This window comes from Phascolarctos cinereus, unplaced genomic scaffold (assembly GCF_003287225.1).
Source record: "Phascolarctos cinereus isolate Bilbo 61053 unplaced genomic scaffold, phaCin_HiC Scaffold_4;HRSCAF=312, whole genome shotgun sequence".
In the NCBI taxonomy this organism is placed as follows: Eukaryota; Metazoa; Chordata; class Mammalia; order Diprotodontia; family Phascolarctidae; genus Phascolarctos; species Phascolarctos cinereus.
The window spans coordinates 138,613,552-138,750,555 of record NW_027555847.1 but is presented as its reverse complement, the minus strand read 5'-3'; the positions used below and the strand labels follow the sequence as shown (position 1 = coordinate 138,750,555).

Here is a 137,004-nt window from a genome sequence, read left to right as displayed (position 1 = left end):
AGAAAGAGTAATTGGGTAAAATGAGATCAGGGTGACTTATTAACCTTGCGCTGGCTGGCCACTTGTGTTTGCGTGTGGATATGTGCCTGTGGCCAGCCAGTCCTTGAAGCATTTTGTGAGAGAGTGTGTGTGTGTGTGTGTGTGTGTGTGTGTGTGTGTGTGTGTGTGTGTCCCGGAGTCCTTGCCATATTCAGTGCTGGGAGCTGTAGAATGGGTGTGGTGTTTATTCTGGGAAGCAGTTCTCAGTCCTGGCTGCTCCTTACACATTATACCAGCAAGGACTCCAGGTCAGAGCTGAGAACTGCTCTGGGGCGAGCATTTATGACCTAGCTCCACCTGCCAATAGAATGGGTCCCAAGGCTTGGGTGTGCCCAGAAAGCACCAGCTCTGCTTGGCAATGCCAGCCTGCTTCACTTATTGGGTCTCCACCCTCTTTCCAAGCTCACCTGATCAGAGGAAACTTATCCTCAGGGGATTTCAAAGACCTCGTGTTGGGTGGTTTAGCATAAAAGCTCCTTTCTGGACTCCACCAGTAGGATAAAGTATCGTTGTCTATGGTTCATTGGGGACATTAGACTTGGGAGTCGGAAGACTTGGGTTCAAGCCTAGCCTTCCCACACTTTGTAATAGCTGTGTGACCATGGGCAAATCATGTAACCTCTCAGAGACTGTGGTACGTCTTAAAAAATGAAGACAAATAGCTGATCTTTCTCACCAGGGGTGTTCTAAGGAAAGCAATGTGTAAATCTAAAATCACTCTATTAACGTAAGCTCTTATGACTGGGGGAAAGCGCCTGTCTCCTTTCCTCGTTGTGAAAGTTAGCTGCCCTCCGCCCAACAGTGCAGATCGCCCAAAGCCTAGTACATGTCCCCAACCAGAGGAGCAGTTGGGGGGTGGGGGTAGGGGTATGCCCAGAATTTAAACACCAATTCACAGAAACGCATCACACCCCTCCAAGAGACCTTCCCAGTTCACAGCCAAACAAAACTGCGTCCGCCCCCACAACTGAGTGGGAGGCTGGAGGGTCCCATTCCTGCCCCAGAGAGCCTGGGCTGGCCCAACCTGGACCACACCCCAGAAGGACGGAAGACGCAGCCTGGCACCTTTCCTGCCCCGCCCCCGCGCCCCTCTCCTTGGGCTGCCCCGCCCTCCCTTCCCCTCCCTCTGGACAACCCCTCCCATCCGCCCGGGCCTCTAGGGAGGAGACCACCTTGGGGAGTGGAGGATGGGGGGAGCGGACATTTTTGAGACGTGACCAAGTGGAAACTCCCTCCCGGAGGCGGAAACAGGGAGCTCCCCCTCTGAGACCCAGAGCTCTGGACTCCCCTCCTCCGCCCTGGAGGGATCTCCGGGGAAGAGAGGACCGCAGCTGTTCCCAGACTCCCCCTCACCCCGCACCCCTCTCCCCCTCCCCCGGCTACCGGTAATGAGACGTCCCACCCCTTCCCCCACGCTTGGCCTCGGTTCAGCGCCTCATGAATATTAATGAGCAAGCCTCCCAGTTGGGCCGGAGGGAGGAGGAGGGGGGCTGTGAGGGCGGAAGGGCGGGACGTCCCCTGGGTTGCTGCTGGCCGCGCACCCCACTCCTCGCTACGTAGGAGGCCCGGCTGGCGAGGGGCAGGAGAGGAGGGAGGTCCGAGCTCTGCCTGCCCGTCCGTCCCCCCCCCGCCCCCCAAATCATCCCCGGGGCCTCCACCCGGGCGGGCCCCTGACTCAGCGGGAGGCTTCGCCAGAGACTTGACCTTGTAGGAGCTGAGTCTCCCCGTTCCCCAGAGTTCCCGCTCCCTCCCACCCCCCCCATTCCCCTTTCCCACCCGGGCCAAGACACGTGTGAGGCCGGGAAGCGGGACCCCGAAGAGGGCGGGGGACTACGGCAATGAGACTCCGCCCAGATAGGCCCAGAGGAGAGGCACGGACCCCTCCAACTTCTCTCCCGTCTCTCGTTCTGTCCCGCCCCCACCCCCACCCCCTGCTTGGGGACTTAGAGCACGAGAGTCCTTGCCCGGGCGGGAAGGACCAGGGGGTGTGTAAGCTTCTTGAGGATAGGGCCTGTCACTTTTTTATCAGTATCCCCATCGCCTGGCTTGAGCGCCCGTAGTAGGCTCTCGGCAATTGCTTGTTAATTGCTTGCTGATTAACCTTTGATCGTCTCAGCTGGAAGGGACCGTGGGACACGAACAGACTGTCAGAGTTAGAAAGGCTCTTAGAATATAGTACTTTAGAGTTGGAAAGACTCTTAGAATTCAGTGTCGGAGCTGGGAGACACCTCGGAGGTCATCAGGTGCTACCTTCTCATTTTACAGATGGGGATACTGAGGCCCAGAAAAGAGACTCTTGATTTACTCAGGGTCAAGCAGTGACTGTCAAGACTGGGACCCAGGTCTTCTGACTCCCAAACCCAGTGTCCTGTTTCCGATATATCACACTTGGTGATCACTTCAAATCGTTCCCACTTCCCATGTAGAAGTTTCCTCTTCTCTAACTTGGAGATTATTTTTCACAAGACTGTTCCTTCCAGCTCTGACATTCTATATATCACAGACCTACTTTGCAGTGAGCAAATCACACTCGGGACATAGATGCTTCAGGCCATCTCTGCAGAAAAGCAAACCCTTGGCACCCCTTGCCTACACTCAAAGTTCTGCTGGTCCTGAAGTTTATGCCCTGAAATCCTCAATCCAATCCAAACTCAATGCATTTGAGAGTGTGACTCTCCTGGAAACTCCACTGACATCTGCTCCAGAGGGAAATGCTTTTATCAACTGGGAAGCACTTGTCACCCCTCCAGGGCCTGGAAGCCTGTTTGAGTGGCAGTGGGTAGTGCGGGAGGAAGAATGAGGCCCATTCCTGCTGAGTGTAGTGGGGGAAGCTGTGTATGGCTGAGTGCTTAGGAGAGCTAACAAAGGATATGTCAGCCAACAAGCCCAGCCAGGCCGGCCTTGCATTTCGAAGAACTTGCAGCCCAAACCCCAAGAATAAGCAGAGCTTGTTTTCAGGGTAGATTGATTTAGTCACCCAAACATCTAACCATAGGTAGGTACAAGGGGATTCAGAAACACCACAAACTTTGTGTGTATAAGCAATCAAGAGTCATCCCGGTGTAGGAAAGAGAATCTGATCCAAATCTGATCTTAGAATCTTGAAGTCTGAGAGCTTGGGTTCAAATCCTCCCTCTGCTACTTGTGACCTTAGACAATTATCTCAGTAAAATGAGGGGATTGAATTAGATGATCTTGAAGGGTCCTTCCAGCTCTTCTTACTATAATTTTAGTTTTTAGGTTTTTTTTTTTCTGATTGCTTGATACCAACCCCAGGGATCCCTATCCTGGTTGTTAAAATGGTAATGCTCTTGGGAGGACTGGAGTTTGGATCCTGTGAGACTCCAGATTTGGTATTTTCCTCTTTCTCCAATTTGGAAGAGCCTTAATCTTTTGGTCTTCAGGGCATGGTGTTAAATATCCCTCTGGATATTAAGTGAAGGAGCAGCCATTTTCTCTAAGGGACTAGGGCAGTAAGTGACTCTCCCATACCTTTGGGTCACTCTTACTGTAAAAATATAGTATACAACTCACATTTTATTGATATTTCTTAAGAGTTCTCAATACCCAACACTTCATTCCATCCCCTTCCCTTAAGCAACAATCATTCCAAAAAGTTTGTGTTTTATCAACTGTTACCAAAGTATGTAGTCCCATCTCCCCTCTCTCACCCTATACTCTCATAGTCTCATCTTCTTTTGGGCATAAGAAGCAGGGTAGATAATGATCAGAGGGTAATGACAAAAGTCTTTTTTTTTCTGTCTTGCCTTTTATAAAGTGTCTGGAGGCTAGGTCTTGTGTTGTACTTGTCTTCATATCCCCAACAGAACGGGGGCTCACTCATAGTAGGGACTTAATAAATGTTTATCAAATTACTTGAATTTAAGTCAGTAGGGGTACTACTTTTTTTTGTTTTGGCTAGGCAATGGGGTTAAGTGACTTGCCCAGGGTCACACAGCCAGTAAGTGTTATGTGTCTGAGGTCACATTTGAACTCAGGTCCTCCTGAATCCAGAGCTGGTGCTCTATCCACTGCGCCACCAAGCTGCCCCAGGGTACTACTCCTGCTGCTGGAAAGATGCAGGATAGGTAGATGGATAAGAATATACATATACTGTTCCTACCCTCAACGAGCTTAGTCTGAGGGAAAAAGAACATACCTAGAAAAAAAAAATGCAGTACTTTCAGTGTATACCACATCTTCAGTGATGCCACAGAACTTAACTAGTAAAAATGATGATGCCCATCATCTCTGCACCATTTCCAGCACCAGCTTGGACACAGGTACCAAAAAAAGACCTCACAGACACTTACTTCATGGTTGAGTTGGTAATTTAATTCCCAACCATACATTCTTCCTACTATCTGGCATTAGCTGTGTGGGGACGCAATTCTAGCCTCTTCTGGAGAATCCCTCAATCTTCCAGAAAGGTGCCCCATTATATTTGAAGTGAGGGTGAGAAGCCAGAACTATGGCCTCTTGCCAGGTAATGTGGCAGGTGCTTCTAGGTTTATGGATCAGCTGGCAGAGGGTGCCAGTAGGCAGGGTTTGGTAGATTGCTACAATATTACCTTTTTTTTTTTCCTGCAGGGTTGGCCTAAAGCACTGAGGCAAAAGTCATGAGACAACATGGAAAAAATGTAGAATGAAGAACCTGTTCACTGCCCCAACAGCCACTCTCTTCACCTAATTAAATTCAAGAGGTGTGGGTTTGGAGCAAATAATTTTTTGTCTTCTATTCTATTCCCAAAATACTATACCACCTATCTATCTCTCTGTCCCAAGCTATCTCTCTTCCTCATTCCAGCTCAGGGCAATCCCTGAGGCTCTAGACTAGTTTCTCATTCAGTTAGATATAATAACTCTCCCAGAGTTCTTTCCAGCATCTCCTGGGGGGTCTTGGACATTGTTTGTAGCAGGAGACAGCATTAATACTGATCTCCTATCCCTTGCCTCTGAGTTTAAACCAGTTTTGCCACCTTTTGAAAGACCTCTAAACTAAACTCTTCTGGCTTTTGGTTGGACTACTGCAAAGGTTATAATGGAGTAAAGGAAGCATAAATCTGAGAGTGAGGACCAATGAAGAAGGCAGAGTGTGATCCAGCAGAGAATGGGCAGATGTGAGAGGATTAGTTGGTGGTAGAGAGGTAGGATTTCAGTTTGAGAGAAGAGAAACAAGAGTTAAACAATTAGTTTCCTTCTTCCATATAGAGGGCACAAAGTCTTAGTCCTGAGGCCATTCCAATAATCTGTACTGAACTTCCTGGGAGAATCAAGGGGTTTTAGGCTACATTGTCTCCTGTCCCATGCAAAGTGCCACCTTGCTTGATGTCCTTCCACATTCATCTCACCTGGCTCAGGTAACACCAGTCATCATGCTGCTAGCTACTTCTCCGTTGTCTATGATTACCAGAATCACTGATCAAAAGAGGGATATCAAGTAGACTTGAAATAAAAGGATCTGGTGGTATTTTCAGTCATACCCAGAGGGAAATAATCCACCTGGTTTAAGCCTCCTTCAATCCCCTCTTCCCAAAAGGACTGCAGAACTGTACTAAGAGGGCAGACAAAAATATCCTGTTCCTCCTCCTCTACATCATCACATTTATATACCTCTTTGCAGTTTCCAAAGTGCTTTACAGATATCACATTTTATCTTTACAACAACTCTGGGAGGTATGTGCTATTCCGCTCCCCATTCTACAGATGAAGAAACTGAGGCAAACAGAGGTTAAGTGACTTGTCCAGGGTCACAGAGCTTGTGAGTGGCTGATGTAGAATTTGAACTCTGGTCTTCCTGATTCCAAGTACTGTGCTATATCCACTACACCTTACATCCATTAAAAAAAAAAAAGAATATTGACCTCCCCTTTGATTAGGCTACTATTAAAATTAATTTATTTTCTCAAAGTAAATACTGACTGGCATTTTGAAGAAAAGGGTCCCAATAGTTTGATGATAGACAAGGGAAAGTCCTATGCTTTGTTAGTTTTGTGGCATCTAATACACTGAAGTTACATCGAGATTTCACGATATAGCACCATCTAGCTGTTCTTATGTGTTTTTTTTTCCCATAGGTGTGTTCTTTCTTCCTCAGATTAAGCTCCTTGAGACTAGAGACAGTATATGGTGTATTCTTTTTTGTCCATCTGCCTATGGCAACTAGTACTGTGCAAAGGTGTTTTGGAAAGGGCCTGCCTTGTGTCTGGAGTCAGAAGACCTGGGTCATAGTCCTTGAGCAAGTCTTTTTAAAGTTGTTTCCTTACATGTGAGATGGAGATAACATTTATATTTCCTGCCTCTTAAGGGAGTTGTGAGCATCTAGTGAGGCAATATATGCAAAGCACCAAAAGGTATCTAATTGTAAACTATTACTTACAAGAATGTTCATGCTCAGATGTTTGAGTTTTTGGAAGGAGTTGAATTGAATGGAACTTCCTACCAAGTTCTTGGCTGGGGTGGGGGGAGTGTCAGCAACTCCACTTGTGATCTGCTGCTATCTCAGCAGGACTGACTTCTAGGCATTGTTGTGAAGCAGGAAAATTTTGCCTTATAGGCTGCCTTCTTTTTCTGGGATGCCTCCTTTCCTCTTCGTGGATGTCTTAAGGAATTAACCAAACTCAATCACAATAAGGGAACAGTGCCTCTATGCTCATCTATTTGTTAGTTTATACTACTCATCTTGACATTTGAGCATTTTTTCCCACCTGGATCTGTGATTTCATTTGTTTAGGGAATTCCCAGGTTGCAGATCAGCATTGGGCAGGTAACTTTACCTGCTGAAAGCGGTCTTGGGCATTGAGAGGTTAAGTGACTTGTGTGGGCCACAGGGAGGGGCTATACGCTGGTCTTCCACAATGCTCTGCCTCTCTAAGCAGAATTGTTCCCTGCTTCCTCTTGTTTCCTCTACTAAACTGGAAGATCCTCAAGGGCAATAAGTGTTATATGTATTTATTTTTTCCCCTATTTCAGTGGCTTACACCTGGCGTGAGTTCTCAATAAATATTTGGAAAGAAGGTTGGAGAAATTTTAAAAGAGGACTCGAGAAGAAGGCAATGTTTAACCCAAAAGAATAAAATAAGCGATGGGAATTTCCAGCACTGTGGAACCTGGACAGGGAATCATTTGGGGGTGAGCTTTTCCTAGTCCCCACCCAACACACATAGGTAACATTTTACTCCACTTCCATTATTGAGCCCCAGGGAACGAAGTATTGCTCTGGCTCTGCCTGACCTTCCATATTAATTACACTAACTAGTTAAAAGGGAGGGGTTCTTAACCTTTTTTGTCATGGCCCCCTTTGGCAGTCTGATGAAGCCAATGGACTCCTCAGAAAAATGTTTTTAAATGGAGAAAATAAAATACATATAGGCTTACAAAGGAAACCAATTATATCAAAACAAACACAAGTATCTAAATTTTTCAAAAAACAAGTTCACAGTTCACAAGTCAAGAACTTGGGGTTAAAGTTTCTTGAGTGTATAACTATTCCCATTGTCTTCTCTTGGGTTATTTCCATCTGAGAGCCTTGAGCCTCTTTTGAGGACATCCTTGTGAAGATAGAAAATGACAGACATGGAGAAGGGAGATACAGAACAGAGGAGAAGAGAATTATGCAAGGTTACAGGTTATATCCTTCTGATTCCCAGCCCCAGGCTTAGTCCAATGATCCATACTACCTTATGGAAACCAAATCCCTCTGGATGCTTCTAATCCTAAAGGTGCAGAATAAGCTCAAAAGGCAGGGTAGTAAAACAAAGGGGCTAAAGGTCCCAGGTTTGATACTGGAACCCAGAAGCTTCTCACTCTAAATTCCAACCCATCCTCCAATAAAATGTAAGCTCTTTGAGAGCAGGAACTATTTTTATTTTTGTTTTTGTTTATACAGTATGGGCTGATAGGTGGCAAAATGGATAGAGCACTGGGCCTGGAGTCTGGAACACCTGAGTTCAAATCCAGCCTCTAACATTTACTAGCTGTATGACCCTAGGCAAGTGACTTAACTGTTTGCCTCAGTTTCCTCTCTGTAAGATGAGCTAGAGAAGGAAATGACAAACCACACCAGCATTTCTGCCAAGAAAACCCCAAACGAGGTCATGAAGAGCGGGGCATGATTGAAACAACTCAACAACAAATACAGAGTACAGTGCTTCATAAATGCTACTCCAATTGAATTGAGTAAAAGCCCTGCCTTGTATTAGGAAAAGAGAAGAGATAGTGTTTATCCTGAGAGGGGCAACTAGTATGGTCAGTCAACAAGTATTTATTGGGGCAATCAAGGAGGGAAATTAGGATATAGAGATGTCTCCCAATTCCAGTGGCTTTCGGTCTACTCTGTTCTAGTTCCAAGAGAATGTCTGTTGAATGGAAGCCCAAACCCTGGTCTGGCTTAGGGGGTGGGGACAGGCTGCCTTGGTAGGCTGATGAGGGCGGGGCCCTGTCTGCATTTCCACCTTTGGAATGTGGCTGATTCACTCCAGTGGAGCCATGTGCTGCTGCCTTCCCCTTAACATCTGGAAGGCTGAATTCCTGGAGAAAGAAGCAAATTCCTGCAGTCAGATGCCAATGCTCAAGGTCAAACAGAGAAAACGAATCTGGGGGATGGGGAAGGGCAGCCCACCTTCTGTACCTTGGCTGATGGGTATAATGGGGGGGCAGGCAAGGGGAGACTAGCAAAGGATTTGGGATGTTGGCCACATGTTTGTGCCTGACCCATGAAGTACAAAGTCCCCAGCCTTCCGTGCTGTGATAGGAATGGAGGCAGTCTTTCCACTGCCATTGAAGTCCTGTTGCTTGGTTCAGAGATCCAGTGCTCTGTGTGATCCGTTCTCTGCCATATATGGTGTGAGAGAAGCCAGTAGCTAGCTAACATGACCCGGTGGGACTTTAGGACTTCCCCAAGATTTGCAAAATTGCTTGCCTACAGGGCAAAGGGACTTTCAGGTAAAGAAGAGGTGGGGATTGAAGGTTAGGTTGTTTATAGGAAGCAGCTCATTTAAGTGGTACATTTGACAACCCTTGGCCCAGTACAAGTGCGAGGCCTCTAGAGCAGCAGGTACAGACATGCCTCCATGTTCACCTGAGCTGCAATGCAGAGGTGGCAAGAGGGAGAACAATGGTTTCTCCTTACCCACCTGATGCCCCTGCCTCTCCTAGCAAATCCTTTCAGCTAGGGATAGTCTAATTCCTTGTGTATTAGAGAACTGGGGGAGGGAAGGGCATAGACAGCTCTACTACCCAGCTTTCCGGGTCAAAAATGCCTAGGGAAGGAGTTTCTTAGGTACTTCCAGCAGAATCTCTGAATCTATGAGAGCTGACAATGTCATCAGCCTATATTTGCAAGCTGAATTCAGGGAGCTATCAGACCCTCAACTACTGAATGTTCAATTAATTGTATCACTCCATGTAGTTGTAGTAGCTAGGTGCACTTTGCCATCTACACACAGCTTACTTGCCTCCCACCTCAGCACCTGGAGCAGTTTGGTTTAGTGGAAAGAGCCAGGAGCCTGGAGCCAGAAGACTTAAGTTTGAGTTCTGGCTTTGATTCTTACTAGAGGTGTGATCCTGGGCAAGTTACTATACTTTTATGAGCCTCACTCTCCTCTGTAAAATGGTGCCACTAATACTTCACATTACTTACCTCCCAAGATTGTCATGAGGAAATAACACAATTTACACAATGCCTTTCTCAAAAAAGGTTCTGTGGAGGAGATGGTACAAGTATTGTTATCCCCCATCTTATAGATGAAGAAACTGAGGCTAAGAGAGATTGAGTGACTTGCCCATGCTCACACAATTACTTTTTTTTTTGTTTCTTTGTAGGCGATTTGGGGTTAAGTGACTTGCCCAGGGTCACACAGCTAGTAAGTGTCAAGTGTTTGGTCTGAGGATGAATTTGAACTCAGGTACTCCTAACTTTAGGGCCAGTGCTCTATTCACTGCACCACCTAGCTGCCCCCATGCTCACACAATTACTAAGTGTTAAGAACCAGGATTTAGATCCAGGTTTCCTGATTCTAAGTCCCCATGTTCTCTTTTCACTATGTGACTCTTTAAAATGTTACAGAAATATGGGTTACTCTTTCAATGCTCACCTAGAATACATTCTTTCGTCTCCACCCAACCTTGTCTTTTCCCCTCCTACAAAAGTCACCTCTAAGAAGCTTTACCAGATTAACCCCATCCAGCTGTGGTTATTTCAATCTCATCAGTCACCTATCACATTTATGTATATATGAAGTTTTATAAACCTGCTACCAGTTATGTCCTGGATTAATTTGTTGAGCTCCTACTTTGTATCAAAAAAGGTGGTGGGATGTTGGTGGGTATTTACTCTTTTACTTTGTATTATATATCTTTCAAGTGTTTGTCCAGTCTGCTGTATTAAATTATAAACTTCTTGGAGCAAAGAACCATTTTTACTACCATTTTTCCTCTACTTACAATGCCTAACAAAGCACACTTCACAAAATAAACTATTCTGACATGCTTAGGGCCTAACATATACCACAGTAAATGCCATGCTAGATTGGACCTCTTCCTATATCTGATCCAGGATTTTGTGATATTAAGGAATGTCAGCCTCAAAAGATGAACAATATATTCCCCAAACACTTCTTTGTTTCTTTAAGTAACTTCCTTTAAGTAACCTGGATTTCTCTGAGTCCTTGAAGCTATTTATAGTTTCAGTCTTATTCTTTTCACCATCCCCACCTCCACCCCTATCCTTTGGGATAACAAATCCTATCTATTTATTACTCACTATACAAATACTTTTATTTGTCAATTCAGTTCAGTTCAACAAAACATTGATTAAGTGCCTACATTGTGCAAAGCACAGTGTTGGGAATAGAAAGATGAAACAATATGCCTGTGAAATAATCCAGCACAGTCTTGGTCCTCAAGGGGCTCACAATATAGTTGAAGGCAATAAGACAATTATACAAATACATATGATACAAGCTTTAAGTGTTTAGGAGCAGTCTGTATAGGGTAGAATAAGATATCAGAATAAGGAGAGATTACCACATGAAGCAGTGGAAAGAACAGTGGACTTGGAGCCAGAAAACCAAAATTTAAATCCTGGCTTTTGCTGTTATTACCTGTGTGGCTTTGGGCAATTCTCTTCAACCCTATGGGCTTCAATTTTCTCATGTGTAAAATGAAGGGGTTGGACCAGATGATCTCTAAGAGCCCTAAGTGATTGGGAGTACGCTGGAGCCAGCTCGAACTATCTGAGCTGATTGTTAAATTTTCAATAGAAGCATTTATACCTTGGAAATCAGTAAATGCTAAAAATCGAGGTTTGATTTATTGTTTTGTTGACTGTCTAGACTTGAGAAAGTGATAGAAAAATGTTAATAATGTGGACTACACTTAAAAGTGTGTGATTTGGGGACACCCTCTCCGACTTCCACTTCCCCCACTGAGAGTCGGTTGTTAAACATTTACCAGCATGCTTATAACTCTAAATGCTATGAAATTTACAGTTGCTGAGGAAGTCTTCATGGAGGATGTGGTACCTGACCTGGACCTTGAAGGAAAGGAAAGGTTTCAAACCAGCAGGGATGTGGGAGAGAGGCCATTCTAGTTATAAGGAACAGTTTGTGCTAAAGATAGCAAAGAGAGAGGAGGGCATGACAGTTACCAGGAATGCTCCATGGTTCTTTTATTTCCAGATTTGGTGAACAAGTCTGGTTGAATTTATGCTTAGTCCTTGTGAATTTATAGACTTGACCATTTCCCCTCTGTGCTTTCATCTTTTGAGACAGAAGAGGCCTATCCTCATCTCAATTTTCTTGATAAAACAGGGTATCTTCAAAAGCCTTAATGTAGCTTCAAGCTATTAAAGTACATGACTGTAAGTTGTTTAAGCTCTCCAAGTCACCTCAGTGCCTTCAATCACAGAGGGATAATAATACTTGTAATCTCAATCTTTAAAGTGCTATGTAAACGTGTTAATAATACAGGGTGTCCCAAAAGCATTAGGGCAGGGGGCAGCTAGGTGGCACAGTGGATAGAGCACTGGCCCTGGATTCAGGAGGACCTGAGTTCAAATCCGGCCTCAGACACATAATAGCTGTGTGACCCTGGGCAAGTCACTTAACCCCCATTGCCCAACCAAAAAGTTTAAAAAAAAAATCTTAGGGCAGTTACTGTTCTAATAATAATGATAGCTAACAATTTATATAGCACCTGACTATGTGCCAGGTACTGCTAAGCACTTTACAAATATCATCTCATTTAATCCTCACAACAACTCTAGGAGGTAGGTGTGGTTATCATCCCTGTTTTACAGATCAGGAAACTGAGGCAAACAGAGGTTAAGTGACTTGCTGAGGGTCACATAAATAGTAAATGTTGGAGATCGTATTTGAACTTGGATCTCACCATGTTACCCCTCTATTCGGTGGCTTCCAATCACTTCCAGTGTCAAATACAGAAGCTGCTGTCATTCAAAGCCTTTCATAGCATGTTCCGCTTTTCCAGTCTTCTTACACCTTAACTTCTGGGCCCCCCTCATCCCCCCCCTCCCCCACAGATACCCTGCAACCCAGGGACATTGGCCTCCTAGCTGCTATTCAAAGGAGATCTGAAACCTGGCATTTTCACTGGCTCTCCCCCATGCCTAGAATACTCTTTATCTTCCTTCAAGTCCCAGTTAAAATCCTACCTTTTATGGGCAACTTTTCCTGATCCCCCTTGTTCTAGTGCCTTCCTTCAGTCAATTACCTCCAGTTTTTCCTGTATATAGCTTGTTTGCACCTAGTTGTTTGCATGATGTCTCCTCTGTTAGACTCTGAGCTCTTTAGGAAACAGGGACTGTTTTTTACCCTTCTTTGTGTTTTTAGCACTTAGCACAGTGCCTGTAGGTGCCTTATAAATGTTAATTGACTGACTTTAACTCTAGCTCCGGTGTTCTTACCACTGAAGCATCAGATCTGTGCAGGGTATAGGAAGGGAACTTCAGAGGAGGAAAACAGCATGTTGAAGAGGGCGGACAGAGATAGGAATTCCCTTCTCTTCTCTTAGGTTCCCTGTGAATTGTCCGAGGACTTCCCTGGCAACTTGAGTTGCACTACCTCCAGGATGTTGGGGGTTAATCTCTCTGGCTGGTGCAGTGGCCTCGGCAGCAGCAGCAACGGCAGCATGAGGTGGTGCCAGTAACTCAGAAGCTGAAATATGAGAAGCTAGGGAGAGCTGCAAGCCTGGAGAAGGCTAAGCTACAGAGAGGATTTCCCTGGCAGATGCCAGACTCTCTGTCTGCCAGAGAAAAGGATGTGTCCCTCTTCTCAACCCCTTCCCCCACCTCCCCCAAGGTAGCCTCAGAAAAGACAGTAGCAGACCTTGGTCAGACTTTGTGTAGGAAGGACTGTCCTGAGGCACCCACTGACTACTGAAACATCCAGAGCCTTTGGACAAATGGGTAGCCTGCTCATTTTGGGGAGATAGTGGTGATACCTGGCAAACTGCCAGGGAATTTGGCAGCCCCAGCCAATGCTGTCAGAAATCATAGCATATTTAGAACTGGAAAGAACTTAAGAGGTCATCAGGCTCAAGAAAGTTTCATGTGGGGAGATATAAAAGTAAGAGATGGGACCTCCAATTGGAGTACTAGCAAACATTATGGTAAAACTATTTGGTGAACCCAATTTCCAAAGATGATCCTGGATTTCATCCTTATCTCTGGCTACACAATTACTTCTAGTCACAGGGAAAAATCCAGGACAGACAGAGTACAGTTACGGTAAGAGATGAACCTAGGAGCCAGGAAAAGAATAACAACATTAATAATGATAATAATAATAGCTAGTTTCAAAGGCTGCAGAGAGGTTAGGAAGAATGAAGATTGAGAAAATGCTATTAAATTTGGCAATTAAAAAAAGATTGTTAGTAATTTTGGAGAGAGAAGTTTTAATTGAATGATGAGGTTGGAAGCCAGACCGAATAGCATTTAAAAGAAAGTGAGAGGAAAGGGAGTCACCTATTGTAGATGGCCTTCTCAGGAAGTTTGGCCAAAAAGGGAGGAGAGATATTCGATGAAAGCTGGCTGAAAGAGATGGATCAAGTGAGGGGTTTTTTTTGAGGATGGGGAGACATATGCATGTTTGTGGGCAGTAGGAAAATAGCCAGTAGACAGGGAGAGACTGGAGATAAGTGACAGAGTAGGGATGATAGTGGAGGAAATCTGCTGGAGAAAATGAGATAGAATGAGATCACTTGTATACAGAGAGGGGTTTGCCTTGGCAAGAAGAGCTCCTTCCTCATGTGAAACTGGAGTGAAGGGAGAGATAGTGGCAGAAGACATCTGAATGATGTGAGGTGAGGAAGAGGGGAGAAGAAGGAGCTCTTGGCAAATGTCCTCAATTTTTTCAGTAAAATATGAGGCCAGGTTCTCAGCTGAGGGGGTGGGGGAAGGGGTAGCCACGGAGAGTTTGAGTAGGGATGAAAAGATCTGAAAAAGCTACTGGGGTGAGTGGGATAGGATGGCTTCTTTTGTAGCAGTGAGGACCCATTTGAGATTATGTAGCATGAATCAGGAGTGGATTCAGTCACCACTGTTTCATGATTTTCTCCACCTTCATTCAGTTACAGGACATGGGTTCAAATTCTGGCCCTTTCTACCTACATCACCTCAGACAAGTCATTTAACTACTCTGGATTTCCGTTTTCTCATCTTTAAAGTCAGGGGGCTGGACTAGATAACCTCCAAGATTCCTTTTAGCTCTCAGTCTATGATTCTTTCTCTTTTTCTCTTTTTGGTTGAGGTAATCGGGGTTAACTGACTTGCCCAGGGTCAAACAGCTAGTAAGTGTCAGGTGTCTGAAGCCAGATTTGAACTCAGGTCCTCCTGACTCCATGACTGGTGGTCTATCCACTGAACCATCAAGCTGCCCCTAAATCTGTGATTCTAAGATCCAACTCATACCCAGTTTCCAAAGCCTCCTCTTCCATCAAGCCTTCTCTGACCATTTCAGACTATAGTGATCTTTCACTACAACACTCAGTCAGACCTATTCTAGTGCACTCTTGTATTATGCTCATATGCTGTTTTGTGTTATCTAACTGTTCCATGTTAAAGAATCATAGATTATTAGAAGCAAGTAAGACAGATAAATATACACTTACTAAGTTCCAGGAACTATGCTAAGTGGCAGGGATACAGATACAAGCAAGAAAGACTGTCCTTGCCTTCAAGGAGTTTTCATTCTAATGAGGGAAGATGTGAAGGGAAATTAGAAGGGGGTGTGTGTGTGTGTGTGTGTGTGTGTGTGTGGTGATACTAATGGTAGCATGGCCTCCAAATGTTTGGGAAGTGAAGTGAAGGCTTAGATACAGGCAAGATAAGGTGGAAGTTTACCATTCAGAGTCCTGGGTAGCATCCAAGGTTCCAGTGGAAAGGAGGTGGAGATGATACATGGTGTAGAGATGGATAGGAAGGCAGAGCCACTCAGTCTTCATTTTACTTCCTCCTTGTTGGACCTGAGAACATAGAACTCAATCACAGAGTTTGAAGGCACCTTAGAACAAAGAATGTTAGAGAGGGAAAGGACTTTACAAATCATCTAATCCAATCCTCTTATTTTGAACCTGAGGCCCTATTAGAAGAAATTCCTGGTCCAAGGTTACATGACTAGTATGTGGTGGAACTCAGACCTGAATCCAGATCTCCAGACTACCAGTGCTACAAGTTTCCTTAATACTGCAGTGCCAAGTCATGTTGAAAAGTCTTAATCTCTGTTGCATGTTAGCAAACCACTTGAGGGCAAGGACTACTCTGTTTCCTCTTCTGTATCTCTTATACTATCTGCAATGTTATTCAAATTACTTGGAATAGGCAGAAATTTTGATGTGGTTTCATTTTGTAATAGCAATGGTTACAAATGCCTGTGTGCTTCTATTTACATTAAACTGGCTCAGAATGTCTAATCTTGATCAGATGAAACCAAATTTGAGCCTGTTTCCCCACTTTTAGTTACTGATCTATCAACTGAGTGCTGGATTTTAGGCCATACACATGTGCTTCATTGCTTTATTTTGTTGTGTTTTTAATTTTGTGTTTTTCAAGAAAAAATATTATTCCAAGGAATGTGCAAAAATTATAGCTCTTAAAGAGCACACTTCAATGACTGTTAAAGATATTGAAATGGCTATCGGTGTGGGAATTATTCAAGCCCAAAATGAAACTGTCACACTAAAGTGCAAAGTTCAGTAGAAAGTGGAAAAACAACATCCAAGAATTGACAAATTATTGCTTCAGTGCAGCCTAATTAATCCTCAGAAAACTAACAAAGGGTTTCCTTTAAAGGGACCTAGTAGCTGAAGAGATTGTTATTGATTCCTCTATAGTGCTATGAAGGCTTCTTGAACTACAAGAGTAACAAGAAAACAAGCAAAAACAAAAACAAAAATAGATCATCAATGACAAACCCCAACCCAAAAAATTCAGCTGCTACTCATTGTTATGAACAAAAAATGTGTGCCACAGACAAGACAATAAAAATACTGGAATAATGAAGATTGGGAAAAGGTAATTTGTTTAATAGTCCCTTCATTTTAAAAATTAATTTATTTTTAGTTTTCAACAATCACTTCCATACACTTTTGAGTTTTAAATTTTTCTCCCCCTCGCCCCCTGCCTCCCTCCCCAAGACATCATGCAATCTGATATAGGCTATACATATACATTCCTGTTAAACATATTTTCATATTAGTCATGTTGTAAGGAAGAATTAGAACCAATAGGAGGAGACACAATAAAGAAGAAATAAAACAAAACAGAAGAAGAAAAAAAGAGCAAATAGCACCCTTCAATCTTGCATTCAAACTCCATAGTTCTTTCTCTGGATGTGGATAGCATGGAAAAGATAATTTTTACTCGTAAAATTAACTTTTTTTGTTCAAGGCTATACCAAAACTATTTTCAGAAGTCCAGGTGATTCCATAAGATCTAGTTATCTTCATCAGACTTACAAAATATTCACCCCTAAAAGGTACTTTGTTTTTTGCTTCTAATGGGCCTGAAACTAACCTATTGAGGGAATGAACTCTTTTTCTTTTGGCTAGGCAATGGGGTTAAGTGACTTGCCTAAGGTCACACAGCTAGTAAGTGGGGAATGAACTCTTATAAGTATAGGGATATACTGAGAAGCATCACCCTTCCAGGATTATGGAAATTCCAAATGGAAATCTACAATACAACCTCATTGATTATGAAAAGTTAAGAAATTTATTCAAGAGATGGAGATAAACACTCTTCAGTGACCTGGGAACTCACCTGATTCAAATCTCATTGAAAACCTAAGGGTTATAATCAAGGCTATACTTAGAAAAATTGACTTTTCTTCAAAGGTATGTTTAATATCTGATGTGATAAAAGTGTGGTTTCATGATGAATTTAAAAACATGCATCAAAATCTTGTGAAATCAATACCAAATTGTGTAAAACAAATTACTATATGAGGAAATATTACATATTAAAAGTTTTTTTTAAAGATGTAAGTTATAAGATTTATTGTATGACAAATTTAATTATTTTACTCTGTCCTAGTTAATTTGCACATCACTGTATCAAGCACAGTGCTGAGCACACAGTAGATACTCAGTGACTACATCTTAACTTAGCAATAGTTATACCACTCTTCCCATTCTCCAATTTCAACCAATGTTAATAAACATAATAAAAATAATTTATTAAGCACCTACTGTGTCTATATAGAGCAAAAGGCTCAGTTCTCGGGAAAATATATGGATGCATATGACTATAGATGGCTTTAATTTCTTCATCTGAGAACTGACTGTTCATATCCTTTGACCATTTATCAATTGGGGAATGACTTGTATTCTTATAAATTTGACTTAATTCTCTATATATTTTAGAAATGAGGCCCTCATCAGAGAGACTGGTTGTCAACATTCTTTCCCAATTTTCTACTTTCCTTCTAATCTTGGTTGCATTGGGTTTGTTTGTGCAAAAACTTTTCAATTTAATGTAATCAAAGTTATCTATTTTGCATTTCGTAATGTTCTCTATCTCCTGTTTGGTCATGAATTCTCTGTTCTCCATAAATCTGATAAGTAAACTATTCCTTGCTCTCCCAGTTTGCTTACAGTATCAGCCTTTATATCTAAATCATGAACCCATTTTGGCTTTATTTTGGTATATGGTGTGGGATTTTGGTCTGTGCCTAGTTTCTGCCATACTCTTTTCCAGTTTTCCCAGCAGTTTTTGTCAAATAGTGAGTCCTTATTCCAGAAGCTGGGGTCTTTAAGCTTATCAAATAATAGATTACTATAGTCACTGACTACTGTATCTTGCATACTTAACCTACTCCACTGATTTACCACTCTATTTCTTAGCCAGTACCAAGCAATTTTGATGATTGCTGCCTTATAATACAATTTAAGATCTGGAATGGCTAGGCAAAAATGCTCTAAATCACTATTGAATAGAGAAATGCAAATCAAAACAACTACCACATCACACCTATCAGATTGGCCAACATGACAAAACAGGAAAATTATAAATGTTGGAGAAGATGTGCGAAAATTGGAACACTAATGCATTGTTGGTAAGAGTTGTGAAATGATTCAACCATTCTGGAGAATAATTTGGAACTATGCTCAAAAGACTATAAAAATGTGCATACCCTTTGACTCAGCAATAGCACTTCTAGGGCTATATGCCAAAGAGATCATACAAATGGGAAAAGGACCCACATGTACAAAAATATTTATAGCAGTTCTTTTTGTGGTGGCAAAGAATTGGAAACTGAGAGGATGCCCATCAATTGGGGAATGGCTGAATAAGTTGTGGTATATGAATGTAATGGAATACTATTGTGCTATAAGAAATGATGAACAGGCTGACTTCAGAAAAACCTGGAAAGATTTGTATGGTCTGATGCTGAGTGAAGTGAACAGAACCAGCAGAACGTTGTACACAGTAACAGATGTGTTGTGCAATGACTAATATTGATAGATTTAACTCTTCTGAGCAATGCAAGGATCTAAGACATCTCCAAAGGCCTCATGATGGAAAATGCTATCCATATCCAAAGAATGAACTATGGAGTTTGAATGCAGATGGAAGCATACTATTTGCTATTTTTTTTCCTTCTGTTCTGTTTTGTTTCCTCTTTCTTGTGGTTCCTCCTATTGGTTCTAATTCTTCCTTATAACATCATTAATGTGAAAATGTGTTTAATAGGAATGTATATGTATAGTCTATATTAGATTGAGAGTTGTCTTGGGGAGGGAGGTGAGGAGTAAGGGGAAGAAAAATTTAAAACTCAAAAGTGTATGGAAGTTATTGTTGATAAATCAAAATAAATTAATAAAGTTAACAAAAAAGAAATACAAGGATGCAATAAGATATAGTCCCTGTCCTCATGGAGCTTATATTCCAATAAGGGAATACAATGCAAACATAAACAGGAACTAATATAATCCATTCTTACAGCTCACTGCAGCCTATTCTAGGTTTGAAGTATCAATTTGGAGGCCAGTTTAGAAGGGCCCCGCCCCTATCTATCCCTCTTCTGCTTTCTAGCAGTCTCAGAGGAGGGGAAACCCTAACCCCACTACTCTGGACTCCTTCCCCTCTTACCCAGTAAAAGATTACATTTTTTTGTCTATCCCCCTTTTCTCATAGGGTAGTCTCAATTTCACTCATTCTACAGGTATCTTCTCCTCTACCTTTAAGAATATTCAGGTCTCTATTATCCTGACAAAGTCATTGCCCTTTCCAGTTCCAGCTTTTTTTTTCTTTCTTTTTTTTTTTTTTTAACCTTTCACAACTAAGTTTCTCTGGGAAGCAGTTTATGAGTGTTTTCTCACCAGCATTATCCTTACGTATTTTCAGTTGGTCTTCCATCCTCACCACACCAATGTAACTGCTCTCCCAAAAGTCCTTGATGACTTTCTGGCCCAACTTGAGTTTCTTTTCAGTTGTCCTGTTCCTACAACTCTCACTACATCTGTCATTATTGTCCACTCTCTCCAATTCAATATTCTTCCCACCTTCCTCTTGAGTAACTGTCCTCCACTGGTTCTCCTGGGTCTCTGATTGGACCTCTCTCTCCCCCTCCTTCTCTTCCTCCCCCTCCTCTTCTTCTCTCTCTTGTCCTTTACCTGTAGACATTACAGCTCAGCTTTGTAGTTCCTCCTTAATGAAAACAAGCTTGAGCTAGTTAGTAGTCAGGAAATATATTTGCTCCTTCGGTTACAAGTTGCATATCACCTTAGGCATATCACCTAATATTGACAATACTCAGTTTCCTTATCTGTAAAATGACAGCAATGATAACTACTGGCCTACTACATGGGGACCACTGCCAAAAATCAAAATACTCAATAACATGGAAGGAGAAAATGGATGTTACCGTGAATATAAATTGAAAAGTCCTATATAGATATAAGCTCTTATTACTTATTTACTTCATAATTCATCTAAAGGTTGTCCTTCCATTACTTTTAAGCTTGGCACTCCCATTTTTCAGGACAGAGAAACTGAGGTCAGAAGATTTGCTCCTGAACAGTCAATTAAGAGCTGAACTAGAAGCAGGTGCTTCCTGAATCCTACATTGCTAAGTATTTCACCTTGCCCACAGAGGGTTATCTGTGTGGGCCCTAAACGATCCTTGTGCTACCTCAAACTTCCTGGTCCAGTGTGGGGCATTCAAGGAAGTTGTAGTTGAGGTCATGGGCATTTATTCATTTGTTTAACAAAAATTTGCACCCTAGTTTGCCCCCAAATCATCATACATGCAACAGGGGCCCCCTAGTGGCTGGGGGAAGTTCCAACTATGTAGGACCTGAACCCCATTAAAAACACTCAGATATAGGGGGAGAGGGAGAAAGAAAGGTAGAGTGAGATCCAGGCCATATCCTGGACCCTGTGAAGCCACAGATGTGGCTGTATCCCATAGCCCATAAGGAATTCTGGCTCTTGTTCCTGGGCAGACTCTGGTAGGAAACAGTGTAGAAATTTTCCATTGTATTAATGTTCATTCCCAGATTCATAGATTATTAAAGATGAATGGGTCTTAAAGATCATGTGGTCTAATCGCCTCATTGTACAAATGTGGAAACTGAGGCCTAGTGAGGTGAAGTGATTTGTCCAAGGTTACAAAGGTTATGCTGTTGTTCAGTTGTTTTTCAGTCACGTCTTACTCTTTGAGGACCCTATTTGGGGTTTTTTGGGTGAGATACTGGAGTGGTTTGCCATTTCCTTCTCCAGCCCATTTTACAGATGAAGAAACTGAGGCAAATAGGGTTAGGTGACTTGCCCATGGTCACACAGCTAATAAGTGTCTGAAGCCAGATTTGAACTCAGAAAGATGAGTCTTCATAACTCCAGACCCAGTGCCACCTAGCTGACCTATACAGGTTACATAAACAAATCAAAGAAACACTAACATTGTTAATAAAAAGGTTATGATAATCTAACACAGCTCTATTCCCAATCCCTAAATGCCCAGACTAAAACTCCTTTACTGACTATTATTGCTGTATTCCTTTATTAGATTGTAGCTCCTTGAAGGCAGGGACCATCTGACATTTTTGTGTGTACCCTACTGCTTAGCAGAGTCATTGGCACAAATTAAGTGCTTAGTAAATGCTAAGCTGGTAGCATAACCAGACTGACACCCTAGGGTCCCTTGACTCTTTTAAGTCCACCCAGGACCCATGTTACCTACTATCATTGTTTCCTAAATAAATCTGGGTTTGGTTTCTGACCATCCCAAAGACTTATGGGATCATTGGCCTATTTCTTTGCCTCCAGGTGGGTTTAAATGGATTTAGTGGGAAAAGCAGGAACTAAGAAGCGGGAGACCTGGGTTAAAGAACTGGATCAACCACTGTAAGATCTTAGACAAGGCCCTCTGGCATCTCTGGGTCTCATTTTCACCATTTGGGGATAATAATAGGTGGCCTGCCTCCTCCACAGGATTGTTGAGAGAATCAAATGAGATAATGCATGTAAAAACATTTTGTAAAAATGCAAAGCACTACATAACTATAAAGACTGAATAAAACCCTAAAATCTCATTCTAGATAGGTAGTTATCTAATGTATATTATCAGACACTTTTGGGAAAGAACATTCTATATCCCTCCTGGTAGTCCATTGTCCTACTTAGCCAATCTTCTGTGCTATAGTTATTTTGAAAATTAATTTTAAAAATTCTGAGCTCAAACACCAAATAAAATGTACACTTCCATATACATGGTAGAACAGAAAAAGAAGATTATTCATTGAACTGTGAATCTCTATTAAGCACAGCTTGCCTTTCTTTTTAGATACTTTAAAATTTTAATACATTCAGCCTGTAATTTCCAAATTTGTACTACTTGCCTATGATTCTTTTAGGCTTTCCTTATTTTCTCTTCTGTACATTTAAAAAATGCTTCAATGCCTCTCCTTTCTCTATTTTTTAAAAACTATCCCTAGTCCCCTTTCCCTCCCACTAACTACTTCAATTAAAAAATAAAAAATAAAAACAAAGCCCTAGTAACAAATACATATAGTCAAACAAAACAAATTCACACATTGGCTACGTCTGAAAACATATGCTTTATTTGCTATAATTCAAATCTATTTTCTCATTAATTAACATTTACTAGATACCTGTCACTAGACTCTAGAGTGAGTAGGGGCACATAATCTAGATAGAGTTTGGCCAAGGGCAAGGTAAGATGTATTACCATGGGACTAACAATATAAAGAGTGAAGCCAGGGATCTACAGGGCCTGCTGGAAGTCATTAGCTCAACTAGAATCTATTGGGCACATCCAGGATTTGAGTTGTGGAAGCTGGCATTCTTCACTGCATCAGGGTTATAAGTCAAGGAGGTTAACAACTGCAAATGGGTACATGGAAGAGAAGAAAAAGAGAGAGGGTCAGCCCTCATAATGCAACTTAAAGAGATGGGGGAGGACAATTTTATTATTATTTTGTCATCACTGTTATTATCATCCTGGCCATCACAATCACCAATATCATTATGACCACCATTATCATGATGACTACCACCATCCATATCATCACCACCATAATCACCATCACTGATTATGCCACTGTGACCTGTAATCACAGGGTTGTGATCATGGCCACTACTACCATCAGTGTCATAATTACTACTATCATCACCATCATGATCACCACCATTAGCAAAACTACGATCAACCCCAACATCCTAAGACTGATGAAAGACAAATACCTTATCTCTCTAATTTTAGTTCTCCTTCCTGCTTACTCCATATAGATGCAGGGCAATGGTACTTCCAGAACTGCCAATGTTAGAATACAGCTACATATGGGTCTTACTTTAAATAAACTTAACATATGAAAATTCAGATTTATGAAGTAGATCAATTGGGGTGGGGGTGATTATTTGATTTACAAAGGGGTTTTTCATTTAACAGAGGGAATAATTGTATGATTCCTTTGAACAGCAAGCTCCCCTGAGCTCTTAAAGTAGGAGGATTATTCATATAACTTTCCAAGTGCATGCCCATTGCCTAAAGCAAATGTGCGAGTTCTACAATAAAACACCCTTGAAAATACTCACTTTCTCTTTCAAGGTACAACTTGTTTTGACAGGAAGGATAAATGCATCCCTCTACCTATTCTTCATGTTCCAGTTCCCTAAGTTTCACCTTCTCCATAAAACTGTCCCTGACCTCCTGAAACTACAGGAATCATTCTCCCCGTTTCGAATGTCGGCAGCATTTAATGTCTATGCCACAGGTTTGACTCTTCTCACATGCTGCCTTCTGATAACATGTTTGACCAACGTATTTGGTATGTTTTTTAATGGACATTTTCATGCGATTGCTTTTAAGTTATTTTCCTAAGGCACAGATCTGACTGTGTTGATCCTCAGAAGTTTACAGTATGTTCTAGTTACCTCTAGGATAGAACACAAACTCCTCAAGTGGATGTTTAAGACCCTCCATAATTTCTCTGCGGCAGCCCAGTCGAGCAGCTAGCTCGCTATTCCCCATCTCTGGGTTCCATGCAAATGCACAAGCCCCATCACCCATGACTGTAACCAGAATGCCCCTCCCCTTCTCCTCCCAATCAAGACCTCTCCTTCCCCCAACCCCTCTCTTCCCTCAAGGACACCTCCTCCAAAAACTCTTCCCTGATTCCCACAGATGTTAATGTTCTTCCTTCTTTTAATTCCCTTACATTTACTCCTCTGTATCCATCATAGGTAAGTATTGTCTTTGTATTCTCAGAACCAAACCTGTGATTATTTATACACATATCACACAGTATACATATATGCACATACACACATACCACACACATACACATAATACATACATATATAATATATATTTACATACCTATATCTATATTTATCTATATAGAGAGTCAGTGCTTAATAAATATTAAATTTGTTGTGTTCATGTGTGTATGTTCTATTTTCTGAATCAGAGTATAAGCTCTGGGAAGGCAGGGCCCATCCAATGCTTCTTTTGTATCCTGCTCCTTCTTCCTCTTCCCAGCTGTACCTCCTAGTCCCAGTATAGTAGCTTGTGCACAGTAGGCATTCAGTAAGTTGTTTTTGACTGATCTTATTTCCTGCTGTTCTTTTGCTGGTGTTGAAGGTGCCTGGTAAGACAAGCTGGCAGATGGCAGAGGCTGGATCCTTAATGGTAATGCTGGCTGGGCTAGATTCTGTCTCCACCTCCTGGATCATTTCAGGCCCTGCTTCTACCAGAAGGACTCTAAACATGGAAGAGGAGGCAACAGGCTCCTGAATGGCCTCCTGATTTGGGAGGGATCCCTCTCCATTATACCCAGTGACAGTCATCGCTATCATTATAATTGAGGATTTGTGAAGAAAAAAAAATCGCTCTTGATCTCATGCTAGGTGCTGTCCAAAGAATATGTACCTCCTGGGAAAATAAAATTTGAGTCAGACACAGCTAATTAGTGATAACCAAAGACTGAACATACCTCACAGGTTTAGGTGGAAGCTTATTTAACTATATTTGACAGCATAAGGAACAGTGTCAGTAAATAACAGCCGTGGGGCTTGGATATGATTTCCATGGGCATCCAGAGGAGCACAGTTGGTTTTCTGATAGATTCAGGAAGGCTTCCTGGAATACTAAGTTCAAGAGATATTTAAGTAAACGGAGAAAGAAACAGTTTAAGATATAAGTGACAATGATGGTTGTCTTGCCCTTGAGAAATTAATAGGATGGAAGAACCAGCAAGTGTCCTTGGGGCAGAGGCATAGGAATTGGTTTGGGAAAGAGCACAAAAAGCTTAGATATGGTAACATCATAAGGTGTAGAATTGGAAGGGACCTTAGAAGTGTCAAAGCCTAGCCCCAACTCATCATTTCTCACCCAGAGTTTCACAAGTCTTTTGTCTGGTCCCTTTCCTTCCGCTGTGGCCTCCTCCCCATCCATCCTCCATAGAGCTGACCAGATGATCTTCCTAAAGTGCAAGTCTGACCATATTATTCCTCTTCTCTAGAGGAAATTCTAGGGGAAATTCTTCCTATCGACTCTAGAATAAATACAAACGCCAAAGCTTGACATTTAAAGCCTTTTACAATCTGACTCCAGCCTACCTTTTTAATAATAATAACTAACATTTATATAACACCTACTTATGTGCCAGGCACTGTGCTAAACACTTTACTACTTAGGAAACTGAGGCAAACAGAATTAAGTGACTTGCCTAAGGCCACACAGCTAAGCAACTAAAGAAACACTCATACCGTAAGTATTTAAGGTCACATTTGAAATCAAGTCTGCTTGACTCCAGGCTGGGTCTGTTTCTGAACATCTCTCTCCTTAAACGCACTCACACTATGTTTCTGACAAACTAATTTAATGCTATTTCTCACATTTTGCAATCTATCTTCCTCTTCCATGTCTTTGCATATCCTGTACCTTTGCATTCTTTTTTTTTTTGGTTAGGCAACTGGGGGTTAAGTGACTCACCCAGAGTCACATAGCTAGTGAGTATTATGTGTCTGAGACCACATTTGAACTCAGGTCCTACTGACTCCAAGGCCAGAGCTCTATCTACTTCACCACCTAGCTGTCCCTATCTTTGCACTCTTGGAATGTGCTTCTTACTCACCTTTACTTCTTAGAATACTTACCTTCTTTCAAGATTCACCTGGTAGTTAGTAAGTTCTCTATCCTCAAATTCTATTTACATGTTACATTCTATCTCTATCCTTCTAATGTAAATTTTTTCAGGGCAGAACCATCTTATTTTCTGATCATATACTTACATCTGGAGAGATCAAATAGTCAAATTCCCCCTAAATGTTACAGATGAGGAAATTGAGACAGTGTAGGAACGTGGTTTGGCTCATCTCACAGGTAGGTAACAGTAGAGTTAGGATTTGAACCCAGGTCATCTGACCCTAAAACCAGTGCTCCTTCCTTTACATGTTTCCTCTCCATATTTAGAATGAAGTTCCTAACTTTTTTTTAGTCCCTGTATTCTTTGGCTTTCAGTAACTAATTCCCCCATTCAGTATGAAAAGAATTCATTCTTAAGTTGACCATTCACATGCATATAAGAAATAAAGTAGGTTACTATTTTAGGATTTTTTAAAAATAAATTTTGGCTGATGTCTTTTGTTTTTACACACCTAACCCCCCCATCCCCATCCCTCTTCCTTTCCCTCCAGAAAGCCATTTTTAAAAAGAGAACATTTTTTAAAAACAAAAAGAAAAGAGGAGGAAAAAAATCCCAGCAAAACCTATCAATACATCCCCCAAAAATCTGAAAATATTTGTAGTGTTTCACAGCTGTGGACCTCTCACCTCTGTAAAGTTGCGTGTGTGTGTGTGTGTGTGTGTGTGTGTGTGTGTGTGTGTGTGTGTCTTCTATGGGACCATGTTTGTTCTTTGTCATTTTGTAACATTTACCTTCAATTTTTTGGTGGTCGTCGTTCCTTCCATTTACATTGTTGTAGTTGGTTGGAAATCAATTCAAGAAAATCCAATCAAATATTTCCCTACATCTTTGACAAGCTCCTCATACCCCAGTTTGGGAACTCGTGGCTTAAAGCCAAACTAGGGCTTCAAGGTGGAGTTGGTCTGGTCAAAGCAATGGGAAATGACAACTTCAGCAGCAGTGGTGAGAACAGCCTAGAGGAGGCTACATCCAATGAGGATGAGGTTGCTGTAGTCTAGGTTATAAATGATAAAGCACTTAGATTAGGGCAGCAGCTGTAAGGATACTGGGGAGGGGAGTAGGCTTAGGCAAGGATGAAACAATTCTCCCTGTCCGAGGTACCTCCCCTGTCTTTTCCACCTACCAAATTTTACCCAGCTGTCAAGGCCTAATTCAAGATTCCCCCTTCACTGACTATTCCAGCCCAGATTTTGATGCTCTCTTGGTACCATGCCTAGCACATAGTAGGGGCTGGATATTTATTGACCGATGAACCCATACAGCATCTATCTGGCATTTAATCATGTACTGTCCCAGAAATACCATTAAACTGTTTACTGCGTATACTGTGAAGTCAATGAGAACATGAATGAACTCCATGAGATCTTGTATTTTTCTTTCATGTCCCCCGGTGCTGTGCTGATTGATTGAAGTGCTGTCCTAAACTTTAGGACAGTATGAGAACTAGCATCCTTGTCAGGGATGTCACAGAGAGAAAGAGATGTGAAGGGTCACAGACTGAGACAGAAAGGAAGGGGAAAGGAAGATATCAGCATTGAGTTTGTCCTAGACTTTGGTTACTGACAAAATTCTTTATCCCATAACATAACATGCCAGGAGTACTACCTGAGGTAAGGACATCAAGGTTATTTTGGGTCTGGAAATAACTTCAGGGGAGTTAGAGCATATCTCTCTTTTTCTCTTTTCTCCCATTCCCTCTCCCCTCATTATTTAAATAGCTTTTCACTTTCTGCCTCCTCTGTGAGGCCTCCTTAGGTTGACCAGAGGTCAATCAACGGATTGCTGCCTTGGCCAAAGTGGGGATGGAATTCCCATGGAGACTCTTTTTGCCCCCATCAATCATCACAATGATTACAACTTATGTTATTCACTCCATTACATTCTGCTTCAAAACTGAGCACTGTGTGTCCACAGTCCATTCTATCACTCCCATTAGTACCTGGAGAGCTTGCTGCTCCACAGGGAAGGTAATGGACTAACCTGTCCAGATGCTCAGCCCATCATCACATGTTTCCAAGTCTTCAAGGTGTTAGAGAGGCCAGGTTAGTTCATTCCAGTGACTTCAACTCAATAAACATTTTTGAAGTGCTCAGCATGTCCTATATAATGGGTACTTACTGAGGGGACACAAGAGAAAGGCACAGTCCCTGCCTTCCTGGCACTTGCAATTTTACTAGGGAGATCAAACTGGGACGGGGGGGGGGGAGGGGAGACTAGAAAGCAATTTTAAGGCAACATCCATAGAAATGTGAAATATCTTGGCACAAGCCTGTATATTAAATTTCAAGGAGGTAGATTTTGGGTTAAACCATGAAAGATACAAAAGGCGGAGTAGGCAGCATTTAAAGCGGTAAAAGTGGAAATGAATAGATATGTTTCTGCGTACAATCTGGACCTGGCCCTAACCCATCCCTGGACATTACTCCTCCTCTTCAGCGCCATAATCCAAACTGGCCCCTCTCTTCCTCACTTTGGTCACTTCATCTTCCATCTCAGTGCCGATATACTGGTTATCCTTCATGCCTGGAATTCACTCCCTTCTTATCGCTGCCACAGAGTACCTTAAAAATTCAACTCAGAAACCGTCTGCATGAACTCTCTGGTGATGCCCTCCAATATCCAGTGCCCTCCCCCACCATAATGCCTTGTTTAAAAAAAACAACAACTTCTTAGAGGTAAGTATTTAGCTTAGTATTTATGCTGCAGAAATTTTATATATACTTGTCTTCCCCATCCACACGTAAGGTCATTGAAAGTGGGGAGCGCTACAATTCTTTGTATTTGTGTCTTCATTGCCTAGCACTCCTATGTCTGGTACATAGGAGACACTCAACATAAATACCTGTTGATTGATTATTCCTGAATAGAGCACACGGTTAATGCTGAAATGATGGGGAGAGGGGAAGATTTCAATTGTTTACTATAGAACAAAAGGGATTCCTCCTTCCCTCTCCCCTCTACAGGTCCACACTGAGATAAGAGTTAAGTCTCTAACTTGCCTAGATCAGTCTTTGCTCCTCTAAGAACTTCCTAATGGAACGCCAGGTTTCTCCCACTTGTATGAATGAAGGGTCACTCACGCAGGAGGAAGCCCGACACAGCACCCAGGATATGTGAGAGATGAGGCTTGCGGGGGGTGGGGGGAGGTAATATTCGGCAGCTTTTTCCTCACCAGGGATATTGCTGTTCTGCAGCCTCCACCACTCCCCCATCCCCTGACCACTCCGGTCTTGTCTGTCCAGCTCAGGGCCCAACTTTCCCATGAATGGTTCGAAATCCAAAGATACGCGGCATCTTTCCCGAGCTAAGAAGCTCCCTTCTCCCAGCTGCAAGGCTGGGATTTCCAGGGCAGCAGCCGCAGAAGCAGCGGCGGCGCAAGTAGCGCCCGGAGTCGCGAGAGGGGAGGAGTTCTGGTGGCAGAGCCAGCCAGCAGGCTGGGACAGCCAGCCGGCCTCTGAAGTAATCCCCGAAGTTACATGTGGGAAGTGGTGGTTGTGTGACGCAAGTTTTCAGGGGGCCCTCCACTCCGAGGGATCTCTCCGGAGCGGGCTGGACTCCTCACAATGTGAAAAGAAGAGGAAAACAGCCCAACACACCGCGCACCCAGAGCTTGCTTCCTTGCTATTGCTGCAAAGCAAGAATAAAGCTTCCCAATCTCTAATCCCTTCTCTTCCTCTCCTTCCTTACCACGCCGTGGGGTGAGGGTCCAAGGATGCCTGCACACCCCTCCAGCACCTAGTGCAGGTTCGGGGCCGGACTCCCGGGGGCAAGCTGCGTTTCTCTCAGTTGCTGGGGTGGGTTTTTTTTTTTTGCAATCCTTGCCAACCTGTCAGCTGATGGACCTCATCACCCATAGTGGCGCATGAAGCTCAGACAGTTTGCTTCATTCACACAGTCCCTTTCCAGCCCGCCCACCGCACCCCCCAGGCCCCTTGGCGGAAAAGAAGTGGTGCCGGCCCCTAGCCAAAGGCTATCCCCAGGGTTCCGCTCCCCTCTCGCCCCAGTCTCCCGCCAGCCCGGGGGGCGCTGCAAATAGTCCTTTGTTTACATGCAATTCCTTACTCCGCGGAAGGAGGCCGGGGGAGTGCTGAGTTTTCACCAGCTGTTTCCCGCCTTGAAACAGACATCTGATCAGCTGCAAACACACATACACACACACTCACACACACGCACGGGGAGGCAGGCCGGAGAGACCTCCCCCTCCCTCCTTCTCCCCCCCCTTGCCGCCAGCATCTGGGACCGGGAGAGCCAGCACCTCCGACGCTGCCCTTTGATTCGGATTTCCATTTTGCATTCTCCTGCGGATCGGGACCACGGACTTGGCTTTTGCAGAGAAGGGGGGTGCTGATCGCTATGGAGTATTTCATGGTGCCCGCTCAGAAGGTGCCCTCTTTGCAACATTTCAGGAAAACAGAGAAAGAAGTGATAGGAGGGCTCTGTAGGTGTGTACCGCTCCCCCCCTTTTTTTTTCCCCTAATGCAACCCCTGGCCAGCCTGCCCTCGGCGCATGTGTGTGCATGGCATGGCACCGGCCCGACTCCTTTCTTAGGCGCCGCCGAGAGCAGAGGGGCTGCTGCACCGCGTGCGGAGGCTCGCTGGGGCTTCTCCTTTAGAGCGCCGGGACCCCAGGCAGCCCCTGAGCGCGCCCCAGCTACTTTTGTCTGGTGCAGGCGAGCGAGTCGCGACGTTTGTAAATTGCAAACAGACCCACGTGGTTCTGCAGCAGTCCCGGCCATGCTGGTCGCTTTCTCCCCCTCTTCCTCCTCCTCCCCCTCTCCCGCGGCGGCTTCCTTTCCCTCCTCCTCTTCACTCTGGTTCTCGCTTGGCGCTGAGAAGGGCTTTTTTTTTTTGCGGGGGGGAGGGGAAGAGGGACGGGACTCCGCGGGGTACTGGCTTGCGGGGCTGGGGCGTGCACGGGGCCAGGTTGCAGGCGGCAGTGGTTACAATGCAGCCATGCTGCTCCTCCGGGCTGCTCTGGTCGGGTGGGGGTGGGGAAAGGGGGGAGGCGATGTGCGTGTTTGCAAACAGTCGGGTAGGAATGGGGGTGTCCCTTGGTGTGTGTGCGGTGTGGTGTGTGTGCATGTGTGGTGTGTGTGCGCGTGGGTTAGGGGTGAGCCGGGAGCTTTTGGAGCTAGTCGCCTGGGATAGGGCAGCCGGTGACCCCTGGGCACGTTGGGGGCGGCTCGCCAGCGCTGGGGCGCTGTTTACCAGCGAGGCCTGGACGTGACTCTGCAGCCCTCTTGGAGTAGGCGGATCTCCGCCCGCGGTCTCCTGGGAGATGTAGTTCTCGCGGGCCCCTAGTGTGCGGGATTGTGGGAGCTGTAGGCGCTGCCCGGGCCACGCTTTCCATGCACAAAGCATGGTCCACGCGGGAGGGGGAAGGGCAGGGAGCTCCGGACGGGAGAGATTTACCATGAGTTGCGGGGTAGGCCTACTTCCCCCTCCCCCTCCCCAGCCCAGGCTGGGGGCCACTTTCCCCTCCTCCCGCCGCCGGTTTCGTTCTGTCCCTTTTCCACGTGGGTCTCTGCCACAAACTCCCAGACAGCACGTCCGCCAACCCCCAGGCAGAAACTGAAAGAATTTAGTTTCCAAGAACTCTTGTGTTTGTGCAGGCTTGGTCCTTGCTACCCAGCAGATTTGGGGATGGGGAAGTTTGCGAGCCTGGACTCTCTGGGACCTTAACTTTGAAATGCTAATGGTTTTGGGGGTGTTAGGCAGCCCTCCCGCCCCAATAGACTCCATGACTGGCAAACATCGTGTGTCTGGGCAGGTGGCTGCTGCTTAGGAGCAGCCAGCTCGGGGCCCTCCCTCCAGAAGTGCCCCCAAACTCTCGGGGCTCATTGGGATAAATTGAGCAGGACTTTCAAGGAACGTGACATGTGGGACCCCATCGATTTCCTCACTTCCTTATGCTCAGTAGGGAGAATTTTCTGGAGTCTTCTGCCTTTGCACACCCAGACCTCACTAACTTAATCTTTGCAGAGTCGTAGTGGAACCCCTCTCAAATTTCTCTCCCGGGAGTAGGGTAGTGGAAAGGTACACTGGTAGAGACAGGAACTCTTGGCTTAGGGAACTAAGACTGGGTTGGTTAATGGGGAGGAGGGAGTGTCATCTTTTGAGGGCAGAAAGAAAATGAGGGAACTTTAATCAATTCTTAGCCTTGGATCTTGATTTCAGCCTCACAGTCAGGATCGGCAGCTTCCTTCCATTCACGCTGTCCAGCTCTGCCGATCATATAATCAATAAGTAAAATAAAGGGCTTGAAATTGGATGGTCTCTGAGGTCTCAGTGCTAATGTCATATGATAAACTTCCCTAGTACTGACGTTGGGGGTGTATAGAAGACTCTCATAGTGTGATGGAAATAGCTGTGAACTTAGAAGACCTCTTAATAAGTTGTTTGACCTTGGCAATGTTTTTTTTTCTCTCTGAGCCTCAGTTTCTTTATGTTGTTGTTCAGTCTCATCCCATTCTTTGTGACCCCATTTGGGGATTTCTTGGCAGAGATACTGGAGTGGTTTGCCATTTCCTTCTCCAGTTCATTTTACAGGTGGGGAAACTGAGGCAAACAGGGTTAAATGACTTGCCCACTAGTACTGTGCCCAGATTTGTATTCAGGAAGATGAGTCTTCCTGACTCCAGGCCTTGCACTCTTTCAACTTTGATGGTGATAGAAACCTTTGAACTACCTACTTCACAAGTTTGAAGAAATGTGTGAAAGTGTAAGTTTGTTGTTAGTATGAATAAAGCTGATGCCTTCCCTCAAAAAAATTTACCTACAAAATAGGATTAATACTCAGACCTGAAAAGATAGTGTATGCCAGGTGACGTTAAGTGAGGCACTTTTCTCACTGTCTGTTGTCTCGGTTTCCTCAGCTGTAACGAAGGGGATATATTAGAATGCTTAGCATTCCTTCAGTTCTAAGTCAATATGGTATACAGTGGAAAGAGTATTGACTAGAAGTTGGGAGACCTGGACTCAATTACAGGCTTGGTGACCCTGGGCACATCACTTAACCTGTCTCTCAGCTTGAGCTTCCTTAGATGTAAAATGAGGACTTGCACTGCTGTGTACCCCTCAGGATTGTTGAGGGAAGCATTTTGTGAAGTGGTCAAGTACTATTGAAATTCTGGCTCTCCGATTTTATTTGATCTTCAGGAGCTAAATCAGGAGCACACAAGGGTAAAGATACAGGAAGATAACCAGCGTATCTGGGAAAGTCAGGGTAGACTTCTCAGAGGAGGAGAAAAGGGGGATTTTAAGTTGGCCCCTGTAAGGATGATTAGTTATGGATTGATGAGGCAAGAGGAGAGGGCATTCCAAGCACTGAGGCCAGTCTGGTAAGGGAGGAGGAGTATGGAGGGAGATTTAGGAAAGGAAGCAGAGTCAGCCAGGAGGCAGCTGCTGTCCAGTCAGCCAGGCCTGAGCATGTGGAGAATGGGATTCCCAGGAATTCTGTTTTGACCACTTGGCAACTCTTTTCCCTGTGAGGTTTCTGGGCATCTTACCAAATTGAAACCCAGGGTCTGAAGCTTCTGTAGGCCTGTTGGAACCCTTGTTTGTGCTGGCAGATACTCTTAATGTGTTTCTCTTCCTTTAATTTGGGTCTGCTGTAATCTAAAATAAGAGATGCATTCCTTACACTGGTTTCTGAAAGTGTGAGATGTGGCAGAAACACCAGCCCAGAACAGCTGTTTACCCACCTGGTATGAGCTTGTGGCTTGATTCTTAGATTTCAGTGTCCTGTGGGTCAGATCACACCCCTGAACTTATATATATACAATCCTTGTCTAACCCTGGTGCCCTGTGAAGCAGGTGCAGAGTCTGTCCTTGACATCAGCCTTTCTCCCCTTTGGGGAATAGGCATGAATGGTAGTACAGGGGATTTAGGCCAGGTGCAAGGAAAAACTTTTGGTGTTGCACTTGGGATACAGAGGGAAATTGTAATGGTGTGCTGAGTGCACCAGTAGGGAGAAATCATTGGATTGCAATGGTCAGAGAAATAGAGAATGAATGTCAGAGCTGGAATTGGTCTTATTTAATACTTTTTTGTTTTGTGGACTCCTTTGGCAGTCTGCCGAAGCCTTTGCACCCCTTCTCAGAATCATGCTTTTAAATGCATAAAATAAAATACCAAGGTTTACAAAGGAAAATTATATTGAAATGCAGTTATTACAATGTTAAAATAAGTAATGGACCCCAGGTTAAGAGCCCCTGATCCAGCCCAAATCTGTCATTTACAGGAAATTAAGATGCAAAGTAGGAAAATGTCTTCCCTGATGTGAAATATCGACTTTATGGCAGAATGGATCTTTAGAACCCAGATTTTCTTTGAGTTTAGGACTCAGGCCATTGCACCAAGTTGCAAGGAGAATGAGGGAGGACTTGAAGAAAGAGAAAGATTTGGAAATGTAGAGAGTACTTGGTGGGAAGCCTCTTCTGGGTAGGAATTGGGTCAGTGGTGTGTTTATGTGTGTGTGTGTATATATACATTTATATATATATACACATACATAATAGTGCTTTGAGGCTTACAAGGAATTTATATACATTATTTCTCATTTAGTCCTCATAACAGCCTTGAGATAGATGCTTTAGGTATTCTCTCAGTTTCACAGACTGAGAAAATTGAGACCCAGAGAGGGATACCAACTTGCTATACAGCTAGTAAGTGTGGAACCTAGTGTGAAAGGAACGCAAGTCTACCCAGACTCCAAGTTCATTGCTCTTTCTGCTATATGCCATGCTGCCTCTGATGGCAATGGCCTGACCAGATCAGAACCCTGCTAGTAAGGGGAAGTAAGAATGAGGTGGGGGAAGCAGCCTTGGAATGGAAACAATTTCAGATCTCCAGCTCCAACACTTACTTTCCATGTGATGTTTGAATGGGTCATCCATCATCTCTGAGGCTCAGTTTCCTCATCGGTAAAACAGAGATCATAATTCTTATGCTAACTATTTCATGGGGTAGTTACAAGAGGAGAATGCTTTGTAAACTTTAAAATCACTGTACAAATAAATTTTTTATTATTTTTACTGGTTAGGTGGAGAAAGATTTTGGGAAGCGAAGGGAATGAGTGTTATTAAGTACTATGTGCCAGACGCTGCTAAGTGCTTTACAAATATTATCTTGTTTGATCCTTATAAGACCCCAGTGAGGTAGGTGCTGTTATTATCCACGTTTTGTAGTTGAGGAAACTGAGGCAAGCAGAGGTTAAGTCACTTGCCCAAGGAAAGGTTGAGGGATTTGGAAATGGATCTTTAAGGTCTCTTCTAGCTGTAACGTTCTTTGGTTTTTTGCTTATAGCAGGCAGTGTTTCCTTCAGCTGGGGAGTGTTGGGTTGCTCCTCACTGGGAATTAGAATCCACTCTGGATGAGTATTGCTGAGATACAACTTTGAAAAAATAAGGAACATTAAGTCCCACTCATCTTAAGTTTCCCAGCTTAAGCTGGTCTCACTTGGTGAAAGGATATTAGGTTCAAAATGTACCTAATTTTTTCCCACATAGACAAGTGACTTTCTGATGCAGGGCAATACGAATTGTGTTCTGAACCTCCTTGGAAATGGATGCTATTTACTTAACTGTATGGGATTTGGAGCAAGTAACTTATAACCTCCCCAGGCCTTATATTCCTTTTCTGCAAAATAACAGATCCAGCATTTATAGAGCCCTTTGAGTTTTGCAAAGTGCTTTACATGTAGTTACCTCGCTTGATCCTGCTAGAGGTTTAGACTAATTCTATGATCCCAGGTATACGTGTAGAGCTGAGAAATTTAAGACAGACCTTGGATATAAGATCTTGCATAACTCGAAGTGTTGGCTAGGAGCTAGAATCCAGAAGCTTCCAGGTTGCCACTGGGTCTTCTAGCATCTGACACCAGTACGTGGGGGTTAGGAATGGAAATGTCCTGGAAAGAGAAGGAAGTACCAGTTTCTTGCAAACCAATAGCGAGGAAGACCAGAGATTGAGTCTTGTGTAATAAACTGAAAAAGTAACTATTAGCCTTATGTTTTAAGTTTACCATGTTAGATACTCTTGCCCTCTAAGGATCTGCTAAATAATAATAACAGTCCTTTGTACTATACAGTGATTTGCAGTTGGCAAAGTGCATTTATAACTTTTTTCTTCACTTGAGCCATACCACAATCCTTTGATATAAGTAGGGCAAGACTTATTCCTGTTTTGCAGTTGAGTAAACTAATACTTTTCTCAGTAGAATACTTACTGCCCACCATCAGTTTGTTAGGGACTTCTATTTCTAGCATCAATATAGTGGCCACATAGTAAACCCTTAATAAATGCTTGTGGATTGATTGATTCATTGAAGAGCCCTGGATCTGGGGTCAGAGGACCTGGGTTAGAATCTTGGCACTGCCTCTCTCTCTCTTTTTTTAAAGGCATTTGGGGTTAAGTGACTTGCCCAGAGTCACACAGCTAGTAAGTGTCAAGTGTTTGGTCTGAGGTGGGATTTTAACTCAGATCTTCCAGACTTCAGGGCCGATTCTCTATCCACCGTGCCACCTAGCTGCCCCGGCGCTGCCTCTTAATCCCTCGTTGGTCATTTCGTTTCTCTGGCTATGAGTTTCGTTATCTCTTTGTGAAATGAGAGAGTTTTGTTAGATGACGCTAGAGGCCCCTTCTATTTTAAAATCTATGATCCTATGACTTTTTTCAGAGCATTGGGTTTGATGACATGTTTATGCTGATATTTATTTGCTTGTGTGAATGTGGCCTCTCCCGAGCCTTGGTTTCCTCATTTGTAAAATGGGGAATAATACACCACCTGCCTCACAGGGCTATTGTGGTTAATCAGAAGGAAGGATGCCATTAAGTGACATTTCTATCCAGGGATGTGCTGGTAAGTGGTTAACAGCTGTCTCTCTCTAACATACTTCAAGTTTAATCTTCATTATTAACATTCTCCATCACTTTCTGAAGTCTAGACAATCAATAAAACAATAAATCAAGCCCTGATTTGGAGCTTGCCAATTTCCAAAGTGTAAATGCTCACCCTGAAAGATTTTAATTGGCTGTCTGGATCTGGCTCCAGTATACTATACCCTGTTTATTAGCACACTTTAAAGTCTGCAAAAGACTTTTTTACCCTCACTTATTTGAGCCTCCGAAATAACCTTGTAAAATAGGTACTAGATGTATTATTATCCCTGTTTTACAGATGTGAAAACTAAGGCTCAGAAAGGTTGAGTTACATGTTTGAAGTCCCACATCAGAGGCAGGATTTGAACTAAGATCTTTCCTGGTTCAAGTCCAACACTATCCACTATACCACATTACCTCTAGTAATGTAATAAACCACATTACTTCTAGTAACAAAAACCTCCACATCATTAGAGGGACGTAAAGTTGGGTGAGAAAAGGTCTTCTTTAGAACTCACCCGGCAGGCATCAGGACTACCCCTGCCCCAGCGACTGTTGATGTTTCCATCGCACCCTCCTCCACCTGCTTCCGGCCCTTAAAACAAGAAGACCCCTAAGGAATGTGTTTCCACACAGATCTGATGTTGGCTCTAAGGCCAGCTCTTTTGGCAGTTTGCTTCAAGCTAGTCTATCTGGCATTCTGTGTAGCGGGCAGTTGTTCAGCTGGGATCTTTCCTGTACTGGGGTCCATTTAAAGGACAATAATAATTATTGCTTACGATGACCTCCGAAGGCAAAGTAAGGTCGTCAAGTGCCTTATGAATCATCAAAGAAAGATTAAATTGGTCTTAATGTAGCTTTGGTGTTAAGTACTATATTGGGCTGAATTCAGGGATGTTTTCCCCCTATATTTGGCTTACTGAAAACCTGAGTGTGATCTGTAATTGGTGTATATATCTTTCTGTTTTTTCTTTCAAAAAGATTTCATTTTAGAGCTGCAGCCTATATTTGAGTATAGCCCATATTTCAGCCCAATATGGCACATTTTATTGCGCTCTAATTCTTTTGAAAGGGGCACTCCGAGTGAGGCACAGATAGAAACTTCTTTGATGATTCAAGGGTCGGCAATTCATCAATGTATTTTCTCCACCTCTTTGGCTCACAGTTCTTTCATGCCTTAGCAAATGGTTTAAACATATTTGTATTCTTAGCACTCTGCACACTGCCTAGAACATAGTAGGCATTTAATATATGCTTGATGATTGATTAATAAAACTTATCAGCATTTCTACTTTGTTTGTTGTAGCCTCTGAGAACCAGGAGTTATCTCTATGCTCCGATGAGATTTTTGAGAAACCAAAAAATTTAATCAGAACATAGCTTTGCCTCTCCACTCTTACCTCCCATGCTGGATAATGGAGTTTGGGGAGGATCATAGAAATCATTGAATGATTAATTAGCCAGAGCTGGAAAAAGGGCCTTAGGACGTAGAGTTAGAAAGGACTTAAGAAAACATCCAGTTCAACCCTTTCATTTTAATGATAACTCGCATTTATAGAGCACTAATATTTATAATGCCTTTGCAGCTATTATTCAATATTATCCTCATGAAACACCTGTAAGATAGGTGTTATTATTATCGCCATTTTACAGGTGAGGAAACCAAGGCACAGAGAAGTTCAATGAATTGCTCCATGGTTACCTTGCTCACAAGCACCTGAGGCAGGATTGGCTCTTCCTGGCTTGGAGTCTGGTGCTCAGTCTACTACCACACACACTTCCTGTGAGAAAGGAGATGCCCTGGCCAAAGTCGTCTGGCTCTGAGCCCTGCTGTCCTAACTCCAAAGCAGTGTTTCTAGTAAGCCAGGCTGAGAAATGATAGGGAGCATGGTGGAAGAGGAGAATTGGAGGGAAAGTCTATGGGAGGGAAGGGATTTGAGTGGAACAAAAGAACAGCAGCTCCTAATACTGGGCAGTCCTTGCTGGACTCTATCTTGTTTCCTAAACTCTGGCGTCTGACGTGATTCCAGAGAACAGCTAGACATACAGGGAACCTCCCCTGTCCTCCCTTCCCCCGACCAAGGTGGGAGTTATTATTGTGGTCACAAAACTGGTCCTGAGGTCTTTGTCCTGGCCCCATCTTGAGGGAAAGAAATTTTTGAATAGCCACAGACCAACACTAGCTACCCTTTTTTACCTGTGGACTTTGAAGGAGCGTTTTGGGTTCCAGAATTGAGGGGTGGTGTTGGGAGTTACACATCTAGCTTCAGAAGAATCATTTGGGACCCAAGGGCAGGACAGAGTATGGGGACTTAGTCAAGAAGCTTTTTCTAAGCTCTTACTAAGTATGTGCCAGGCACTGTGCTAAGCGCTGGGGATGCGGAAAGGTCCTTCTTTACAAACTCATTTGCTGTTCTTGGATGAATTGCTTGACTCAATCTAGCCTCAGCTTTTTCATCCATAAAATGGAGGGAATAATCATATTCCTGCCTGCCTTGCAGGGAGTGATCAGATGGGAGAGTAGACATGAAAATAATCACACCATCCATTTCTGTGGGGCTTTAGGTTTCCAGAATGCTTTCTCCCCTTTGAAAGAGAGGAAAACTAACCTGTTCAATGTCATGTAGGTAGTTAAGCAGTGGGGGTGGAATTTGATGTCGGGTCCTCTTGATTTAGACATAGGACTAAGGAAAAGAAAGTAAAGGCTCCAATATAAAAATACAGATCAATTCCCTCAGGTTTAGAGAGGAGGTGAGGTGCTTAAACTCCCATCGCTAGTAAATGACACAAATTCAAATCCAGGTCTTCTGAGTTTAAATCCAGAGGCTAAGACTCTTTCCAATATGCTGTGTCAGTGTGCCCTAGCTTTTATGATTTCCAAAGCACTTTGCCATCATTTTTCCCATTTGATTTCTCAATTGGGGAAACAGGTCCCTAGGATGTAATGGAGCCGGGACTAGGACCCAGGCAAAGGAAGTATCTGGACTTCCTGGGGGTGGGGGGTACACTAATGTGAATTAATGGCAAAGCACAAAGTCTTAGAAAGCAAGACTTTTTTTGCCCCTGATCTCTTCAGCCCTGCTCTGTGCCCCAGTCTGGTGCTCAGGCTGCCTGGTCTTTGACCTTTCTGGAAAGCGTACTCTTGAGGTGCTGACTTCTTATTTATTCATTCGTGTATTTATTTATGTATTTATTTATGTATTTATTTATTTATTCATTCATTCATTTTTTAAAAAATTTATATTTTAATTTTTTTGGTGCTGACTTCTTAATATTGGATGATCTCATAAGTCCCAGAAGAAGTTTAAGGTCTCTTCTATACCGGCTTAAGAATGGACAATTCCTCTCCTTCCCTAGGAGCCCCTGGGAAACTCTACCCTAACCTCAGCTTTGGGTAGTTAAAGGACCCAGCTTTGTTTTGAGATTATAGCTGTTCCCTGAAAGGGGTGGGGGTGGGGCTGACTCCCTGGGGAATCTTTGGAGCAAAGAATTTGGAGCTAGAAGAAAAGATCTACCAGCTAATGTAACCAAACAGATGAGTTCCTTGAGGCTTGGAGAGGGGAGGGTAGCCTAAAGTTGTACCAGCTAATAAGAGGTAGATTTGAATCCAGGCCTTTTGACTCCAAAATCCATTGCTTTTCATCCAGTCAGTTCAGTATGCTTCTAGTGTTTCCTGTGCCAAGAAATCCTGGGAGCTCTGATGTTGCCAGGTTTAGGGTCAGTATCTTAAGGCTGATTTTGGTCAGGTCTCTATAACTTCCCATTCCATGGCCCACCCTTAACATTACTGACTCTGCTCCCCCACTTCCCCTACACATACCATTCACACCAGTGAAGACATTATTAACATTAAGTGTGGTGCAGGGGACTGGGAAACAGGAGAAACACCGTTGCAAACCCAGTAGTACTGATAATACTCTGATTTGTTATGTGCCCTTGGGGGGGTTCAGCTCAGCAAGTCTAAACCAATGTTTGTTCATTGATTTAACAAGCATGTATTTATTATCTACTATGTATCAGACCCTGGTGCTACAAAGACAGAAACGAAGATCCAATCACTCATCATCTGGGCTTCATTTTCCCTATTTGCAAAATGAATGAATTAGAGTTCCTTCTAGATCTGATGTCCTATGTCCAGAGAATTTGGGTCTGATCCTGCCCTTCTTGGGGGAGGGCTGCCTTGTTCTGGAGCTGCCCCTAAGGTCAATATTTGGCCTCCAGCTCTTTGGGGTAACCCCCTGTAGACAGACTGTTTAGTGGCCAGGCTCTAGAAGGAGGCTTCTCTGGTCACTTTCCATGATACCTATGGTATGCTATCTTCTTCAGTGAAGAGAGAGAGAGAGAGAGAGAGAGAGAGAGAGAGAGAGCGCGTGCTCGTGAGAGCGCACAAGCGCTCAAGTGTGTGTGTGGTGTGTGTTGTGTGTGTGTGTGTGTGTGTGTGTGTGTTTGGTATCAGGTGAGAAGTGGCGTGAAACTTGTTAGTGCTGATTTCCTCCCTGGGGTTGTAAGCAGTCTGTAGAGTGTTGTAGCGTCTGGAAGAGTTAGATTAGAATCCTGCTTCCTACACTTAGTAGCTATGGGACCATGGGCAAATTACTGAACCAATTTGAACTTCAGTTTCTTCATCCCCAAAATGGAGATTTCTGTAGTACTTATCTCACTGGATTTTTAGGGGGGCTCAAATCACATGATGTATGTAAAGTGCTTTGCAAACTTTAAAACACTCTGTAAACTTAAATTAAGTGCCTCCCATGTGCTAGGTGCTAAGGATCAAGGTACAAAGAACGAAACAATCTCCATTCACAAGGAGTTTTCATTCTAATGGGGGAGACAACAGGGACACAAAAATAGCATATATATGAAGTTGGTAAATATATATACATAAGATCATTTGGGAGGGAGATCATTTCATGAAGGGTAGGGATGATTATTCTCATTTGACAGTAGAAGAAACAAAAATTGTACTGGCCAGGGTCACCAAATGAGATAGTGGTGGGTCTGGTACTCTTGACTGTCATCCTCAGTTTTTCTTTCTTTGCCACAGGAGCTAACTATTCTAGATATTGTATTTGTTTCCTGGGTTTTGGTGATAAGCCCCCTTCCCTTTTTTTTTTTCCCCCCACTGAAATTGGACTGGGGAAAGGAGCCAGGGATGACCCTTTTTAACCTGTGCTGAGTCAAAGAGTTATGCTGGGTTTCCTATTACTGTGTGTATGTGAGGAGGTAAGTGATGATTTCTGAGGGCTCCTTGATGGAGAAAATGACTTTGCTGAAGGCTGGATTCATTTCCCCTTTGAGGGTTTCTGAGGGCCTCCCTCCCTCCCTAGATTCCTTTTACTCAGTAGGATTTCCTGGTGATGGGATTGGAGGCAACAAGATTGTTGTTGATTCTCCTCCTGGTTCAAGGTTATGAGGGAAGATACTGTGAGAAAAGAGGGGGACTGGGGCCCACTCCCCTGTCCCTGGGGCAGGTCGCCTAGGGAGGGGGCTTGGCAGGAAGCAGGCAGGAGCTGTGGTTTTGGGTGGGGCCAGCTGGCCTCTGCTGGGATCACAGCATCTGGAAGCCATTAGTTTAGGGGAGAAGGGGGGAAAGGACCCAGAATGGGAACTAGGGGGGATACTTCTCATCCTAGGCCACACACACAGGCCCCTTGGGAGTGGTGGCATTTGTTACTCAGACTCCATCCGTCCATCCGTCCCTATTGCCTGCTAAATTTTCTCTTCTGTTCCCCCCCTACCCCCAGCTTCTTCTTATGACCAGCATGCCCCTCCCTCACCCAAAGTTGAATTGTCCTTTTCCCCCATGGGCTCTGTTGCCTGTTCTTTAACAGTGGAATGAATGACCCCAAAGGATGCTGGGAGTCATGTCCTTTTGAAGTAAGGTAGTGCAGCCTCCTCTGGGGTGCAGCAGGATGACTCTGGGATAATACAGTGGGTTCCTTGGGAGTTAGAGCGGAGAGGAAATCCCCTGTGAGGAGGTGGGTGACTGCTGTTCTGGGATCATCGTGTGATGTGGGGTGGTTGGGAAGGAACAAGTGGATGTGAGGGTGGGCTAACTAGATGAACAGCAAGACGGTTTTAATCTGGAAAGAGGGGCTGTAAGGAAAGTATATAAAACCATAGAAGGGTTAGGGGAGCATTGGCTGAATTACCAAATCCCCAGATTCTTGACCGAGGGCGCTCCTTCCTTCCCTTTGAAGCTAGAAGGAGGATGTTTTAGGACATAGAGATCAGAGATGTATACTGGGTGTCCCAGAATTTTCAGTGTAGTTTAAAACTTTAGTAGCTTAAAAACGTCACTAAGACTTTTGAGACTCCCCGTATGCATGTATGTATACACGTAATACACTTAATAACCAGGACACTGGGGTTCTAGTCCATATGTCCCATTGACATTTTGTGATCTTGGATCATAGATTTGGAGCTGGAAGAGACCTCAGAGGCCTTCTAATCTAGCACTCTCATGTGCCGAAGGAGGTTAAGTCACTTGCCCAATGTCATATGGTTAGTGTTTGAGGCAGGATTTGAACCATGGTCCTTTGACTTCAGAGGTAGTGTTCTTTCTGGTGCCTCCCAATGTAATACAGTGCACTTCCCTTCTCAGTTTCATCGTCTGTAAAAAGGTAGGGGTTGGACTAAGTGATCGTTCAAGTACCTTCCATTTCTTAAATTCTATGGTTGAAGTATAAGCTAGACATAAAAACGGGTTCGGGGAGGGGACCTGAGAGAACTGATCAATTCCTGATGACTCACAGAGGGTTTTTGAAGCCAGTTTCTAACCTGTGAAAGTAACCTTGGCCTTACCTCAATTGCCTCTTGGTCCCGTCTCAGAGGCCTGATCCTGCTAAGTGTTTCTGATGCTGTGAATGACCTATAAACCTCAATGTGGCTGTAAACCTCCCTGTTCATCAGAGCTGTGTCCAGACCTCTTGGGCTTGAGTCTTCATCAGATCAGGGGACAAACCAGAAGTAGCGGAGTAGGAATGGTCACTGGGTCAGCTTGGCTCTCTGCTTTATCTGGGTGTCCAATGGAGATGGATGATGGGATTATGTTCATATCCCTGGAATGTATTAGTGACAGGAAGTGGGATTTTGTGTTCTCTTCTTAGTCCTCCCCTCCTTTTCTCTCTGGAGATGTGTAAGGAAAAGGGGGCAGGAGAGCTATTGGAGGAAGACTGGTAGAGATGGGGATGGCAGGAGGACATGCACCAGCTTATGTCCCTCTCTCCTTCCCTCTGATTGGCTGATGGGCTCCTTTCTTCTTACAGCCTGGCCAACATTCCACTGACCCCAGAGACTCAGAGGGACCAGGAGCGTCGGATACGTCGGGAGATTGCCAACAGCAATGAGAGAAGGCGGATGCAGAGCATTAATGCAGGGTTCCAGTCCCTGAAAACCCTCATCCCACACACAGATGGAGAGAAACTCAGCAAGGTGAGTAGGACTTAGCCTGGGAGAGAAGCAGGAAAGAAAGTTTCCTGGGGTGATTGTTTTACAGGTTGATCCCTTTCTCATTGGACTCTGGCTAGAAATAAAGGGGAATCAATGCCAGTTTGGTCAAATGTTTCCCAAAGTGTGATTCTTCTTTTCAAGTCTGATTGTTTCATCCTTTTTCTACGTTGTATAAGGAAGAGAGAGGACGGGGAGAAGGGAGGTGGTGACAGAAGTTTTTGTTGTTGTTACCAGATCTTTATGACTCTCAACTCTATTAAAACTATAAGCTTCTCGATAGTAGGGTAGGTCCCATGCCTTTGCTGTGTAGCACCTGGTACAGTGTGTTTCCCATAGCAGGTGGTTAACTTTTTTTTTTTTAATTTTTGGTGAGGCAGTCAGGGTTAAGTGACTTGCCCAGGGTCACACAGCTAGTAAGTGTCATGTGTTGGAGGCCAGATTTGAGCTCAGGTCGTCCTGACTCCAAGGCCAGTGCTGTATCCACTGCGCCACCTAGCTGCCCCTCAGGCGGTTAACTTCTTAGCTTGTTAAATTGTTCAAGTTTGAATGACCAGCGAATGAGTTTTCTTGAAAGAAAAAAAAATGTTTAATTTTGATTGATGCCTTTTGTTTTTATCTCACATCCGTTTCCAGATATATTGCTCCCCTATCTCTGTCTAGTGAATCGTCCCCTGTAACATATTTTAAAAAGCAAGAGAAAAAAGACAGTTCAGCAAAACCAACTAACCAATAGAGTGGTAATGTCTGACAGCATATGCGGTATTCTGCCCTTGTAGTCCCCCACCTCTGCAATGAATGGAAGCTGGACATGTGCATATTGCTCCATTCATGGAGTGTCTGCCCAGTCCTGTGCTCGGCAACATGGTGAGGGATATAAATAAGACTGGCTCTCCCCTAAAGTAGAGAATGTAAAGGCAAGAAGGCCATAGGAGTGTAGTGCAAGGAAGGGATGCCAGGGGTGGGCAATGATGATGGCATGGAGGAGGCAGGACGAGCTTGGTCTTTAAAGTCTTTTAGGATTCTGAGAGATAGAGGGAGGAAGGGAGAAGCATTTTAGGTGGCAGGAATAGCATGAACAAAGGGGTGTGTGTGTGTGTGTGTGTGTGTGTGTGTGTGTGTGTGTGTGTGTGTGTGTGTGTGTTTAGGAGACAACAAGAAGGGCAGACCAACTTTTATTTTACAAAATTTCCCTGATCTGTAAATGAAGGATTTGAACTAGAGACAGACTCTAAGAGTCTCCCCCTGCCCCAGGCCTCCCCCCCCTTTTTAAGCATTAAATCTTTTGATGCTGTGAAATGATACACTATAAAACCCCAAAGAAAGAAACACAGTTTGGTGGAATGGGTCTTAGTTCCTGGGAACTAGGGGGGCTGGAAAGGGAGCAAACAGCTGAGGAACTTTCCAAGGTTACCTCGCCTCGACTCAATATGGATCTTATTTGTACCAATTTATTTGCATGTCCTCTTCTCCATTAGAATACAGTCTCCTTGAGAGTACTCACTCTTTGGCTCCCCAGTGCTCAGCACAGTACCTGGCTCTCAGTAAAGGCTTAATCAGTGCTTGTGGGTTGATTTTGACCAGGGCAGGGTAGAAGGTCTGACCCTTTGCATCCTCCTCTTCCTCCTTCCCTGGCAGGCAGCCATTCTCCAACAGACAGCAGAATACATCTTTTCTCTGGAGCAGGAAAAAACAAGGCTCTTACAACAAAACACACAACTCAAACGCTTCATCCAGGTAAGGATGCACCTTGGCCACCTGGCTTCCACCCCTAAGGCCTTGCTAGTTCATCCCCTGTCTCCCTGACCAGTGGGAACGTTTCCTCTTGGTATGCCACCATCCTTCGCAGGCTGAGTGCATCCTAGTGGGTACTGCTTCACCAGGGCACAAATGGCCCTGGTCTGGTTAACACCTCAGAGGGAGGTATAAGTTACACTTGGCTGGCATTGGTCAACCTTCCCATAACTGGTCAGCAAAGGGGTTCCTTTCCTATATGACAGAGTATGTGCCCTGGTTAGTTGGGACCAAGTCTGAGCAGGGATATAGAGCCTGATCAGTAAGCCGTGGGGATTCAGGGAAAAGGACATACTGACCTGAAAGTCAGGAGACCTGGATTCTCTTTTTGACCCTGACTCTGACTCACTATGTCCCTTCTTTTTTCCCTGGACCTCACTTTCCTCCTTCATGGAGCTTCTGTTGTAATTAGGGCAACAACAGCCAGGGAAGTGATGCATGGTAATAGTGGTCAGAGAAGGGGATGATGAAGGTAGAGTGGAAGACTCAGGAGACTTTCTGAAGGAGGTAAGGCTTGAGCTCGACCCATTCTCCTGTCTCGTACGAAGAGCGTTGATCCCTGCATGTGAGCTAACACCATGCTGAGCCCTCTGAAGCAGGGCCCTAAGTGAGAAGCGCAGCCCAAACTGCTAGATAAATCAGAGATCTGGATAGGAGACTGTGGATGGGAGCGGGGGATGTTGAGTGCCTCAGTTGTTAATCCATGGGAGCGGTATTCTCATGAAGTTGTATAGATCAGATTTTTGTAAATACTACTACTATATTACATTAGGTAGATCTCTTGCAAGCATTTTTGAGGATATTGGTTGCTTTGATATTGGAAAAATAAGATGGGAGGGAGGTGGGAGAAGGGGGACAGGTCTTTATTCACCATTTTTCAAAAAAAAGAAGCAGTTAGTCTAGGTGATTCCTAAAGCTCATTCTAGCTGTAAAGCTAGGATTCCAGAATCAAGTTATTGTTAAATTGTTCATTCATGTCCAACTCTTCATGACCCCATGGACCATACTGTCCATGTAGTTTTCTTAGCCAAAAAAAAAAATACTAGAGTGGTTTGCCATTTCCTTCTCCAGTGGATTAAAGCAAACAAAGGTTAAATGATTTGCTCAGGATTGCACAGCTAGCTTTGTCTGAGGCTAGCTTTGAACTCAGGTCTTTTGACTCCAGGCCCAGCACTCTATCCACTGAGCCACCTACTTGCCTCTACGATCAAGGTCATAGTTATTTGCTGATCTGGGATTAGAACCCAGTTCTCCTAAATCCTAGACCAGCCTTCTTTTTGTGATACCATGCTATTCTACTAGGGGAGCTAGCAATTTAAGAAATTCTATGGTGAAAGCTTCTAAGTCAGGTTGGATTTTCATGTGGTGGGTTTGCTTAGGATCAGGGTCACCTGCATTTGACTGCCAACACATTGATTGTCCCCAGCTTGGATGGGGGCTGGCGTCTTTCTCCAGCCCTTCCTACGGGGCTCCGGACCAGCCATACATCCTTCCCTGGGTGGGATGCTTTGGCCACTGACTCCCTCCCCCTCCCCCTCGGGGTGCCCAGGAACTGAGTGGCTCATCTCCCAAACGGCGGAGGGCAGAGGATAAGGACGAGGGCATTGGCTCACCAGACATCTGGGAGGATGAGAAGGCTGAAGACCTGAGGCGAGAGATGATCGAGTTGAGACAGCAACTGGACAAGGAGCGTTCAGTCCGAATGATGCTGGAGGAGCAGGTGAGTTGGAGGGGGTGGGCCGCACTGGACTCCCACCTTGGTTTATTAGCCTCATAGTGTAGGTCTGTTACGCCCCCTGGTGGAGGTGAAGGGACAAGCTCCAACCCTCTCATGATGGGCAGGAAGAAGGTGGGCAGAGCTCTCAGTAAGAAACTCTGAGCTATGAGCTATCAGTTTTCCTAGTAAGAGCTGGGCAAGGCACAGCTCCTTGCTTCGCTTACTGTCATCTATTCAAAGGCAGTTAACTTTCTCGTGTTTAAAAAGCATCAGTGTCTGTCTACTTTGTGCAATGTGCTTGGGACATTTAAAATCTGAAATTCAGCAAGATAGCTGTGGATTAGTGAAAAGTACCAGACTGAAGTCAAACACTTTACCTATGTGTCCTTAGGCCTCAGTTTCCTTACCTGTAAAATGGAGGGGCAGGACTGAATGATTTCTAAGCTCTCCCAGCTTTGACTGTCTATATTCCATCTTCTGAGATACCCTTAAAAAGTCTTAGAGCCTATGTTCTATGGTCCCTTCCACCTTGAACATTCTTTGTATTATGTTCCAAGGTCTCTTCTAGCTTTAAATGTTCTATGTTCTAAGGTCTTTCCTACCTCTCACATTCTAAGCTGCCTGCTCCAGGCTCTGCCAATTTTGTGTTAGAAGGTCCTTTTCCAGCTGTGACATTCCATATTCTGTAGTTCTAAAGCTTCCAAAGACTTGGAGGATAGATGGGCTTTGGCCTTTTAATAGGAATTCTGGGGTTTTGGGGGAGAGAGAGCTGTTCCCTTCGTCCCTTGATCTCAAGTTGGTGGTGGGGTAGGAAAGGTCCCAGGCCCAGCCTTCTGAGCCGGCACTATCCACAGGTGCGTTCTCTGGAGGCTCACATGTACCCTGAGAAACTGAAGGTGATTGCCCAGCAAGTCCAGCTACAGCAGCAACAGGAGCAGGTGAGATTGCTGCACCAGGAGAAGCTGGAGCGTGAGCAGCAACAGCAGCAGCTCCGCACACAGGTGAGCATGGCAGAGGGTGTGTGTGTGTGTGTGTGTGTGTGTGTGTGTGTGTGTGTGTGTGTGTGTGTGTCTCTCTCTCTCTCTCTCTCTCTGGCAGAATGGTGGAATCCCTGGCCAGAAGCCAAGTGACCTGGGTTCCAGGTCATTCCTATTCTAGGCCTCAGGTATCTCCTCCACACACTGAGAGGGATGGACCAGATGATCTAGTCCTTTCCTGCATTGACAGTCTGGGCTGTGCCTCAGTCTGGCATTCAGGGAGCCTTTACTGATGCCTCCTTCAAACCCCACCCGTGCTGGTGGTTATGTTGGTGAGATGAAAGGGTACCCTTAAAGAGTTTACAGGGCATTTGGAATATACAAGGCATTCATACATGAAAGAACTACAGAGCAAGTTAAGGCAGTTTGTAATGGCCTAATTTAGTAGTGGTATAGACCAGTGGTTCCCAACCTATGGATTATGGACCTCGTGGGGGTTGTGGAATTATTGAAGGGGATTTGTGAAGTATCATTTTGTCATTGTACATATTGAGAGGCAGTGAAAAGAGTGCTGTATGTGGGGACAGGAAAATTGGGTTCTAATCCCACTTGAGACATTTACTAGCTATAGGCAAGCCATTAGCCATTTAGATCTTCATTTTCCTCATCCACAGAATTGGGGCAATAATGATGCTACTTATCTCATAGGATGGTGAAGAGAGTGCTTTTTGTAACTTAAAACACTTTATATATAAATGTAAGTTACTATTTCTCAGCCAGTAGGACAATTACTTTCAGATGGGGTGGAGTCCCTGACTTTCTTGTCCTTAAAAAGGGGTCTTTATGCTTAAAGGGTAGGAACCACTGGATAGATTATTAGGCCATAAGAATTCAGAGAAGAAAATGAGATCATCGCTGGTCAGAGAAGGGTTCATGAAGGATTTGGGCTGTTTCAAGATGATTAGAGGCCCAGAGAAGGGATTTCTGGATGGAGGGGGGAGGGGAGAGGCACACCATAGATCCAAAGCATGGAAATGGGAGTCCCCACGTTATGTTGTGGAAACAGGGAGGACATCTTTCTTAGAATGATAGGGGTAGGTGCTGGGGACTGCTACTATGGAAGGCTGACTGGGGAGATTGGACAGATTGTGGAAGGCCTTGAATGTCAGACGAAGCAAGGAGTTCATATTTTGCTTCCCAGCTCTCAGATGCCTTCATTGTCTTGTCATTTAAAGATTATCACAACATGTGCAGGATGATTTGAAGCTAGAGACCAATAAGAGGCAGTTATAATAATCCAATAATGATATAGTGAGAACTTCGACTAGGGGGAAGAGTGGTCATAATGGAAAGTATTCATGGATGTGAGAGCTGTTTTATAGGAAGAATAGGCAGGACTTGGTGTACGAATGGATGTCAGGGACAAAGGAGGGAGGGCATAATCAATCTGATGGGGCATAGAACCTGTATCTTGAGGCCAATTCTTGTATCCTGTGTTCTGCAGCTCCTGCCCCCTCACGGGCCTCCACCAGCTCCTACCCACCACCCCACAGTGATTGTGCCTGCTCCTCAACCCCCACCCTCCCACCATGTCAATGTAGTCACCATGGGCCCTTCATCAGTCATCAACTCAGTCTCCACATCCCGGCAAAACCTGGACACCATTGTGCAGGTAAAGAAGGGAGGGACAAAGTGTGCTCTGAGAGGCTGGTCTACAGGGTCTGTGGATGTGGATGGGGCAAAAAAATTAAATCTTCATTTGCACTATGTGAAACTGCTCTGAGCTTCCTCATCTGTAAAATGAGAATAATATTTATGTGTCCTAGAGATCCATTGGGAAGATCAGAGTTAGTGGATGTGCACAAAGCCCTCTGGTGAAGAGGGATTGTCAAACAAAGGGTTTGGAAGGGTTGGGGGTGGGGGAAGAGTTGTAAGACAGCTGGCTTGAGCCCTCTCCTGGCCTTGAGGAGGTGAGAACACAGAATATATACATGCTGACTTAACATTGCCAGGGGCTTTTAGGGTCCCTTTAACTTTTGAGCCTGGTCATCTGAGGACTTGGGTATAAGAGTGCTTTCTCTGCTTTCTCCCTCCTGGGTCATCTGGTGGTCCACAGGAGGGAAGTGGGCTGGCATCAGATGTACTCTAGTATGTAAGAGAAGGCTTGACCTGTCTCTGGCTCAGACTGGTAGATCAGAGATGCAGGTTTTCATCATGTAGTTGCTCAAGCTTTGGGGGTAATATGAGGAAATTTAAAAGACTTTTAGTTCTGATAGAGAAATGAAGATAATTACAGATACCTTTATTGAGTTAATAAATAGTGAGGTTAAAAAAAAACCCAAAAAACTCTAAAACTTTTTTTTAGGAAAGTAGCTAGCCCGGTCTGTTAACAAAATTGTTTCTGTACTCCGTAAAAGCACTTTTAAAACCAACTTCATTGTTTTCCGGATTCCCAGTCCAGCTTGTCTGTTAGTCAGTTAGTTAGGTCTTACCTTTCACTTTGCTGTCAGCATATATAACTGTGTTGTAGGCACGGGAGGTGGTGGTATAGATGGCCAGGAGGGGACACCTTGGCCACCCTTTGCCCTGATCTGTGTCCCACCTAGATTGACCAAAGTTGAGAGGCCTTGGCCTCCTAGTGAGAGATCTCAGTGGAGGAGGGAGGGTTTGGGAAGAGCTGGGTTTTTTGGGAGTGAGGTCCTGGGCCTGCTGTGGGTCTAGGGAGCTCATGAGCTGGAGGCCTGATCAGGGTCCCTGCCCCTACCCCAACCCCTTCTTCTTAGGCAATTCAGCACATCGAGGGCACACAAGAGCAGGAGGAACACGAACAAGAAGAGCAGAGACGGGTGGTGATTGTGAAGCCGCCAGTCCGGGCCTGCCCTGGAGCCCCTGCCTCTGACACAGCTTCAGACTCAGAGGCCTCAGACAGTGATGCTATGGACCAGAGCAAGGAGGACCCAGCGGGGGATGGGGATCTCCCCTGACCCCCCCCACAGCCCTCCTCTCCCCCCCCACCCTCAGGGGGGCGAGGGGGCAGGGGCAAAAGTGGGGAGAAATGCTCGAGTTCTCAGAGCGGAGAGATTTTTACAAAATTACAATGTCATTTGGGTCTCTTTTATGACCTCTTTTCAATACTGTAATTCTTAACAAAGCCAACACACCCAACTTTGGAGAAGGTGGGGAAGGATGGAGGGCAGAGCTGGGACACAGGTGGTACCAGGGGGCCAGGGCACGGCTAGAAGAAGCTGGGGAGGAAGTCAGGGACCTCCCTGGCCCCTCTCCACTAAACCATTTCGCATTTAATTTAAAAGGGGGAAGAAAAATACCAAGGTATTTCTTCTCTCCTCTTAGAAGCCAGCCCTGAAACAGTGACCACCCCGTCCAGTCCACCACTTGTTCTCCTCCTTTCTCTCTCCCCTCTCCCCCTCTTGTTTGTTCCTCTTTCCCCTTTAAGCACTTAAATGGATTTGGGGGCTGTGGGTCTGGCTGGGCTGGGGCTGTTTGGGGGGCCTGGGTGGGGGTGGGTTGTGTATGTGGCTTCTTGGTTTGGGGTTTTCTCATGCCCCCTCCTCCCTTTCCACCTGGCTCAGCACTAGAATTAGCTGTTATTCTTTACCCCCCCTCAACCTTTCCCCCTAGGTTTACCCCCTCCTCCAGCCACAGCTGTCTCTGTCCTTTTCTTTCTTTCTCTTTTTCTTCCTTTCTCTCTCTCCCTCTTCCTTCCTTCTTTCCTTTCTTCGTTTTGTCTGTTGTTTTTTACAATTTTGAGGTCTTTGTGTTCTGGGAGAAGCTATTATATTTTGTTAAGAAATGGGGAAAAAAAAAACAAGGCCACTGTGCCTTTGTAAAGAAACAAAATAAAGTTTGTACTTTGTTTTTTAGAGCCTTTGCCTCCTGCTGACTGTCTGTGCTGGGGTGCTGGGCTGGTGGTGGTGAAGGGCCTCATTCTATACCCAGGCCCAGGTGGCCCGTGGCCGTTCTGTTATGTGTGGAGGAGCCAAGTGTCTGTAGAAGGGCTGGGCAGTGAGGAAATGGAGGTGGGGCGGGTGGGAAGGAGTGTTTCCCAGGGGAAGGAAGAGAATATTTTTGACTTCAGGAATATCCTAGGTGTGGGAGTGCTGGTAGTAGTGGTAGTGGAGATGGGAGCAACAGGGGCATTAACTGAACCATTTCTTAAGTAGTTGTCCAAGTTTGGGGAGGGGGGAGAATTCATTAGGATTAGGGACAGTCTCAAAAGTTCTTAGCTCTTTGTTTTGTTGGAAATCTCACTTGGGAAGGAGAGGGACTCTCTTTCCCTTCTTTTTCCCCCAGGAAGCTGGGCAGGAAAGGAGCATCAATTCCTTTCTCTCCAGAGGAGAAAAATCATTCAGTTTCTCCCTATCCATTCTTACTCCCTAAACACATCTGGGGGTACATGGCAGCTGATCTTTTGAACCCCAGCTGTGTCACTAGCCAGGTGATTTTAGGCAAGGTATGTATGTTATATCTGAGCCTCAGTTTTTCCATCTGTAAAACAAGAAGGTATTGTGTTGTAGAGCCAAAGCTCTGGACCCATGTCCAGTGATACTGGTTCAAGTCCCAATTCTGCCATTGACTAGTTTGGAGATGTTTGGCAAGTTACTTGAGCAGCTAGGTGGCACAGTGGATAGAACGCTGGGTTTGGAATCAGGAAAGCTCATTTCCTGAGTTCAAATCTGGCCCCAGACACTGACTAGCTGTGTGACCCTGGGCAAGTCACCTAATCCTGTTTGCCTCAGTTTCCTCATCTACAAAATGAGCCGGAGAAGGAAAGGGCAAACCACTCTAGGATCTTTGCCAAGAAGACCCCAAATGGGGTGATAGACAATTGATATGACCCAACAACAATGAGGACTAAAAGATCTCTAAACACTTGGAAAAATTGATACTTGGTCTTCTGACTACAGTGTCTTGGTGTGAGGAAAGCATTTTTTAAAGCAGCAGTAAGGTGTGCATAAAGGTGAGCTGTTGTTTTGGGGAATTGGGACCCCCTGAGTTTACAGTCTGGACTAAGGACATTTCAGTCAACTCGGTCAATGTTTATTGGGCTCTTGCCATGTCCTAGGGAAAATGAGAGATAGAAATGAAGTACTCAGACCTTACCCTGAAGGAGCCTTAGATTGGGAAGTTTGAGTGGGAAGCTGGGTAAATTCAGTGCTAAATAAGAGGTGCATAGGATTAGAGGGAGAGCATTGTGGGCCAGAGTAGTCATGGAAGGCCTCGTGGAGGAGGAGGTTGGGTTGGAGGAGGGCCTTGGGAGTCGTGTTCAAGGGCAAAGGTGAATTGTCCGTACGAAGTTAGAAGGGAAGTTTAGAAAGAGGTCTGTTTACATGTAATGGGGAAAATAAAATAGTTTTCAAAAGGTCAGAACGTAATCGTGGAGGCCTTAAAGGCCGGGCTACCAGGCCCAGCGGCATTTACCTTTTGTGCTGGCCAGTACCTGGCCTCCTGCGCGGCTGCCGCAGGGAAGGCCGCTTGGGGGCGGGGTTGCTCCCGTTCACTCCTAGGCAAGTTCCTCAGCCTGGCGCCAGGGGGCCCTGAGCGCCTGGGACTCAACGCCGGGGCTCCCCGCGCTCTGAGCCTCACCCCACCGCGGCGGTACTCCGTTCTAATTGGCGGGATCGAAGCGGAGTTCCTTTTCCATTGGTCAGAGAGATACTGTGAGGAGGGGTGGGGGAACGCGTCGCGTCGGACAGCACGGTCTAGGGCACGCGCTGGTGCCTGGAGAGTATGTGTCAGACGGCTGCCCCCTCTCCGCGCGCGCGCGCACACACACACGCGCACACACACGCACACACACTCGTTCTCTCTCTGTCTCTCTCACACACACACACACACACACACACTCTCTCTCTCTCTGTTTCTCTGTCTCTCTCTCTCACTCTCACTCACTCACTCACTCACTCACTCTCTCTCTCTCTGCACTAACACCAGGGCAGGCGCCTCTCACACTTTGTTACACTCGTCTCTCAGACACTGCCCCGCAGTCTGTCCTGTTCATCTCTCCTGTACTGTCCCACAGTCTGTCATATTTCCATCTCTTTCACCCACGTATCTCATACACTGTCACAGTCTGTCATATACTGTCTCTCACATTGTCTTTCATATACTGTTGCACAATTTGTCATAGACTCTTTGTCACATGCTTCCTATTGTCACAGTCTGCCATATACTCTTTGACACACTGTCATACATCATCATACGCATTGACATTGCCACACTGTCTCACTGTCCCATAATTGCCTCTCTGTTTCATATACTATCTCTCATCTGTTGTTTATCTTGTTCACCATACATTAGCTCTGTTATGCACATTATCTCTGTCACATACAATGTCTCTAATATACTCTTGCATACATTACATCACATTTTCTCCATCATTTACATTGTTTCTAACAGTTTTCCAGTTAAATTTTCTGTCATACACCTGTCACACATTGTGTCATACCCTGTCTATCATATATTATCAAGCTACACACTGTCTCTGTCACTCACTGTTTCACAAACATCGACTCTCTGTCACAACACAGTGTCTGTTATGTACATGGCCTCTCTAATGCATAGTCTAGCAATTGTCCTGTCATAGACTTACTCTATTGGAAATTCTGTCATATATGCTACCTCTGTCACAGATGATTCTTCTGTCATATATTGTCTTTAAGTTACAGAGAATTTCTCTTGCTCTATCTTTCTGGAGTAAAAACTTTCCCTCTCACACGTTTCTGTCATATGCTATTTCTATCACATGTGTATCTCCCCGTCATACTGTCTCTCTACATCACAGTATTTTCCTGTTGCATATTATGAATCTCAGTTATGCAGTTTCACAGTCATCTTTATCACACTCTCAGCCTTTGGGTCACATACTCTAGCTTTCTTATTTATACTCCATCTCTCACAATCTCTGTGACATGCAATCTGTCATACATTGTCTCTGTCTGTCACATACTCAGTTTCCCTGTCATATATACATGCATACATACATACATATACACACACATATTTTTTTCAGTATTTGTCATACACTATCTCCATATTGTTTATCTTCTGTCTCTCTGTCTCTCACATGTTCTTCCTTCCATTTTATGCTCAATCTCCCTGTCACACACATTATGTCTGTTGTCACACACTTCATCTCTCTTTTAGACTCTGTCTCTCTTATAATCTCCCTCACACACTCTGTAACTGTTTGCCCCTCTTTCTCCACATATGCTGTGTCTGTCATTTATCCTTTCTCTCTGTCCCAAATTCCATTTCTCTCTCTCACACTCCATCTCCGTCACAGTCTCTCACGCTTGCTCCCTCATACCTCTTCTCTCCTGCACTTTCTCAAACACCTCTGGGTGGGTACAAATACAAACCATCAAGAACCAGAAATGTTGAGATGCTTCCAAGATTCAAATTAAGTCCACTTGAGTCCAGGGTTGCCCTTCTGTGGTGACACAGCCTACAGGTCATACTAGATTTTTTTAGCATGAAGGAAGGGAAAATTATCCAATACCACCTTGTCGTTTTAAAGATGAAGGCTGCTGCCCTCCACTATGAAAGACTGCTGCCAGTTTCCCAAGTGCTTGGCCTATCTTGGACTCCTAGGACTTCTTGTGGGTGAGTTCATGGTCAATAGTTATGTAGATAAAGAGGGCCTTGCTGGTTGGAGTGTTCAATATCAATTTCTTTGCCAGGGGACATCATCCCTTCTGCTACACCACCTCTCAAAGAATACTTTGTGAGATACCATTATATAAAATAGGTTAGAATCATTGAGCTTTTTGTAGGACCTAGCCCAAACTGCCTTCTTTGCCCCTTGTTTTCTTGGCCTAAATTCCATCTTTCCCTTACCCTACAGCCTATTGAATCTATCCCTTGTTCTCTGCCTCTTCCTTCCATTTCGCCTGTTTGCACTACAACAGTTGGAGGATATCTCCATCTACCCCTCCCCACTCCATTGTTTCTCTCTCCTATCCTGATCCCCTCTCTGCCTCTGACCTGGTGAGTTGCAGTTTTCTCCTGTTGATTGACAAGGGCCAGTGCTGATTCAGGGGAGAGGGTTGGGCTGGGAGTCGGGGTACAGACATAACCCTATATCTGGCAGCTGTGGAAAGGAATGAGCTTCCCAAAGCCCTTCTCTCTCCCCCTTTCCTATTTTGTGACAAGAGCTGAAGGGCACCAGCTGAGAATTTTCCTGAGTTAGGGTGAGGCCTCAGATAGTTCCCTAAGTCATCTTCTTGCATACTTTTAGAGAAGTGGATCACTGAATTAGGTCTGAGTTCTAATCTTGCCCTTGCTATTAATTTTTTGTGTGACCTTGGAAAATACGTTCTATCTCTTTGAGCAGTGGTTTTTTCCTCTGTAAAAAAAGAAGGCTTCAGTCTAGTTAACTACAAGATCATGACTGAAGGGAGGAAAATAAGGCCAAAAATGGGGTGGTTGATAGCCTGGTAGAGGAAAGAGCAGAGGAGGAACTAAGTCACAGCAAGAATGAAAAACTGATTTAGGATGAATGAGGCAAAGGGAGAGATGGAAAGACAAAAGATTCATTTTAGAAAAGGGAATTCTAGAGCTTGAGATAATGAATATAGAATAGTTTTGGGTGGCTTTTGCGGTCTGAGGTGTGGCTGGATTATCCTGTGATGTCTGAGATAGAGTGAAGATGTAGGTCATTGGAGATGAGGAAGTTGGTGATCTGAGAGGATTAGGTTGTTTGAAGGAGTATCAATTCAAATACTGAAGTACCCGCTGACGGTCAAGGTTTCAGCACTGGTCAATACAGACGCAGCATATCCTCTTTCCATGAGTTGTACGGTGATGGAGTTTGGAGTGGAAGACAGTTCTGCAAATGGTAATGGCAGACAGCATGTGGGCAAGGAAGTACACCCAAACTGATATGAATAGGTAGTTGTAGTCAGTAAGACAAACAGTAACCCTCAAGTATTTACCAAGCACCCAATAATAGTAAAAAATAAAAATAAAACCTCAAAAGCAAAAACCCTTCTCTCCCTTATACAGTGCTTTATAGTTTTTCAAATCTTTTTCTAAATGAACAAGTTTGATTCTCACAATTGTCCTGAAGGAGAAGGCTAGGTAGTGCAGTGGAGTGAAAATCAGAAGACTTGGGCTTGAGTCCTTGTTCTCTGCCGCTGTCCCTATTCAGAAACCTTCAGTGGCTCCCTATTGCCTCTAGAACAAAATACAAACTCCTTCTCCTAGTGTTTAAGGCCCTTCATGACCTTTCTAACCACCATTTCACATTACTCCTTTTCACCTACTGTCTTAACAGACAGTCAATATGGGCTTTCAGTTTTTTTCTCCAAACTGACCATTATATAGATTGGCTCCCTTCATTCACTAAGGCTGCCCATCATGCCCGGAATTCCCTCCCTCCCTCTCTATTTCTTTCAGAACTCTTCCTTCAAAGGCCTAGTTGAGGTGCCACCTCCTCTTGAAGTCTTCCATGGTCCCTTCAAGTGTTAATACTGTCTCACTTCTCTAATTTTCCTAGAGCACTTTGATCTCTTCCTATCTTGTTTTATGCTTATTTGTATACATGTTGTATCTTTGTAGCACCCCCCCCAGAAGTATATATTGGGAGATAGTTGATAAAAGTTCACAAAAATAATAATAATAATAATAATGGTTGACTTTTATATAGAACTTTAATGTTTGCAAAGATAAACATTATCTCACTTATGTTTTATTTTTTTATTTTTATTTTTATTTTATTTTTTTAGGCAATTGGGGTTAAGTGACTTGCTCAGAGTCACACAGCTAGTTAAGTGTCAAGTGTTTGGTCTGAGGCGGGCTTTGAACTCAGGTACTCCTGACTTCAGGGCCGGTGCTCTATCCACTGCGCCACCTAGCTGCCCCCTCACTTATGTTTTATAGTAACTCTGTGAATTAAGTGCTATTTTTATTCCTGTTTTATAAGTAAGGAAATTGAGGCTTATATAGCTGGTAAGAATTTAAGGATAGATTTAAGCCCAGGGTCTCCTGATTCTGGGTACCATGCTCAATCCACTACAACAACCTGAAATCTGAAATTGTGTCTTGTAAAGGGATGTGCTGCTTCTCCTGAAATCTCCTCTAACTTCTTTACTCCCTTCTTTAGAATTACAGAATGACAGGGCTGAAAGGAGGGACCTTATGGATAATCAAGTGCAACCCTCTTATAGATCAAGAAATTGAAGCCCAGAGAAGTGAAATGACTTTGCCCAAGGTCATCACTGATTTCTGACTAGGACTCACCACCAACTAAATCTCAACTCGGACCTGTTTAACCCATCTAAGCTGTGGGCAGATCCTCTTTTCTCCCTCAGATTTGGGCTCTTCTAGCTTTTCCTTTTCCTAAGAACAAATCTCTCTCATGTGCCTTTGTACATTTTGTCCCCCCATCTCTTGTCTCATTCTTGTTCCCAGACACACTGAGTGATATCCTGCCTTCCCTTAGACAAGCTGGTGTCTGCTTCCCGCCCAGCTTCTGAAACCTGGCTTGCAAGGGCCATCACATGCTCTTATTATGACAGCATCAGACAGCACTTTGCAGAGGTGGTGGAACACCAACTTGTTCCTTCAACATAAGGAAGGAATCTCAGTGCTGGCTCGCTGGTACTGGACCCATTCCCTCTTTTTACCACTCTCCAAAGGCTTTACCTCCCTAACAACCCCATAGTGCCTCCCATCTAGCATTCTGTCCCCAAAAGGGGCATTAAGGGACAAACATAGAGCTTGTCCTCCCTGACTGATCTCAACAGCAAGCATCCCTAATTTTCCTTAATTACCTATTCTGATTTTGTCATCCCTGAGTTTATTTGAAATGCCTTTCTATTTCTATTTTCTTTCTGTTTTCTTAGGAGTAACCAGTGGTTACATACACACAATATGTAAAAAAAATTGGACTTCCTTTTTTTGTCCTAAAATAACCTCCTTCAGATTGAGACCCAGGTAGGATAAGTAATTTATCTGAAGTCATACCAGTTAGTGGAAGAACTGGGATGAAAGCATAAATCTTGGGAGTCTAGTAGTTTTTCTATTACCTCACACTGCTTTTCCTAAATCCATGTTTCCCTCATCTCTTTGTTTTAAGGTTTTATATAAATGTCATGTTTAAGGCTCTCATCCTTGGCCTCTTCAAGCTACTCCAGAACCACAGAATTTTTAGATCTGGAAGCAATAGCTTGGTGCAGTGGAAGCACTCCTGGATCTTGAGTCAGAGGAACTGGGTTCAAATGTGTGCCACTTGGAGTACTTGGGTGACCTTGAGTGAATCACCTGGTTCTTTGTTTCCTTATCTGTAACACAATCTTCCAGTACATTTACCTCCAAGTACCATTGCCTTTGAATACTGTGTGCCCAGGTCCAACTCTCTTGGTCTAAAGTAATAAGCTTAATAGAGTTAAATTTTATAACACTTCACATTTTATGAAGCACTTATGTAATTACCATTCTTTTGATTCTCATGTCGACTCTATGAGACAGGCATGGCAGGGATTATTATCTGCTTTTGGGAAAGGAGGAAGCTGAAATTCAGAGAAATCAAGTCACTTGTTCCAGGTAATAAATGTAAGAGGTTGTAAGCTCCTGAGGTCAGTCAGGCAGTCCAATCAGCATTTCTTAAGTACCTTGGAGGTACCAGGCACCATGCTGGGCTGAGAGCTGGGGATGCAAGGTGAAAAGGAAGCAATCTCTGCCCTTAAGGGGCTGACATTCTCACAGGGAGATAACATGAATATAGGAATTTCTAAAAGTCTTTCTGGAGCTCTTCTGGAAGACTTCAGCTCTAAAGCTATGATGATGACTTTGTCCAACACTGCTTTTTACAGATGAGGAAACAGCTCCAGAGAATGGAGTTCGCTTGTCCAAGGTTACACATCAAGTTAATGTCTGAACAAAGATTAGAACCCAGGTCCCTGGACTCCCAGTCCTAAGGGAACTTTTTCATTATACCATAAAGAGACCATTTTGTATTAGTTGTTTAATACTTCCATTTCCCCTTTCAGCAGAGCTGAAGCCTGGGAAGTCCTAACTCCGGGTTCACCCTTCTCTCTTTGCTAACTCCTTCCTCATGGTGGTGGGTGACAAGTCACTTTCATGTAGGTTCAGGCTGCCCATTTGAAGGGGAAGACAAATCTAGGGGTCTCATCTCTTGGATCCAAGTGTCAGTGGCCACCCCAACAAAGAAACTTGGGAACTTTGAGGGCCTTTCTGTAGCTGGGCAGGGTCTGTGTAGCTTTCCCTGCCACGTTGGCTTGGTTGTCCTAGTGACTGTGTGACCCTTTTCCCTCCCCTTTCTTCCCCCCTCCCCATTGCCTGATACCATATAAATAGAGGCACAGAACAACTGGGAGCTCTTGGCAGTCACCATGAGGACGCTGGCTCTGCTCTGCTGCTGCATGGCTTCTCTCCTGCTCTCAGGAAAAGCAGGTATGACTCTTCTTTGGGAAAGAGGCATTCAAACTTCTTGGCTTAGGTGGCTGGGCAGAGTGGGTTTTGAGGAACCTAGCAAATGGGAAAAGTTGGAAAGGGAATTTTGCTTGTCCCATGGCCTCCTACCCCCTGTCTCCCAGCTTTCACTCTAAAAGCCTTTTCTGGAGGTGGAAAGATTCCAGGTTTTTCATGTCAAATTTTCCTAGGTTGCTGGCCTCACCTAGCTATCACCTTTTTGACCTCCCCTGTGTCTGAGGTGGCAAAGGAAGGGTTTGGTACTAGGAGAACTGTGGGAAGTAGTTCGGAGAATAAGGAGAGCTGGGAAGACTGGCAGTGGGGGTGGTGAGGAAGTTCTAAAATGAGCAGTCAGCCTGATCTCAGGCCACACCTTGGAAGAGGCATACAGGATGGGATTGGGAATGGAAGTGGAGTTGGGGGCAGTGCTGAACTCCTCGGTCTCTACAGGGACTCTAGAGGAAATCCCGCAAATCTTAGAATTGGAAGGTGTTTTAGAGGTCACCCATTTCAAATGCACGCCAAGTGAGAGAGTTGGTGGCAAGAAACTCCAGATGCCTTTCTGTTTGGTAGGACTGAGATGAGTTGGGCACAGAATCAAGGATAGGGAAGGGGATGGTGATTGTGATAGATTAGGGCATAGAATCAAGACAGTTTGGAACAGGAGTGGGATTGAAAAGGGGTCCAGAGCTGTTGCTTTTCTTTTGACATCTCAGCATTTTGTGTGGTCGAAAAGGTAGCTTGGGTTACAGCATGGAAGTTATTTATAGGCTGTGGAGAGGCCACTGGATCAGTTTGCTACCCCTCCCTTGACTTGGGCCCTGGTGCAGGAATGGTTAGAGCTAGGCTTCTCTCAGCCATGCACTCTGAGCAGTGCAATGGGGAGGACTTCTCCGGGGACTCGAGATCCTCTTACTACCTCCCCCTACTTCCATGACCATTTTGGCTTTTCAGAATTGGGCAGTCCCAGCCTAGGCCCAAGTTTGCTATCTTGTGCTCCCAGGGACACTCAAAGACCTGAGCTCTGAGCTTCTCCTGTCATCCCTGCTGTTTCCTACTGGGAGGCAGTCACAGTTAGAAGTGGAATGTGGCAAGCCTGATGGAGGAGCACCCCTCCCCAGAAGTAGAGGGGTGGGGAAGGGGCCTGCAGACCTCAGCATGTGCTGCTGGGCCCTGCCCTTGTCTGCCCTTGAGTTAATTTGGTCTCCCTGGGGCTGCAACGGCAGAAGCTGCTGCATATTCCAGGCGGCTGTCAGGTGGCTAAGTATGGAAACAGCTTGGTAATTGGATCCTGAGCCCCAAGCTGCCACCACCACCCCTACTCTCCCTGGCTCTCCTCTTCTCTGGCCTCTTCCCCCCACCCTGCTGGGCCACAGCTGCTGCCTCCCCTGCACTGTCACACGGACCAGGGGTCCAGGGAGTTTTAGCCTTTTAAGGATATCCTTTATCCTTCCTTCTAAACAAAAGGGCTTGAACTCAGTGGGTACTGTTATCTCACTGACCCCAATGGGTGGGCAGGCAAGATTCTTTCCATAGACTCTTGTCTTTTTCTGTCATCCATGGAGAGAGGATGAAGGGAAGAGGGTCTCACCTTAGACACTTCTGCCTTGTTCACGGCTGGTTTCAGAGGTCTCCCTTTGATGGAGACCTGGAAGTACTTTGTCTTACTCCTAAGAAAAAGATCACTGATAATTGGACAGGAATTATGGATTCTGCTTCCTTAGAATGAGACACAGCCCCCACCCTCTTGGTGGCTTGTGTTTCATTTCTCTCTCCAATGGTAGATTTCACCTCTAGAATAGTGACTCTTCTTCTATCTCCAGATGGGAGATACTGCCCCTAGGATGATTTTACTTCCTCCCCAAACTGCAGCTGATTATGTCCTTGGATTGGTGCCTTCCTTGGTAGATTCCACCACCCAAAATGGTAGCTCTCTTTTTAGCCCTCACAGAGGTATATTCTGTCTTCTCAATGGAGGTTCTTCTCTTCCATCTTTGACTGTACCCCATTCTTATGACAAATTGTTTGTCCTGACCCCAACCCCAATCTACTCTTGCCCATCCACCCAAAAGTGTATTCTAATTTTACTGTCCCCCACAAGGTAGACTTATAGTGACAGAATCAAGAAGAATGAGAGGGAGGGAGGTTATCCCTTTAAAGCCCTGTGTCTTCCTCACAGAATGAGGTTTCCAAGAAAGCCTCTTTCTCCCTCTCTTTGATCCCATCACTTATGCTCTTGATCACTCTGGGCTAAGCTCTTTGGGTGGGTAGGGTCTTTCCTTTCATGTGCCCTTGTTTGAAAACTTAATGTAACCTCTGTTCCCTGGTTATCATCTGGTTGATATCTGTTTTTTTTAACCAGAATGCCCTCAGAAAAAGCAGTTAAGCCCATCTGGGTCATATCCACATCAGTCTCCCACTTTGCTCCTGTGACTTTTTAAGCTTATTGTCCACTTCCCATTTCCTGAAGGATGATCCTTTGCTCATCTTTATCTCAAAGACTTGGCTTATGTGCTATGAGAGGATTTGATGTCTCTCCAAAATACCTTAGAATCACAATTTTTAGAGTTGGAAGGCTCCTCAGAACTAGATTATCCCAGATCTCAGTTTGCAGATGGGGAAACAGACCAAGAATGGGAAAGTGACTTGCCTGAGGTCATATACACTAGCAAAGCCTGATCTATCTCTGATTTCAGTATTTTTTCTAATGTACAAAGAAGCAGTCTTTAAAAAGAGGAGAGAGATGATCATATTGTGACAGCCTTCCACCAGGCCTAAGGAGGCATTCTATAGATCCAGCAAGAGATTCTGTAGTAATTACCCAGACTATGGGGATGGGGAAGTGGGCCCACATCTGTTGTGCAGCCTTACTTAGGGAGCATGGCAAAGAATGATGCTCTATTATCTATCTCCCCATGGGCTTCCTGTGGGGGCAGAAGGAAAGCTAGGAAAATATTTCTGTGGGCTGTCCAATTATTGGCATTCATTGGCAAGAATTGGTTGGGAACATAATGGTATCCATTTGACATAGAGATGTGAGGTTAGATCTGGGTGCTTCCCTGCCTGTTCACCTTTTTCTTTTATAAATTAAAAATTTTTTTTTTTTTGGCAAAGCAGTCAGGGTTAAGTGACTGGCCCAGGGTTATACTGCTAGTATCATGTGTCTGAAGATGGATTTGAACTCAGGTCCTTCTGACTCTAGGGCTGGTACTCTATCTACTGCACCACCTAGCTGCCCCATGCCTGTTCACCTTTCATTCTTCTACTGTATCCAATGCAATTTTACGTCAGCTTTCCTAGGATTCTCCTGCTTATAGACTCTTAAGGCTTTCCTTTTATCCTATCTTGTCACCATAGTGTTGAGACCTCTTATTTGATGTGCTCTGGTACTGTTGGTTCCTCAGTGCTCCAAGTAACTTGACTGTCCTTGAGAGCTTGTGGTTACAGTCATTGAACCCCCTAAGATCTGGTTTCTGATGATTCCCACAAAGTGGCTGTCATTCATAGTGACCTTCTTAGTGGTACAGCCCCACTACTTGCTGCATATATAAATAGGGAGGTATGTTCCGCCCAACTCTCATTCCCAATCATTTCCAACTAAAGGGCCTTTTCTCTTTTCCCATAAAGTCAGTGATAAAGGGGCGGACCAATCTGGTATGTGTATTGGGCCATATTCTAATTAGAGAACCCCTTTACTTCCTCTATCCCTTTCCCCCTACCCTCTAGGACCAGAGAATACCATGCACGATTGTGCCAGCTTGATCCAGAAACAAACCAAGACTCTCTAAACTGCATTTTCTTTCTTCCTTTCTAAATATCTGGTGGTATATAAACTAACTTGGGCATCAGATGTTAACTCATCATAATAGAATCACAGAACATAGACCATTAGAGGTAGAAGGAACTTTAGAACTTAGAAGACAGACCTGGAAGGAGCCTTAGAATGTAAAATGGTAGAGCTGAAAGGGGCCATAGAACTTAGAATGGCAGACCTGAAAGGAGTACATAGTATATAGAACTGGAAAGGCCTTTAGAATATAGAATTTTAGAACTACAGGGGTTCTTAGAACAATATTTGAGTTGTTCAGAACCTTACAGTTCATCTAGTTGGATTCTCTCATTGTACAGGAAACAGGCCCAGAAATGGTAATTGACTTGCTCAAAGTCATATAACTAGTTAGCAGTAGAATCAAGATTAGCACCTAGATCATTTGACTTCTGATCTAGGGTTTTCCCCCACTACACCAAGATGCTTCCTACAGATTAATTATTAATGTGAAAAACAATGTTTTAGTTTTTAATGTAGGGAAAGGATTAGATGTGTGCATACATATGTCTCAGGTTAATTTGAAAGCCAGTGTTATCAATGGATGTTCATATGGGCTATTCAGAAGAGAAGGAAGTTCTGTCAAGTCATAAGGTTTCAAATGGGGTGACAAGGTCAAAGCAGAGAGAGCCAGACTTGGGTAGGATATGTAACAAATGTATATATAAGCCTCTATTGAAAAGCATGTAGCCATGAATATATAGTGAACTCAAACATTATTGAAGTTTTGGTGGATTAGTTGTGTGTCCATGACTAAGATCCTTTCATTGGGGCAGACTTATTAGAGGAGGCAAGTTTATGGTTGTGCTCTGAGAGACAGAAAGGATAGGTTTTGGTGGATCATAGGCCTGTTTGGGCTCAGAGTTGGGGGACAAGAAGGAACATGGGATTAAATGGAAGAAAAGATAGATGCTCTAGGAAGTTTGGAGTTTGACCTAGTTAGCTAGAACGGAGAATAACATGTTGTTTAGAGAGGACATTTCTAACAGCAAACCCAGACTTTCAGATGTGGAAATAACTAGGTATAAAAATTATGTATTAATTCAGGGAAATTGGAATTTGTATATCATGGTCTAGATTTGACTGTATTAAGAAGACCTGTATGTCTTTTCCCTTTCTTCCACTACTTCCAACTGCAGTGACATGATACTGGTCATGTTGCATGGGAATTCTGAGCTATTGGTACCCTCCCATTTTGATATCATCAACGATGCAGAATTTGATTTGATGATCGGAGCTTCTATATGGGTATTTTTTCTCTAAGGCAGGGAATTTAATTTAATTTGATGATCCAGGCTTCTATATGGATATTTTTCTCTTTACCTGGAGTCAATGGACCCTCCCCCCCTCCCCAACATGGATAGATTTCTAGTGTCTGTGGACTTGGATGGGGAAAAAATTACATCTTTATTTTCACTAACTTCTAACTTAAAGTTAGTATTTCTTCCAATTAAGAATTTAAAACAAAAGAACAACATTAATCTCGGAAAGAGTCCATAGTCTTCACCAAACTTCCACTAATGACTCTAAAAAGGCTACTGTCTGCTTTAAGAGAATGAGGATTTGTATGTGAGAATCTGGCCTAGGGGTGCCTTTGAATATGGACCAGGGGAAGGCTGATGGCCAGACAATTAACCTGCTAGTCTAGAAATCCATCAGGGGCTGAGTGAAGTCAGGTGAATCAATATGTATGTTAAAGTTGGAAGGCACCTTAGACCAATAACAATTTACATTTAAGTAGTGCTTTAAAGCACTTTCGCTCACAGCAACCCTGTAAGGAAAGTAGTATAATTATCACAGGAAGTCGAAGTCCTAAACAGGACCACTGCTATCCCAGACCTGGAATTTGTCCCCATCTAACCTTTGAATGATTGATTGCATTCTGCCCTCGACCCTCTTCATTGCTGGGAAGCAATAGGGATCAGGATCCCTAAGCTGGGGAGGTGTTAGGGCCTTCAGGGTTCTCACCTTTCATCAGGCTGAGCCCCTAGGAGACAGGGAAGCTCTTCATGCGACTCCACAGCTGACCTCTCTGTAGGTCAAAGCCAAGCCCTCCTTTCAGTAGCCTAAGGGCCTCTTCTATTATTCCTCCTAGACTTAGAATCCTAGAGCTAAGAGGGGTCTGTGGTATGGATAAGGAACCCAAGGTTTTACCCTAGGCACAGGTCTAACTTATAATTGGCTCCCTCATCCCCCAAAATAGTGGTGCCAAGCTCAAATAGAAACGAGGCCTCTAAACCATACATGTCCTATGGGATGTATATTGATTTAGAAAGCCATGTACTAATATTATCCACGGTTTATTGTATTTTTATTTATTTTGTTAAATATTTCCCAAATACATTTTAATCTGGTTCCTGTAGGTGCTCACCAGCAGTGTGTTTGACACTTCTTGACCCAAAATACCTCTCTTCAAGACCTACTACCTGTAATTCTATATTAAAGCTTTATTCCTTTCAATTAAAATTTTGATCCCTCTGGAAAGACAAATCTTTCAGGAAGGGAACGTTTTAAACAATCATCAGCCCTTTGTCAGTTTGAATAAGTTTCTAATCCTCTCTTTTTTTTTTTTTTAGTGAGGCAACTGGGTTTAAGTGACTTGCCCAAAGTCACACAGCTAGGAAGCTAATCCTCTCCTAAGAGCAGAATTTGGTAGAGAAGAGAAAGTATAAGGATTCTAGATGACTGAGTAGAGTGGATGAGGGGAGGATGCCACAAAATGGAAAAATGACATAAAATGGGAAGCTCTGCACTAGTATAATCTCCATTTCAGTTCATTAAGAGATTGATATAGTGGAAAGAACACAGGACTGAGTCAGAAGACCTAGTTTACAATCCCAGCTCTGCCACTAATTAGGTGTGTGACCTCCCATCTTTGGGCCTCAATTTTCTCATATTGGAGTTTGACCTAGGGATTTGGACTAGCTTGATAGCTGTGTTTTAGCAGAAATTCTTAACCTGTGTCTGATGAACTGGCATTTGAAAAATATTTTGATAACTGTATTTTAATATAATTGGCTTCCTTTGTAATCTGTGCATTAACAACAGCAACAAAAAACCAAACACACCAATTCCCTGTCGATGCCTAGCGGGTTATAGATTAAATTCTCTTATCTTTTGTAGGCAGGTGCTCCCACCCCCTCTTTGAGTCCCACCTCTTCTACTTGTCCAGCCCCCTAATACTCAGGGCTCAATCATTCCTGAGTTTACTTAGGTTTTGTTGTCCCATTTCTTTTTCTTTCTTTTTTTTTAAGGCAGTTGAGGTTAAGTGACTTGCCCAGGGTCACATAGCTAGTAAGTGTCAAGTGTTTGGTCTGAGGCCAGATTTGAACTCAGGTCCTCCTGACTTCAGGGCTGGTGCTCTATCCACTGCACCTGCTAGCTGCCCCCTGTTGTCCCATTTCTGGTTAGGGAGCTAGGCCCTGGCTTTGGGTATTCAAACTGAACTGTATCTTCAGAAGGTCCCATGGCTAAGCTATTCTGGGGGTAACAGACAGAGGGATCAGCCATTCATACCTTCTAGTTGGGGACCTGTACAGTAAGCAATTCCCTTCCCTCATCTCTAATCCCTCATGGAGTGGGTGGAGGGGGGTGACATGGAGGAGGAGACAGCTCCCAGGGAAGTGGAATTGAAGGATATCTTGTCCTCAGTGACCTGACTTCTTTGTAACCCTTTTTAGACCGTAGGCTCCCCTCCTCTTCTTCTGTGGATGGGTGTGCCAGGCTGTCTCTATGAGGAAAATATGAGGTTGTGGGCACCGGGAGGGCATCTCCTGTCTGGCACTGCCCTTGGGCTGGGACACTGCCAGTTGCCTATCTTCCCTGAGATAACGTCAGTGGGACCATGGGGGAAGTATAATCGGTGTTGCTCTAATGAGCTCCAAACAGGGGCATAGAGAGATTTCAGGTGGGATGCTGGCCAAGGCAGCCTCCTCACCATCTCATTCCAAGGGTATTAAAAGATTGAGGGAGTCCTCTTCTCATATAACCTGCTGCAAAAGATCCTTACCAACCTCCACCCCAGCACATGGGACCCAGGCCCTGCTGACCCCATCTCAAAGTTCATGCTATGTGTCATTCCTTCATTCAGCAAACGTGAAATGTGAGGCAGGGTAGTATAGTGGAAAGAGCAGTGAACTTGGGCTAGGAGGACTTGGGTTCAAGCCCCAGCTGTATTATTTAATTAGTTGTGTAACCTTGGGTAAGTCATTTAGATTCGGCCTCAGTGGGGATCATCATATTTGCACTTCTAATCTCACAAGGTTGTTGAGTGAGAATAATGTGTAAAGTATGACAAAAATGTATACTACTATTATTATTAGGCACAAATTGAGTGCCTCCTATATGTCCAGCATATACCAAGTACTCTGAGAATACAAAAGAAATAGGAAACATGACTCATTGTCTAGTTAGACAAGATAATAATTAACATAATTGGAGAAAGAAACAATCACATATAGAGTCAAAGAGTCATAGAATGTTAAAATTGAGGGACAGCTAGGTGGCGCAGTGGATAGAACACTGGCCCTGGAGTCAGGAGGACCTGAGTTCAAATCCAGCCTCAGACCAAACACTTGACACTTACTAGCTGTGTGACCCTGGGCAAGTCACTTAACCCCAAATGTCTAACCAAAAAAAAAAAAGGTTAAAATTGTACAGGAATGTTAGAATCTTAGAGATTATCTAGTCCAATCCACTCATTTAATGGATGGAGAAACTGTGGCTCAAAATATGGGAGGAAATTAAGGTCCCCAAAGGTTAAATGGTTTGATCAAGGTCACATAGTTAGGGATAGGGCTGAGATTAGAATCTATTTCTGCTGCTAGCTTATTTTGTGCTTCTCTCTGAACCCCTACCCCCTCCATGCCTTCCTAATTAAGTGTGAAGATGTGTGCAGAACTATAATGAGCTTGGTTAACTAGGGCTTTCCCCAGGGCCAAAAAATTTAGAGGGTGCAGAAATTTTAAATTATATTATACAGTTTCAAAATTAGTTACATTTACATTCTGACAGTATTTTCACTCTTTCAGAAGCATAACAACTAGTTATAAAGAATAGTAAATTAAACTGGAAACTCGGGTAGCTCACTTCTTCCAATCTTTTTTTTTCTCTAAATGAATTTCTTCCTGGCTAGGTCCTGCCCTGCCCTTCCTTGGGTGACTTTTTCTTTAGCAGTACTCTCACAGTAATCCAGGGTTTCCCTCTCATGGGCTAGTATTAGGGTGTGTCCCCTCATCTGGCCTGAATCAGAGTAGGCCCCCCATGTTTAATTTGAAGATACATTTATTGCAGTTGGACCCAGGTGCCATTCGGTACCAAAATGGCTACTTATCACTCTGGGTGTATGAGATAGATTACAAGTGCGCTGGGAATTCAGAGATGGGATAGGGCATTTGTGGGGTGGGGTTGGTCAGAAGAAACCTTTTGTCAGAGCTGGGTCCCCAAAGCAGGGAGGAGGGGGAATTCAGTGAACAAAATGTTTTCTTGACACAGCAAGTTTAGGGGATCCTCTGTCCAATACCTTCCTCAGTAAATCACTCCAATATTTATTAAGTGTAGAAGTGATATAGCAGAGGTAAATGGAGTGCTGGGCTTGAAGTTAGGAAAACCTGAGGTCAAATCCTACTTCTGACATTTACTAGTTACAGTCACTTAACTTCTATGTGACTCAGGCAACTTCCTTAAAACTTATTTACCAAGGTATAGATGAGTTACTAGCTGCTTTTTTGGTGAAGGAAAGTTTCTCATACTAAAGAAATCATAGATCCTTTATATATTCTCATTTATTGTGAACTTGCTATGTGCAAAAATACTGTGGTGGACTGCCTTCAAGGAGTTTATCATATAGTTGGTAGATGTCATAAATATGAAAAGATAGTTAGCCATAGGAGGCAACATAGGAATATGTACATAGTTAAGTGCTTAATAAATATTTGTGGAATTGACATATGTTCAAAACCAAATGTGCAATTATAGTAATAATCTGAACTTATGTTTTATAACACTTTTTAGGCTTACAAAGCACTTCTTTTACAACAGTCTTATGGGGTAGGTAGTTCAGGTATTATTATTCCTCCTTTGCTCGTCGGGAAATTGAGGCTCAGAGGATATATAATTAGTAAGTGTTAGAGCTGGGAATTGAGCTCAAGTCTTCTGTACAGACATTAGGTACTATAGATACTTTCATTCAGAGGAGATGGTATTTGAATTGGGCCTTGAAAAATGGGTAGGATTTTGAAAGAATGAGAAATATGGGAGCGAATTCTAGAGAGATAGAATATCAGGAATTAAGGCAAGAGGCGTGAGAAAGTTCAAGGTATATTTATCTATCTGTGGAAGAGTAACGATACCACTTGGGTTGGAGAGCGGATTTGTGAAAGGCAGTAGAAGATGGGCAAGTCACTCAGGCATCAGTTTCCTCATCTACAAAATAGGGAGGATAATATTTGCACTTCTTATTCCAGAGACTTGTTGTGCCTACTTTGTAAATCTTTAACTGTTAAAGAAATGTGAACTAGTAATAAGACTATGGGTTGGGGCCTGATTGTGGAAAGTCTAGAATTACAAGCTAAGTGGCAAATCCCATGGCCCCTTTCCGTATAGGGACTTTTTTCTGAGGGACCCCACCCTCTCTGACATTCATATCCATCTGCAGAAGCCCTTTTGGCTACAACAGGTGCAGGGAAAGCTGGGCCCGTACTTATGAATCTGTAGGCCATGTAAGGGGGGCAGGGGACAGTCCTGGGGTGTGGAAGCCTCCCTCCCATCCCAGGAGTGGGGAGAGCAGCTCCACTCCTATTTCAGTTACTGCCAGACTTTCCGTTTTTGGCATTCCTCCAAGATGTTGCTCAGTAAGGGAGTAAGCTAGCTCAGTTGTTTCTCATAGAACTTTCCAGAGAGCCTGTACCAAGGTAGAGTCAATAGGCACTGTATAAATTTACCTATGCAAATTATATACTATTTACATAAAATTTACATAGTTGATTTTCCAATAATCTTAAAGTTGGTTTTTAAAAATCATTCTTAACTTATGCAAATTTTTCTCCTCTCCTTTCCTGCCTACCATCTATTGTACTTTACTGTTTAGCTACACTGGCCTGCTTATAGTTCCTCACACATGTCTCCTGTCTCCATGTATTTGCGCTGGTTGTCTCTCTTGCCTGGGATACTCTTCTTCCTCACTTCTGACTCCTAGTTTCCTTGATTGCCTTTAAGACTCAGCTGAAGTCCCACCATCTGCAGGAGGCCTTTTCCTGATTCTCTCCTTCCTCTCCCAAGGATCCTTCTTCTGATATTACCTTCCATTTGTACTATATAGATATTTTTTATGTGAATAGCTGTTTGTCTAGTGTCTCCTCCATTAGAATATGAGTCTCTTGAGAGCAGGAGCTGAGTTTTTTCCTTTCTTCATATCCCCAGAATTTAGCATAGTGCCTGGTATATAATTAGTGCTTAATAAATGCTTGTTGATTGACTGATAAGGAACAGGTCTGAATCTGAGTGTTGGTAGATCTCAGAGGCCATATTAGTAACAAAAGTCTGACTAGCTCTGTGAGTTAGGAAATGATGCTCATAAGGTTAAAGCTATGGCTTTCGTTTCTGAATACACTGGTTAGCCCCAGCAATAGATTGTACCCTTAGCCTTAGTTCACCTGGTTTAGAATTGTGTAGTCACAAGGTAAGACTAGGCAGACTGCTGGGGAAAAAATATCAAGTGCATGAAATAATAATAATAATAATAACTTACACAGTGAATTAAGTTTGGCAAAAAGCTTTCCTCATGACATTCCATTGATGCATATAATATAACTATTATTGTTTCCATTTTACAGATGAGGAAACTGAGGCTCAAGTGAAGTGACTTGCCCAAGGTCACACAGCTAAAGTAAAATCTGGGATTTGAATCCAGGTCATTCAGACTCTTAAGTGCAGTTCTATTTCTACTAGTGAAAGTATTGTTATTCTATAGTCTACAGATAAGGAAACTGATACTCAAGAGAGGAAAAGTGGTCACATCTTTAATAAATATCCTATTAATGATGGCTAAGTGGCATCATCTCCACATCTTAAAAATGTCATTATTGCAAACTTAATGTCTCTGTTGCCTGGAGCAGGGTTCTACAGCCGTCAGAATATGGCTTTCTAGTATATTTCTATCCTGGTTCTTGAATGGTATGAGCAACTGGAAGATGCTGAGAAAGCAGTTTGGTATAAAGAACATTAGGCTAGGAGTCAAAAGACCTGGATTTAAGTTCTGGTCTTGAAATTTACTAGCTATATGACTCTGGAAAAGTCAGGCTTAAATTTCCTAAGCCTTAGTTTCCTCATCTCTAAAATGGAGATAGAAATACTTGTACCACGTAGCTTAAAAAGTTTTCCCCTTTCCCCACTATTTTTGCCAGCCTTCTAGGTGGGGTAGGAAAGGGAGCATAGACAGAAGCAACAGCACTTTCCCTTTCTCACTTTGCTCAGGAACTCTACTGTAAGCACGTTTTTCTTATCACTTTCTAGTAATTGCAGTACCTTGGAAGAAATGAGAAATAGCTTCTTAAAAGAAAAAAAAAGATTGGGGAGCTCTAGGGCACAGGCTAAAGTGAAAAATTCGTGAATCTGGCTTTCAAGGCTCTCTATAATCTGGCCCCAATTTACCTTTCCAAGGTAAATTCCACTGTAGCCAGAATGGTCTCCTCACTACTCCCTGCATATTCCATTTTCATTTCTGCCTCCAAAACTTTGCTCATGCTGTTCCCAACCCACAATGACTACTGTTTCCTTTTCTTCTCTGAGATTCCATAGCACTTAACTGCACATGTCATTCACTCTGTATTTACTGTACATGACCTAGTATTGTTATTTAGTTAGTTAAGTTAGTTAAGTCAAGTAAGAATAATTTATTAAATGTCTACTATGTGCCAGGAACTATGCCAAGAACTAGGGGGATATAAAAAAAGGCAAAACTAATCCCTTCCCTCAAGGAGCTTACAGTCTAATCAAGGACAAGGAAGACAACATGCAAACAACTATGTATAAACAAGCTACAAAAAGATAGTCTCAGAAGTGAGGCACGAACATTCAAAAGAAGCAAGAGAGGCTTTTTGCAGAAAGAGGGATTTTAGCCAAAACTTGAAGGAAGCTGAGGAAACCAAGAGGCAGAAGTGAAGAAGAGAATTTCAGAAATGGTGTTCAGCCAGTGAAAATGCCCATAGTCAGGAGATGAGCATGTTGTTCAAGAAACAGCCAGGAGGTCAGTGTCACTTGATTACAGACTCTGTGTGTGTGTATGTGTGTGTGTGTGTGTGTGTGTGTGTGTGTGTGTGTGTGTGTGTGTGTGTGTGTGGTTTGAAGACTAGAAAGACAGGAAGGGACCAGGTTATAAAGGACTTTAAAAGTTAAACAGAGGATTTTGTTTGATCTTGAAGGCAATAGGGAGCCAGAGTTTATCAAATAGGAGGAAGACGCAGTAAGATCAGCAGTTTAGGAAGATGACTTTAATAACTGAGTAGAAGATGGACTGGAATGGTGAGAGATTTGAGGCAGGACAACCAACCAACACACAATTTCAATAGACCAGGCTTGAAATGATGAGGACCTGTATCAGGATGTTGGCAGTTTTGGAGGAGATATGTTTTGAAAACAGAATTCATAGGCTCTGACAACAGATTGGATTGGGAGTGAGAGAATGAAGAGTTGATGATGACATGTAGGTTGTGACCCTGGGTGACTGGAAGGATGGTTGTTATTGTTGTTTGTCCTTCATTCTCAAAGAGGACCATGACATCAGGGAGGTGGAAGGATGGTGGTACCCTCAACATTAATAGGGGAAACTAGGAAGAGGTGAAGATTTGTGGGGGAAAGATCATGAGTTCAGTTTTGGACATCTTGAGTTTGAGTTGTAGATGGGATATCCAATTTGAGATACCTAATAGGCTATTGGAAATCTGAGACTGCAGGTCAGGAGAGAGGTTATTTCTGAATAAATAGATGTAAGAATTATCAGTGTATGGATAATAATTTAATCCATGGGAGCTGATGAGATCACCAAGTGAATGGTATAGAGAGAGAAGAGAAGAGGGCCCAAGATAGCACCTTGGGAGACAGCCAGGGTTAACAGGTATGACTTGGAAAAAGATCCAGTAAAAGAGACTGAGAAGGAATGGTCAGACAGGAAGGAGGAAAACCAGGAAAGAGCAGTATCACAGTAACACTTTAAGGCTTGCGAAGTGCTTAACATACATTATGTCATATATTATCCTCAGAACAGCACTGGGAAATAGGTGACGTTATCACTCCCATTTTACAGATGAGAAAACTGAAGCTGAGAGAGGTTAAGTGACTTGCCCTTTCTGTGGTTATTTTGTTAACATGGTTATATTTTGTCTCCCCAACACAAGCAGTACCTAGATTATAAATTCTTTAAGAGCAGGGTCTTATATTTTTCTTGTATCCCTCTGCAGTGCCTAGATGTATGGGTATGAATATGGGTCCATGGAAGATGCTCAGGAGGCAGTTTGATGAACAGAATGTTGGGCTTGGAGTCAAAAGACCTGGATTCAAGTTCTGGCATTGACACTTGCTAGCTGTGTGACCCTGGACAAGTATGGCTTAAATTTCCTAAGCCTCAGTTTCCTCAGCTCTAAAATGAACCTTGAGGGTTATTGCAAGTAAAGTGCTGTATAAATTGTAAATTTTTATAAACTTCATATAAATATATATTATTATATATAAATATATGAGCATAAATATGAGCTATTATAGAACATAAGGACTGAAAATAGAGGTCATAAGGTATTATGTGGCACCTCCTACCCCATTTTATTGATGAGAAAACTATTAGTTGAATAAGTAGGAATGAATAAATAGAGGGAATCCAGCATTTAGTAGAGCATAAAGGGACTGGAAAACAAGCTAATGTGCAGGGATCCCTATGTGATAGACAATGGAGGCTGAATGTAAACAGTATTGATGCTGGTCACTACTTGGCCTAGAGAGAGGACCTTTTCCTGGAAGTCATTATTGGAGCCTCTGAAAGTCTTGGACTACTAGTTTTGGAGACCCTATAGACATAATAAAAAAAAAGCAGAGAGAAACCCAAACATAATAGCGCGTCAAAAAAGTAAGACAATTAAATTTTTAAAAATGTAATATTTTTATAGCCTTAATTATATTTATATAGGGATCGGATCTGTGATTTCACCAGTGCAAGGAATTCCCAAGGGAGGAAACTCTTTCTCTTGATGCAGGTTGTCACCTTTTCTGCAACTTAGTCTTAGAGAGTAGCCTAGGGCACTGAGAAGTTGTGTCAGTTCAAGGTCACACAGCCAATATGAGTCAGAGGCAAGTTTTAAACCCTGGACTTCTAAATCTCTATCCATCAAGACAGGATGACTCTCTTAGTGAGTAATACTTTTGTCTTTACGTAAGTCATTCTTCTCTCTTCTTCCTTTCCCTCCATCACTGAACTCTTCTTTGTGGCAAAGGAAAATAATAAAAAAAAAAACCCATGCCTGACCAGGTATGCAGTATTCTGTACTAGCAGTCCTCCATCTCTCTTTCTCTCTCTTTTTGCTCTTTTTAGTGAGGCAATCAGGATTAAGTGACTTGTCCAGGGACACACAGCTAGTAAGTGTCAAGTGTCTGAGGTCAAATTTGAACTCAAGTCCTTCATGACTCCAAGGTTGGAGCTTTATCCACTGTGTCACCTAGCTGACCCCCTCCATCTCTTTGTTATGATGGAAGATTTAGTATTGTTTTTGTGTGTATGAATGCACTAATTATTGAGGGAAATTAGCTTTTGAACAATGTTATACTGATATTAAACAATGTTACAATGATATTAAACAATGTTAAGATGATATTAAATAATTTAAATGCTCTGGTAGCTGTCTTCAGTTGTGCTGTTGGAAGTAGAAGGGAATCAATGCTTAGAATCAACACTTGGGGAACCTGAAACCTTACTGTGAGGAGCCACTACCTACTTGGACAAAGCTATGTGCATGAAATGTGCAAGGTTTCTCCTTGCCATTCTCATTTGCTTAGACATCTTCAAGGCACCCTGGCATTTGGATGAGGTGGGGAAGGAGGGTTTGTAGTATAGGTGCTTGGGAAAGGAGTTTCATTCTACAGGATAAAGAGCCAACTTGGCAACACTTGACCAGGAGTAAGTGTTTCCATTGGCAGCTTGACCAGTAGGTGAAGGATGGAGAAGGCAGCAGCTGTTGTTAGAGAGACCAGTTCAGTTGAGGTCGGTAGTCATTGACCCTGCCTTCTAAGAGAATAATTATGCCTTGTATTTCTTTAACATTTTGTAGTTTAAGAATAACTTTTGGGATTATCAATTTCAAGCTAGAGGGGACCTTAGAGGTTATTTCCTATAGCCCCTTCATTTTTCAGATAAAGAAACCGAGGAGTAGATAAAGTAAGTAACTTGCCCAAGGTCACATAGATTGTAAGTGGCAGAGCTGTGACTTAAAAACTCAAGTCCTCTGACTCCAGATGTAGAGTTCTTTCCATAGTACCATGACACTGCCTCACTCTTACTTAATTTTATCTTTACAATAGGTCAGGAGAGTAGCTATTGTACACACTGAACAGATGAGGGAATTGAGGTTGAGAGTAGGTTTAAGTTAGAAGATGAGTTGGGATTGATAACAGTTCTCCTGCCACTAAATGAGAGGAGGCTTACTCTTTTTCTCTTCTTTGTACCACCTCTTGTTCCCTCAAAGTCACTGTGGGTTCAGCTCCCTGTTCCCTACTACTCATCCCCCTTTGGCTGTTCAGTGTCTTTCTCGTGTCAGACAGTGTTGCCCCTACTGCCAGATTTCAGCCACTTGGCACACAGATCGTTAGCTGCTGCCAAGAACTCTTAAATTGGTACCCCTGTTTCCTTCCTCCCTTTCTGTCCTGTACCTCACTCTGGTAGAGTTGCAGGGCGGGCTTCCATGGATGTCCACTGTTGGCCTTTACAGCAGCAGACCAGCGATCATGAATGGGACATATTGGAGCAGTCCTGAGAGGAAGAAGAAAATTTGGCAACCTGGGGCCTTGAAGATGGATTGAAGTCTAGAATCTAATCCTACAAGGTGTACACTGAATTAGAATGGTCCCATGCTCTGATTTTTAAAGCAGGAAGGTCTCTGAATAGGTGAATGGTTCTTTCATTCTTATTATACATGACCCTCCGTCTTCCATCTTCTTTGCACTTAGTATTAACTATTCTTTAAGCCCGGAATACACTCCATACCTCACCTCTGGCTCTTAGAATTCCTCGTTTCCTTCAAGACTCAACTCAAGGCTTCCACATGAAGCCCTTCCTGATCCCCCAGCACCTAGTGCCTCCTTTCCCAAAACTACCTTGTACTTATTTGTCTCTCCAATGGAACATAAGCTCCTTGAGGGCATGGACTGTTTATTTTGGTCTCAGTACCCTGATACCTAGCATGACTGGCAAACAGTGAGTGCTTAATACATACTTGTTGATTGATCGTGTTGTGAAGTCACTAAGAGAAAGTTCTTCACATCTCGAATCTTACAGAAGTAAGAGAAGGCAGGTGTGGTAGTGAAAGTAACCAGGCTGAATCAGTGGAAAATCTTAATTAAATGTGGATCATTAGCTATTAGTTCCCACCCCCTCGCTCCTGCAGCTCACCCTGACAGATTTCCTTACTGAATCAATCATGAAGCACTTCTTTGTAAGCCAGAAGTGAATTCTATTTTGTGAAGGAGACAAAGGAGTCATGGCTCCTGCCTTCCAGAAACATATTCTTTTAAGGAAGACAGGACATAGATATAAAAAAGGTGACTAATTGAAGGAGGCATCCCACGATAAACGCCAAAGGAGTGGTTATGACTGTGAATGCTACCGGGTAGAGGAAGGAGAAGTTTCAGGAGGCTGGGAGGATAGTGAAGGCTTTACAGAGGAGGGGAGATTGACTGAACTGGGCCTGAAGGATGGGTAGAATTCAGAGTCCACATGCTACAGTGAAAGGGGCACTAGACTCTGAATTAGAGATCTGAGTACAAATCTTTGCTCTGCTATTTATTAGCCAAATGACCTTGGGTAAGTCAGTCACTTCTTCCCCTTGAAGCTTTTACTAATTCTTATACTGCTTAACCCCCAGGGTTGTTGTGAGGAAAGGATTTTGTAAAATTGTGAAGTGCTAGGTGAGCTATTATTATTGGGTAGGGGTATTCCAGGTGGAGGGACCCTCTGGGTAGATAGAGCAGTGTGAGCAAAGGTACTGTATATTTTGGTAGGGATGTCCTGAAGAACATATCTTTTTTTTTTTTACCCATATTTTCTGTGGTGGGAATTTGGGGTTCCGTAGCAGGTCTTCCCTGCCTGCAACCCTAATTCAGAGAAGGCCAGGCTGGGTAGGGATGAAGAAAGCATGTGTTCATGCCTACCTCTTGGCCCCTACCCTTGGCTTTGACCTTTGTTCTTTCCAGGGGGAGTCCTCTACAGGGCAGGATAGATGGCCTGCTATGGCCTTCTCCTTGGCAGCAAAGCAGAGAACTGCTGTAAAGGAAGAAAGGAACTCATTAGCTTAGCAGTCCTTGGGTGGTGAGACCCCTATCTGGTTCCAGTATGTTGAAGGGATGAGATTAAATGAAGAGAATTCCAGGACTAAGTAATGCTGGCTTCTACGAGAGAGAAGCTGTTCATCTGTTTAATGAACTGTAGGTGCTTCTCCTTGGGGTTGAGGCAAAGAGGACACATGAGGACAGTCCTCTGGAGAAAGATTCAATCCTTGAGTGAGTTTAGAGAAGGACCACTGAGTGTCAGGCTCAGACCAGGATGGGACTGAATCTTGTATAGGAGGTGGCCCAGTGATGCTTGAAAGACATATCTAAGACAGTTATACAGTTGTCTTTGATCTCCAGTGCCTAGCACAGTGCCTGCTGTAGCTGCTTAATAAGTATTTGCTTGCTTAATCTTAGGGATGGGGACTAATTTAGGGTGCACCTTAGGGGCTTCATATTAGTTTACTGTGGAGGAGATCCTGAAGGTTGTAGAATTGTCCACAATGGATATTCTATAACCTTCCCACTTCACTACTCCCTGACTCAAATTGAGCTGATCTATCCTCAGATGATACCATAGGGTTTCAGACCAGACCAATATAGAGGTTTTGATACTGGTCAATTCAGTTGTGGTATTCTAGGTCTCTAGACTGATTTGCTATAGTATAGGTTCAAGTTTAGGGACAACAAGGAGAAGTTTTCCATTGTTTTGGGTGACCTAAATTTTTTAAATGTAAATGGTATTTTTTCCCAATTACATGTAAAGATAATTTTCAACATTTATTTTTTATAAGTTTTTGAGTGCCAAATTTTTCTCTCTCCTTTCCTTCCCTCCCCCTTCCCCAAGATGGCAAGCAATCTGATACAAGTTATATGTATGCAATCATGTTAAACATATTTCCACATTAGTCATGTTATGAAAGAAGAAACAGAACAAAAGAAAAAGCCATTAAAAAAAAAGAAAGTAAAAATAGTATGCTTCCATCTGCATTCAGACTCCATCAATTCTTACTCTGGATGTGGCTAGTATTTTCCATTATGAGTCTTCTGGAATTGTGGTGACCTTAAATTTAAGGAACCTTCTCCTGGGTAAATCTTCCTGTGGCCCCTGTCTCCTCCCCTATTGGCCTTGGACAGCTCAGATCTGAGCCTACAAAATTCAAATGGAATTGAGCTGGTTTCTATACCTTGGGGGATACAGTAGGATCCTACTAGAGCTAGAAGGGACCTTAAGAGTCATTTAGCCCAGCCCTCGGTCTTTATCCTCCTTGTGATGCCTGACAATACTGATATTGTGAATAGGACCCAAAGAGTCATTATTTAGATCTCATTCCTCACTACCATATGGTCACAATAGTGAAAAGTCTTTACTGTGGCAAAGAACCCTAAGACAGAGCCAGTTGATGTCCTGATCCACACCCGATGTAGCTTTTTTTCTAGTATGCCACATTTTGTCATTGCAAACAAACAATCATGGGTCTAAAGATGAACATAGAGTTTTTATATATCTGAGTCTCATCTCAGATATACAAGAATAATAATAGCTAATATTTATATAGTGCTTTAAGATTGCAAAGTGCTTTACATATGTTATCTAATTTGGAAAGGGAAGAATAGATCATGCACAAATTTATGCCAGCCCTCAGTTCCTTCCCTTGGCTTTGACCTTCCTCTCTGGTGGGAGGGGGCAGGAATCTGAAGGGACTGAGGAATGGGTAGCCTTATATGGCCTTCTCCTTGGCAGCTGGGTATCAAGCTGCCCAAAGAGAAGAACACATAAGCTCAGCAGCCCTTGGGTGGTGAGAGTTTTGGCATGTCACAGTATACCTTGTGTCCAACATTCTGGGTAAACTTCCCCCCAACCATACCCTTCTATCCCTGACTTTGTCAATTGTGTTCTTATTGGGAAGGGGTAGAAGTAGTGGAAGCAACAGGGATCATAGGGGCATAGGAGTTAGAACTGGAAGGAATCTTAAAGATGACCTAGTCTAGTTCCAGTGCTTTGTATATATCAATCAATTATTCTATTAATCCATCAACAAGCCTTTATTGAGTATCTGCTATGTACTAAGCACTATACTAAGTGGTGGGAATAAAAAAAAAGTAATCTCTGCCCTCAATGAACTTACATTCTATAGAGGGACCAACATGTGTCCCTTTTCTCCAGCATGGGTCCCTTGTCTCTTTGATTAAGTCTTCCTAGAACCTCCATTTTGAGGAAGATCCCAGACCAGCCTCCTTTTGTTATCCAGACTTCTTTCACTGCCCCAGTCCTTCTCTTTTCTGCTCTCTTTTATGTGCTGTATTTCCCAGTTAGAATGTAAACTCCTTAAGGAAGGAAACAAGCATTTATTAAGTACCTTCTGTGTGCCAGGCACTTTACAAATATAATCTCATTTGATCCTCACAACATCTCTGGGAGGTAGATTTTATTACTATCCCTATTTTACAGTTGAGGAAATAGAGGCAGGCAGAGGTAAGTGACTTGCCCAGGGTCACACAGATAGTAAGTGCCTGAGCCTATATTTGAACTCAGGTCTTCCTCACTTAGGGCCCAGGGCTCTATCCATTACACCACCAGGGTGGTAGGAACTGTCTTACTTTTTATTTATAATTGTATCCCTAGCACTTAGCACGGTGCCTGGCTTATACTAAGGACTTAAAAAAATGCTTGTTGAGGTGATGTGATTGTACATATGAACATATACAAACTAAATATGAGATAATTTTGAAGAGTAGGCCTTAGCAGCTGGGCAGATCAAGAAAGGCCTCCATTAGTAGTAGGTGGACTATTTACGTATGCTGAAGCTGGCTCACTTACAGGATCCTTCAAAACTAGTAGGACTATTAACTGACTTCAACTGATTGCCAAAATAGGAACTGGGGCCTTCCTTCTCTGCTTGTGTAGCTGGTCAAAGCCAAGTTTGTCAAAGTCTGAATGGCTTTTGGTAGCTTTGTTGTTTTGTTCATTGTTCCCATCTTGTTACAAGGATAAGTGAGGTCACTACTGTTCTTGCTAATAGCTTTTCCAAGTGTGTTGACATTTTAGGGGATTTTGAAAGGACCATAATGGTTTTCTCCATTTGGGCATTCAACCTCCAACCCATCCCTTTCCTGCATCCACAAACCCCTGTTCTCTTTCTCAGATAGAAATATCCACTTGCAAGTGGACTAGTTTCTGAATGTGGTTGTTACACCTCCGTAGAGATCTATGTTGGAAGTGGGGTCTATGGATGAAGAGATGGATTTGGATGATTTTAGGGAGAAAAGAGAGGATATCATACTCTGGTATAACAAGGGCTGAATAAGAGAGGGAGTTTGTGTTCATAGGAGCTATTAGTCAACTTTGGGCTAAGGAGGGTGAGTGCTGACAGCTGGGACCCATTCTTGGCCCCTGTTCCTCTCCATGGCATATTGCCGGCTCCTTCCTTTCTAGCCACCAGGAATTGTGTGCCAGGAATGGGGCTGCCGCAAGGTTGTAGCTGCTGCAGATTCTCAGTAACCTCTCTGATGGTCTGCTAGCTGCTGGAGGAGAGGGAGACGGAGGCTCCCTGGCCTACGGACATGCTGAGTTTGGCAGCTGAGCTATACAAGTTTCACAGGAAATCGAATGGAGCAAATCAAAGGAAGGTTCACTTTGGCCTGTGTTGAGTCATCTGCTGGAGTCAGCTAATCTGGCACTCTAGAGCTAATTGTTAAATTTCCAGAGTAAAAATTTATGCCTCATAAGTCAACTAGCTATACAAATCAGGATTCAATTTGTTGTTTTCTTGATTGTCTAGATTTAGATTCACACCAGACTCTTTTTCTAGAATGCCACATCCTGTCACTGCAAACAAATAATTGTGGGTCCAACAGACCTCGGGAAAGTACAAAAGATGAACGTAGAGCCTGTGTATCTGAGACGCGGCTCAGACACACAAATAATAATAGTTATATAGTACCCTAAGTTATGTAGTTATGTTGTACCTAAAGTTTGCAAGTTATATTTCATACGTTATCTCATTTCAGAAGGCAAGAACAGATTATGCACAAGTTCATGCCCAATCCCAGCCCCTCCCCTGGCTTTGACCTTTGTCTCTGATAGGTTGGGGACGGGAATGAGAAGGAACTGAGAAATGGGTAGCCTTAGATATCCTTCTCCTTGGCTATGGGGATAAAATATTAACAATACAGAATAAACTTAAAAGTGTGTTGTGGATACATCTTCAGATCCCATCTCCCCACCACCAGAGAGCTTGTTGTTAAACCTTTATCAGCATACCACTGCCTGTGTCCAAAGCTTATTCTGGTTCTAGCCCAGTCAGGAGGTATGGCCTTGGCCTAGTTTGACCTGGGGGACTTTGTTCTCTATAATAATATTCCTTTAACAGGAAATGCTCTTTTACATCTATTATTTCATTCTATTCTCACATTATCGTTGTGAGGCAGGCGAAATAAGTATTAGCCCCCTTTAATGAGAAAAAGTATGGCATTGTAGATAGACTGAAATTGGAGTCAGGAAAACCTGGATTTAGATCCCACTTCAAACACTTAGTAACTGCATGGATGTAATGTGGTACAGTGAAGAGCTCTAGATTTGGAGTTAAGGAACCTGTATTCAAGTCTTAGCTCATCACTAACTAGTTGTATGACTTTGGACAAGGCTCTTCACTTTTCTAGCCTCAATTTCTTCCTCTGTAAAATTGGAGAAGGGGAAGAGTTAGCCTAAATGGCTCCTAAAGTCCCTTCCAGTTCTAAATCTATGATTCTACTTTCCTTTCCATTGAGCAAGTAATTTAACTCTAAGAGCCACAGCATGGTCACAGTGGAATGTAATAACCCCTATATATATGGAAAATTCTTTCCCAACCATAAAGCACCAGAAAAGTGCAAGCTGTGAGAAGATTGAGGCCAGGAAGGGGGAAGGAACTTATCCAAGGACACAGGATGAGTCTGGTGGTGGAGTTGGGATTAAAACCTGGGTTTCTTGAAGATTCTGCTTCTGATGAGGGCTTTAAGGGACAAGTTGACCATACTAGTTTTTAACCTTCATTAATCATAGAGGTACTCCCAACATCTAACCCTAACTTTCCTCAGCTCACAATGATTCTGTCATCTCACCTCAAAACTGCTTGTATTTTTTGCCTGTGCCACTTTCTGGGTTTTTGAGTTCCATGCTTTTTATTGATGTAAAAAATGATCTTAAGAGGAGGCATGATGAAGGAATGGAGTGCCATCCATGAAGTTAGGAATATCACCTGGATTTGAATCCTGTGTCACAGTTACTAGTTGTATAAGCCTCAGCAAGTCAATTAACATCTCTGAGTCTCATTTTCCTTCTCCGTGTGGATCACCGTGACCTCTAAAGTCCCTTCCAGCTCTTACAGCCGATGTGGTCATAGGCAAGTCAATTAACCCTTCAGTGTCCTCAGACAACTCTCTAAGACTGAAAACTACAAAGGAGTTGCTGGTATAGGAGTTTCCACACTGAGAGTTTCCCAACCTGATGAAATCACAAGTCTGGATTTAAAAAAAAAGCCTCAAAAATTTAGGATGTGAGGATCTGCCCTTGAGTTTTTCGGGGCTTTATAGAAACGAGCCCTTCTTACTTCCAGCCTGGAGTTCTGTCCCTCATGTCCCATGCTGTTCTAAATCTGCAATGGGAATTAGGGAGTCCATTTCAGTCGGGCTTGCTGTTCTTGTGAGTACTTTGTTCTTGAAGAGGACCAATGACAACCTGAAGATGGTGTCTTGCCTTACCTGTGATTAGATTTAAGTGAGGCAGAGCTGTGAAAAGTCACCAGCCTCTCTTTCTCCTCCAGAGTCATCCAAATCCAGGGGCAAGACAAAGATCAAGACAACTGGAAGGGGCAGCTAGGTGTCACAGTGGATATAGCACCAGCCTTGGAATCAGGAGGACCCGAGTTCAAATCTGGCCTCAGACCAAAACACTTGACACTTAGTAGCTGTGTGACCATGGGCAAGTCACTTAACTCCAATTGCCTAAAAAAAGAAATCAGCAAATGCTATAAATCAGCATTTGAAAAAAAAAAAAAGACAACTGGAGACGACCCAGGATGCAGTGGGTGACCTTAGCCTTTCTAAATTAAGGTCTTTCCCAGGTCTCATTTTGTCTGAAACAATACCCATTCAGTGACTAAGGGCAAGTGATGGTAAACTGAGCCATCTTTTGTCCCAATTCTTACCTAGCTACGGCTAATTCTGAGGCCCAAAGAGGACCAAAGGGACTGTATTGTCTCTGTATTGTCAGCATGGTCTCTGGAAGGGAGGAAGGTCTGAACTTCTGTGGACCAATCAAGGCCAGACACTTCAAAAGGAACCCTAGTCCGTAGATAGTCTTACTAGGGTTCTTGGGCTGACCTGAGTTCAACTCTAACTCCAAAAGATCCACCCCACCCCTGGCCTCGCCCGTCCTAAGATGTGTGGGGAGCTGGGCAGAGGTTTCATTTGGCCTCAGGTAGGGAGACTATATGGGTGCAGAGAAGCTGTCCTCCCTAGGTTCCTGTATAAGCTGACATTCCAGAACCCAGGTTGAGGGAGGTTAGCTACCTGCCTTAGTCTGTCCTCCTGCTGAGCCTGACCTATCTAACCCCTCTCCTGGAGCCTATACAGCTCAGATTCTTGCTGAATTCAGGGTGATGATCCCTAGGTCCCTCTGGACCAAGCTGAGTGTCTCTAATGATTGAGTGCAAGGGATAGACCTCTCATTGTCTCTGGTAAGGACCAGCTTAGGGTAAAATAGTGAAATGAATGAAACTGGTGTTTAGTGTTTCCTTTACCATCCATTTTCTGTGTCTCTTTTCTTCCCTTTCAATTCTTTTCTACCCCTTCCTGGAGAACTGCATTCTCTCTTGCTGCTCTTTTCTTTGAAGTGGGAAAGGATTTTTGAAAAATAGATTTATAATTTGTCTTGGCATCAAAGATACTTTCCAAAAAGAAAACTCCTCATAGGAAAGCACCTACTGGAATGCTTGGCACTGATATTACATGTCACTTTCTACTTTTGCCATTTACTGAAGGTGTGCTTTAATTTTAATTCTTTGGTACCAACCTTTTCCTGTTGTTGTTGGCTTGAGTTTTACTGTCTTGTAGTAACTGTTTTTCATTTACACCATTTGATTATGGTGTATATGATTTTTTTGTCTTTACTTTCTTGCATCTACATTATTTCATATGCCTTCCTGTATGTTTGTGAATTCTTCATATTGGTCATTCTTTAGAGTGATAGGAAAGGAAACTTATTCATGCGGAATAGGGATGTAAGGTGTTAGGCCTTTTATGGGTGGATTTTTGGTTTTTGCATTTTAAAAGGAGATGGGAAGAGGACATTGCTTAACCTAAAGAAACAAATTACTTAGGCATCAATAATAGGTGTGTGGGAAATAATTTTTCTTTAAAGGGGAAGAGGAGAGCATAGAGAAATTTTTGGTAACTGTCCCCCTACTGCCCCAACTATAAGCCTGGGGAATTCTATGGGGTAATACTGGATTCTACTCACTCTCTGAGATTTAGTGATATGTTTTTGAAAAATAGTTTGTCCCATGATCTCAAGAAACCTTTTTTTAGGGGAGGGTGGTGGTGGTCGAGGAATAGGAAGGAACAAAGAATTGGATTAGCTGCCATGCCTGGCAGAGTCAAAGCCTCTCTTAGTAGGGATGGGGTGGGGTGGGAGAAATGACGCATGAGGAGTCATTTCTGTAATTGAGTACCTTTGTCATTACCCTGCCTTCTGACTGAATGATCTCAGGTCCAGCACAGGGACAATCTGTAGTGATGGGATCAGATTCATCTTTAGGACCTTAGCCAAGAGGCTCAAGAAACCCTGCAAGGACTGCTGCCCTTTCCACTGGTCATTGTATGTAGAAAACAAAACTAGTTACATTTATATAGAAAACAAGTTATGCCCAGCAGAACATCTAAATATGGAATTTTAGAGAAGGGGATTCACAAGGTTCCAGCAAACATTTCTCCTGATTAGGCTGCCTGTTGATCTGCCTGCAAAGTGGTCTAGACCTCTTAATAATAGCCAACATTTATGGAGTGCTTTAAGATTTGCAAAGCACTTTATATATAATTATCTCATTTGAGCCTTACGACCCGTCCTGGGGGGTAGATGCTATTATTATCCCCATTTTATAGAGGAGGAAACTGAGGCTGAGAGCAATTAAGTGATTTGCCCACACAGCTATTAGGTGATTTAGTCAAGATTTGATACAGAACTTCCTGACTGTAGGTCCAGCACTCTATCCAGTACAATACCTGGCTACCTAAAGAAAACACCATGCAAAATAAGTCCTCAATGATCTTATATTCTGCTGAGGGAATCAGTTTGTTACTTGTGTGTATGTAACAATGCCTGGAGTATTGGAGGCTCCTAATGAATGTTTGTTGACTGATTGACTGATGCAAAACATATACAAAATAAATACAAGATAATTTTTTTTGACAGGTGTACCAGGAAATGCTTCTTGTGGGAGGTAGCTTTTGAATTGCTCTTTGAAGGGAACTTGGGATCCTAAGAACTATTCAGAGAAAGGAAGAAATCTGCAGTAGCTGTGATTCACTACTTACCATCACTTCCTTAAATGTTCCCAGCTGCATGCTCTGTATGAGATGTCAAAGAGTCTGGCCAAAATGCCTGACTTATGAATGACTTCTGATTTCTCTGGAAGCTGGGTACGATGGTAGCCTTACCTCTCTGGATAGATGTTTTCAGGGAAGGAAATAGAGATGATTTCTTTGGGAACCCTGGCTCTGTTCCTTGTATGCATCATTTTTATGCTTGTACTTGTAAAAAACAAAAATATCTCTGTGACTATAGATTTAATGCAATAGGTACATTAAAGAGATAGAGATGAAGGGGTTGGGGGCAAAAGAGATAAGGGTGAAAAAGGATAAGTCAAAAGAGAAGGCCCTGACTCTAAAGACAAGAGGCTCATTATAGGAAGGTCAAATGGCTGAGGAATGCAGGTTGAATATAACTCATACAGCTAGGTCCCATTAGTGGGATTAGTGCAAATGATGAATTCCAGGAAGTGGTCACATTATTCAAAATTATAATTATGTGTAAAATATGTTCCAGCCCAAGGGAAATATGCAATGCAAATTCGAATATTGCAACCACTTCAAGACACTTCAAGGGATTTTTTATTCACACTAATTGGGACTTAACTGTACAAATATGTGAAAGATGCTACTAATGTACTGGAAAGTGCACTGGACTTGTCAATAGAGACCTGGGTTTTAGTCTTGGCTACTTCATTTACTTGCATTCTGGCTTTGGGCAAGTCACTTAACCTCTGTGAACCTCAGCTGCCTCATCTGTAAAGTGGAGATGATAAGAAATGAAGAAATGATTTTGTAATATAAAGCTCTATATTAAGTGTGAACTATTTTTAGTAGGAGAATTTGAGGTTCTGAACTGAGTTCCTTTGCCTTCTGCACCAACTTCTAACAACAAAAAAAAAGTGAGGTCCAGCTCAGTCAGAACACAATGTCTAGGGTGCTGACTCCTTGGCTTATGTTTCTACTGTGAGCTTAAATTCCCTTCTTATGGGTAAGGGCTGATGGGGATCTGTTAGTAACAGTGGGTTAACACATGTTGCTAATGAAGACAAGGTCACAGGCAGGTCCCTGAGGGAGTTAGGTAGCTTTGTTCTGTTTCATGGCTGTTAACTATACCCTTGGCCTCAGCCAGCTGTCTTGCAAATATGTGTGCTATTAGTCACACATTTGAGGACTGGATAAGAATATGTAGATGACTCAGTGGAAGTCTATCCCAACTGCTGAAAGTACAACTCAGACAAAATTGTGCTCCTAATTCAGCATGATAATATCATTTTGTTGTATATTATTATATATGCAACTATTACAGTTATTATTTTTACATAGCATGCCCTATATAATACTTTCCCAACTTGTACTCATGGATGGGTTCCCAGATAGGTGATTACTCTCAGGGCTCAAGGATGTACCTCGTGGCACTACTAAAATTAAAGCTCATGAACCCCTAGTGATGAGCTTTCCATCAACAATCATGCATAGACTCAATTAACTCTTTGCAAAGGTCTTTATTCCAAGGGACTAGCAAAAATGATAGTTACAAAATAGTCTCTTGATAAACCTAAAATATACTCTCCCACAAATATACACCATATCCATGAGGAAAGTGGCCAAAACTTCAAGTATAGTGCTTGTAAGGGATTTGCATAGAGAATGCATGTGGCCAAAGCAACTCACGATTCCAACACCTAATGCACAGTTTTCATGTCCTTTCATGCCTCCAGCTTCAGGACAGTTGCAATCCTTGGCTGGGGTACTGCTGCGCTCTTTCAGAAAGAGTGGAGACCTTACCTTAGGACTCAAAGAAGCCTCCCTATTTCTATTTCCCCAGGGCCTCTGTCTTGAGGCTTGCTACTTTCCAGGTAGAAAGTGGGAAAGAGGGGTCCTTTAGCATTAACTTTTCATTCCTAGTACACAGCTTCTCATGGTGAGAGATGTCACTCTAACTTACAGTGACTAAAGGGTACATTTCCCAACATTTCATCTCTACAGGTTAGGTTATAACTAGGCAATGACCATTTGTCCAATAATGACCAAAGAACTCCTCATAGTCCAAGCAGATCAGCATGTAGGGAAAATGTGGAGAGGCAATCTATTCCTTGGAGATAAGTTAATTGTCAGTGTTGGCTACTCTACAGCTTTCCTTGCCTTTAGTATGCAACTGAGCCACTTAAGTCTCACAAATTTTACAAAGTACAAATGAGCCAATTCAAAGTTTTATGTTTTGCAAAGTGCAAAATGATCCACTCAGATATGAGAGAGGTCCGTTTTAAAATCTCGTTGTCTCTTTTACTTCCCTCTTTCATCCTATGAATTTACCAGTATGAAATGGGCACACTCTTACATATAAAAACATTCATAGCTCACATTTCTATAGAGTTGCAAACACATGTCTCAGCAACTACCCTGTGGGTTAGGTAGTGTGAGTATTATTATCCTCCTTTTAGAGGTGAGGAAACCGAAGCTCAAAGAGATAAGTGATTCACTATCATTCATCCGTATCTAGTAAGTGTCTGAATCCATCCTCTAACTAGTGTTTTGACCCCAGATCTGGCTTTCTTTCCATTGTACCATACTGCAGGGAGAAGGCAAGTCCAATGTAAACTAATGGAAAGAACTATATTAGGAATTGGAAAACCTGGCTTCCAGGTCTGACTCTGTAATTAATGAGTCATGTAGCTTTGACTAAATTACTTCTCATCTGTGGGCCTCAGTTTACTCATTTTAAAAATGAGTAAATGTTGGATTAGATGTTCTCCTTTTTATGTTTTGGTTTTATTTATTTTGTTAAATAATTCTCAATTACATTTTAATTTTGTTCTGGCCACAGTGGGAGTGTTGTGGGCACTATTTGACGTCCGTATTCTAAAGGAGAAAACAACTGTGATATATATGTAGGTGTAATCCCTTTATGCTTTCTCACCCAGGGATAATCCTTCCAAAAATCTTTAACAGAGGATCCTCTCTAAATACAGAAGACCTAGGATTCCTTTTCTAACATCTTCCGATCTCATTATGCCCCTCAGGCTGTTTCCTTTTTGTTAACTTTTGTAATATCTAGGTCACTTTTCTAATCACAAATTTCCTTCGTATTGTTGCTCTAATACACCACTCATTTTGTATAATCAATGCTTGGATAACTGTTATAGCTAGTACTGGTCTATAGCTTCCTTTCCGCGGATCCAGAATACCCCACTCCACCTGTAGGCACCTGTTAGAGCCTCCTTACACTCTCAGTGTAACTTCTCATTGCCCTTTGTGTTAAATACTATTTTGATTCTTCCCCCCTCCAATTTATTTATTTGTTTTTAGTTTTCAACACTCACTTGCACAAGATTTTGAGTTCCAAATTTTCTCCCCATCCCTTCCCTCCCCCCACCCCATGATGGCCTGAATTCTGATTTCCCCTTCACTCAATCTGTTCTTCCTTCTATTCTCCACCCTCTCCCAGCCCGCCCCTCCCCCCCGTTATCCCTTTCCCCTTCTATTTTCCTGTAGGGAGGGGCAGCTAGGTGGCGCAGTGGATAGAGCACTGGCCCTGAAGTCAGGAGTACCTGAGTTCAAATCCGGTCTCAGACCAAACCCTTGACACTTACTAGCTGTGTGACCCTGGGCAAATCACTTAACCCCAACTGCCTAAAAAAAAAAATTTCCTATAGGGTAAGATACATTTTTATACCTCTTTGCCCATGTATCTTATTTCCCAGTTACATGCAGAAACACTTTCTAACATTCGTTTCTAAAACTTTCGAGTTCCAAATTCTCTCCCCTCCTCCCTCCACCCACCCTCCTTGAGAAGGCAAGCAATTTGACATAGGCTATACATGTGTAGTCATGTAAAATACTTCCATAATAGTCATGTTGTAAAAGACTATTTCCCTCCATCCATTTCCGGTCCCCATTTATTCTATTCTCTCCTTTGTCCCTGTCCCTCCTCACAAGTGTTTGCTTCTGATTACCCCCTCCCCCAAATGCCCTCCCTTCTATCACCCCTCCCTCTCTTATCCCCTTCCTCCCTACTTTCCTGTAGGGTAAGATAGATTTCTATACCTAATTGAGTATGTTATTCCCTCCTTAAGCCAAATCTGATGAGAGTACAGTTCACTCATTCCTTCTTACCTCCCCCTTCCTCCTCTTCACTGTAAAAGCTTTTTCTTGCCTCTTAGATGTGATATAATTTACCCCATTCTACCTTTCCCTGTCTCCTTCTCCCAGTACATTCCTCTCTTGCCCCTTTATTTTCTTTTTTAGATATCATCCCTTCATATTCAATTCACCCTGTGCCCTCTGTCTATATATATTCCCTCCAACTACCCTAATAATGAGCAAGGTCTTATGAGTTACAAGTATCGTCTTTCTATGTAGGAATGTAAACAGTTCAACTTTAATAAGTCCCTTATGATTTCTCTTTCTTGTTTACCTTTTTGTGCTTGTCTTGAGTCTTGTATTTGAAAGTCAATTTTTCTATTTTGCTCTGGCTTCCCAAAAATGCATTAAATTCCTCTCATTTTTTCCCCCTCATTGATTACACTCAGTTTTGCTGAGTAGGTGATTCTTGGTTTTAATCCTAGCTCCTTGGGGCAGGTAGGTGGCACAGTGGATAAAGTGGATTCAGGAGGACCTGCGTTCAAATCCAGCCTCAGACACATAACACTTACTAGCTGTGTGACCCTGGGCAAGTCACTTAACCCTATTGCCTAGCCAAAAAAAAAAAATCCTAGCTCCTTTGATCTCCGGAATATCATATTCCCAAGCCCTCCAAGGATTAGATGTTTTCAAGGTTCCTTCCAATACTAACATTCTAGGGTCTTGAAAAATATTGAGGGCAAATTCAAGATGGAATCATTTGTGGAAGAGAGAAGAGAAAAGAGTAGGAGCTTAGAGGTCCCACAGAGGCTGTGGATCATGAAGGAAGGAGGAACCTGAGTATCAGAATTGAAAGGGGATCTCCCAAGAGGAGATTGGTGCCAAAGTGGGGATGTGAGCAGAGAAATACAAAAATGGCCCACACAGTCCTGTGGTTTTGGGCAGCTGCCTGCAGGGTGAGTGGGAAGGCTGTACCAATTTATCCTGGCACACTGGTTTTCCCATTGTCCCTAGGGCTGAGGCTGGGGCCCTGCCGAAGCATGTGCTCTGATGTAACTGCCTGCTGCTGTCAAGGGGCGGGCTGACTGCCTTGGCAGCAGCACATACAGTACTGGACTCCACGTCCTGGGGATAGACCATGGCTCATCTTACAATGGACTCATTGCCCCTATGGTATCATCTTTCCCCTGCTCCCACCTCTGCCCCTTCTACACACTGTCTCAGGGCCCGACAGAAGACTCCATAGAGTGAGAGTGAGCTACATCCTCCCTTCCCATTCTTATCACCTCTAGCCACTTCCCAATCCCACTTGGGTTCAATTTAACTTAATTAAATTTTTTTTGAGACTTCTGAAATCTCTGGATGGTTAAACGGAACAAGCTCTCAGGGGAGAAACCTGGCCCTATGGCATAGCTCTTTTTTCTAAGAACAGGGGGCCCAAAAGGGCTTTTGGTGAGAGGCCTGCTGGGCCTCCTGGTGTCTTCTCAAAGCTGTCCATCATATTTTAATTCCTAGAAGAAAGGTCATTGGTAGGAATCTTTTCCTAAAGCCTCAGTTCATTTTTGCTATAGATTAGTTGGCAAAAGGTCAGGGGTGGCTCAGCACTATATATTTAAAGCTCAAGAAAGAAAAGCTTTAAAATCCCACAGTCACCTTATATAATTCTCTGAAGGTCATGGGAAAGAATGCCTCCTTCCCAGTGGTCTGGAGTATATGTCATCCTCTTGGAAATAGTAAATAATAGATTGGTGTCCGGGAGACTTGGGTTCAAACATTTTCTGATACTTTCTAGCTGTGTGACCATAGACTTAATCTTAACTTCTCTGAACCTCAATTTTCTCATCTGTAAAATGGGGATAATAATACCTATAGTGCCTACCTCATAGAGTTGCTTTGAGGCCCAAATGAGATAATGTTTATAAAGTGCTTTGCAAACTTTAAAGTGCTGTCTAAATGAGTGTTATCTAAATGTCTATTGTTATCAATAAATCAATGAGCATTTATTATGTGCTAAGTACTGTGCTAAGCACTTTGGGACACTTGGGATAAGCTGTCATCAAGGAGCTTATATTACAACTAGTCTGTCTATCTTTCTAACAATATTGTTATTATTGGGTTGGAGATGCCACATCCTAATCACTTTCAGAAAAGCAAAATCTTTGGGTTGGAAGAATAAAAATCCTTTGTGCCTATATTGATTTCTTAAAAATAACTTACATTTACATAGAGTGCTGGGCCTGAAGTCAGTAATACTCAACTTCCTGAGTTCAAATCTGGCCTTACTAGCTGTGTGATCCTGAGCAAGTCACTTTACCTTGTTTGCTTCAGTTTCCTAATCTGTAAAATGAGGTAGAGAAGGAAATGGCAAACCACTCCAGTGTCTTTTCCAAGAAAACCTCAAATGAGGTCACAAAAAGTTGGACACAACTGAAAAACTGACTGAACAGCACCTGTATTGCTTTCTTAAAAATAACTTACATTTACATGGTGCTTTAAGGCCTAGAAGACCTTTTATGTACATGATTTCATTTTATCCTCATGCAACCTGGTAAAGTAGATAATGGAAATTTCATTAGTACCCTCTTGAGGCAGCTAGGTCCTCTAAATAGAGTGCTGGGCTGGAGTCAGGAAAACCTGATTTCAAATCCAGCCTCAGATACTTCTTTAGCTATGTGACCCTGGGCAAGTCACTTAACCTCTGTCTGCTTCAGTTTCCTTATCTGTAAAATGGAGATAGTAATGGGACCTAGCTCACAGGGTTTTGTCAAGGATCAACTGAGATAACATAGTTGAAGTACTTTGAAAACTTCAAAGTGCTAGTTGGGCTGATGAGGAGGAGGTGGAAGAAACATTAGACAAGTTACATGACTTGTACAAAGTCACATGGCTAATAAAGTAGATTTGGGACTTGAACCCAGGGCTCCTAACTTTAAGCCTGACATTCTCCTCATTACTTCCCACTGCTTCTTTTTCTTTATGGTTTTCAAAGCACTTTTGTATATGAAATGTGATTTGATCCTGCCATTCTAATTCTTGCAAGAACTCAGTGAGGTGCAGGACTGATATCTGCTACACTAGGCCAGCTCCGGTATGGTTATTCATAGAAACAGAATGTTGGAGCTGGAAGAGATATAATTCAACTCCTTCCTTTGACAGATGAAGAAATTGAGGCATAGAGGTTAACTTATCTGCTTAGGGTTAAGATTTTATAAGGAATTGGAAAATATTTAGCAAAATAAAAATATATCAAAATTAGAAAAATTTAAAAATGACTAAACTAGCATTTTGCTAGTTTGCTAGCTTCTTCCCATTGCTCTTGGTTGTGGCCTTTGGAACTAAGCACAACATATCTAATTCCTATTCCATATGGCATCCCTTCACTTGAAGACAATTATCATGTTTCATCTAAATCTTCTCTAAGCTAAGCATCCCTTGTTCCTCCCACCTATCCTACTATAACATGAATCAGAGGTTTTATACTATCCTGATCACCCTCTTCTAGCTTATCAATGGCCTTCCTAAAACATGATATCCAGAACTGAACCCAGTATTCCGAGTGTGGTCTGACCAGAGCAAAATATGGTAGGATTTTCATCTTTCTAGTCTTAGAGACTGTCTCTCTTAATGCAACCCAAGATTGCATTCACTTTCTTGGCTGCCATGGCTACCACTGACATGGTAGATCTTTTTCGAACTACCTGCTTTCTAGCCATGCTTCTCTTAGGTGAAGTTGTTTTTTTTGAATTGCAAAATTTTGTGTTTATCTCTATTAAATTTCATCTTATTAGATTCAACTCAATTTTTTTAGCTTGTTTAAGATCTTTTTGGATCTTAACTCTGTCATATAGGGTGCCAACTATCTATCTCAGCTTTGCAAATTTGGCAAGCATACCATCTACACTTTCAGCCAAGTAAATGACAGAGCTGAGTACAGATTCCTGCAGTACTCCACTGGAAACCTCCTTTCAGGGTGATATGAAACCCTTAATGACCACTCTTTGGGTCTGGCCATTAAACCATTTCTTCACCAGATTTTACATATGGGAGAAATCAAGGCTTAAAGGAGTTAGGCAACATATCTAAAGACACTTGGCATGTTTGTGGCACAGCTGAGACTAGAATCCAGGCTTCCTGTTTCTGTAGCTATTGAGGGCACCAAGAGATTTCTTATCTGATATCAATCTTACCAGTTAGATATTTCAAGCATTCCTCCATGACTCCCCTTAACCCATTATGGCGTCACCATTTATAGATTTATCTAGTTCTTTGAATCTATTTGTATTTGTGTCTACATCATCACTTGGGTGATCAACCTAAACATACTTACCTTCCCCTTCTCCCCATAAAAATGATCTCTGAACCTAGTTTGGGAGGCAAGGAGTTCTCATTAGGTTTTGAGGGGCTCTTTGTAGGAGTTATTCATCTGTAGAAGAGAACAATCTTCTCCTTCCCCTCCATCTTATACAACTTGATTTTGGGCTCTCCTGTTGCATGGAGAATTGGAGGAGTTCCTAAAGTGAGGACCAGTACTAATTAGAAAGGGGTTCTTCCAATTATCCTGGGATCTTGGCAAGTAGCTGCTACATTCTCAAGTACCTGTATCCATTGGCCAGGGCTATGCTCATTATCCCAGAACCTTACAGGGGTCTGGCAAGAATACTGGCTAAACCACCACAGTGAGGTGACCACTTGAGAATAGTGGGCACAGAGGGGCAACCTAAGTGGTAAGGTCATGGATAAAGGGACTGGCCACATTTACCAACCAGGCTAGGGAGACCATGGAAGTCCCTTGGTGAGACAGGGTCACTTTAAATATCTTAGCCTGGCATTCAAGGCCCTCCATGATTTCTATCTGCTCTCTCTTTTCAGCTTAATTTTTCCTTTACATATGCTCTAGTCAAACTTGACTGTCTCAGAAAAAGCCTATACTTTCTCATTCTGAGCCTTTGGAAATAAGGATTATAAAAATCATGTATTTAGAAGTGGAAGGGAGCTTAGAGGTCAGATAGTCTAATCCCCTCATTTTATAGATGAAGAAACAGGTATACAGAGGTTAAGCAAGGTGAGCTGCCTGAAGTCATTCAGATGGTAGTTTGTCAGTGGTAAGATTTGAATCTAGGTCCCCTAGCTCAGGAGTTAGTGTTCTTTCCACTTTACTATAATACTTCAACCTCTGTCTCTCCCTTCTCTGCTTTCATAAATCTTTTTACTCTCCTTATACATTTGTTATATTCTATTTTGAATTCTATTTCCTTGAGTATGTGTCTGATCACCTCTATTAGATAGCAAGCTCTTTTTTTTCCTCAGTTCTGGGTACCACATTTTAATAGTATTTTATTTTTTCCCCCAATTACCTGTCAAGGCAATTTTTAGCATTCATTTTTACAAGATTTTGAGTTCCAAATTTTTCTCCCTCTGTCCCACCCCTCCCCCATTCCTAAAATGGTAGGCAGTTTGATAATGGTTATACATGTGCTATCATGTAAAACATTTCCATATTCGTCACAGTTGTGAAAGAAGAAATATATCAAAGGGAAAAAAACACAAAAAAGAATAAAATGAAAAAGTATGCTTCAATCTGCATTCAGAGTCCATCAGTTCTTTATCTAGATGTAGATGACATCAGGAAGATGATGCCATGACTTGCAAGTAAATTGGATATGGCATTTTCCTTTGTGAGTCCTTTTTACTTGTCTTGGATCATTGTGTTGCTGAGATCTGAGTCATTCAAATTGATCATCACACAATGTTGCTGATACTGTGTACATTGTTTTCCTGGTTCTGCTCATTTTACTTTGTATCAGTTTGCACAAGTCTTTCCAGGTTTTTCTGAAGTCGCCTGCTCATCATTTCTTATACCACAATACTATTCCATTGCATTTATATACTGCAACTTGTTCAGCCATTCCCCAATTGATGGGCATCCCTTCATTTTCCAATATTTTGCCAGCATGAAAAAGGCTGCTGTAAATATTTTTGCACATGTAGGTCCTTTTCCCTTTCTTCTGATGTCTTTGGAATACAGACCTAGAAGTGCTGTTACTGGGTCAGAGGGTATGCAGTTTGGTTGTCATTTGGGCATAGTTCCAAATTGCTCTCCAGAATGGTTGGATCAGTTCACAACTCTACAAATAGTGCATTAGTGTCCCAATTTTCCCACATCCTCTCCAACATTTCTAATTTTCCCTTTTTGTCATATTAGCCAATCTGATAGGTGTGAGGGGTACCTCAGAGTTGTTTTAATTTGCATTTCTCCAATCAAAAATGATTTAGAGAGCTAAGTGGAGCCAAGATGGCGGAGTGAAAACAGTGACTTGCTTGAGCTCTCCTCCAAATCCCTCTAAATACTCATAAAAAATGGCTCTAAACAAATTCTGAAGCAGCAGAACCCACAAGAAGACAGGGTGAAACAAATTTCCAGCCCAAGACAACCTGGATGATTGATCAGAAAGGTATATTGCGCTGGGCTGGGAGTGCAGCGCAGCGTGGGCATGCAGGCCACAGAAGGTCAGTGGGAAAAGTCTGTTTCTGTCAGTGCTGAGAAAGGAAGGCAGGGTTTCAGCTCCATTCCCCAAGAGTGTGGCCCTGGGGAGGGGGGCAGCTGCTTCCCGAGCTTCCGGCCCACTGACTGAGGGGGAATCCAGTGGCTGATCAGAGAGGCATTGCAGGGATCTGTTTGCCAGTGCTGAGGCAGGAATCTCTTGCTTTGTCCATGTTTGGATCTGCGCTACAGTTCTGGGTGGTGGTGCTGGGGTGAGGAGGAGCACTGGCTTGGTGGAGCTTGTAGTGGCTGTGGAGAGGAACCCCTCCTCACAGTTACAGGACAGAAAGGAATACTTGTGGTCACAGGCCAGGAAAGGAGTAAACACCTCGCCCCTTATCATACCACCTTGGAAGAACTGAAAATTTACAGGTCCCTACAAGTATCTCTGAAAACAGCTGTACAAACCCCCAAAGCTTGGGACAGTACATTCTCCACATTGGAAGCAGACTTTACCTTAACAAAGAGTTTAAAACTCAAGTAATTGGCCGGATCATGAGCAAGCAGTGCAAAAAAGTCAGACTATATTATCTTACTTTGATAACAAAGAAGATCAAAATATACAACCAGAAGAAGACAACAAAGTCAAAGCTCCTACATCCAAAGCCTCCAAGAAAAATATGAATCAGTCCCAGGCCTTGGAAGAGCTCAAAAGGGATCTTGAGAAGCAAGTAAGGGAAGTAGAGGAAAAACTGAGAGTGATGCAAGAAAATCATGAAAAACAAGTCAACAGCTTGCTAAAGGAGACCCAAAAAAATACTGAAGAAAATAACACCTTAAAAAATAGCCTAACCCAAATGGCAAAAGAGGTCCAAAAAGCCAATGAGGAGAAAATGCCCTAAAAAAAAAATTGGCCAAATGGAAAAGGAAGTCCAAAAGATTACTGAAGAAAATACTTCCTTAAAAATTAGAATAGAGCAATTGGAAGATAGTGACTTTATGAGAAATCAAGACACTGTAAACAAATCCAAAAGAATGAAAAATTAGAAAACAATGTGAAATATCTCATTGGAAAAACAACTGACCTGGAAAATAGATCCAGGAGAGAGAATTTAAAAATTATTGGACTATCTGAAAGCCATGATCAAAAAAAGAGCCTAGACATAATCTTTCAAGAAATTATCAAGGAAAACTGCCCTGATATATTAGAACCAGAGGGCAAAATAGAAATTGAAAGAATCCACAAATCTCCTCCTGAAAGAGATCCCCAAAGGAAAACTCCTAGGAATATTGTAGCCAAATTCCAGAGTTCCCAGGTCAAGGAGAAAATATTACAAGCTGCCAGAAGGAAACAATTCAAGTACTGTGGAAACACAATCAGGATAACACAAGATTTAGGACAGGGCATGGAATATAATATTCCAGAGGGCAAAGGAGATAGGATTACAACCAAGAATCACCTACCCAGCAAAACTGAGTATAATCCTTCAGGGGAAAAAATGGTCATTCAGTGAAATAGAGGACTTTCAAGCATTCTTGATGAAAAGACCAGAGCTGAATAGAAAATTTGACTTTCAAATACAGGACTCAAGTGGAACATGAAGAGGTAAACAGGAAAGAGAAATCATAAGAGACTTATTAAGATTGAACTGTTTACATTCCTGCATGGAAAGATGATATTTATAACTCATGAGACCTTTGTCAGTATTAGGGTAGTTGGAGGAAAAAAATTATATGTATGTATATGTAGATAGATAGATAGAGGGCACAGGGTGAGTTGAAGATTAAGGGGTCATATCTGGAGAATAAAATTAAGGGATGAGAGAGGATTATACTCGGAGAAGAAAAGGGAGAGGTAGAATGGGGTAAATTATCTCACAAAAAAAACAGAAAAGAAAAGTCTCTTACAGTGGAGGGGAAATGGGGAAGGTGAGAGGGAATGAGGAATCTTATTCTCATAGGATTTGGCTTAAGGAGAGAATAACATACACATTCAATTGGGTATGGAAATCTGTCTTACCCTACAGGAAAATAGGGGGAGAAGGGGACAAGAGAGCAGGGGGATGATAGAGAGGAGGGCAGATTGGGAAAGAAGGTAATCAGAAGTAAATACTTCTGGGGAGGGACAGGGTCAAAAGAAAGAATAGAATAAATGGGAGGGTAGGATAGGATTAAGGGAAATAGAGTTAGTTTTTCACAACATGTCTACTATGGAAGTGTTTTGCATAACTGTACATGTACAACCTATATTGAGTTGCTTGCCTTTTCAATGAGGGTGGGTGGGGAGGGAGGAAGAGAGAAAATTTGAAACCTAAAGTTTTAAAAACAGATATTTAAAAAAAATGTTTTCACATGCTACTGGGAAATTAAAAATACAGGAAATGGGGTACAGAAGTCTATCCTGCCCTACAGGAAAATAGAAGGGGAAGGGGATAAGAGAAGGGGAGAGAGATAGAAGAGAGGACAGACTAGGGGAAGGGATGTTCAGAATGCATGCCATCTTGGGGTGAGGGGAGGGGGGGAGATGGGGTGAAAATTTGGAACTCAAAAACTTGTAGAAGTGAATGTTGAAAACTAAAAATAAATAAATTTATATCAAAAAATTAAAAAAAATAAATTTAAAAAAATGATTTAGAGCACTTCTTCATATGTGTATAGATAGCTTTGATTTCTTCATCTGAAAACTTCCTATTTATATCCTTTGACTACTTATCAATTGGAGAATGGCTTGTATTCTTTTTGCCTTTTTTTTTTTTTTTAGTGAGGGAATTGGGGTTAAGTGACTTGCCCAGGGTTACACAGCTAGTAAGTGTCATGTGTCTGAGACTGGATGTGAACTTATGTCCTCCTGACTCCAAGGCCAAAGCTGTATCCACTGGGCCACCTAGCTGCCCCAATGGTTTGTATTCTAATAAATTTGACTCAATTCTCTATATATTTGAGAAATGAGGCCTTTATGAGAGGCACTTGCTGTAAAGTTTGTTTTTCAGCTTTCTGCTTTCCTTCTAATCTTGGTTGCATTGGCTTTGTTTTTTGCAAAAGCTTTTTAACGTAATATAATAAAATTATCTATTTTATATTTCATAATGCTTTCTATCTCTTGTTTGGTCATGAACCTTAACCCACTTAACTTCTCCTTTAAGAATTTGGATGCTATACCACTTGGTGCATATATGTTTAGTATTGATATTACTTCATTGTTTATGGTAGTTTCCTTCCTTTTCTCTTTTAATTAGGTGTGTTTTTATTTTTGCTTTGTCTGAGATCAGCATTGCTACCCCTATTTGTTTGTTTGTTTGTTTGTTTTTACTTCAGTTGAAGCATAATAGATTCTGTTCCAGTCCCTTACCTTTACTCTGTGTGTGTCTCTCTGCTTCAAGTGTGTTTCTTGTAAACAACATATTGTAGGATTCTGGTTTTTGATCCACTCTGTTATCTGCTTCCATTTTATGGGAGAGTTCATCCCATTTACATTCACAATTATGATTACTTACTGTGTATTTCCCTCCATCCCTATTTTCCCTCCTGTTTGTCCTCTCTCTCCTTTCACCCCTTCTCTCCTTGACAGTGTTTTGCTTCAACCTACCACCTCCCCTCTCCCAGTCTGCCTTTTCTTGTCTCAGTTCCCCACCCTCTTCCCTTTACTTAATTTCCTCCCCATCTACTTTTCTGTTGGGTAAGACAAATGTCTATATTCAACTGATTATATATATTATTCCCTCTTTCAGCCCATACCGATAAGAGTAAGGTTCAAGCGATGCCCATCGCTTACCCTCCCATCTTTCCCTCCACTGTAATAGGTTTTTCATGCTTCTTCATGTGAGATAATTTATCCCATTTTACCTCTCCCTTCCTTCTGCACCCAGCATACTCCTCTTTCTCACTCCTTTTCTTGGGTCTTGATATTGGAAATAAACCTTTTTGTTCAATTCTGGTCTTCTCTTTATGAAAGCTTGAAATCCTTCTATTTCATTGAATAGCTATTTTTCCCCTTGAAGTATTATATTTAATTTCACTGGGTAGGTGATTGTTGGTTGTAGTCCTAGCTCCTTTGCTTTCCAGAACATCATGTTCTGTGATCTCTAGTCATTTAATGTTGCAGCTGCTAAGTCCTGTGTAATCTTGATTGTGGCTTCCTGATATTTGAATTGTTTCTTTCTGGTCACTTGCAGTACTTTTTCCTTGACATGATAGTTCTGTAGTTTGGCTATAATGTTCCTTGGAGTTTTTGTTTTGGGATCTCTTTCCTGAAGTGATCAGTGGAGTCTTTCAAATCCTATTTTGCCCTTTGGTTCCAGAATATCAGGACAGTTTTCCTTGACAATTTCTTGAAAGATGCTGTCCACGTCCTACTTTCGTTTATGGCTTTCAAGTAGTCTAGTGACTCTGACATTGCCTCTCCTGGATGTATTTTCCAGGTCAGTTGTTTTTCCAATGAGGTATTTTACATTTTCTTTTATTTTTTTCATTATTTTGAATTTGTTTGCTTGATTCTTGTTGTCTCATAGAGTCATTAGCTTTCACTGGCCCAGTTCTAACTTTTAAGGAGTTGTTTTCCTCAGTTAGCTTTTGTACTTCCTTTTCCACTTGGCCAATTCTACTTTTTAAGCAGTTGTTTTCTTTTTCTAAGCTATTGACTTTTTTCATAATTCTCTTGCATCACTCATTTCTTTTCCCAGTTTTTCTTCTACCTGTCTTATATGATTTTTAAGCTCCTTTTTGAGATCTTCTATGAGTTCTTTCTGGGCCTGAGATCACTTCCCAATTTTTCGTTTGGAGTTTCGCCCATAGGTGTTTTGATATTGTTGTCCTCTTCTGAGTTTGTGTCTTGATCTTCCATGCTATCATAATAACTTTCTATGGTCAGATTCTTTTTTTTGTTTTTGTTTTTGTTTTTGCTCCTGTTTTTTTGGCCTTTTTCCTTTCTTTTTTGAGCACTGCTGCTGTGGAAGGGGCACTGTCTCAAGCTTCTCCTGCCTTGGGCTGCAGGCCTTGCCTGTTTACCTGGTGCTGCACTGATGTTGCCCTGAGGCCCATGGGAGACCCTCATGTCTGATACTGTGCAGAGGGAGTGGGATGGGGGGGATAGCTGGCACTGCTGGAGACCATAGGGGTCTGGCAGTTTACTTGGTGCTGAGCCAGGGTCCTAGTTGTGATGTCTGGTTTGTGCTGAGGCTGGTGAGGTGTTTCTGTGTTTCCATGGGCTATACTGAAGCAAATGGAAGGGGGCCCCAGCATTGTTGTCTGTTGCTTAGGCACCCAGTAGGGTTTGTGTCTACCTGTTTGCCTGGAGCTATGCTGAAGAACATGGAGGTCTGGATGCTCAATAGTAAGCTCTTTGAGAATGGGAACTTTGTCTTATTTAGCTTTGTCTCTGTGGCTGTGCCAGTCATTATCTATTACACATAGCAGGGGCTTAACAAATGAATTACTAACTAGGACTGGCTTCCCCAGGCAAATGTATAAGGGAGCAGACAGTATGCTTCCAGTAGATGCCACTCTAGAACTGTGAAATAAATGAAGTTTGGCTTTCCTCCTCCCCTTTCTCTGTCCCCTAGGCAGACCAGATGCATGGAAATCAAGGGGGAGGTTTGCCATTTTCCATTGCCTTATAGTCAATTCCTCTCTCTCCAACTCCTTCCCTCAGGGTGATTAGGGGCAGTGGGGCTTAGGATCATAGCACTATAAAGGACCTTAAAGATCCACCCCCCCTTTTTTTTTTAAGAATTGGAGAAACTTAGGCCCAGAGTGGTAATAAGATCATATATTTAAAATTAGAAGAGTCTTAGAGGTCATTGAATGTGACCCTCTCACTTTATAGAAAAAGAAACAGGGGACCCAGTGAGGTTAGGTGACTTGCCCAGAGTCATGCACCTAGTAAGGAGTCTGAAGAGTGATTTGAATCCAGCTCTCCCTGACTCCACATGGAATTAGTGACAGAGCTGCTATGAGAACCCAAGCCTCCTAAGCCCCACTCTAATACATTTTGTTTTATATCACACTGCTGCTTTCATAACCAAGAACTCCTCTGGGGAAAACTCCTGGTTGCCCCAGGAGTAAATACTAGGCCACATGAGAATTGGAGATGAGGGCAAAAGGATTAGCATTGTCCTCTCAGGAAGGGCTGGCCTGCATATAGTTGGATAATTACAACTTTGTGGTAGGATTTTGGGAAGAACCAAAAGCCCCTCTTTTCCCTCTGGCATATCAAACATATCAATCTTTTCCCTGTGGCATATCAAACCTATCAAAACCCTTTGTTTCCCCAGCTTGCTAGAGTGCCAGAGGTCTTCACCATTTATGGTCCCTTTTTTTTTTGTTAGGGGTTTTGTCTCCTGAAGGCTCCTGAAGGCCCCCTTAACTATCTGGGGCTAATTTTGAATTTGTAAAATAGGGTTGGGATGGATGATTCCCTAAGGCTCCTTCTAACTTGGACATTCTATAGTTCTATGATTCTTGGGATCCAGGAGGGTTAGACATTAAGCCACAGTCACCCATTACCACCTCAGTGGGCTTAATTTATTTCCTGGAGGACTAGGACTTGGGACAGGTAAACTTTAATAGTAGAGAAGGTCAGGGAGCAATTTGCAGGCATTGAGATTCAAATATGATATCCTAGGTAACTTGAGAGCATTAAATACCTGGTAGGAGGGGATCCTGAAAGAGGGATGGAGGTACCCTAAAGACAGCTTCTGTAATGGAAAGTGCACTGACTCTAGGAGTCAGAAGACCTAATCTTCTAGTTCTTGTTCTTCTAGTAAATATCTGTGTGACCTTGGGGAAATCTTTCACCTCTCTGAGCCTTAGCTTCCTTCTCTGTACAATGGTGAAAATAATCTCCTGGATTATTTTCTCAAGGACGTATTAAGAGGACCTAAGGAGAGAATAGAGGCTAAGATCTTGGGAAAGTTCAAAGGGCTATGCAAATATATCAGATTATTGTTATTCTTACTGTCACAGTTAACTAAAACCTTCTTCCAGAACACTGAACCCTGAAGAGGCTATTGAAAAATTATTCCTTCAAACAGCTTCAGGCCTTCAGGATTGATCCTGGTCTTTGGTGCCTCAGGTCTAAAGAGACAAGTTAGGGAGTACCAGATTTTACGGGTTGCTCTGTCTGCAACAGAAGAGCATCCTCATCCCAGGAAGGCTAGCATTGTTCCCCAATGCCTATCTGGGAATAGAAAGTGGAGGAAAGAAGTGAAATCAAGATGCTGTCTTAGCAACCCGGGGATCTTTAGGCTTCCACAGGTAGGCCTAGGCATGTTGCTTAACAAAGGGAGATCTGGGCTCAAAAGAACTCCAAGGCTAGGGAGGATCTATCTGTTCTTTCTAACCGGCTGTTTCTACCCAAGTTCCCCCATAGAAGGTGAATTAATCTGGGGCTGAGGTTTGTTTTTATTTTTTTCTGATTACTATTCTCACACTTTCACCTTTCTAGCAAGTCTAGAGGCTCTACAGAGCATTCCTCTAGAAGACTGGCTTCTAGAGGCCAGATCATGGGAAACTTTCTTACTTTTTTTTTTTTAACATACCTCCCCTGCCACATTCAAGCAGGGCCTAGAACAGCTAAGGAGAGCAGAGGCCTAATGAAATACCTGCCCTAAAGGGTACCAGAAGCTGTGTGTGACTTAATGAGGCTGAGAACCACCAACTAATCCCCTAAGTATTTTGACGTGTAACCTGAGATAATCTTGCTTGCAAACACCTGTTTTCATCCCATTTGTTGATAGATATATTAAAAAGAAATAGCACACTGGTAAATGACCATAGAATCTATAGGAATGGAATAAAAGTAAATGCTCTTTTAACAATTTGGCAGTACCTATTGGTGTTCAGCCAATCATACAACATTAGAAAGACTTAATTTGCCATAGGTATATTCCCATTTATGTACACAGTCACAGGGATCCCGTGGAAAGTACCCTGGGCTAGGGGCTGACCTCTAAGCTAGAGAGCTACGTTTTAGTCCCACTTCTGCCACACAATTCAGTCCAACAACGTTCATTAAGTACCAATTAGGTGCAAGGCATCTGGTAATATAGGACAAAAAATTGAAAAAAATTGTACTTGTCCTCAACGAACTTACATTCTGTGAGGACTTGGGCAATTCGTTTAACCTCTTTTTGCATCAGTTTTGACCTCTCTAAAGTGGGACTGATAACATCTTTCCTGTCTACTTCAAAGGTTGTTATGAGCATAAAATGAGCTAGCAGGGGTAAGACCCTAGGGTATTATGCATACCAACTAGCTTCTCATACCTTGAAGGTGAAAGTTAGATATAATTAGGCTTTTTTGAGGAGCGGACCAAGTGCCAACCCTGTGAAACTGACTGATCATGTTCTAATCATTTAGAACTGCAAGTCTCTGCCTCGGGTGGCACAGAAGATGTTGCCAATTTGTTGGAGAATCAATTCTCAGCTGGAGACCCAAGTCTAGAGGAGGAGAGGGCACTTTATGCAGAACCAGTCCCTCCAGAGAAGAACCTGCAGCTCCATTACACAGATGGCAGTGAGGCTGAGAACTGGGAGAGGAGAGAGGCTGGGGGGGAGCCCGGGCCACCTGTTGATGCTGATGGCCACCACAGCCCTTCTTCTGACCCTGAAGCCAATACCTCTGCCTTAGAGTCGGCTCTGTCCTGGGAAGCTGGAAGGGAAGAGGAAGCCCATGAAGAAGCAGGAGCTCTCCCTGAAGAAGGAAAAGGCCTCTCTGGAGGAAAAGCAGCAGGAACTCAAGGAGGGAGATGGTGCAGGAGGTCAAGAGGCAGAGGCTAGCTCTGAAGAAGGACAAGGAGGACCCCTGGAGGAAAAGCAGCAGGAGCTTATTGAGGGAGATAGTTCAGAAAGGGAAGGGGTTGGAGCTAGCCCCTTGAGTGAGGAGGTCGTGACTGAGGGAAGCCCAGATTTTTCTAGTGCAGGAGAGACTGGAGGCCCAGCTGAAGCGGGAGGGGAGGCCACTGAAGAGATAGCAGAGGTCCTAGAAGATGCCCCAGGAGAAGAGGAAATAGCAGCAGCAGAACCTGAGTCCTCTCCCAGCTCAGAGCATGATGGTGGCCAGGTTCCTCTGAGAGAAAATGGAGACCAAGAGTCTAGAGCGGCCCCAGGAAACAAGGAGACAGAAGTGCCACAGGAAAATGAGTTACCCAAGGCTGATGCTGATGCAGAAGGACCTAAGGAAAGAGAACAAGAGCTGGAGGCTGGGACAGGAGAAGTGACTGAGGCCCAGGGAGAGCCCCAGGGAGCCTTGGAGGAAGATAAGAACATAGAGAGCTCAGCTGCAGCCAGGGGCAAGGCAGAAGATACTGACAGCTCTGGGGTGGGGCAGGAGGCTGAAGGTCAGACTTCACTAGTAACCAGCCAGGAGCTGGAGGAGTCATCCTCTGAAGAACAAGGAGATGAGGAAGGGCAACAGTCTGAGGAGGAGTCTGAAGAAGATGCTGGGGAAGTCAGCTCAGAAGAAGAAGAAGAAGGGGAGGATTCTGGGGAGGCTGCGGCTGCCCAGGAAGAGCCAGGAGCCATAAGCCATGAGGATGAGGAAGCCAAATTGAGTCCTGAGGAGGCAGCCTCAGCTTCTGAAGACTCAGAAGTTCCAGGTTTCCCAGGCAGGTGGCAGGGTGAGGGGATTCCGACAGTTATCCCCTAAGGGGAGGAAGCCTAGTATCCCTAGGTGGGAATAGGGCTCCAGTCCTCCCAAGTGTGTGGCATTTGCCATTGGCCCTGTATGTAGGAAGGAGTGGAGGGAGTGAGGATGGGGAGTGAGGTCTCCTGAGCTGGGACTCTGCACTGGTGCATGACTCTGGAGGCTAACATGAGGCTCCCCATAGTTTCAACTAGGAATTTTTGCAGCTGGGGCTTCAAGCATTACATATTGCTCCTAAAGCAAGAGGAAAGAAGAGTACACTCAGTTTTGGTGGGGAGCAAGGGAGTTTGAACAGTATGCTTTGCGGTGAGGCAGAGTTCCTGGTAAAACTCAAGGCCAGTGCTGAGCTAGCTGACACATGCCTTCCCCTAGGACACAGACCACCCATTAGTTCCAGAGAGGCAAACTGCCATGGCGGATAGAGAAGTGGCCTAGGAGTTAGGAAGATATGAGTTCAAGTATCACCTCTGACGTTGTCAGGTTAGATGACCTTGGGCAAGTTACCTAACCTCTTAGTGCCCTAGGCAACTCACCGGATTATAAATTACAGAGAAGGTGCCTACCTGTCTTGGTAGAGGGAATTTCCTGTATCAATGAAATCATATTTCAGGCCTTATTCTGTTTCTCTACTATATTCTTGATAACTAGGTTCTGAGGTCAGGTTTTTTTTTTTTAAACTTTGCATCAGAAGACCCACTGTATTACTGGGGGTGGGGTAGGGGGGTGGAGTTGCAATCCTTACAGCCAATAGAGAATCTTTTTTTTGATGAAAGGATTAGAAGAGAGCTTGAAGGCACTAATACCCCTGCCACCCCTACCCCAAATAAAAAACAAACCAATTCCTAGCTCCCAAAGTATTATGTTAGGTCTCGAGAGCTTAGTTATCATTTATTCCAAATCCTTTATTTTAGAGGGCAGAAAACTGAGGTCTTCAATAAGGGAAGTAACGTATCCAATGTTACAGAGTAAGGAAGGCTCTGAAATTGAGGGTGACCTGAGGTCAAATCATGGCACTCAAATCTCTTAAGATTCATAGTATTAGAGTTGGAAGGGTCTTGAGAAGCCACCTTATCCAATCCCCCTCATTTTACAGAGGAAAAAGCAGAAGCCTAATCTGTATCAAAGCAGGAGTCCTGACTCCTAGTTCTGTGTTCGTTCAGCTAGGTTATTAAGGTTTGGCTTCCCTAAGAAGAATGGGTGAACCAGCTCATTTGGAGCAGAGGACCCTGGTTTTATTACTTAGGATGAGAAGCTGAAAAGGGGGGAGCCCATGGTCCTTCTGGGTATATTCTGCCCCTGATTTTACCAAACTGGTAGGCTCTCATAGGAAGGAAAATTGGAGGAGTCTGACTGGGGTGTGTGGAAAGGGCACAAATCTTAGAGGGAAGGAAAAGGTTTCTGGGATTGAGAGGGCAGCTGCATCCACAAGGAGGCACAGCCCCCCAGCTAAGGCTGAGGTATGTATCCCTCTCCTGCCTTGACTTGCTTACAGCTCCTTTTGCCAGGAAAGTTTGAAAAGCCTGGGAGGGCAAAACTTTGAGGGGGAAACAAGGGTCCCTGGGATAGGGGAGGCAAAGGTATGTTCAGGGAAGGAATGACCTACCAGCAGGCACTGAGATGCTCTCTCCCCTTCCTTCCCTTCCTCAGCAGAAGGTACTAAAGAACAGCTCCTTAGGAACTTCCCTGTCTGGGCTGACCACTAATGGTTTCCATGCTACCCCTCTGCCTGTGAGACAGTTCTGTTCCTCTTAGTACTGAGAAGATTGGTTCACTGAGTCAGGACTAGGTCTCTCTCCTCATCCCTTGGCCCATGGGAGCTTAGACCTCTCCCCTCTTTCAAAGGCTCCTCTTTTGCAGGCATTTTTTTGTTGTCTGCTCTTCCCTGTTGCTTCTCTGAACTTCCTTGGCCTTCTTCCTAGGGGAGAACAACTGGTTTAAATTTCCTGCCCTGAGGCAAAGAGTTTTAAGGAAAGAAAATGGATCCAGATAGAAAAATGCATTCCTTGCAGGAATAGAGATTGCTTGGCTTGGAAAAGAGAAGGGTGGAGGCAAGCTGGGAACTGGGAGAGGGAGTGGGCAGTTAATAACAGTAAAAAATGTATATGGAGGAATGTGGTATATAGATGATGATCAGCAGCTGTTCTCTAATTTTACTGAGGACAGAGAAAAGTAAGCAGGTTTTAATTTGTACTTTAATAGATTTAGGATAAACTTTAGGTAGGTGTGGCAAACTGTGACGCCTCCTTTTCCGGAGGACAGCCAGCTGTGCAGTTTTGCCCTGAAGTGGGACAATGGACTAGACAACTACACAGCTCTGCTTCTGAGGTATTTTCCTGACCAGTAAATCACAGAGGTCTTGGTTCCTCTGATTCCCAGGCAGACTGAAGTTAGCTAGAGCAAGTGACTGAGATGACGTAGACCTCAATTCCCAGACCCTCACTCGGAAGTTATCAGATCATAGATTTAGAGCTACAAGAGGCCTTGGAGGCCACCTGTCCAACTCTTCATTTTACAGGTTAAGGAAATTAAGGCTCACTAAGCTAAAAAGTGTCAGAGTCAAGTTTGAACCCAGGGCTTCCTGAGTCAAGATTCTATCTACTACACCATGCTGCATCTCAAGTGATATACTTTCCAGCAGAACTATAACCAGGAATGTGTGGGATGACCAGACCTTTCTCCCAGGGGAGATGAGGATAGCCCTTTAAGTTCTTCAGTAGCATAAAAACAACTGAGTTTAATACCTCCTTAGGAAAAATGATTAATTTTCTTCCTCCTGGCTAAGCTAGTTCCTCCATGGCCTGGCACCTGTCTGCTCCTGGCCCAGTCCTCCTCATCCCTGGAGGCCTCCTAAACATCAGCCTCAGGGTGTAGCATTGTCTCTGCAATCTCCCACCCCCCCCCCCCCCCCCCCCCCCCCCCCCCCCCCCCCCCCCCCCCCCCCCCCCCCGCTTCTGCAATTGAATGCAAGCAGCTTTTCATGTGACTTGCCTCAGGCACATCTTGTCCTAGTCATCAACCTTGCTAGTTGTGATTCTGCTCTCTGGGATGGCCCTCTTGGCTGGTGTGGTCTCAGGGGCTACTTAATATAGGATCTAGGTAGACCTGAAGCAGCTTTGTACATTTGCCATGGAAAATGGTGTGAGACAGTCACCTGGCTCCCTTAATCAGGGGCCTGGAGTGGCAGACCACAGACCAGCCTGATTTCTTCTCTCTCTTTCCACCTCTGTTCTAAAGTACACACGTAGTCAATCTGCTGCATTGGGGATGGGGCACTTAAATAAGCCAATCATCCCTAAGGACTCTTTGTCTGGGCACAAGATTTCAAAGTGGAGAAAGGAGTAAATGAGAAAAGTTCCTTTACCTTAACTTCCCCAAAGTCCCATTCCCTTCCCAGTCCCCTGCTTCCCTGAGGGTGAATGCACAGATCTCCTTTTAGTTGCCTTAGTTGTTCTGGGCTCCATTCTAGGGAACTGCTTTCTGATTTTCAAGCCTGCAACTACCTGTTCTTATAAACCCATCCTTGATGGTGTGTTGATGGGTATTCATAGATGGATAGATAGGAAGGGGGTAGAATAATCCTCATTCCTAATCACACAGTTGCATTTTAACCTGGACCATCTGAATAAAATGCCTGATCATATGAGTGATTTTAATGATGGCCATTGGATGACATCACAGGAAAGTAAAAAAGAGATATTTTAGGCAGAAGGGCATTAAGTGCCATACCGCAGAAGCAGAGGCATAGGACCGGGCCACTAACCAAGATGTTCTGGACTCAGCTCTAACTAGCTTGCTAGCCATTGTTAAAATTTCAGTGTAGGTATAGACACCTTAGAAATTGGCAATCCCTACAAATGGGGGCTTGATTTTTTGTTTTGTTTGTTGTCTATACTCAAGAAAGTGTTAATAATACAAATTAAAGGTGTGTGTTTACATTTTTTCTCCCTCTTCTCCATCCCAGCCCTGTTGTTAAACATTTACTAGTACATGCCTTATTGCTCTATAAACATTGTTTGAGCTCAGCAGGAGGAAAGTAGAAGGCTCATGGAATAAAGTCATCACCAGATTGGAGGCCTGATGACTGTATGCTGATAATAATAATAACTGTTATTTGTGTAGCTCTTTAAGGTTTGCAAAGTGTTTTACATCCCCTATCTCATTTAAGCCTCACCACACCCCAGACCTGTAGGCTTCCTTTTTATCCAGTGTGCTCACATCATAGTATCAAACATAGATTTAGAACTAGAGGAACCTCAGAGGCTATTTTCTAAACTCCTTATTTTATGAATGAGGAAACTGAGGCTCAGAGGGTTTAAATGTCTCGCCCATGGTCACACAGCTAGTAAGATAAGATGTGTCAGTTTCATTTTGTCTGCTGTCTTTTTTCATTAGTACCCTTTGCTTACTCTGCACATTCTGCCTACTGTGCTTAGCTGTACATAAACATGTTGTATGCACATGGTGGCCATGGATAGAGTGATGGACTGGAGTAAGGAAGGCCTGACTTCTAATTGAGACTCAGATGTGTAACCAACTGTACAAACCTAGGCAAATCACTTAACCTCCTTATCTATAAAATGGGGGTAATAATAGCATCTATCTCCCAGGGTTGTTGTGAGGATAAAATGAAATAATATTTGCAAACCTTAAAGTATTATATAAATACCAGCTATTGTTGTTATTATTATTATTATTACTGGTAGTGGTGGTAGTAGCAGCAGCAGCAGTAGTAGTAGTAGTAGTAGTAGTAATACCTGCTATGCTTAGTGTCTGGCTCCCTCTGCTTACTCTACACAGCTATATTAGTTCTTCTCTGCCCATAGTATCCAGCCAACCTCACAGAGCTGTTCTGAGTACAGCATTCTATAAATCTTACAGTGGCTTATAAATATAAGGTATTATTGTTATTTATTTCTCCTATGTGCATCTAGCTGTTTTGGTTCCCTCACTGCCTACTATGCTTGGCTAGATTTATTCTTCTGTGCAAGGTTTAATTGATTTCCTAATAACCTGCTGTGCCTGGTTGGGATATGGCCCTTGTTTCTTTTTAGGTTTGCTATGTTTCACCTGCCCTCTCTAACCAGGGAGGGAGGGAGTGGGGGTGCTATTGTGGCACTAAAGGTGTGACAACTGTAGGTTAAATATTGGATTCCTCTGTACTCTTCAGCCTTAATCCCATTCTTACCTTTACTAACCCAGTCACAAAGTCCACAGGTCAAATTCTCTCAACCCAAACATAATTGAGGTGTTGTAGAGGGAATTCCTGCTTCAGGTAAGGCTCATAGATGACCCTTTGGTGATTTCAATACTAGGATTTTAGAGTGAGACTCATAGAATAGAGATCTGGTGAGTTCCTAGAGTGCCATCAACTCAGTGCTCAGTGATGTAGAGAATACAAAAGAAGTATGAGACAGGACAAATGCTCAGGAGTAAAGGGTCAAAGTCACAGCCATAGGCTGTATGTGCCTGAAACACTCCCTGGTATAATCTGAACCAGATTAAAATGTAATTATAACATAGGTGTTAATTTATGATTTTCTAAGTCAATATGGAGCTTGTAGAGATCCATTTCTATTTGTATTTGAGTTTGACACTGATGCCCTGTAGGATCTTTAAGTGTAGTTTAAGGTGTCATATTTATGTGGGGAATAGTGAGTCCCTGAGATCAGCCCAGACAAAGGTGTGGGGAGTTGATGGTCATCTCTGTCGAGCCTACAATGCTGACTGCTATCAGAATGTTGAGAATGAAGGGGCCAAAGATTGCCAGAGAGAGGAGCTGAGGCTATAAAAGGAAGAAGAGAGTGGGGGAGAAGCTCCCAGAATCTTGGGTCTAGTTCCGAGGGGAGGACTGGTCTCATGCCTGAGATACTAATGCCCTGCTATGCCTTTCTTCCCAGAAGAGGCAGAGGATGTAAGTGAAGCACCTATAAGGGACCGTTCTCATATAGAGGAAACCCTGATGCTGAAGGAGGACAAGCCATCTGATGACTTTTCAGGTAAGGAGGGTAAGGTTAGGATGAGCTTCAAGGAAAGGAAAGAGTGCCCAATAATGACCACTGAGAAGTACATGTTTCAAGATGTGGTCTGGGGCCATGTCTGTACATTTTGAGGGAATTCACAATAAATAGAAAGATAAATTGGGATTGTGGAGCCAGGTTATCTTCATTAATCTGGAGCCTGAAGGGCACACTTTAGATAGGCAGGTAAGAGAAGGGAGGTGTTTCAAGCAGGGGGAACAGTATAAGCAAAGGTGTAGTTGGGAATGCACATAATACATTTTGGGGGAGACTTGTAACAATCTCTATGGTGGCATTGGAATCACCCTCATGCAGGTGACCTCAGTGATTTGTCCTGACAATTGTTATTCAATCAATCAATTAAGAACTAGGCTTGGAATGTCCCATGACTTAGCTCTAGAGTCCTTTTGATCTCCAACAAGATGTCAGAACCAGAAACACTGTTGGCCTCATGAGAACAGTAGGGAGAGAATGCCTACTAGGTATAGGATATGCCCTCATGAGCCTTGCAGTCCAGTAAAGGGATAAGATCCAAATACAAATAATCATAATATATACTATTGCATGGTGAGTTCATTAGAAAAGTGCCATGTGATGTCAGAGGGAGAAACTCTTTACTGACCAGGAAGCTAGGTGGCCTATTCTAGTGATTTAAATGCAGCTGAGTTTAATTTGGTCTGCTAAAAAGACAGGAAAAATCTCACAAAGAAAGGATTTCAGCAATGTTCTCTAGGAGCTGATTTCTTAAATTTTTTATTATGTTAAATAATTCCTCTACTGAAATCTGTCTTTGAAATCTCATTGTGGTGTAAGAGATGGAAAAGAGTAATTTGGGATTCCCATTTATTATGGGAGTTTCTTTGGGGGGCAGAAGCCCTTAAATTAAACTGCCCCATTCCTCAGAAGGCCTGGGCTGAAGGGTGCCCATCCCACAAAAGGGTGCCAGGTAGGCAGGAACTTCAGTCAGGCTGGGCCTTTCCAATGGAGCCTTTAATCCAGAAGTCAGGGATTGGAACACATTGCAGAGAGGATCTTTAAAAACAGATCTGGGAGGCTTGAGAAGGTTTGGCCTAGAGGCAGAGGGATGGAGTAAATGACTTTCTAGCTTGCAATATTATATGCTTCTTTGTGTGGAAGTGTAGTTGCTAGATGGGAATTTACATCAGTGGGATGAGGAATATGGTTGTAATAACAAAAGAGCTCCCCCTGCCCTCCATCTGTGCAAACAATGCAGCATAAATAGGTATAGGAGGGGCTGTCTGGAAAACCGTGGCTGTTCACAAGGTAGTAATGATGTGGTCACCCAGAGGATTGGTGTGTCGACTCTATGTTGGTATATTAAAGCAGGTTGGAGCCTGTCTGATTTGATCCTTTTCCTTTCTCTTCCTTGGCCCCTAGGGGTGATGCAGCGGTTGAGAAAGATCTACCACTCTTCCATCAAACCTCTAGAGCAATCCTACAAATACAATGAACTGAGGCAGCATGAGATTACAGGTAAGCCTGATCACATGAAAGGTCCTGGGGCAAGGGCCCTAGAAGACCTAGGGCTCATGGGGTAATCAGGAAGCCTTAGCCTGATCTCCTAACCTTCCTTTGGCATCAGACACAAGCAGCAGAATTCTGCTTAGAGAGCCGGGCCCAGGGAAGCTCCTTAGTGAGTCCACCCAGAAATGAAGACCTAGAGATATAAGGTCAGAAGTTTTACTTCATTAATCACCCAGGTTGTCAACCCCTAAACTAAAGGCCGCTTTCCTTCTCACTCTATATAACATGGGCCCAATTTCATGAGCTGGCTATAGGTGCAGAAATTCACCTTTTACCTTCTCTTTTTTCTACACTCCTTAATTTCCTCACCTCAGTTCATCCTTCCTTGGGGCAGGTTGATCTGCTTCCACTGAGGCTAAATCCTGATTGGGTTCTGATTCTAAGTGCCTGTATTAATAGCAACATTGTCCAGAGGCTAGGGAAGTAGAGACTAGGGACTCCTTGACTGGGTGAGGATTCACTTTTTGGACTTTACTTTCCTCTTTCTGGTCCCCAGCATTCCTCTGGCATGCTTCCACTGCCAACAACATACTCTCGTCCAGGCTTTACTCCAACTCTCTAGTGTCTCCTACTTTGATGTTGCTATGGCTCTCATGCCCTCTGGCGTAAAAAAGCTGAAACAACATCTTCTCAAATCTTCAAATCTTGGGACCAGATCTTATCAGTCCAGTGTTGTTTCTATCGCACCATGTTATCTCACTAGAATTCCTTAATAAAGGGCTGTGGACTTACTACAATGCATCTGTGATCTTACCAACATGGGCACTTTTTTTCCAAGGGTACCATTTGTAACACATTCATGACTTCTCATTTTGTGTGATTCTTTTCCATGTTTTCTTATAGGGGATCTAACCAATGTGTTGGAGGTCTTCTTCTTCTCCTTCTTCTTCTCCTTCTCCTTCTTCTCCTTCTTCTCCTCCTTCTCCTTCTCCTTCTTCTCCTCCTTCTCCTTCTTCTCCTCCTTCTCCTTCTTCTCCTCCTTCTCTCCTTCTCCTTCTCCTCTCCCTCATTTTGTGGGTACCATTGCAGCACTCAGGCTGTCTGCTATCCCTCATTCTTGCTACATAACTGATTCATCTCCTTTTCCAATGATAACTTTCCTGAATAACACCTCTAGGTTATCATTGGAAATCTGCTGCAACCTATTTACATATATCATCCATCTTTCCATTACTTTTTGGGTTTATAGTTTTTATTCTTTGGAGACTGTGATCTTCCAAGATTTCTTAGGAGCACACAAGTGTTAAACAGCATACCCATCTTAGGGTTTTGGGTGTTTTTGTTAAAGAGGAGCTTGAGATCATTGAAAGCATTATGCAATTTCTCAATTCATTCATCTGCTCTTTTCCTCCTTTCCAGTTCTGGACTTAGGTTCATTTACAACATACATTCTAGGTATATGCATAGTGCAGGTTGTAGACATGCTCTCCTTCCTTTTGTATCTCCTTAACAAGGTGTGAACTCTCTTTGTCTTGGGTCCTGGGTATTCTGGACCAGACCAAGTATACTCAGAGATTATCTATACTGGAGACAACAGATTTTTGAAAACATTGAGAAATTGTTTCTTTAAAAATTTTGCTTTTTTACCTTTATGAATTTGACAAACATTAAAAGCACACATTTTAGGGACAGCTAGATGGCGCAGTGGATAGAGCACTGGTCCTGGAGTCAGGAGGACCTGAGTTCAAATCCTACCTCAGACACATAATATTTACTAGTTGTGTGACTCTGGGCAAGTCACTTAACCCTATTGCCTAGCCCCAACCCCCCCCCCCCAAATACACATTTTCATACACAAGGAAGAACAAAAAGGACAAATTGATAAATCTCATATACAGCTTAGGTTTTTAAAAAGCATGTAGGAAATTTAACACAGTAATTATAACACTGTCCCTTTATGAACTTCCTTCTGCTTTCTTCAGAGTATTTTAAAACATTTCATTGATATTCTTTTCTTCTTTTTCTGGCATCAGTGTCACCATCCATATCAAGTCCTCCCTTATAACAAATAAGCATAATCAAGTAAAGCAAACATTGTCCAAATTTGAAAATGTATGTTTCATTCTGTCCCTCTAGTCAGTTACTGCTCTGCCAAGGGGTGGGAAGCATGATTCATCAATCTTCTGGAGTTGTGTTTGGTCATTGCATTGATCATTGATCTAAAGTCTTTCAAAGTTAATTTTCCTTTACAATATTTTAATTGTACATACTGTTCTAGTTCTGCTCACTTCACTCTGAATCAGTTCATATAACTCTTCCCAGGTGTCTCTGAAACTATCTATTTTATTGTTTCTTACATATCAATAAGATTCCATTATATTCACATATTTCACAATTTATTCAGCCATTTTCCAATTGACAGGCATTGTTTCTGTTTTTGTCCTACAACAAAAAGTGATACTATAAACATTTATACATATGAATCTTCTCACTGAAGAATCGTTTTATAAGCTACATCAAGGAGGTGGAGATACGAAAAGGCTGGGGAAACAATTGCTGGTGAGATTACTACTAAAAAACAAGGTTAAGAAAACGCCAACTGCCAACCCATGAACCTTCTTTCTCATTTCATAAAGCCTTTATGAGATTACTCCATACAAGTATGGAGGGCATACTTGATGAAAATATGAGAAAGGAGCAGTTAATCTTTCACAGATGATTCTACTGTTAACATTTTGCTGTCTGAGAAAAGCCCATTTGTCTTTTTCCTTTTGTAATATGATTCAGCAAACACTAGGGGGAGCTGTGGGTATCAACCAACTTAAACTGTTCCTCTTGGTACGGATTTCAAAGATCTGGTTATTCATTATCCCTTAGCTCTGCTCCTGTATGGGTGGTGCCTTTATTGGCATCTACTGTCCAGTCTAGGAATGGGAATTTGTGGTTCCACCAATCCAGACACTTGGCTGTATTTGCCACCTTTACTTAGCCAGTTCCCATTTATCCCTTCCATTGTATGTGCCTCATTAATTCATCTCTCCTGAAATCCTTAATTAAAAAAATGTTTTATTAATGCCTTTTATTCTTATATGACAGTTGTTTCCAGATGTACTCCAAGTCAACTCCTACACCAAATTGAATCCTTCTTTGCAACAAAGCTAAACAGTTAAACAAAAATAATTGACAATGATCCAACTCAGCATATATAACATCCTGCCCCAGTAATACAAGCCTCTCTGCCAAAGGAGACAGGTCTGTTTTATGATCTGTTCTCTAGGAAGATCATTAATTTATAGGGCATTTAATAGGATTAGATAAAAGGTAATAAAAGTAAAAGCATTACTTGCATATAAGTTAGAATGTACATTCCATTTGGTCGCCTGCCCTCCCAAAGGCAGAAACTCTTTAGGAGCTGAAGAAGCCTTTGTCTCTTGTCTCTCTGCCCAGGGATGAGAGCTAACTTGGCAGTTTAGTTCTTTTAGTTACCTCAACTTGGGGTCCAGGCAAAGGTCATTTGCTCACAAATAGGGCTACACTGATCCATTTAGGAACATGGGGGGGCCTCTGGTGCTTCCTCATCCCAAAGGCTGCAAATGCTAGGTCAAGGGGTAAGACAGCCAGGCTTGGTTTTGTTTTTTCAGGATCCTCAGACCTTCAACTCCCTCTCTTGACTTGGATATTCTCCCTGTATCTTTGTCCTTTCACTGTCAAAAGTAGTGGCCCATTGGGTTCCTCCACAGGGGCCTTGCAAGCAGAGACCCTTCTAAGGCAAACAATATAAGTAGGTGGGGGAGAGGGAGGGTGGTAGTTGCTGTGTGCTCTATCAGTATTTTCCCTCTCCTTCATCTCTTTGAAAAAAGCCCATGCTCTGGGGATGTACCTTGTGTGCCTTCGTGTTTTGCAAATCTGTCAGCTGGGGTGCAATAAAAATCACTAACCCCACTACACTTCTGTTTCCTTAAATCTAGAATTTTGCAACTCAGTTAGCACGTCTAGGTGGAACAAAAAGATTCTGTTAAAAATGTGCTGCTTCTGTAATGGAAAACACTGTTGTTTTAATTTTTAATTTCTGTTTCTTACAGATGGGGAGATCACTTCTAAACCAATGGTACTTTTCCTGGGACCGTGGAGTGTTGGCAAGTCTACCATGATAAATTATCTCCTTGGGCTTGAAGACACTCGTTACCAGCTTTACACAGGTAACTGAGGTCTTGTCTTATGATGTGTTTATTAGTGGTTTGAAAATTTGTATTTTTTAATTAAAATTTTCTTAAGTATCTACTATATACAACAGACTGTGTTAGGCATAGAGGATTACTGGCATGTGTTTAGCATGGTTAAGGCAGAAAAGTTGACTCTGCAAAGGCTATTTGTTTGTATAATCAGCTTGGTTCCTGGAGCCCCCAAAAGGCTGGGTCTATTTGTTGGCCAAGCCAGACATGGCAGCCTTGCAGAGATTCTTAGAAAAGACCTGGAGGCAGGAAATATCTAACCTTCTACCAGTGCTGTTAATTAAAAGAAAAAAGTAAATGCCAAGGCTCTGCCATGACAAAAGAATCATTGACAACATTATCATTTTGAGTTGGCATTCCAATACATATATATCTGACTTAATGGACTAGTTGGACAGAAGTGTTGCCTGTCATTCACCCAGATGGACTTCTGGGAGGCATGTAGTCTGGTCTAGGTATGAAGGAGTGATGAGTGGAAGATGGTTTTCTAGATCTGGTACCTCCTATATGAAAATATATAGTAGGTTATATCATTGGGTTGTGAAATACTACATAGTTATTCAGAGATTTATAAATTTGGTGACCTGATGAACTGGTATGCTTCAACTCTTTTTTGATATATGAAATAGTTCATTATGTAAGCTAAAGTGGCCAATGTTGCCATGGGACATATTCTGTCAAAAAACAAACAAACAAAACGAACCTCAGTTTTAGAGATTTAACAGATCAGTCACCTGAACAGACTCCACCCATTACCACACTGCCATTAAGAATTATAGATGGTGAACATAGGCAGCCACAATAAAAAGACTGAAGTTTTGGGGAATCAAGTCCAGCCCTACAGATGGTGTACTTCCTGACACTGTCTTCATGTTGGCTTCCTGAGCTGGATTCTCTGACTCTGATCTCTACTCCAGCAATCTGTCTCCTAAACTCCTGACTTAGACCTTTGAGTCTTGGTGCTCTAAAACTCTCTTTCCACCAATTCCCACCTGCAGTACCATTCTGGCCTGGCTTTGGGATTTATGCTAAATTTCCTCCTAATTCAGACCTTACCTGACGCTAGTCAGGAATTGCCTTTTCTTTAAGGAGGTCAGTCAGGAAGCTGTTGTTACTAGATAAAGTGAGCAGTCAGGGGTCCAGGACCAGAGTGGTGACAAGCAGAATGTGGAAAATGAGAACATGAGAGACAGACATTGTGGCAGTAGGAATTACAGGCTAGTGACTTATCAAACACAGGAACACTTTTAATGGCAAATATGACCTTGGAATGCCTCCTGTAGTCACCTCCATACATATAGAGTCCACAACACCTGCCATCACTTCTTCTTTGTGGCACAGGCGCTGAGCCCACCACTTCTGAGTTCACAGTCCTCATGCACGGCCCTAAGCTGAAAACCATCGAGGGCATCGTCATGGCTGCTGACAGTGCTCGCTCCTTCTCGCCCCTTGAAAAGTTTGGCCAGAACTTCCTGGAGAAGCTGATTGGCATTGAGGTCCCTCACAAGCTTTTGGAGAGGGTCACTTTTGTGGACACACCGGGTATCATTGAAAATCGCAAGCAGCAAGAACGAGGTAATTTGGGGGCAGAGTGTGTGGGGAGAGAGAGAGTGGGAATACTACATCAAAGTATCACAGATGTCTAGCAGGAAGGGACCTTGGGGGGAGTGTGATCTAGTCATTTCATTTTACAAATGAGGAAACTGAGACCCAGAGAGGTCAACAGATTTGCCCAAGGTTAGGCAAAGATGGAGTGTCCCGATTCCAAGACCACTATGTCACACTGTCTCTCTGTGTCATCTGGTGAACCTCCTGGCAGTTGCTGAGCTGGAAGATTATGTGTGCCTCATCAGCCCAGACTATGAAGGGAGTGACCCTGCCCCTGCACTCCAGGGCTATGTTGGTTCCAAGGCAGTCTATGCTAGGCCTTAGTGCTGATCTGATATAAAGCAAACTCTAGAGATCCAGTCTGGAGTTAAGTTAGTTTTGACCTGGAGTAGTAATTGAGATGTCAGGGTTCTAAGAGTCTTGGATTGAAGCAGGCCATAGTTCCCTATTTAAATGCACTTATAGGATTATAGATTTAGAGATGGAAGGGACCTTCGATGTTATCTAGTATAAACCTTTCTTTTTATAGATGAGGAAGCTGAGGCCAAGAGAGGGCAAGTGACTTGTCCGTGGTCACATAGCTAGAAAATGTTAGAGGCAGGATTTGAACTTAGGTCCTCCTAACTCCAAGGCCAGCACTCTATCCACTATTCATGTGGCCTTCTCAACTTGGCCTTTGTCCAACCAGGGCCTGGAATTAAAGGGATTACTCAGGATGACACACTCTACTCCTTTCTTAACCCTCCCTTCTTCTCAATGGATTTACCTTGATACAAATGCTTGTGTATACTCCTGGAACTGAACTGACTTCTAGAGTGGAGTTGGGGAACAGAAGACTGGGCAAACACTAGGCTGATGGCATGGAAGTTCACTGTAGTGCCACCACAACTAGGGATCACAGGCAGGTGGAAAATGAGTTCCTGAAACTGGTACTTGTGGAAATAAGTGATTAGGTGATACACTTCACACTGCTGAGTATAACTCACCTACTTACGTGATGTAAGGATGCTGACATTGTACAGGTGAGAGGACAAAGTCATCTACTTTTAGGTCTTCTTTTCCAGGTCCCCAGCTCCTATCTCCCACATCAAAGTCATCGCCCATACTCTTTCCACCCTACTGCATGTTCAGAGGCCAGAAAGATCTTTGCTTAAAAATAATATTCACCTCCCAATAAATCTGTTTAATTTGTCAACCTGGAGGGACAGCTGAATTGAAGTTTTGGACACCCTTAACTCAGGATGAACACTCTATTAGAGACTTAGGCATTTGGTCAAAGTTAGAAGAGGTTCTTCTGGGCCTCACCCACTAGAGGGCAAAAGTTGATGGAATGAAAGAAGAAGCTAGAGATGCGTTTAGGTTGTTGCAAAATTGTTTAGAAACCTAAAGGATATTAAGTGCTCTCATTTCTACAGATCAGTATAATGGGGAGGTTCAAGGTACTAAGGAGAATGCTAGCTTGATCTCATCTTTTGCTTCTTTCTTCCAAAGGTTACCCTTTCAATGATGTGTGCCAGTGGTTCATTGACAGAGCTGATCTCATCTTTGTCGTCTTTGACCCAACCAAACTAGATGTGGGTCTGGAGCTGGAGATGCTCTTTCGCCAACTGAAAGGCCGTGAATCCCAAATAAGAATAATACTGAACAAAGCTGACAATCTGGCCACCCAGATGCTCATGCGGGTTTATGGTGCCCTCTTTTGGAGCTTGGCCCCTCTCATTAATGTCACAGAACCCCCAAGAGTTTATGTCAGCTCCTTTTGGCCCCAAGACTACAAGCCTGACACCCACCGGGATCTATTCCTCGAAGAAGAAATCTCCCTTTTGGAAGATCTGAACCAGGTGATTGAGAACAGGATGGAGAATAAAATTGCCTTCATCCGTCAGCATGCCATTCGGGTACGCATTCATGCTCTTTTGGTTGACCGCTATTTGCAGACTTACAAGGACAAAATGACCTTCTTTAGTGATGGAGAGTTGGTCTTCAAGGACATTGTGGAGGATCCAGATAAGTTCTACATCTTCAAGACCATTCTGGCAAAGACCAATGTCAGCAAGTTTGACCTCCCCAATCGTGAGGCCTATAAGGATTTCTTTGGCATCAATCCTATCTCCAGTTTCAAGCTGCTCTCTCAGCAGTGCTCCTATATGGGAGGGTGCTTTCTGGAGAAGATTGAACGGGCCATCACCCATGAGCTACCCAGTCTCTTGGGAAGCATTGGGTTGGGAAAGAATCCAGGTGCTCTCAACTGCGACAAAACAGGGTGTGGTGAAACCCCAAAGAACCGTTATAGGAAACCTTAATGCTGTGGAGTTTAACTGGTTCTTGTGTTTCTATTGGTGAATGAGCTTGTGTCTTATGTGTATGAGAAGCCCCGGTTTATTAACCCTTTGAGCCAAATTGGCAAGAGCTATTGTACAATGGAGGGCTTGGAGTTAATGGAGGCCAATTGTGGGGGAATGTGCAAGGGCCTAGTAAAGAGAATGGAAACTGTGAATTATAGACCTTTTTGTATTTGCTATTTCAATTAGGAGGCCCCATTTTCCCTATGAGCAAACCAGAAAATTGTGAAGTAGGGTATAGTTGCTTTGTCTTGGCACTGACTTGGAGGGTCAGAGGACAGTTGGCATACACTGAAAAAAAGTTGGGATTAAAATACAATAGAAATAATTAAGATTCCTTTTCCTGAAAAACTGGGGAGAGTGAGGATAGGGGCTAGAGAAGGGAATCCATGACCAGAAACCTTCCCCCCAAGCCAACCCCAGGAATTGGCTTGAAGGTCAAATACTGTTTTTTTTTCCTCTATCCTGACCTTTTCATCATCAGTCTTAAAATTCAGAAGGAACATCACCTTTTTTTTTTTTTCTGGAATCAGGAAGTATAGATACCTGGTGACCAACTTTTGAGTTGGCTGTGGGCAGGAGGAGGACATTTAGGGTCTGCCCCCTTAAAGAGTTTGAATACAAGGATTGATTCCATGTTCAAACTCACTTCCAGAACCTGTTATCTCTTCCTCTGGGCCCTTCATTCACAGATTCTTTGGGTACCTCATGAGGGAATAGGAGTTCCCTAGGATAGCTGAGGATTAGATCATCCCTTCCTCAGGGACAAACTGCTTCTCAATATAGCTCACTGCCCAGGCCCACTGTGAAACCTAGTTTTTCTATCATGCTAAAGGAGAGAATAGGCATTCAGTGTATGCGAGTAGTTTGCTTCATGTCATTCTTGGACTAGCAGTCAAGCAAAGGCATGAATAGAGCTCAGAGGGTTAATAGGTTTGCAGTGTGTCCTTGTCTGTTGCATGTTTTGGAAGAGACAGCTAACTGAGGCCCATAGGCCTCCAAGAGGATGGCAGGGGTCATGCTCCTTCTCCATTAAGGACTTTTCTTGAATTGTGTCTTGTAAGTTTTGGAGGAGACAAACTCCATGCTCTATCTGTGGGGGCTGTTGGGGGAAGAGTGATGTCTTCTGTGTAGTAGTTTCTCTGTCTTTATTTTGTCCTGCCCTCCACACCCCTCCCTCCCCCGCCCATATACCAACATCCCAAATTAGGAATGATTTCCTTTGACTTAGAAAGCACTCAAAGTCAGAACCAATACCAGCTCTTCATTCAATAGCAGCTTCATGCTGATGTCCAGTTACAGCTAGCATATGACAGTGCATGTGGGAAAGCCATGGGCTATGGATAGAAATGTGTGTATAAATCTCTGTGTGCATGTGTGTGTGTGTGTGTGTGTGTGTGATGATGGACATAATCATATAGTAGAGGATGTATAGACAGACATTTTTTGTTGAGAAAATACTGCTTGGTTGATTGGCCGAGGTAGAGAGGAGGGCCAGCTCTCAGAGCAGAAGAAAGAAGCCCTTAGGTAAGATAATATTTAGGGTGGTAAGAGATGCATGGAAATGCTGGGGACCTGTCATGTGGACCATCCTGCAAAAACAATGGGCCAGCCCTGATACTGGGGCAGATAATGAGGTTTTCCCTGCCTCCAAACCAGAGTTCACCTACACCAGAGGGAAGAGGAGGGGAAAAAAACTACCCTGGGCCAGAAAGAAAAGGCAGACAAGGTGAGACAATGGAACAGTAGCTCTAGAGCCAGATAAACTGCCTCAGATGGTGACCACCTGTGTGACCTTGAGCAAGTAATTTAACTTCCCCGGGTCTCAGCTTCTTTAGCTGGAAAATTTGGGTGTTGGAGTGGACAGCCTCTGAGGTCCCTTTTAGCTCTAGATCTGTGATCTGTGAGACCAGACAAGTAGTCTGGTTGGGAGAACAGCCACTGTGGGACTGGCCCACTCTCAAAGGGGTATCTCAGAAGTGGCTATTGCTTTTGGCTTTTCCAGGGCTGGTGTGGGGTATGGGCGTAGTGGTATGGCAAGGAGGTTGAAACTATTCCAAAGAAAATAATAAATTTCTTAAATCCCTATGAACTTGGTTCTACACAATTCCCCAGAAGCCATCTGGTCAGCCTACCTGGAGGTAGGGTTGGAATTAAGGGCAAGAGCTAAGAGACAGAGGGAGAAGTGCAGGGAAAATGCCTGGTAGAGGGCAGACCAGAAAGGAGGTCCCTGCTCAGCCCAAAATGGATACAGCCAGCCACAAAAAGCAGACAGGCCAACATCTAGGGCTATCTAGAGGGCCTACTTAATGAAAAGATACAAGGTGACTCAGGACAAAGAGTTTGCCCTAGATTTTCTTTTAATACTTCTTTATTCTTACCTCCTCCTTCCTCAGTGAGCCCTTTTCCTTTCTAATGTTCACAGGAAACTTCCCAGTGTAACAGTTTTACTCACTGTAGAAGCTGAAGCAAAAAAAAATATGACAGAACTGTCTAGGTCTAGTCATAGATGTGGATGTCACTGTTGCTCTTTTTTTTTTTTTGTAGAATAAGGCTACTAATAAATTCCTATACTATTTATATTTCCAAGGGCTATATGATCAATATGTTTTTATGTCTTTCTCCCTGCCCTACCTCCTGCCTTTTATTTTTCCTTTATTCTACTCTTTCCTGTTTTTTTTCCTCTTTCTTTATTTGTGTTCTGTCACTCTCCTATCAGGGCATTTAATCAGTCACTACATATTTATGGAGTACTTACTGGATATCTGGTATTCTGCTAGGCCCTGGGGAGTGGGAGAAGGCTGGGCTTTGAGCAAAGTTTTAATTCTCCTTTGGATATTGGGGTATAGAGAAATCTACTAGTACCTCCTGATACCCAGTTTCTATCCAAATCTTGTCCTTTTGCAATGCTCATTCAATTCAATCTCACATAACACACATTCATTAAGCAACTACTATGCATCATAAGACACCTCTTCCTCTCTATCACATGGGTTGTTGGTAGGACACAGAATCACATAGTTCTTAGATCATCTACAAAAATTTATTTATCTATTTCATTTGATATATGATTTTCATCTAAAGACCAGCCAGTTGACATGTTACTAGAGGAATTGAACAAAATGGAAGAATAAGAGAGAGCCCTCCAGCTCACTGGGTGAATCCTCTGAGGGGGATTTATAGAAAGACAGTGATGGGAACTGTACAGGATGAGAAGGTGTGGAGAGGCTGTGATTTGCACCCACCATTCTTCACGTAGATGAAGTGTTTGGGAGACATAGCTAGATACTGTTCTGTTGATTACATTCAGGAAAAAGCTTTAGCTTAGCATCTTGTATCTTCTGATGACAGTTCAGGAGGGCTATTCATTTTCTTTTGAAAAAGGTGGTCTGGTCTGTTTATTCCTGGTTGCTTGGGTAGAAACATCAGTGGCTAGGCCTAGCTCTCAGCAGAATAGTGAATTCAGCAGTCTGTATTTAGGAAACTTCCCTGTCCTCTCCTCTCCACCCCCCACTCCACCTTGTCCCCTCTCTGTTCTACCTTATCAGATGCCTATTCTGTATGACAATTCTCCTGGCCTTACTTCCTGCTAGCTAATTCTTACTAGATTGTTAGCTGATATTTTTTAGGTGTTCCACTTCCTTGGGATATTTGCATTTTAGTAGCTTGAAAAAGCTTTCCAGACCAAAAGGAATTAATTTCTAATGGTGGAATTTTAGGCACTGTGACAGTTTGGGGAAGAGACTTCTGGGAAGAGAGCCCGCCCCAAATACCTCAAATCATACCTACTAGGCAGTTACCCACTCTTCCTTTGCCTAAGGTAAGCCCTTCTAGTGGTAACTGTGTGCAGCTGAGTTAGAAGTTCCTGCCTATGGTGGTAATATGCAAGGACATCATTTCCCATTGACTGCCTCAGGAGGTAACTATCCTAAGCCATACTATGAAGAGTCTGGCTTAACTATTGTATTTGGCTTTAAAGAATTAGCTGTTGATCCACAGTCCTAAATTCCTTTGTCAGTGGCATTTGGGCAAGAATCCTATTTTGCTCCATCCCAAGAGAGATACCCAGAAAGCTGTAGAGGAAAGAACATTGGATTTGAAGTCAAAGGACTTGAGTTCAAATCCTGGCTCTGCAACTTGCTCTTTGTGTAACCTTGGGCAAGTCACTTTACCTTTAGGGGACTCAGTTTCTTCATCTATAGAATGAGGGGGTGGATAAGACAGTCTCTAAGATCCTTTTCAGCTTTAAATCCTATGATCCATGATGGACTGGGGTAAAGTCATAGTATTTTACAGATATTGTGTATGACAGCCACTTAAATAAAATTACTTATTTGGCAAACCCACTTGTATCATGTGTCTATCTTTCCAGAAAACAGGATCAACATATAAAAAATGCATGTGACCTATGTGGTAATCTTTGGGACTACTAGAAGGAAGGTCTCTGCTTATCTCCTCCTTCCCTCCCTCCTCCCCTGACCAGAAAGCTTCCTTCTTACTCCCTGAAAGAAGCTGAGAGTGTTTAAGTGACATGCCCCAATTTAGAAGAAGAACTGGGATGAGGACCCAGGTTTCCTAATTTCCAGGTAATAAATAGCTCATTGCATCGCACAAGCTACCTCTGGTTCAGCCTACAGTATCATTCCACTAGGTTGTGTCTGTGATCTTTTTTTTAAAAGACAAATCCTCTTTAGGAAGGGAATTGTAGACCCTTTCCTAAGAATGTGTTTTGATAGGAAAAGAATAGGAGAACACTAAAAGCCATGGTAGAGAGCATAGAAGGCCAATGAAATGGGACTAGAACAGAAACAGGATTATCAGGAGCTACAGATAACTTTCTCAGGGCTTCCCAGTCCTCCTTGGTGCTGCAGGTAAGAAGGCCACATCTAAGCTGCTGTAACTCAGGAAGGAAGGAAAATTGCATTTTTGTGGATTTTTCTGGTTCTTGTAGGCCCTATTCTAGGCCTGGGGGAGGAAAGCAAATAGCCCAGTAACAATTGCAATTGCTATGCATCAAGTGATTTAAAATTTGCAAAATATGCTGCATATCTTATATCATTTGACCCTCATAACACCCTTATGATGTAGGCACTAGAGGTATTACAATCCCCATTTTACATTTGAAGAAACTAAGGCACAAAACATTTAGTATTTGCCCATGACCACACAGCCAGTAAGTATCCAAGGCAGGAAATGGGCCCAGGTTTTCTTAACTCCAAGACCCACCTATATCCACAATGCCACATTGCCTTTATTAATTGCCTGTTTGCTCAGGGAATGGATCAGTTTGAATTTCATGCTACTCCTTCTAGTTTTGCTCTTCCCACATGCCTAGGAGTGATTCTCAAACTATCTTGGCAGAGTTAATACCCCCACTTTTGACTTAGTCCAATTTTTTCTACACTACTCTACCAAGTAACAAAGTCTTCCCATATGAAGAGACAGAAGATATGATACTAGAGAGTCCTGGATTTGGAGTGTGAGAATCTGTGCTGAATTTTGGCTGTGTTTCCTATTAGCTATGAGACATTGAGCACATTTATGCTCCCTGGGCCTCAGTTTCTGTTGGACTCTTTGTCTTTGGTCCTTCTCAACTCTAAAATTCTATAAACAATGAAGTTGGTGTCAATTTTATTAACTATCTATCATAAGTTGTGCCAGACTTTGCCATTTTGTGAATACCTGCAGCCTCATGAGCAGTGTCAGCAACTGCTCACTTCCCTCAGTCTCATCCTTCTTAGACCAGACTAAGGAACAGGGAACGACCTTCAACATAATCCTCCTCTCCGTTTGTTCAATAACAAGTAAAGAAGCTGGAAAAGCCATTCTTCTAAGTGGAAAAAGCAAAATCTGATTAAATTCTGTTCTTAGCTAGAGAAAGTGCAAGGCAGGCACAGCTGGGGGGTATCTGTAGGGATGATGTAGGTCTACGCATGTGTGATGCTGTGTATGCATTATGAGTGAGAACGCATGTACCAGTGGTGGTTACATGTGTGTGTTTCTGTGGCAGTGAGCAATGGGTATATGTGAGGGATGTGTAGGAGGGCAAGATGGGATGTAGCTATCTCTGTGGTGATTGGGAGAATTGGTGTATGCGTGGGATTAGAGGAATGGAAAATATGCATGCGTAAGTGATACCATTTTGGTGGGGGCAGGTCTGATGTGCCCTAAGGCCTATGCCAACACCAGGGCCTTCATTCAGGAAGTATTTGTCAATAGTTTGGACATGAAGCTCATCCTGCCAAGGTAAAGACCATAAAAAGCCCTGATCTCCTGAGGATATTTTTGTTATTGTTAGTTGTGTCCACCTCTCCATGACCCTGTTTGGCATCTTCTTGGCAGAGATACAGGAGTGCTTTGCCATTTCCTTCTCCAGCTCATTTCCAGATGAAGAACTTAGGCAAATAGGGTGAAGTGACTTGTCCAGGGTCACACAGCTAGGAAGTGTCTGAAGATGAGTCTTCCTGATTCCAGACCTGGTACTCTATCCACTATACCACCTAGCTGAGGATGTTTTATTTAAACACAAATCTGTCACTCAGTAAATATTTGTTTAGGGCTGTGCCTCTGAGGAGTGGGGCTGGTAATGTATATTTTTTCTTTTTTAAAAATTATTATCAATTTATTTTGAATGATCAACAATCACTTCCATAAGCTTTTGAGTTTTAAATTTTTCTCCCCCTCTCCCCCTACTCCATCCCCAAGACAGCATGCAGTCTGATATGGGCTATACATATACATTCCCGTTAAGCATATTTTCACATTAGTGATGTTGTAAGGAAGAATAAGAACCAATAGGATGAACCACCAGAAAGAGGAAACAAAACACAACAGAAGAAAAAAAATAGCAAATAGTATGCTTCGATCTGCATTCAAATCCATAGTTCTTTCTTTGGATGTAGATAGCATTTTCCATCATGAGGCCTTTGGAGATGTCTTAGATCCTTGTGTTGGTGAAAAGGGTTAAGTCTATCAAAGTTAATCATCCCATAATGTGGCTGTTACTGTGTACAATGTTCACCTGGTTCTGCTCATTTCACTCAGCATCAGTCCATACAAGTCTTTCCAGGTTTTTCTGAAGTCTGCCTGCTCATCATTTCTTATAGCACAATAGTATTCCATTACATTCATATGCCACAACTTGTTCAGCCAATTGATGGGCAGCCTCTCAGTTTCTAATCCTTTGCCTGGTAATATATTTTTTAAAAAAGATCTTTATATAGCAATTAGAAGGCCTAGAAGAGCAAACAAAATATGTACCTGGAAAAATGTTGAGAAGGTGGGGGTGTAGAAAAGGTTGGAGTGGAAATAGGTTTTTTCCTAGAGCTTCCTCCTGCCCCCAAATTTTGGAAAGATGGAAACCATTTGGAATTTTTGTTAGCATGATAAATAAAATACTTAAAATACCATATCTATATACTGCTATCTGTCTTTTCCTCTCCACAAAAGATTTCTAAAATCTATTCCTTTGGAAGAGTTGTATGTAAAACCATCCATAGTATTTTTCCTGCATTGTACACCAGTAGTGTAGGAATTTGCTTCAGCCAAGGCAGAGCCTCAGCTTTCAGAAGTCCAGGAAAATGGCAAAACAAAGCAATAAAGGAAGTAAAAGTTGCTTTTGGCAACAATTCATGATACAAAGTCCCATGTGACCAAAGGTCTATTTAACAGGTTGGGGTGGTGGTAGCCCGAGGGTATATGTGAATATTCAAGTCCCCAGGGCAGTAGACATCACCTAGAAGTTCTTTGCCCCAGACCCTAGGGTTTCACTTTTAAAAAAAATTTTTTTTCCATATGCTTTTGAGTTGAAAATTTTTCTCCCTTTTCCTCCCCCCCCAAGACGTCGCACAATCTGATAAAGGCTTTACATTTACATACCCATTAAACATATTTTTACATTAGTGAAGTTGTAAGTAAAAATTAAAACCAATAGGAGGAACCATCAGAAAGACGAAACAAAACTCAACAGAAGGTAAAAATAAGTGATAGCGATTCGACTTCCATAGTTCTTTCTTTAGATGTGGACAGCGTTTTCCATCCCGAGACCTCTGGAGATGTCTTAGATCCTCGTAATGCTGAGAAGGGTTCAGTTTAACAATCTTAGTCATTGCATAATGTGGCTGTTATTGTGTACAAAGTCCTCTTGGTTCTGCTCACTTCACTCAGCATCAGACCATATAAGTCTTTCCAGGTTTTTCTGAAGTCAGCCTGTTCATCATTTCTTATAGCACAATAGTATTCCATTACATTCATATACCACAACTTGCTCAGCCATTCCCCAATTGATGGGCATCCTCTCAATTTCCAATTCTTTGCCACCACAAAAAGAGCTGCTATGAATATTTTTGTACATGTGGGTCCTTTTCCCATTCATTTGATCTCTTTGGGATATAGCCCTAGAAGTGCTATTGCTGGATCAAAGGGTATGCACATTTTTGTAGCCCTTTGGGCATAGTTCCAAATCGTTCTCCAGAATGGTTGGATCATTTCACAACTCCACCACCAATGTATTAGCGTTCCAATTTTCCCACATCCTCTCCAACATTTATCATTTTCCTTTTTTTGTCATGTTGCCAATCTGATAGGTGTGATGTGGTACCTCAGAGTTGTTTTGATTTGCATTTCTCTAATCAATAACGATTTAGAGCATTTTTTCATATAACTATAGATGGCTTTAATTTCTTCATCTGAGAACTCTGTTCATATCCTTTGACCATTTATCAATTGGGGAATGGCTTGTGTTCTTATAAATTTGTCTTAATTCTCTATAAATTTTAGAAATGAGGCCTTTATCAGAGAGACTGGTTGTAAAAATTCTTTCCCAATTTTCTACCTTCCTTCTAATCTTAGTTGCATTGGCTTTGTTTGTGCAAAAACTTTTCAATTTAATGTAATCAAAATTATCCATTTTGCTTTTCATAATGTTCTGTATCTCCTGTTTGGTCATGAATTCTTCTGTTCTCCATAGATCTGATAGGTAAACTATTCCTTGTTCTCCCAGTTTGCTTATGGTATCAGCCTTTATATCTAAGTCCTGAACCCATTTTGACTTTATTTTGGTATATGGTGTGAGATTTGGGTCTATGCAGTTTTCCCAGCAATTTTTTTCAAAGAGTAGGTTCTTCTCCCAGAAGCTGGGGTCTTTAGGTTTATCAAATAATAGATTACTATAGTCATTGACTACTGTGTCTTGCGTATTTAACCTATTCCACTGATCCATAGGGTTTCACTTTTCACTACTTTCTACACTTCCTGGATCTCTGAACTCCAACTCACTGAACTGAGCCTTCCTCAATCTTCTTGTTCCCTGGTCCTGCTTGACTTCCTCAATTAACAGATGTGTCAGTTCCAACTGCTAATTATCTGTCCTCCTTTGTCATCTTCTGCTACATTTACCCAGGTGCCTTGGCACCAGCAACCATGTTATTTCATTTCTTCTTCATCCCCCATATATTTGAGACTCCCAAGAGTGAGATTTTTAGTCTCTTGTAAAGAAAGGAAAAAGAAGGTAGATACATTCAGAAATAATATATCAGAAAACAAGATAATTAAAGGTTTTTTTTCCTAAAAGAAGAATATCTAGTCCTATACTGGATGGCATCTACATATTCTAGCTATTATGCTTAGCTACAGTTCCCTGGACCTTGGTTGGTTTATGAAACTTTTCATTCCTGGAGCACCATGCCACAGTGGTGCCACACCACTTCACCCTGGCCCCAACAGAAAGTGGCCCCTTGGGTTCCAGAAGTTTCTCATTCTAACTTGGGATTTGTTCACCTGGGCAAACTCTGGATTGAGCTTATTTGTTGATGTAAGAGAAAGACAAGGAAATACAAGTTACTAGAGACTGTGTTCCCAGAACCTAAAAAATGGAAGGCACCAAGAGAGGTGATGTACTAAATATACTGCATGAAACACATGTTTTTTGATATGGCCAATATAGGAATTTGTTTTGCATAACTATGCATATTTGCAACAAGAGTTTTTTTTTTTTTAGGAGGGGTGTCATGGAGATGGTATTAGAGGGGCAGCTGGGGGGAGGTCGGATTCTTGTTAATTGGAAACAATTTAAAAAAAAGGAAGACACCACCATTCCAACAGCACCCAAAGACCACTCCAAGGTTCTTCCATTTTCTGCCTTCCACCCCCATCTCCTTGTCTGAAAATGTTCTTTGTATCATCTGCTTGGTACAATGGAGATCTTAGCTTTGTTTTTTCCTTCCTTCCTTCCTTCCTTCCTTCCTTCCTTCCTTCCTTCCTTCCTTCCTTCCTTCCTTCCTTCCTTCCTTCCTTCTTCCTCTCTCTCTCTCTCTCTCTCTCTCTCTCTCTCTCTCTCTCTCTCTCTCTCTCTCTTTCTTTCTTTCTTTCTTTCTTTCTTTCTTTCTTTCTTTCTTTCTTTCTGTTTCTGCTCACTGCATAAACTCCCAAGAACCCAGCTGTGCTCAATTCCTTAAGTTCATCTGTGGCTTCATTTATAACAAAAATTGAGAACATTTTGGAAGAGATTCAATTAGTAAACTTGGGATTATTGTCTAAATAAACTGTACTTTCAAATTTAATACATAAACATGATCATTTTATGAGCAAACTAAATTATTTATTCAATATAATCCAACAAATATTTCTTAGGCAGATATTATTTTTGAAGCACTATACCAGTTCTTGGAAACAAAAAAAACCAAAACCCTCAAAGAGCTTATCATCTAATTACAAGGATAAAGTAGGTAACATAAATAGATATGCATATGTATGCATACAAAATAGAATGTAATAAAGGCAAAGGAGAGATTTAGGCAAGTCGCTTAACCCTGTTTGCCTCAGTTTCCTCATCTGTAAAATGAGCCAGAGAAGGGCATGGCAGACCACTTCAGTATCTCTGCCAAGAAAACCCCAGACAGGGTCACAAAGAGTAAGACACAACTGCGAAATGACTGTATAGATAGAGAAAAGAATAAGAAATCCAATGGATATAGCAGGGGACATCAGCGCAGAACCAGATATCTGAATAAGGATATTGGAGTCAGAGAGCAAGCCATGTTATTTAGAACTTTAATTTGGCTTTAATTTGCCAGGCATTTATTTAACACTCTATGCCAGGCGCTGTGCTGGTCATTGGAGATAAACAGACAAAATCACAACAGTCCGTGCCTTCAAGTTGCTGACATTCTCCCATAGCAGGAAACAGTATGGTATGACAGGTCAGGTAATAAACAATCGGGTTATTAAAGGGCACTTAATGCCAATCTAAAGTATCTGGAAGGAAGGAAACAAGGAACTATTATAAGTTCTTGAACAAAGGGAGTAACATCCCTAGAATTTTGTAGTTGAAGAAGGAGGGAGGAACGAGCATTTATAAATTGCTCATTATGTTTTAGGCAATATACTAAGTGTTTTAACAGCACTGTGAGGTAGGTGTTATTATTATCTTTATTTTACACTTGAGGAAACTGAGGCAGACATTAGTGAAGTGACTTGCCCAGGGTCACACAGCTGCTAAGGTCTGAGGCTGAATTTCAACTCAAATCTTTCTCAATTCAGGCCCAGCACTCTATCCACAGAACCACTTGGGTCCCTAAGCACCTTAGACGCTGTTTAGCCCAACTCCCTCATTTGTTGCTGTTTAGTTGTTCCTGACTCTTTGTGACCCTGTGAACCATACCGTCTGTGGGGTTTTCCTGGCAAATATGCTGGAATGGTTTGCCATTTTCTTCTCCAGTGGATTAAGGCAAACAGAGGTTAAATGACTTGCCCAAGGTCATACAACTGTAAGTGTCTGAGGCAGGATTTGAACTCAAGTCTTCCTGACTCCAGGCCTAGCACTCTGTCTACTGAACCATCTAGTTGCCCCATACAAGGCTTACAGAGGTAATTATGAAAGTGGTCCTGTAGGAAAATCAATGTGTGTTAACAGTGTGTGTTAGAGCAGGGAGGGGCTAGAAGGCAAAAAAGATCAATAAGAGAGTCTTGTGGGGGGAGCCCTACATATCAGCCTTTAGCTTTTGACCTGGATTGGCTATAGATGTGGTCTATATTATATTCTGTTCCTCCCTCGATGTGTGGCTCTCAAATTATTCAACATCATCTTTGCTCAGCCTGTGACTAGAGACTGACCGCAGAGTATTGTAAAGAGGGTGAGGGATCCCAGGGACACCACAGAGCAGTCTTTACCTTTTTTGTGTCCTGGATCCCTTTGGCAGTCTGTTGAAGCCTATAGACCCCCTTCTCAGAATTATGTTTTATATATGTAAAGTTCATAAGAAAGTATGTAGAACCTCAAAGGAAACTAATTATATTGAAATACAGTAATCAAAATACAAAAAAAGGAGAGGCAGCTAGGTGGCTTGGTGAATGGGGTGCCTGGACTGGAGTCAGAAAGACCTGAGTTAAAATCTGGCCTCTGAGACTTACTGTGTGACCCTGGGCAAGTCACTTAACCCTGTTTGCCTCAGTTTCTTCATCTGTAAAATGAGCTAAAGAAGGAAATGGTAAACCACTCCAGTATCTTTGCCAAAGAAAACCCCAAATGGGGTCATGAAGAGTTGGACAAGACTGAAAACCACTAAACAACAATAACAATTAAAATATTAAAATGTCAAGTTCATAGACCCCAGGCTACAAACCCTTGTGGTCTAGACTGTCTGGTGTTGACTGGTCCTACAACCAAGCTAGGATGAACTCTGAGAGTTCCTCCCATGGACACCA

General features: G+C 42.9%; 2 protein-coding genes and 1 long non-coding RNA gene across 8 annotated transcripts; 2 read left to right on the top strand and 1 right to left on the bottom strand.

Annotated features, from left to right (window-relative positions):
• Window positions 1-22,598: 22,598 nt before the first annotated feature.
• Window positions 22,599-30,157, bottom strand: LOC110214580 (uncharacterized). Of its 2 annotated transcripts, XR_013485945.1 has the most exons (3): window positions 29,917-30,157; window positions 24,399-24,953; window positions 22,599-22,903 (listed from the first exon to the last, which is right to left on the bottom strand). It is a non-coding gene; the product is annotated as an uncharacterized LOC110214580 (long non-coding RNA). The 2 variants fall into 2 exon arrangements; XR_013485946.1 differs by lacking the exon at window positions 24,399-24,953 and having other exon boundaries at window positions 25,015-30,157.
• Window positions 30,158-30,370: 213 nt separating this feature from the next.
• TFAP4 (transcription factor AP-4) lies at window positions 30,371-52,931 on the top strand. 3 transcript variants are annotated; one of them, XM_020995565.2, is made up of 7 exons: window positions 30,371-30,671; window positions 44,380-44,545; window positions 46,199-46,297; window positions 47,904-48,074; window positions 48,926-49,072; window positions 50,553-50,720; window positions 51,832-52,931. In XM_020995565.2, exons 1-7 carry the CDS (start codon window positions 30,583-30,585, stop codon window positions 52,030-52,032), a joined length of 1,041 nt encoding a protein of 346 aa, XP_020851224.1. In that variant the 5' UTR covers window positions 30,371-30,582; the 3' UTR covers window positions 52,033-52,931. The 3 variants fall into 3 exon arrangements, with proteins under 3 accessions (XP_020851224.1, XP_020851225.1, XP_078008773.1); XM_020995566.2 differs by lacking the exon at window positions 30,371-30,671 and adding an exon at window positions 31,566-31,654; XM_078152647.1 differs by lacking the exon at window positions 30,371-30,671 and adding an exon at window positions 42,661-42,993.
• An 8,477-nt stretch (window positions 52,932-61,408) lies between these two features.
• Window positions 61,409-128,644, top strand: SRL (sarcalumenin). Of its 3 annotated transcripts, none has more exons than XM_020995654.2 (6): window positions 61,409-61,483; window positions 114,516-114,614; window positions 116,034-116,129; window positions 120,203-120,319; window positions 121,694-121,927; window positions 123,452-128,644. In XM_020995654.2, exons 1-6 carry the CDS (start codon window positions 61,423-61,425, stop codon window positions 124,261-124,263), a joined length of 1,419 nt encoding a protein of 472 aa, XP_020851313.1. In that variant the 5' UTR covers window positions 61,409-61,422; the 3' UTR covers window positions 124,264-128,644. The 3 variants fall into 3 exon arrangements, with proteins under 3 accessions (XP_020851313.1, XP_020851312.1, XP_020851311.1); XM_020995653.2 differs by lacking the exon at window positions 61,409-61,483 and adding an exon at window positions 107,553-108,580; XM_020995652.2 differs by lacking the exon at window positions 61,409-61,483 and adding an exon at window positions 107,553-108,592.
• The last annotated feature ends 8,360 nt before the right edge of the window (window positions 128,645-137,004 follow it).

What these genes read in the sequence shown, in the direction of transcription:
- TFAP4 (XM_020995565.2), top strand. Translation starts at nt 30,583, where the DNA reads ATGGAGTATTTCATGGTGCCCGCTCAGAAGGTGCCCTCTTTGCAACAT. An exon ending in GTGATAGGAGGGCTCTGTAG is followed by an intron (nt 30,672 to 44,379) that starts GTGTGTACCGCT and finishes TTCTTCTTACAG; the next exon opens with CCTGGCCAACATTCCACTGA. An exon ending in GAATGATGCTGGAGGAGCAG is followed by an intron (nt 48,075 to 48,925) that starts GTGAGTTGGAGG and finishes CACTATCCACAG; the next exon opens with GTGCGTTCTCTGGAGGCTCA.
- SRL (XM_020995652.2), top strand. Translation starts at nt 107,647, where the DNA reads ATGAAGAAGCAGGAGCTCTCCCTGAAGAAGGAAAAGGCCTCTCTGGAG. An exon ending in TTTCCCAGGCAGGTGGCAGG is followed by an intron (nt 108,593 to 114,515) that starts GTGAGGGGATTC and finishes CTTTCTTCCCAG; the next exon opens with AAGAGGCAGAGGATGTAAGT. An exon ending in TCGTTACCAGCTTTACACAG is followed by an intron (nt 120,320 to 121,693) that starts GTAACTGAGGTC and finishes TTTGTGGCACAG; the next exon opens with GCGCTGAGCCCACCACTTCT.